This window comes from Heterodontus francisci, chromosome 25 (assembly GCF_036365525.1).
Source record: "Heterodontus francisci isolate sHetFra1 chromosome 25, sHetFra1.hap1, whole genome shotgun sequence".
NCBI lineage: Eukaryota > Metazoa > Chordata > Chondrichthyes > Heterodontiformes > Heterodontidae > Heterodontus > Heterodontus francisci.
Genome location: NC_090395.1, coordinates 78,350,896 through 78,495,074, shown reverse-complemented (window position 1 = coordinate 78,495,074; position 144,179 = coordinate 78,350,896). Strand labels below are relative to the sequence as shown.

General features: G+C 47.7%; 1 protein-coding gene across 2 annotated transcripts; it reads left to right on the top strand.

Moving 5' to 3' along the window:
* Positions 1-55,439: 55,439 nt before the first annotated feature.
* slc6a17 (solute carrier family 6 member 17) lies at positions 55,440-137,899 on the top strand. Of its 2 annotated transcripts, none has more exons than XM_068057750.1 (11): positions 55,440-55,725; positions 90,583-90,740; positions 91,776-91,902; positions 92,812-92,993; positions 101,281-101,391; positions 107,911-108,152; positions 112,168-112,360; positions 131,539-131,722; positions 133,202-133,361; positions 136,706-136,868; positions 137,534-137,899. In XM_068057750.1, exons 1-11 carry the CDS (start codon positions 55,440-55,442, stop codon positions 137,897-137,899), a joined length of 2,172 nt encoding a protein of 723 aa, XP_067913851.1. The 2 variants fall into 2 exon arrangements, with proteins under 2 accessions (XP_067913851.1, XP_067913850.1); XM_068057749.1 differs by having other exon boundaries at positions 131,530-131,722.
* The last annotated feature ends 6,280 nt before the right edge of the window (positions 137,900-144,179 follow it).

Here is a 144,179-nt window from a genome sequence, read left to right as displayed (position 1 = left end):
GTGACTGTGTATTAGTAGAGTGACTGTGTATTAGTAGAGTGACTGTATTAGTAGAGTGTCTGTGTATTAGTAGAGTGTCTGTGTATTAGTAGAGTGTCTGTGTATTAGTGTGTCTGTGTATTAGTAGAGTGACTGTGTATTAGTAGAGTGACTGTGTATTAGTAGAGTGTCTGTGTATTAGTAGAGTGTCTGTGTATTAGTAGAGTGACTGTGTATTAGTAGAGTGACTGTATTAGTAGAGTGACTGTGTATTAGTAGAGTGTCTGTGTATTAGTAGAGTGACTGTGTATTAGTAGAGTGACTGTATTAATAGAGTGACTGTGTATTAGTAGAGTGTCTGTGTATTAGTAGAGTGACTGCATTAGTAGAGTGACTGTGTATTAGTAGAGTGTCTGTGTATTAGTAGAGTGACTGTGTATTAGTAGAGTGACTGTATTAATAGAGTGACTGTGTATTAGTAGAGTGTCTGTGTATTAGTAGAGTGACTGTGTATTAGTAGAGTGACTGTGTATTAGTAGAGTGTCTGTGTATTAGTAGAGTGACTGTGTATTAGTAGAGTGTCTGTGTATTAGTAGAGTGACTGTATTAATAGAGTGACTGTGTATTAGTAGAGTGTCTGTGTATTAGTAGAGTGACTGTGTATTAGTAGAGTGACTGTATTAATAGAGTGTCTGTGTATTAGTAGAGTGTCTGTGTATTAGTAGAGTGTCTGTGTATTAGTAGAGTGACTGTGTATTAGTAGAGTGACTGTATTAATAGAGTGACTGTATTAATAGAGTGACTGTGTATTAGTAGAGTGACTGTGTATTAGTAGAGTGACTGTATTAATAGAGTGACTGTGTATTAGTAGAGTGACTGTGTATTAGTAGAGTGACTGTATTAATAGAGTGTCTGTGTATTAGTAGAGTGTCTGTGTATTAGTAGAGTGACTGTGTATTAGTAGAGTGACTGTGTATTAGTAGAGTGACTGTATTAATAGAGTGGCTGTGTATTAGTAGAGTGACTGTGTATTAGTAGAGTGACTGTATTAATAGAGTGACTGTGTATTAGTAGAGTGACTGTGTATTAGTAGAGTGTCTGTGTATTAGTAGAGTGACTGTGTATTCGTAGAGTGACTGTATTAATAGAGTGACTGTGTATTAGTAGAGTGTCTGTGTATTCGTAGAGTGACTGTATTAGTAGAGTGCCTGTGTATTAGTAGTGTCTGTGTATTAGTAGAGTGACTGTGTATTAGTAGTGTCTGTGTATTAGTAGAGTGACTGTGTATTAGTAGAGTGTCTGTGTATTAGTAGAGTGTCTGTGTATTAGTAGAGTGACTGTGTATTAGTAGAGTGACTGTATTAATAGAGTGACTGTGTATTAGTAGAGTGACTGTGTATTAGTAGAGTGACTGTATTAATAGAGTGACTGTGTATTAGTAGAGTGACTGTGTATTAGTAGAGTGACTGTATTAATAGAGTGTCTGTGTATTAGTAGAGTGTCTGTGTATTAGTAGAGTGACTGTGTATTAGTAGAGTGACTGTATTAATAGAGTGGCTGTGTATTAGTAGAGTGACTGTGTATTAGTAGAGTGACTGTATTAATAGAGTGACTGTGTATTAGTAGAGTGACTGTGTATTAGTAGAGTGTCTGTGTATTAGTAGAGTGACTGTGTATTCGTAGAGTGACTGTATTAATAGAGTGACTGTGTATTAGTAGTGTCTGTGTATTAGTAGAGTGACTGTATTAGTAGAGTGCCTGTGTATTAGTAGTGTCTGTGTATTAGTAGAGTGACTGTGTATTAGTAGTGTCTGTGTATTAGTAGAGTGACTGTGTATTAGTAGAGTGACTGTGTATTAGTAGTGTCTGTGTATTAGTAGAGTGACTGTGTATTAGTAGAGTGACTGTGTATTAATAGAGTGACTGTGTATTAGTAGTGTCTGTGTATTAGTAGAGTGACTGTGTATTAGTAGAGTGACTGTGTATTAATAGAGTGTCTGTGTATTAGTAGAGTGACTGTATTAGTAGAGTGCCTGTGTATTAGTAGTGTCTGTGTATTAGTAGAGTGACTGTGTATTAGTAGTGTCTGTGTATTAGTAGAGTGACTGTGTATTAGTAGAGTGACTGTGTATTAATAGAGTGACTGTGTATTAGTAGTGTCTGTGTATTAGTAGAGTGACTGTGTATTAGTAGAGTGACTGTGTATTAGTAGTGTCTGTGTATTAGTAGAGTGACTGTGTATTAGTAGAGTGACTGTGTATTAATAGAGTGACTGTGTATTAGTAGTGTCTGTGTATTAGTAGAGTGACTGTGTATTAGTAGAGTGACTGTGTATTAGTAGTGTCTGTGTATTAGTAGAGTGACTGTGTATTAGTAGAGTGACTGTGTATTAATAGAGTGACTGTGTAATGCAGCATTGCACCAGGATGAGACAGTCTGTGTCATTAGCAGAGAAGGGAAGTAAAAGAAAAATGAGAGAGCTAAGATGCAGTGTTGTGTTGCAGTTGTAAGGGTGAGTTTTTTGGTGTGGCTCTGAGACAGTGAGAGGTTTCTGCTCATTGAGTTGGAGAAGACTGACTCGCTAAATCTTTCACAACTTACCATTCTGGGATTTGAACTAATAATCTCTGGGTTTCTAGTTCTGTAACGTACTAAGGACCCTTGGTTCATTTACTGTCAATACAGGTCTGGGTATATAATGATTATGTAATATTTATGGCCCAAGACTCATGACACCATGAGTTCAAATCCCACCAAGACCAGTTGTGAAATTCAATTCAATAAATATGTTCATTTGTGATCTGGAACCAGGAAAGTGACTGTGAAGCTGTCAGATCATCTTAAAAAGCCACTGGTTCACTAATGTCCTTCAGAAAAGGGAATCTACTATCCCTACTCTGTCTGGACTACACGTAATTCCAGTCCCACATCATGTGGTGACTCTTGCTGTCCATTGAGATGTTCTAGAAAGCCACTCAGTAGTAAAACCAATTCCAAGAGGAGCAGGGCATCGAGGGACAGGTAATAAATGTCTCTTTGCCCATATCCTGAAAAGCAATCATAAACATGAGATAATGACAGCATCCCTCTTTCCAAAGTTTGCAAGCTCTAGGACAGTTACACACATCCTAGAGGATGTGGTTAGTCAGCTTCAGGAGATAGCACTGGATGAGTCAGAGTGCCTAAATGAGAGGGAGAAGGAAGTGGTGTCACTTCTGCTGTGGCCCTCAGTACTTTAGGAATCCAGCCATCGAACACCTGTTATTATTCAGTGGCAATGGAAACCTGACAATTGTCTGTTTAATAAATGTATGGGCAGCACATTGACAGAGGCTGCAGTGCCAGCCCAGAAGGAACCCAAAGCAGGAATGGGTGAAGGTCATGGTGACCTTGACTGTGAATGGCACTGCCACCTTTGTGTTGCAGGTTGTCTTCAAGTCTCCTTGCCTCCATGCTAACCCAGACCCTGCAGTGGCACAACCCATCGGTCAGGAGTAAATCAATGTGTCAGGCATGTCGATACAGTTGATGTCACAATAATAGATGATGGCTGCTCAGCACTGAACCAAACTGATCTCAAAACCTTTGTTCATCTGCTACTATTTCACCCTGAGAACACTGCATTCTCTATATTGCCTCATGAAATGGCACGGGTCTGTCTGTAGCTGATGGTTTAATGACTTGCCACTCCCAGTGCTGAATGAACTGCAAGAAGCCTCTTATCAAATTCGTTGTCCTTTTCTAGCTCCATGTTCTGTTAAGTTATCGAAATCATTCAGTTACTGGTGGCATTTCTATTGATTTTTCAGGTAGCATTTACCTGGTCTGTTCCAATGAAATCATTCCCTGTGTCTGCTGATGTCAGAAAAAATCAAAAGCAGAAAAAATTCATGGTAAATATGAGACAAGATCCTGCCCACGAGTGCACACAGCTTACTATCATGCAGTACACTTGGGCAAACAGAGCTCCAGACTGGAAAATCATGCCAGGGCCTAGTTACATATTTTACCATATATTTAAATATTTAATTGAAACCTTCATGCATTTTGTGCAAGAGTACTTTAGCATAGAGCCATAGAATGATACAACACAGAAAGAAGCCATTTGGTCCATCACGCCTGTGCCAGCTCTTATATTGGTCTAAATGGTCAGTTGGAAGATTATGCTATGGAATTCAATGAAGAAATCTTGCTCAATGTACCAGTCCTGGCACATACATTCTGTGCTGAAGGGACCGATCTCACCAGCTGGAAAATATTTCTTATAGCCATGCCTGACTGCTTCCTGCATCCTATCACTGGCAGATGTTGTTGGACTGTAATATTAATTATTGTATCACAACAAAATAGGTTTTGTTTAGGTGATGTCACATATTATGGTCCAAGTTGTGTTTAGGATTTTATTTGATTTATCACCTCTCCCAGAAGATCACATGGTTTTGGGTGAATTGGGGAGTGGATATATCGTGATACACAAGGTACCATGATTATGTGGGACAGGCAGAATGGACCAGTGGGTCTTTTCCTGTCTGTCACTCTTTATATGTTTGTATGATTGGTATCTGATGTACAAGGCAATGGAGCACAGAATATATAGGCTATAGATGTGGTCTCTGTCATTACGGCAGGCTCTGATTGAAGGCACAATACAAATGCAGTCAGTCAAGGCTAATAAAAGTGACTGTCAGTCTTCCTTCACCATCTGTCAGTGACTCAGAGCCCTGCATCCAGCCAGAGACCCAGAGACATCTCGGCTCAGCAGGGTATAATCTTCCTCCACCAAAATGAAAAATCTACCTCGTCCTCTGCTTGACATTTCTCTCCTTTCTAGAACATTAACCCTTTGAGAGCTGAAATTTCCCAATAGATTTCCAATATCTGCCATGTCAAAATGAACTTGTCTATGCCCTGCAAATCAACACATTTTTCTGTAAATTCTATTTTTAGACATTGCTGTGTTTACTCTAATTGGATGAAATTAAAGCCAATTGCACATGGTTACATTTGAAGGAAGGATCTTAGATCTCACCGTTCCAGAATCCCAACTGTCCTGTCTCCCATCTGCATCAAGTGTTTCTTAAATGATTTTAAAAAGGTGCTGATCTCAAACAGTTCCATCTAACCATCCCACCCACTCTCCAACCCATAACCTTCACCATGGAACCCACTCAACCCACCAACTATCTAGTGTAGAACATCCCCACTTCAGGCAAAAACACCAGCCCCTCTCCATCTCTCTCTCTCTCGCTGATGAAGCAATTGAAAAAAGATGGGAACATGTATCTTATGGTAAGAAAGGAGAAACAACTGCATTCAGAGAAATGCAGAAAACTCTTGAATTGGTGCCCATTACGGGTAGATTTCCAAGACCGGGCTTCAGGCATCAGCTTTCTGTGTATTTGAGCAGGTTATTTCTTTTGCTGTAAATATATTCTGTAATGGCAGCACCATGTGACTTTTCATCCCACTCTGTCACATGTTAGGACTGTGCGTCCCCAGGAATGCAGGGCTTCTAAACAGAAATGTTTTAAAATCACTGATTTAATGTATCTGATATTTAGGATTCTATCAAACAGCCGAGGCTGCTGCCACCCATATCAAGGTGGTGCATTCCGAAACTGGGCCTTTAAGGCCCATAGTTGCTCGAGGACATGCCTCGCCAAGTAGAAAGTAATAAGCAACCAACCTGCAAGTTGGATGTGGGGTCCCACATACTGCTGAATCCAGCTGTGTGTGTTTAAGATCGAGCATTAACTAGAGTGGTGAGATTGAAAGTGGCAGATTGGGTGTCAAACCAATGTTAGAGGCTGACTAATGTCACAATCTGCCTGTTCTGAATACTTGAGGCACACGTAGGTAATACCCATACTAACAGCCTCACCAAGATAGCATTTGGCATAGCCATGCCAAAGGTGAATACAAGTAGCAGGGATGCCATTTTGGTACCAAAACAGTCCCTGCAGTGCCAAAACTATTGGCACTATGGAGCAGGAGTTTGTAGGTGGTATGTCTGCTGGAGATCAATCACCTCAATCCCAGGATATTGCTGCAGAAGCTTCTCATTCACAACAAACTTTTGCACTGCAATAATCTCAAACAAAGTCTCACCACCTTGCCTTGACTTTCAACAGTGCCATAACTCAACAACATGGCGTTTGGCACGGGCCACGCTGGAAGGGTTAGGAGTGGCGGGGACGAAATCTTTCACCAAAACTAGCATCTGCAGTATTGAAACTACTGGTGCCATGAAGCTGAATTTTGAGGCTATTATGTGGTATCACCAGTAAATGTCAGGTCCCAGTTGTGGACAAGGTGTCACCCATTTATTAACCACTACTAACCATCTTATTAATCTGTTTATTAACTGTCTTATCAACTGCTTATTAACCTGTTATTTACTGGTTTATTAACCCGTTTTATAATCAGTTTACCTTCACACATTAATCCAGTAACCTCACTGACTCATTAAAAATACTGTCCACTCGTGTAGTAGGACAGGGTTAAATATTTAGACCTGAACTCCACCAATCAGAAAGCATTCCTGAGTACAATTTACTCAACACTGTCAAGACCTCCCTCTAAATGTTAGTGTGGTTACCCTCCACCCTCCCTAATCCCTTCATCCCAGGCCGCCCTCACCTGCTTCAGAATCAGCCTGAGGACCAATACTGACGTCTCTCCCATTGACTCCATCCTGCGTCATTATCAATATCTTGGTTTGCATAAAGACTATTTTTCTAGACTATCAGCTCACAGTACACACTGGGCCAATTTACACAGCTTTCTCCAGTAAGCAGTGACGCACTCGCATATTGAAAGAATATCTCGGTGCAGTGTTCTCAACCCAACCCTCCCTTCAGATACATTTTCATTTTTTCTCTTTCACATCTTTGTTCTATTCTTAGTCTGAGATGCTGCGCAGTCAGGGTTCTGCTGGCGTCAATGCGTGAGGACGTTTCCCCCGGATTTTCATTTGGAGTTCTTACTGGTTTGGGTTTTATTTTAATCTTATCACCGAAATCCTCTGACTGCTGTAAATTCATTTCTGTTCCAATTCCGCCTCAGCCCCTCCTCTTACTCGGTGTATTTACGCTGATTATTTGCTGGTAAGTTCTAGAATTATCTGTTCATTGAGGGTCGATTTCTTCCTTCAGTTTCACCTTCAGTGTGTGTCAGAACCTTGACAAGATATTCCAGCTCTTCCAAATAAAAAGCAAAGGTTTGAATTATTAATTGTGCGGCTCTCTGAAGGTGGCGGTGGATGGAAGGTTAGTGGATGTTTGAGAACTCCGAGTTACATTTGGGGAAAGTGGGTTAAGTTTATTTTGTGTATCAATACAAGATTAACATTTCTGAATCATTACTTAACATTAGATTCGGGTTTTGGAAAATACGCAGTTCATCAAAATATTTCAAATGTTGTTTGTACTGGAACTAAGCAAGTTTTCCTGAATAGTGATGCCGAGACTGGGAGCGGCACCTACTCTCCAATTTATTATTTTTTTAATCTTAATTTGCATTATTTTGGAGAAACACGATTTTTGATTAGAATCGATGTGTCCCTGATGGGTTTTCAATGACTTTCGGCTGCAATGAATGAAGCTGGAGTCAGTTTCTAAATATCTGATGTTTAATATCTAAACGGGAAGGTCGAGAGCAGAAAGGATTAAAAACGAATTCAGTTTTGTATTTATCCAGCTCTAGCCTGAATGAATCCAACTCGGAAATGTCACCCAAACTCAGGCTGTCCCTTTCAAACACAGTCTCTGTCTGAAGATATTAAAGGGCGATTCTGCTCCGGATTACATTCGCTTTGAGAATTCTGGCGATGTTTTTATACCTCGTTTCGTTGTCTGGATCGATCCAGCAGTTGATGTTTTGAAATTAAACAGAAAATGTAAATCCTGAGCATCTGTGCAGAGAGAGAGCGAGGCAGAGTGAACCTGTCAGCTGGAACCTCTCATCAGAACCTTTTGTTGAAGTTTCCACTTGGCTCCGGATAGTCTGCTTTGGCCGTGCAATTGATTTCAATGTGACTGCTAGAACAGTTCCTTTGAAAATTCAGGCTTTTTGTTAAAACTGTGATTTACTGCAGTTAAAACATTTCTCGCCTTCCATTACTCGGTGGCAAATCCCAGGCGCGGTGTTTGTTTCACATCTGCCAGTTTATCAACCGAGATTTAACAGGTCTCAGGCCGTTCCCCCTTCCCGGGGACACCAGCACCTCCTCCCGGGCGGGAGCCGCCTCCGCTCCCGGGCACCAGCACCTTCTCCCGGGCGGGAGCTGCCTCCGCTCCCGGGCACCAGCACCTTCTCCCGGGCGGGAGCTGCCTCCGCTCCCGGGCACCAGCACCTTCTCCCGGGCGGGAGCTGCCTCCGCTCCCGGGCACCAGCACCTTCTCCCGGGCGGGAGCCGCCTCCGCTCCCGGGCACCAGCACCTTCTCCCGGGCGGGAGCTGCCTCCGCTCCCGGGCACCAGCACCACCTCCCGGGCGGGAGCCGCCTTCTCTCCGCCCCCTCCTCACTATCTTGGTATCTTGTCAATCAGAATTTAGCTTTTGGGCAGCGATCAATCACAGCTGGAGGTGGGCGTGATGGTGTTTCAAATGACCAATCACTGAGCCCTGTGCTGTTATAAACTGCAACATCAGCACAGGGAGGGGAGAGGTCATGTTGGAAGTCCTTTTGGACAGAGACTTGTTTTGAAATGGTTGGCATCCTTCCGTCTACAAAAGATGATGGACACTCAGCAGACGATCCATTTCGGTGGGGTGTCTTCTCTTGGTGCACCTTTGCTGATGGCTGTGAAGTTCAATCCTTGAGAGGCAGGTTCTGCCACAAGTGCTGCACATGAAGCTGCCAAGTTACTCTGTGAGTTGTTTCCAGCATTGGTTCCTGTTGCCAAGCTGCTGGAGCCACTGGTCATCGTGGTAGTGCACACCAGTCCACAGGAAGTGTTGCCACTTCCCTCTTTCATCAGCTAGTGACTCCCAGGTGCGATAGTCGACATTTAGGGTCCTCGTGGCATGCTTGCAAACTTCCTTGAAGCGGAGCTTTGGGCACCTCAGTGGTTATCTGGCTCCAGCTACCTCACCATATACAAGTCCGAAGGTACATGATTGGAGCCCCCAATGGGAGAGAGTTTTGGGAATCATAGGTCCAAACTCACCTGTTTCTCCTGAGCATGCTGCATTCACCACATTGTCATATCTCAAAGAAGTCAGATACTGGATCCCAAAAATACTAATATATGAGCAGTTTGAAACATTACTTGAGCATATAATCCTTGCTGACAGTCCCAGTGCAGTGCTGAGACACTGTCGCAGATGCTGTCTTTCAGTTGAGACATTGAACCAAGGGCCAACTCAGGTTGATGTAAAAGATTCAGAGATTTGAAGAGGAACAGGGGAGTTCTCCCCAGCGCCCAGACCAAAATTTATCCCTCAACCAAAATCACTAAAACCAAATGCTGTTTGTGGGATCTTGCTGTGCACAAATTTCTGCTGCATTTCCTATATTACAACAGTGACTACACAACAAAAGTATTTAATTGGCTGTAAAATGCCTTGAAATGTTCTGAGGTCATGAAAGGCAGAAGATAGATGCAAGTCCCCTTTTGATTTATGGGATACCAGGAGTGAGTTACAGGCTGCAATCTAATGGAGGGGTTTATATATCGAATAATGACTCGGAACATTGCTTGATGAAAATAGGCCAGGGTCCATCTGGTTCACTTTCTTCTGTCCTGGTAGTTACATGATAGTGATAACTGAGTTGTTGACTAATCACAGCAATGAATCTCTATCAGTGAGTATACAACAGAGCCAGACATGGGGTGAGGAAAACCCCCAATGGGAGAGAGTTTTGGGAATCATAGGTCCAAACTTACCTGTTTCTCCTGAGCATGCTGCATTCACCACATTGTCATATCTCAAAGAAGTCAGATACTGGATCCCAAAAATACTAATATATGAGCAGTTTGAAACATTACAATATGAGTATCAGGCTGGAACCTAATTGAGGGCTTTGGGGATTTATATATCAGAGAATGGTAGAAAGATAGAGCACAGAAGGAGGCCATTTGGTCCATCATGCCTGTGCTGGTTCTTTGAAACAGCAGGCATGCTTAGTCCCACATCGCTGCTTTTTGTGTGTAACTCTGTAAGTTCCTCATTCTCCAGTACCTGTCCAACTCCCTTTTAAAATGATTTATGGAATCAGCTTCCACCACCTTGTCAGGCATACCCCCCCCCCTACCTACCAAGACTGAGGCACCCATTATTTCACCACATGAACATTAAAATTTAAAATTGCAAGCCCCTGACTGGAAAGACATTTTTGTATAGTAACTAGTAGTGTTGGAACAAAAGGGACCCAGTCATTGCTTCCCCAATACACACCAAAATGGTCAAACCAGTTTGTCACATGACTAGCTGGCTGGAGTTTTTTATTGAATTTGAACTTGCAACAAAGGATTTGAACTGAGACAAAGCCGTGTGCGCATGGAGTAAAGATCTCTCCTGGAACTGAAGCAAGAATTCCAGCCTCTCCTGTCTCCCTGCTTCCATCTCCTTCCCACGGAACTGAATCTTGTGAAAACACGTGAAATTCAAAGAGAGAAAAGTTTCCTACGTGAACAAGGTTTTAAGAAGACTACTGGGCTCCAATGAAATGCAAGACCATATCTCCAATCAAGGACTACAGCAAGCTCGAGAAACAATAACAAGGTATTGCCTCAAACTGTTCTACTTATCTTTCCTTGTCTATTCTGTCCCTATTTGCAAGTGAGTATCGTGTGTGCATGCTAGCGTGGGCGTGTCGTATATCTGTAACATGAACCATATTAGAGTTTAAGTTTAAATTTTAATCAAGTTTCATTCTCTTTAAACCTCAGAAAGCCTGTGAGAATTTGTTTCTTTGTCTTATAAATGGAAAACTGTGAACAAAGATTCACAAAAAGGGGAGATCAAAACACAGTGTGTTTAAAATTAAAACCTGTTATTATAAGACCAGGTAAAAATAGTAACAGACCCCCAGACACATTTTGCACCTGGTCATAACAAAATATTTGTGTGCTAGCATCCAGGATTTTACCCACAGACAATCGAGAGAAATTGGAAGTGGGAAGCCAAATTGTTCCCAATCAAAAAGAGCAAAATATCAATACAAGTTTTCATGTGGTTGTTTGTGATTGAATACTAACGTGTCTGCAACTGAAGCGAGTAGCTCTCCAAGCCAGGGTGAAGTAACTTGGGATAAGTTAAAAGCTCTGTGTCTATGGAGGAGTTGAGGAATATGGCTCAGTGTGGGATCACTGTATGTCGCAAGGCTAGGAAGTCTGAACTCCTAAGGCTAGTGGCCCACCATTTTTCCCTTGAATCTGAAGAAGTAGAAACAGGGTTAGAAGCAGACCCAGACAGGGTACTGCTAGCAAAGATACAATTGGAACAGAGGAAACTTGAATTAGAGGAAAGAGAGCGAGAGGGAGAGAGAGAGGCAGGAGAGGGAGAAAGAGAGAGCCTTCCAAAAGGAATGTGAAGAAACAGAAAGACAGAAGGAATGACAGAAAGAGGAGCGAGAGAGAGACAGAGAGAGAGAGAAAAAATATTCCAGAAGGAATGCAAATTGAGTTAGCTAGGGGGCAACAGAGTAAGCCCAGTGAAAGCATGGCCAATATGGAGGAGCACAATTCACGACTGGGTACAAGATTGCTAAAACATGCCCAACTAATTACAAAATTCAATGAGGAAGATGTGGAAGCGTTTTTCCTGTCCTTCGAGAAACTGGCAAGGCAGCTAAAATAGCCGGCTGAGACCTGGTCTCTTTTACTGCAAAGAAAAGTCCATGAGGTTTATTCCTTGTTGCAAGATGAGAGTTCATCAAATTATGAACTGACCAAAAATGCGATCCTCAGGGCGTATGAATTAGTACCCAAAGCCTCTCGCCAAATGTTTAGGACCCTCAAGAAGCAAACTAATCAAACTTATCTGGAGTTTGAAAGAAGTAAATAGCTGGCTGTTGACCAGTGGCTGAGGGGTCTTAAAGTACATCTCAGCTATAAGAATCTCAGAGAAGTAATTCTGTTAGAGGAATTTAAAAATTCTCTCCCACTCTCAATAAAGACCCATGTAGAGGAGCAGTGGGTTCAGAGAGCCCGGCAAGCGACTGTTCTGGCCGATGAGTTTTCTTTAATTTATAAGTTGGCTTCCGGGGGAGAACTTTTCCTAATCACCCCCACAAATCCGAAAAGGACAAAGGGTGGAAAGGTGATATCCGCCCAGGCAGTCCTGGGAGAGAAAGGAAAGCAAGAGATACCGGGGGCCCTCCTCCAGCCAGAAAGGAAGGTGCTGAGAACAAGAGTGAGAACCGGAGACCCGTGTGCTTCCATTGTAATAAAGCAGGGCATTTAAAAGCTGACTGCTGGAAACTAAAAGGGAAACTAGTAGGCTTAATCAGGGCACACCCGCTCAGTGCAGACGGAACCCTGATGGAAAACACAGAACAAGCTGTGGCTTTAACTGCAGTAAGAGTGAAACCCAGGAAGCTTACTATGGTCACTGCAGGAAAAGTTAATAGGATTCCTGAAGGTTATCAGCTTTGTATTTGAAGAGAAAGTAACCCCATATCCCTCAAGTGGGGCAAGCAAGCCCATTGTGATTCTCAGGGACACAGGGGCCACCAGATCCCTTTTACTGGTGGCCCCTGTGTCCCTGACCTTTCCCCCAGAGAGTGCAGTGAACCCCAAAGTAGTGGTGAATTGCATTGGAGGGCAGTGTGTGTCTGTACCTGTACACCGGGTGCACCTGAAGTGTGACCTTGTTTTGGGACCGTGACTGTAGGGATTGTCCCTAGTTTGCCTATGGATGGGGTTGAGCTGCTCCTAGGTAATGATCTGGCAGGGCTGAAGGTGGTAGCCCCCCCAGTAGTGAAAGAAAGACCGAGGTCAGAGAGACAGGGTGGTAACGGGAGACGGTCTCCTGCAGTTCCCCTGAATGTGTAGTGGATCAGACCATGATCAAACCAGCTGCCCCAGAGGAGACTGAATTGACACTGCAGGCAAATGACCATGAGGTCTGTCTGTCTGAGACTTTCTTTGGAAAGTTAGGAGACCCAGGGAATGAATTAAATGGATTTTCCCTAGTTGAGACTCAGCGAGACGATCCAGTAGTGCGAGAGTTAACACAGGCAGCCCAGTCTGAAAGTGAAGCAGAGGGAGTCCCTGATTGCTACTATTTAAAGAACGAGGTACTGATGAGGAAATAGAGTTCTCCTCACACACCTGAGAGCAAGGAGTGGACAGTGGTTCACCAGTTAGTGGTGCCACAGAGGTACCGGGGAGAAATATTAAGAAGGGCCCACGAGATTACAGTGACTGTACATGCTGGTATACGAAAGACCAAAACCTACAGAAGGCAGCAGTTTGACTGGCCAAAACTCCACAAAGATGTGGTGGAGTACTGCAGGAGTTGTCACATGTGTCAGGTTGCGGGGAAACCCCAATCTACAGTGAAACTGCACCCGTACGTCCTGCACTGGTGTTAGGAGGACTCTCCAGCAGAGGGCTGGTGAACTGTAAGGGACCCCCACCGAGAACAAAAGGGGACAGACAGGCACATGGCTGGAAAAAGTTTAGAAAGAGAAGGGGAAAAGTGACCAAGAGGTCAGGTTAAAGTAAGTCTGGGAAGAATCCCAGATGAAAACCCTACTGTCTGGTCAGCCAAATCTGGAAAATGTGAAAAGTTAGACCCCACACCCTCCTGTGTGAATGCAGACTCTACAAGCACCCCACCAAATTTGCTAACAGCATTTACAAGAACATGCAGAGGCAAAGAGAGTCTTCTAGGGGGCAGAGAAACCGTGAGGGCAATGCCTCACCTAGTCAAAGTGCCACAGGAGAATGCAGTTAAGTCTGCACAAATATCTGCCGGTAGAAGTGTCCCAGAGAACCAAGGGGAGAGTAACAAAGACTCCTCCCCCACAGTCAGAGGAAAAGGGAACCACCCATCCCCTGAAATCAAACATCTTTGCATGACTCAGAGAGTTCAGGTTAGACCCACCCACTACTAACTCTCTTGAGGTAAAAAAAGGGGGAAATTAAAGCAGTCCTGGCACCCAGAACAGGCCATTTTTAATGAGCTTTAAGATTGGTGAATGAATGAGAGAAATGCATGGTTTTCTTTGTGTCTTATATTTCTCTCAAACTCTATAATGAAATGCACCATTTTTCTTCAAAAAAATTCCCCTAGGCAAACCCCCCCCCCCCCCACCTACCAAGACTGAGGCACTCATTATTTCACCACATGAACATTAAAACTTAAAATTGCAAGCCCCTGACTGGAAATACATTTTTGTATAGTAACTAGCAGTGTTGGAACAAAAGGGACCCAGTCGTTACTTCCCCAATACACAGAAGTAGTCAAACCAGTTTTAGTAACATGACTAGCTGGCTGGAGTTTTTTTTAAATTTCAACTTCCAACAAAGGTTTTGAACGGAGACAAAGGTTTTTTTTTATTCATTCATTGGATGTGGGCATCACTGGCCAGGCCAGCATTTATTGCCCATCCCTAACTACCCTTTGAGAAGGTGGTGGTGAGCTGCCTTCTTGAACTGCTGCAGTCCATGTGGGGTAGATACACCCACAGTGCTGTTAGGAAGGGAGTTCCAGGATTTTGACCCAGCGACAGTGAAGGAATGGCGATATCATTCCAAGTCAGGATGGTGTGTGACTTGGAGGGGAACTTGCAGGTGGTGGTGTTCCCATGCATCTGCTGCCCTTGTCCTTCTAGTTGGTAGAGGTCACGGGTTTGGAAGGTGCTGTCTAAGGAGCCTTGGTGCGTTGATGCAGTGCATCTTGTAGATGGTACACACTGCTACCACTGTGTATCGGTGGTGGAGGGAGTGAATGTTTGTGGAGGGAGTGAATGTTTGTGGAGTGTGTGCCAATCAAGCGGGCTGCTTTGTCCTGGATGGTGTCGAGCTTCTTAAGTGTTGTTGGAGCTGCACCCATCCAGGCAAGTGGAGAGTATTCCATCACACTCCTGACTTGTGCCTTGTAGATGGTGGACAGGCTTTGGGGAGTCAGGAAGTGAGTTACTCGCCGCAGGATTCCTAGCCTCTGACCTACTCTTGTAGCCACAGTATTTATATGGCCACTCCAGTTCAGTTTCTGGTCAATGGGAGCTCCGAGGATGTTGATAGTGGGGGATTCAGTGATGGTAATGCCATTGAATGTCAAGGGGAGATGGTTAGATTCTCTCTTGTTGGAGATGGTCATTGCCTGGCAATTGTGTGGCGCGAATGTTACTTGCCACTTATCAGCCCAAGCATTGATATTGTCCAAGTCTTGCTGCATTTCTACATGGACTGCTTCAGTATCTCAGGAGTCACGAATGGTGCTGAACATTGTGCAATCATCAGCGAACGTCCCCACTCCTGACCTTATGATTGAAGGAAGGCTATTGATGAAGCAGCTGAAGACGGTAGGGCCTAGGACACTACCCTGAGGAACTCCTGCAGTGATGTGCTGGAGCTCAGTTGATTGACCTCCAACAACCACAACCATCTTCCTTTGCGCTAGGTGTGACTCCAACCGGTGGAGGGTTTTCCCCCTGATTCCCATTGGCCTCAGTTTTGCTAGGGCTCCTTGATGCCATACTCGGTCAAATGCTGCCTTGACGTCAAGGGCAGTCACTCTCACCTCACCTCTTGAGTTCAGCTCTTTTGTCTATGTTTGAACCAAGGCTGTAATGAGGTCAGGAGCTGAATGGCCCTGGCGGAACCCAAACTGAGCATCACTGAGCAGGTTATTGCTAAGCATCGCTTGATGGTACTGTTGATGACACCTTCCATCACTTTGCTGACGATTGAGAGTAGGCTGATGGGGTGGTAATTGGCCGGGTTGGACTTGTCCTGCTGTTTGTGTACAGGACATACCTGGGAAATTTGCCACATTGCCGGGTAGATGCCAGTGTTGTGGCTGCACTGGAACAGCTTGGCAAGGGGCGCAGTAAGTTCTGGAGCACAGGTCTTCAGTACTATTGCTGGAATATTGTCAGGGCCCATAGGCTTTGCAGTATCCAGTGCCTTCAGTCGTTTCTTGATATCACGCGGAGTGAATCGAATTGGCTGAAGTCTGGAATCTGTGATGCTGGGGACTTCAGGAGGGGGCTGAGATGGATCATCAACTCGGCACTTCTGGCTGAAGATTGTTGCAAATGCTTCAGCCTTATCTTTTGCACTGATGTGCTGGGCTCCCCTATCATTGAGGATGGGGATATTTGTGGAGCCACCTCCTCCAGTTAGTTGTTAAATTCTCCACCGCCATTCATGACTGGATGTGGCAGGACTGCAGAGCTTAGATCTGATCTGTTGGTTATGGGATCTCTTAGCTCTGTCTATTGCATGCTGCTTACGCAGTTTGGCATGCAGATAGTCCCGTGTTGTAGCTTCGCCAGGTTGACACTTCATTTTGAGGTATGTCTGGTGCTGCTCCTGGCATGCCCTCCTGTTCTCTTCATTGAACCAGGGTTGGTCTCCTGGCTTGATGGTAATGGTCGAGTGGGGGATATGCCGGGCCATGAGGTTACAGATTGTGGTTGAGTACAATTCTGCTGCTGATGACCCACAGTGCCTCATGTATGCCCAGTTTTGCATTGCTAGACCTGTTCGAAATCTATCCAATTTAGCATGGCGGTACTACCAAACAACATGAAGGAGGGTATCCTCAATGTGAAGGCAGGACATCGTCTCCACAACGACTGTGCGGTGGTCACTCCTACCAATACTGTCATGGACAGATGCATCTGTGACAGGCAGATTGGTGAGGACGAGGTCAAATATGTTTTCCCCTCTTGTTGGTTCCGTCACCACCTGCCGCAGACCCAGTCTAGCAGCTATGTCCTTTCGGATTCGGCCAGCTCGGTCAGTAATGGTGCTACTGAGCCACTCTTGGTGATGGACATTGAAGATCCCCACCCAGAGTACATTCTGTGCCCTTGCCACCCTCGGTGCTTCCTCCAAGTGGTGTTCAAAATGGAGGAGTACTGACTCATCAGCTGAGGGAGGGCAATAGGTGTTAATCAGCAGGAGGTTTTGTTGTCCATGTTTGACCTGAATCCATGAGACTTCATGGGGTCCGGAGTTGATGTTGAGGACTCCCAGGGCAACTCCCTCCCTACTGTACACCACTGTGCCGCCACCTCTGGTGGGTCTGTCCTGCCGGTGGGACAGGACATACCCGGGGTTAGTGATGGCAGTGTCTGGGACATTGTCTGTCAGGTATGATTCTGTGAGTATGACTATGTCAGGCTGTTGCTTGACTAGTCTGGGACAGCTCTCCCAACTTTGACACAAGCCCCCAGATGTTAGTCAGGAGGACTTTGCAAGGTCGACAGGACTGGGTTTGCCGTTGTCGTTTCCGGTGCCTAGGTCGATGCCGGGTGTTCCGTTCGGTTTCATTCCTTTTTATTGAGTTTGTAGCGGTTAGATACAACTGAGTGGCTTGCTTGGCCATTTCAGAGGGCATGTAAGAGTCAGCCACATTGCTGTGGGTCTGGAGTCACATGTAGACCAGACCAGGTAAGGACAGCAGATTTCCTTCCCTAAAGGACATTAGTGAACCAGATGGGTTTTTACAACAATCGACAATGGTTTCATGGCCATCATTAGACTAGCTTTAAATTCCAGATTTTTTTATTAATTAAATTCAAATTACACCTTCTGCTGTGGTGGGATTTGAACCCATGTCCCCAGAGCAATACCCTGGGTCTCTGCGTTACTAGTCCAGTGACAATATCACTATGCCACTGCCTCCCCTGGAGCCTCCCCTGGCGCTCATGGAGTTAAGATCTCTCCTGGAACTGAAGCAAGAATTACAGCCTCTCCTGTCTGCCTGCTTCCATCTCCTTCCCACGGAACTGAATCTTGTGAAAACAGGTGAAACTCAAAGAGAGAAAGGTTTCCTACGTGAACAAGGTTTTAAGATTACTGGACCCCAACGAAACGCAAGACCATATCTTCAATCAAGGACGACAGTGAGCTTCAGAAACAGGAACAAGATATTGCCTCAAACTGTTCTACATATGTTTTCTTCTGCTCTTTTCTGTCCCTATTTGCATGTGTGTATTGCGTGTGCATGCTAGCATGGGCACGACGTAATTCCATAGGCATGAACCAGATTAGAGTTTAAGTTTTAATAAAATTGCATCTTTCTTCTTTAAACCTCATACAGTCTATGTGAATTGGTTTCTTTGTCTTATAATTGGAAAACTGAACAAAGATTCACAAAAAGGGGAGCTCAAAACACTGTGTGTTTAAAATGAAACCCTGTTACAATAAGACAGGTGAAGTTAACAACAGTCCCCTAGACACATTTTGCACCTGGTCATAACAACCTTTTCAGGTCGAGCATTCCAGATTCCGATAACTGAGTTCAAAACAATTTTTCCTCATCTCCCCTCTAGATCTTTCGCCATGCTTTTAAATCTATGACCTCTGGTTATTGACTCACTCGTCAGTGGGAATATTTTTTCACTATTTACTCTATCAAAACCTCTCATCATCTTGTAACCCTGTATTAGGTCGCTTCTTAACCTTCTCTGTTTCAAGGAGAACTGTCCTAACTTTTCCAACCTCTCCTCATAACTGAAGTCCCTCATCCCTGATAACATCCTGGTCATCCTCCTCTGTGCCCTTGCGAAGTTCTTTACATCTTTCCTGAAGAGTAATGGCCAGAATTGTCCACAATACTCCAACTGAAGCCTAAACAGTGATGTAAAAAGGTCGAGCATGATTTCTTTGCTATTATGTTCTCTGCCTCTAATTATAAATCCAAGTAGCCCATATGTTTTTGTCCTGCCAATAATGGATACCTGGGAGTGAGTTACAGGCTGGAATCTAAACCAGGAATGCCGGAGTGGTGGGCTAGGGGTTAAATATAGAATAATGGAATATCTTTGCCCTCTGTTTTTAGGTTGTCACAGGGACTCCTTTCCTGCTGATAATTGTGAGTTAATTATATAATTGCACTCTGAGTGCTCCCGGTAAAAGCCGCCCCTGATAACATAAGTTTGCATAATTGAACATTCGCCTTTGGGCATGAGTTCTCAATTATATAATGTGGTTATAATTCAAACAGGGGAAAAAACCATTGAACCTCTGGTAATCCTAAATTATCCCAGTTCAAGATGAAACCTGCTGAAATGGGGAGAACAGTAGTGTGTTTTTCCTGAAAAACAGCAACAACAACTTCCATTTATGTAGCGCTTCACAGGCTATAAGGAGATATTAGGACAGGTAACCAATAGCTTGGTCAAAGAAGTAGCTTTTAAGGAGAGGAGAGAAAGAGACAGAAGGGCAAAAAGATTTAGGGAGGAAATTCCAGAGCTTAGTGCTCAGGCAGCTGAAGGCAAGGCCACCAATGGAAGAGCGATTAAAATTGGGAATGCTCAAGAGGCTAGAATTGGAGGAGCGCAGATACCTTGTAGGGTTGGAGGAGGTTACAGAGATAGGGAGGGGGCGAGACTATGAGGAATTTGAGCAGAAGTATGAGAATGCTTAAATCGAGATGTTGTTGGACCAATACAATGCACGTTGGCAAGCAGAGTGGGATAGGTGAATGGAATTTGATACCAGTTTAGGACACGGGCAGCAGAGTCAGGAACCTTGCTTTTTTTTTCTTTTTTTAGCCCAGTGAGGTAGTGTCAGTTACAGAATATTTGTCAGTTCCGAAGAAGGGTCACTGACCCGAAACGTTAACTCTGCTTCTCTTTCCACTGATGCTGCCAGACCTGCTGAGTGCTTCCAGCATTTCTTGTTTTTATTATAGAATTTCTACCAGTGTCTTGACATAGCAAGGGCAGGTGTTGAGGTCCCACAGGTTAGATTTTCAGGAGCTGGGAGGAAGTTAAAGAGTGGTGTTACAAAGGTTTTATTTTCGTACTCAGTACTTAGAATTCTGTGTATTAAAAAAAACTGAGAATAGGATTTTTCTCAGTGAAAGACACCTGCAAAATAATTGGAATTCGTGCAATGTTTTGAAAGGCAGTTCAGAACAAGAATTGAACTTTATGGGTGTTTTGAAAGGGAGTTGAACTTGTCTAAGGACAGGAAAGCCAGCAATTTGAAGGAAACCACAGGGGTGCTACTTCAGACCTTTCTTCAGAACAGCTTTTGAACTAGGGGGAGACGTTGTGTCTGGACATGTGACCATGATCAGGAAGGTTCTTTTTTCACCTTGGACCCTTTAAAAAGCCTGTGAATTGGACAAAGGTCAGGCATTTGAAATCTTTGTTTGACCTGCCTGGAGCCAGAGAGAAAAGACCCAGAAAAGTGTCTGTAAAGGAAATTTGCATCTCTTGAAAAGGAATCCTGCATTTGAAAGGTGGCAGATTCCTGCTGCCTCCGGTCTCTGAAGAACTCCTGCATCCAGTGAGCTTCCTGCTGCCTCCTGTATCCTAAGAAATCCTGAAATCTGAAGAATTCTTCTACTACTAGACTGTTGCTTCAACAGACCTGCTGCTACACCCCTGATGGAAAACCTATGTGACGCTTGCTGCAGTTTAATTGCTGTGAATGCCTACCCATCACAGACTGTTCATCAACCTCGCCTGGAGAGACTTTGAGTGGCATCCGAATATTCGACTCTGGGACTCCTCACCGTACCAAAAGCATCCTACCAGAATGTGAATTTCAATTATTTTTATTATTCCTTCTATTCCTAAGGAACAGCTGTAAAGCAAAAGTCCTTTTTCCCCGGTTAACGGGTTTCTTTTTGAATATATGTGTGTGTGCATGAGGGTGAAGGAATTAAGGAGTTTTTTCATATATCTAGATTTATCTCATTAGTAGAAAAAGAAATAATTGGTCTTAACTTATAAATAGTTAATTTATAAGTTGTTGTTGTTTAAAGAAACCTGGCTTGGTGTGCTTTATTCTGGGGGGAAAATAGTGTTTAATTTGGCTATTCTTCGGTAGGTGGAAAACTTTATTTGATATGCTGTGAACTGCGGAGTAGTGGGACTGAATTAACAGTGCATTACTCCCGTCTTGGTCATAACAGTAGGACATTGATGTATTACTCCCAGTGCCACGCGTTAGCGAGAATAGAAATAAGAAGATAGGGAGGATCAATGCGTGGCTTGAAGCATGGTGCATGAGGGAGGGCTTCAGATTCTTGGGGCATTGGGACCAGTTCTGGGGCAGGAGGTACCTACTCAAAAGCGACAGGTTGCACCTGAACAGGACTGAGACCAGTGTCCTCCCGGGGAGATTTACTCGTGTGGTTGGGGAACTAAATTGTCAGGGGATGGGCACCAACATATAGAAGTAGAACAGAGTAATAAGGTGCATAATGTGAGAGTATTAGACAGTACTAGAGAAGGGAATAGTTCCATATTAGACAGAAGCAGACTGAGAAGGACTATGAGAAATGCAGAGACAAGATTACCATGCATGTGTGTAAATGCACAAAGTGTGGTGAATAAGGTTGGTGAGTGACAAACACAAATAGCAGTATGGGAATATGATGTGGTGGCAATAACGGAAACGTGGCTTAAAAATGGTGAAGACTGGGTACTTAATACACAAGGATATAGCATGTTCAGAAAAGACAGAGAAGGAAAAAAGGGAGGTGGGATGGCAGTACTGATTCAGGAGGATGTTCTTGAGGGGCAAGGACAGAATCCATTTGGTTAGAGTTGAGAAGCAAAAAGGGTATGATCACGCTACTAGGGGTATTCTATAGGCCTCCAAATAGAGAAAGAGGAGCAAATATACAGGAAAATCACAGAGATGTGAAAGAACTACAGAGTGGTGATATTGGGGGACTTTAATTACACTAATATCGATGGGGATAATTTTAGAGTAAAGGGTAAGGAGGGGGAGGAATTTCTGAAATGTGTTCAGGCGAACCTCCTTGATCAGTATGTTCTCAGTCCAACTAGGAAGGAGCTTTGCTAGATCTGGTGCTTCGAAATGAGATGGGTCAAGTGGACCAAGTCTCTGTGGGGGAGCACTTGGATAAGAGTGATCATCATATCATAAGGTTTAAACTAGTAAAGCAGAAAAGCAAGGAATAAAATAAGTTAGAATGTCTGGATTGGAAGAGGGCTAATTTCAATGTAATGAGAAGGGATCTAACCAGGGTAGAGTGGAACCAAAGACTGACAGGAAGAGCTGTATCAGAACAATGTGTTATCTTTAAGGAAGAGACAGACTGGGCACATTCCAGCAAGGGTGAAAGATAAGGGAACCAAAAACAGGGCTCCTTGGATGACGAGAAAGATAGAGATTATGATGAAATAAAGAAGAGAGTGTATGATGCATGTCAGGTAAATTCTTCAAATGAGAACCAGGCCATAAACAACAAATTGAGAGGGGAGGTGAAGAGGAAAATAAGACTGGCAAAGATAAAATATGAGAATAGAATGGCAGTTAACATAAAAGGAATCCAAAAATCTTCCGAAGAAGGGTCACTGACCCGAAACGTTAACTCTGCTTCTCTTTTCGCAGATGCTGCCAGACCTGCTGAGTGATTCCAGCATTTCTTGTTTTTATTCCAAAAATCTTCTGCCTACATGTAAATAGTAAGCAGGCAGTAAGAGGTGGAGTGGGGCCTATTAGGGGCAAAGAGGGTAATATATGCTTAGAGGCACAGGGCAAGGCTAATATACTGAGTGAACACTGATACAAAGTACTCATTAAGAAAGTGGAATCTGACAAAATATCAGTAGATCTGGAGAGAGTGGAGGCAATGGATGAGGTAAAAGTTGAAAGCGAGGAGGTACTGGAAAGGATGGCTATGCTGAGGGTTGATGGTTTGCATCCCAGGTTGCTAAAGGAAGTGTGGATGGAATAGTGGAAGGATGTGCCATTATCTTCCAATCTTCCCTGGATACGGGGGAGGTGCAAGTGGATTGGAGAAAGGCAAATGTGACGCCCTTATTCAAGAAAGGTATAAGGACGGTGCTAGCAACTGCAGGCCGGTTAGTTTAACATCAGTGGAGGGTAAGGTTTTAGAAACAATTATCAGGGAAAAAAATCAACAGACACACCACCTGACTTCCCCAAGCCTGTCCACCATCTACAAGGCACAAGTCAGGAATGTGATGGAATACTCTCCATTTGCCTGGATGGGTGCAGCTCCAACAACACTCAGGAAACTTGACACCATCCAGGACAAAGCAGCCTGCTTGATTGACACCCCATTCACAAATCTTCACTCCCTCCACCACTGACGCACATTTGCAGCAGTGTGTACCATCTACAAGATGCACTGCAGCAACTCACCAAGGTTCCATCAACAGCACCTTCCAAACCAGCGACCTCTGCCACCTAGAAGGTTAGAGACAGCAGACGCATGGGAACACCAGTACTTGCAAGTTCCCCTCCAAGTCTCACATTTCCTAACTTGGAAATATCACACCGTTCCTTCACTATCTTTGGGTCAAAATCCTGGAACTCTCTCCCAACAGCACTGTGGCTGTACCTACACCATATTGACTGCAGCTGTTCAAGAAGGCAGCTCACTCTCTTCTCAAGGGCATGGATGAATTTTCAAAATAAAACCAGTCACTAAATGTTCTTAGAAGTGTTAAAGTTGAGATTGAAAGAATCCATGGGCTTTTACAAAGAACTAAGAACAGTACAGCACAGGAACAGGCCATTCGGCCCTCCAGGCCAACGCCGATCTTGATGCCTGCCGAAACTAACACCTTCTGCACTTCCGGGGTCCGTATCCCTCTATTCCCTTCCTATTCATATATTTGTCAAGATGTCTCTTAAACGTTGCTATTGTATCTGCTTCCACCACCTCTCCTGGCAGCAAGTTCCAGGCACTTAACACTCAGCTTGTACAATTAATGCAGTGCAGCAATCAACTGAATGAGTAGAATGTTGAATTCTGCAGCAGAAATATAGAACACAGGTGAGAGGAAGTCTTGATCTAATTCAGTCAGACCATACCTTGAGTAGTATGTGCCATATCATGAGTCACAAGGGAAAAATTCAAGCCCAGGAGACAAGGCACTGAGCCATGAGCCTGACTGATTCTTAATGCGCGATATCTTGTGTTATGAGAAGCAGAGACTGGGGCTCTTCATCCCTGACAGGAAGTATCTTGTGGTTTTTTTTAAGTATAGAAGTTATTAATTAATATAGAAAAGGTTAACCTGCAATTACATTATATTAAATTGCGTGAGTTGGATAAAGGGCCACAATTGAAACTAGTGAAAGGCAACTTTCTGACTCTTATCAGGAGGTTCTTAACACGAAGGAACATTCAACACAGTGCAAAACCCTAGAATAATATAACAACCATTGGATCATACAAAGTGGGAGTTCAGGACCTTTCTGAATGGACAAACATCAGGTAAATGACTTCCAGCTTCTGTATGTATCATAAGATGTTGTGATTTACTGATAGTCACGAGATTGTTCTGATGGTTATCTTTCAAAGTGTTTCCCAAGTAATGGATTCCTTTTGGAGTGTCGTTGCTGTTGGAATGGGAGTGAGCATACAACAAGATTTCAACAACAGCAGCTGAACTGAATGACCAGTTAATCTGTTTCTGGTGATGTTGATTTGAGACCAGAATGTTGGACAGGAGTCTTCCCCCAACCCCTGCTTTTCCTCAAAGAGCACAATGGGATCTTTACCAAGCTGCCTGCTTCACTGGAAATAACAGATGGGGTCTCGGTTTTAATGTCTCATCTGAATGATGGCTCCTCAAATGTTGCAGTACTGCATTCGAGTATGTGCAGTGGTGAGGCTTCGATCTCGCAACCTCTGATTCAAAAGTGAGAGTGCTATCAATGGACTTCAACCATGGGCAGTACATGATGTACAATGAATAAACTATCGTTTCAAGCAGTGAATAACTTCTTACCTTGACCTTGAACAGATTTTGGTGAATTGTATGATCACAGTGAAGGATTTCAGTGCCAGAATTTTTTTTAATTATCCAATGTCAGCCGTGGGTACGTGTCTGATATTTTCAGTTTCTGCAGCATTTATTTTTCTGATGTCTAAGTGCAATGACCAAATTGATATGGGATTTTGAGCCATTTTGTGCGGTGATCTCATGTTTACGCTAATGCTGGAGTTCTAACCTAGCAATCAGGCCTTGTGCCAGCTGTAGGCCACAGAAGTGACAGGGCAGTGTTCTAACCCCATGTCACCCACTCACCGCACACTAACCCTTGGGTACGACGTGACTATTAGATGTCTGTAGACTGAAACACCATGTCATTTAAAACTGTATAACATTAATACTCTATTTTAAAGGATTCTGATTTGTTTAGCAGTGTTCATAGCTCATAAATGTGGACTGACAGCTAATTTAAGAAATGGTAACAGCTGGCTATAAAAGCCTCTAACAGACCTTGCTGACAACATCTTGGAAGGCTTATTGAACTGCAGGGGATTTTCTTCAAATTGGGAAGCCCAGTCAAGGGCTAGCACTGATTTAGAACATGTGATATAATCAAAGAACAAGGCCTGCACTAGGCGCAAGATCCTGTGGAGATAGTTGGGAGCCAGAATTCCCTTCAATTAGATATTCAACATTTAAAAACCTCATGTATTTTTTTTAAAAAGCTTAAAAAAAGGACCAAGGATCAGAATAAAGGATTGGAGACACTAGGAGTAAAGACAAGATAAACTGACTATTGATTAGGTAATTAACTAGAGTTTTAAAAGGTTTTAGGGCAAAAGGAAGTTCTGGAATGGTGGGTAAGGGGAAGATTGAGAATTTAGGATTAGAGTTGGTGCATTCTGAGAATTGAGGTAATTCAGCAAACAGGAACTGGGTAGAGTTGGAAAAGCCTAAACTGTTAACTAAAATAATCAAGTTATTTGTATCCTCTTCACTGTAGAGGATACAAATAACATTCCAGAAATAATTGTGAATCAGGAGTTGAAAGGGAGGGAGGAACTTAAAACAATTACCATCACCAGGAAAAGGGTACCGAGAAAATTATTAGAACTAAAAGTTGACAAGTCCCCAGCTCCTGATGGACTTCATCCTCGGGTCTTAAAAGAAGTGGCTGCTGAGATAGTGGATGCATTGGTTTTAATTTTACAAAATTCCCTAGATTCTGGAAAGGTCCCTTCAGATTGGAAAATAGTGAATGTAACTCCGCTATTCAAGAAAGGAGGAAGACAGAAAGCAGGAAACTATAGGCCAGTTAGCCTAACATCCGTCATAGGGAAAATGCTGGAAGCTTTTATTGAGGAGGTTATAGCAGATCATTTAGAAAATCTCAATGAAATCAGGCAAAGTCAACATGGTTTTGTGAAAGGGAAATCGTGTTTGACTAATTTATTAGAGTTCTTTGAGGAAGTAACAAGCAGCGTGGATAAAGGGGAACCCATGGATGTGGTGTACTTGGATTTCCCGAGGCATTTGACAAGGTGCCACATCAAAATCAGAGCCCATGTATAGGGGCTAACATATTAGCACGGGTTGAGAATTGGTTAGCTAACAGGAAACAGAGAGTAGGCATAAATGGGTCATTTTCAGGTTGGCCAGCTGTAACTAGTGGTGTGCCACAGGGATCAGTGCTGGAGCCTGAACTATTTACAATCTATATCAATGGCTTGGATGATGGGACTGAATGTACGGTTGCTAACTTTGCTGATGACACAAAGATAGGTAGGAGAGTAAGTTGTGAAGAGGACATAAGGAGTCTGCAAAGGCATATAGATAGGTTAAGTGAGTGGGCAAAGATTTGGCAGATGGAGTATAATTTTGGCCGGAAGAAAAGAAAAACAACATATTTAAATAGTGAGAGATTGCAGAACTGTGAGATGCTGAGAGATCTGGGTGTCCTACTACACAAAATGCAATAAATTAGTATGTAGCTACAGCAAGTGATTAGGAAGGCAAATGCAATGTTGTCGTTTATTGTAAGGAGAATGGAATACAAAAGTAGAGATGTTGTACAGGGCATTGGTAAGACCACATCTACAGTATTGTGTACAGTTTTGATCTCCTTTAAAGGATATAATTGCATTGGAAGCAGTTCAGAGAAGGTTCACTTGACTGATTCCTGGGATGAGAGGGTTATCTCATGAGGAAAAATTGGACAGGATGGGTCTGTATTCATTGAAGTTTAGCAGGATGAGAGGTGATCATATTGAAACGTATAAGATCCTGAGATAACTTGACAGGGTGGATGTTGAAAGGATGTTTCCCCTTGTGGGAGAGACTCAAACTAGGGGTCACAGTTTAAAAATAAGGGGTCTCCCATTTAAGACAGAGATCAGGAGAATTATTTTCTCTGAGGGTTGTGAGTCTGTGGCAGGGTCATTGAATGTTTTTAAGGCAAAGGTCGACAGATTCTTGACAAACAAGGGAATCAAAGGGTATCAGGAGCAGACGGGAAAGTGGAGTTGTGTCCAAAAACAGATCAGCCATGTTCTTATAGAATGGTGAAACAGGCTAGAGGGGCCGAATACTCCTGCTCCTAGTTTGTATGTTCGTTTTGGATTACCCAGGTATAATGAAACCTCCAAGTCTTGTAAGGAAAAGCAGGAAATTCCCAAACTGGGAGATGTCCTTGGGGTGGGCTGAGGATGTGTTCACTTTATCATCGCCAGAAACCATTAAGGTAAATAATGAAGCAGTGGGCAGTGTTTGACTGCCTCTGCTGTTTCCTGACTTTCTATGTAGGTCAGATATATCTTAGCAGCAGCACTGGAAATATTTCAGAAAATAATTTGTTACTGAATAGAAATACTTTAGATTTTACACTGAGGCCCAATTGAAGTGTTGATGTGCATGTTGACATGAGCTTGCAGACACACTAATGCACACACGGCACACATACACACAATGAATCTTGGTTGCAGACTGCGGCTTTCAGAAGCCATTTGTCTGCTTTCACCAGCCTGTATTCGCTGATTGGCTTGCGTTTCCTGTGAGTCCTGTTAGACATCAGCTCCAGATTCATTACTGTGAGCTCCATTCCATTCTGATGAGATTGTGTCTGCCCTGTAGATTTCTCATGCCAATGGTGTCTTTTTTTTTTCTTCATTCACAGGATGTGGGCCTCGTTCGCTAGGCCAGCATTTATTGCCCATTCCTAATTGCCCATTCCTAATTGCCCTTGAGAAGGTGGTGGTGAGCTGCCTTCTTGAACTGCTGCAGTCCATGTGGGGTAGGTACACCCACAGTGCTGTTAGGAAGGGAGTTCCAGGATTTTGACCCAGCGACAGTGAAAGAACGGCGATATAGTTCCAATTCAGTTTAGTGACAAACATAGTGACCCCACACCAGTACCTCCCACCCCTGACCCCCTCCAAACACTGGTATATTTGTCTTCAGTTCCTTGAGCTTTGGATGAAGCTCAATGATGAGCCAGCCAGTGTTTAAGTTGGACTTTCTGTTGCAGTTGTTGATTTCTTCATCAGATTGAGGAAGCTGTAGGTTTGTGAGATGATCATTGCAATCCATCTCACCAGGTGTACCCTTTGACCTGGTGCAATGCTTCAGTCTTTAAGCCAATGGTGAACTCTGCAATACAGAAAGACCCAGAAAACCAACCAATAACACTTGCCGGATCTCTGCCCACTTGCCCATGACACCCCCAACCTGCCCATGTGATCCTGAACTTCACAGACTCGGTGGGGGTGCTGGGTACCACTCTCATTGTTCTGAGTTATTGGACTGTAGCTGGGTCTGTACTGCAGTTAGGTTCAACTGTTCCTGTTTACGATCCAGTGGCTCCATTTAGAAAGCAGATTTTGTGTGTTTTTTTTATTCTTACATGGGATGTGAGTGTCACAGGCAAGGCCAGCATTTGTTGCCCATCCCTAATTGCCCTTGACAACTGAGTGGCTTGCTAGGTCATTTCAGAGGGCAGTTAACAGTCAATTACATTGCTGAGGGTCTGGAGTCACATGCAGACAGACCAGGTAAGGATGGCCGATTTCCTTCCCTAAAGGACATTAGTGAACCAGATGGGGTTTTACAACAATCAATAGTTTCCTGGCACCATTACTGAGACTAGTTTTCATTCAAGATTTTTATTAATTAATTAAATTTAAATTCCACCAGCTGCCGTGATGGGATTTGAACCTGTGTCCCCAGGGAATTAGCCTGGGCATCTGGATTACTAGTTCAGTGACATTACCACTGAGTGAGTGAGTGAAGCATGTGTGTGTTTAGGGAGGGTGTGTCTGAGAGGGGCAGATAAGAACAAGATTGAGCATAGCTGTTATGAATTTATAGGAACTGTAAGATATTAAAGCTGTTGGGTCGGTCCCTTTCACATGGATTAACTCCATCTCTCCATGACCTGACCTCACCACCTTTTCCTAGATCCTTCAATGCCGTCACTCCAGAGATGGAGCAGATGGGGGCAGGAGATACAACTGTGACTCCAAAGCAAATGTTGCATAGCTGCAGTATAATGCATGTTGGTGTCAGCGTTGCACAACCTGCCCTCTTTGTCTGTGATGGTAAGAAATCTGTACTTGTTATAACTTTGTCCCAGCAGGCTGGCCCTGCACTTCAGCTTCCTGTAGAGCAGAATGTCAGCTGATTGCAGTGACAGCAGATCACCTTCACTCACTCAGCTGTGATAGTCAAAAATCATCAACTCTCACTTCCCCTCTCACAGCCTGGCTTCTTCAACACTGATGTAAAAAAATATTTCCCTCTGTCTCTTTAAACACTCCCAGGGCAGGTACTGTACAGGGTTAAAAAAAATGGTGGTAGATACAGAGTAAAGCTCCCTCTATACTGTCGCCATCAAACACTCCCAGGACAGGTACAGTACAGGGTTGACTACTGCCTGATTGAGGACCGCTGAGTGCACAATGAGGTTCAGCTGACAGTGCTGCAGTCAGTTGGAGGAGCTGCTACTGGAGTGAGAGAGCTACAGCTTTTTTATAACAATTTTTGTTACAGAGAAGAAAAATTCTTTCAAGACATAAGGCTATATTTGGCGGTGAGTGGTTGAACACCAGACCTTTATTTGATTTAGTGTTGGGGGAGGTGGAAGAGGTAGGAAGAACAAGGGGTGGGGCTGTACAATGCTGCAGGGAGCTGTGCAGCTGTATTAAGCACAGAGGGAAGCTCTGTCCCCATCCCAATTGCCCAACCTGGGTCTGTTGAAGCTGCCTGACTAAAGAGACAGAGGAGGATTGCTAGTGTCTGGGCAGCTTTCAGCTGACCCAGGTGAAGATGTCTCCCCCCAACCATAAAACCGGAAGACCAGGAGTACTACCAAAGACTGTTTAAAGTGCTCTCTGTGAACCACCTTTGAAGCAAAGACATCACTCACAGCCTGCCTTTCCCTTTCCTGTATACTCTCAGCCTCTTCCCTAACTTATTATTTGTTTCTTCATTATTTCTCGCAAACCTTTTATTTTGTGTTTGAATTTGCAAGTCTACAATTCGGGGTGGGTTTAGCTCTTGAACCTATGGCGAGCCCATCATCACCAGCGGTGGGGCCCTTTAACACATCTGCGGCTGCAGCCTCTGTGGCCGCCCATGTAGTCCCATCACCTTTTAAATTAATAACATCCAGCCATGGGGTAAAGAGCTATGCCCACCCCAACATGTCTTTCGAGGCCTGTGTAAAGGCAATGGCTGAGGTTGTTGGCCCCTCGGCCATTGTTGCAGCCTCAAAGATGTACGGGAAGGCTGTGTTTTTTATGAAGACTGAGCAGGCGGCATCCCTGACCGAGTAAGGGGCTCACTGTGGGCAGGGCTTTCCTGCCAGTGGACCCTTTGGGGGCCAGTGCGCAGTGGATAATGTTATCAAACATCCTGCCCTTCATTCCTAGTGAGCTCCTCTTCTCCCACCTGCACCATCTGGGGGACGTGAGGTCGGGGTTCACCCCAGTCCCCCTTGGACTTCGGGAGGACAGACTCTGGCATGTCTACTCCTTCTGCCACCGGTTCTTTATGCAGGAGGAGATAGCAGAAGGCCACTTCAGCGTAGAGTTCCAGGAGTTGGCCTATTGTGTCTTCTGGACCTGGGATGGGGCACGGTGCCATGCCTGCAAGGGGGTGAGGCATGTTCAGAAGCACTGCCCCAACCTCCTGAACGCCATCTCCACCTTGGCCATCTCCACCTTGGCGGCCCAGACTCCCCCCTACTCCTCCTACACGCATAGCTGCCACCACAGGGGCGCTTCCGGAGGCGATGGTTTGCATGGGCTCTGGTAAGAATGGGGGGTGGGGGCGTTCGAGTGGAAGGAAGGCGCAGAAAAAGAATAAACACCGAGAGGTGTGCTCCCTGGATTCCGTGGCACAGCCCAAGCCAGGGCCCAGGCCAAGGCCTGATCCAGGGGAACCCACTTGCCCCGGGGCTGGGCTCTGGCCCAGGTTAACCAGGCAAAAGGAGGGTGCAGAGGCGGAGGCCTCTGATGTCATGGAGGTCTCTGAGCCTCCGCACCCTGGTGGAAAAAAGAGAAGGCACCCCTCCACAGAGGTAACACAGGGCTCTGAGGTGCAGGGCCCATCGGTTGGAGGGGGGCAGTCTTATGGTTCGGGTCCCCGGGTTCCCCCTGCCACCACTGCCATCAAGGCCATAAGGCCTGGGCAGGAGCTTCCTACCCCTCAGGATGGAGGGTAGAGGAAGATCCCTGTACATGTGGCCCCTCCTAAAGGAGCAAGTGAAGCCCTGCTTGTTGTAGGGCAGCCTAGGGACGCTCCTGGAGAAGTCTCCCCATCTGCCACTGGATCGGGTGCCCTGAGTGGAGGGGAGGGCGAGGCCCTGACGGGTCGGCCCTCCCAGCCAAAATCCACTCCTGACCAGGATGTACCCGACACAGTTGTGATTGACAATGCTGCCCTGCCTGCTGGGTCTGTGGGCGCTGGCAGGGCGGGAGATGACCTCCTCTCTCTGCCTCCGGTCTGGGCTCTGGTAGGATTTCCGCAGTCCGGAATTACTGTATCCTTGGGCCGCTCACTGACCTGGGGACAGAGATGGAGGGAATCCTGAATTGCACAGGTTGCCTAGAAGAACCCAGGGAGGATTCCTCCGCAATCGCTCATGGGAGTGAGATTGTGACAGAGGCGGTACCAGCTGGCGTGGCCGGGACGTCCGCCCCACAGTGTGTGGTGGGTGTGTCGGTCACTGGCGTTGATGGGAACTCGGTGTGGGGCGAATTGATCACTAGTGAGGCAGTGGACTCCCTCGTGCCTCCTACTGAGTCTCCTCTCATCACCACTGCGGATCTCAGGAACTTCCTTGCGGCCTGCAGGGGTTGCCGCAAAAAAGTTCAGCTGGCCCTCGGCCGTTGGTCAAATCTGGCACTGATTATCCGGTCTGTCCGTATCACCCTCAAAAAGTGGGGGGAAGGGCGCGGGTGTGGAACTGGTTGAGAGGCGCTGGTTCAAAGTGTTCCTTAATGGGTTTCTGGAGGAGTGGAAGGTGAGGTGCATTTGTGCTCCCTCCTCACAGTGAGGTGTTGGTGACACTTTCAAAGTACTTTTGACATGAAGATAACCATAGCCAGCCTCAACATCAACGGCAGCAAGGGGTCTCACCACAGATTTCACAATCTCTCAGTCCTTAGGGAAGGGAGATACGCGGTGAGCGTTCTGCGGGAAACCCACACCATTCAAGGAGACGAAGCCACCTGGCTCCTGGAGTGGCAGGGTGGGGTCTACATGAGTCACCTCACCCCTATTTCTAGTGGGGTGGCTATCTTGTCAGACCCGACTTTTCAGCCGGAGATCTTGGGGGTCAAGGAGCTAGTGCCCGGCCGCTTGCTCCACCTCGCCGTTCGCCTGGGTAGCATGCCGCTCCACTTTGTGAACGTGTACGTGCCCAGGCCCGGCGCGTTGCAAGCGCGCTTCTTTAAAGCAGTGTCTGCTCTCTTGAGCTCTATCGATAGCAGCGAGTGCATCATCCTCGGGGGGGATGTTAACTGCACCCTCAAGGTGAGGGATCGCTCTGGTTCCCAGCGCATCCAAATGTCACTGGAGAAGTTGAGGGAACTGATCAGTTCCCTTGATATGTGGACGTCTGGCGAAATCGCCATCCAACTCCAGCGCCTTCACGTGGAGGTCTGGAGGAGGAGGGTCCCGAATTGACTGCCTCTACATTTTGCAGGTGTATGTCGCCTGTGTCTCGGCGGCCTCCAAGTTGCTGGTGCTGTGCTCGGACCACCACCTGATGTGGGCGGAGTTCACTTTGCTCCATACACAGGCAGAGTCTGCACACTGACACTTTAACAACTGACTGCTGGAGGACGAGCAATTCCGGGACTCGTTCCGTCCATTCTGGGCCGACTGGAGAAGGAAGCTGGCGGGGGGGGTGGGGTGAGGGCTTCCTCTCCTTGAGGCTATGGTGGGATGTGGGCAAGACTCACATCTATGTCATCAGTCAGGAGGACGCGAAGGGATCGACCAAGAGGCAGGAAGCCAAGATCGGGCGCCTGGAGAGGGAGGTGCTCGACTTGGAGTCCCGCCTCGGTCATGCCATCGTGGACCCGGCCCTGTGGCAGGCGTACAGAGAAGAAGGGTGCGCTGAGGGACCTGCAGCTCATAGGGTCACAAGGCACATATGTGAGGTTGAGGATCCAGATCCTGGAAAATTTGGACCGTACCTCACCCTTCTTCTACTCGCTGGAAACAGAGCGGGGGGTCCGTAAGCAGCTCATTGAGCTGCTGGCCGACGACGTTGTTTTCTCCAGATCCATCCAGTGAGGATGCGCGCAGTGTTTTGTGGGAGGACCTGCCGAAGGTCAGCCCGGAATGTGCTAAAGGACTGGAGGCTCCGCTAGCCAGAGCTGACCGGCGCCCTCCACCATCTCTCGAGGGGCAAATCCCCGGGGCTGGAGGAGTTGACCGTGGAGTTCCTCAGGGTGTTCTGGGATGTCCTGGGGGATGACTACGCGTGGGTCCTGGGGAATAGTCTGACGACCGGAGAGATGCCCCTCTCGTGGCGCAGGGCGATTATCGTCCTACTGTCTAAGAGGGGCGATCTCTGCTTGCTTAACTCCTTTATCCTGCATGGAAGCACGGCACAAAAAATCGTGCTGGTTGCTTCCTGGCTATGGGCAGTGGGCCTCTAATTCAAAGGCATTTAGTGCCTGAATGAGGGACCCGGCATTGGGAAGGGAGGTCCCGCTGAGGGCCAACCCCCTGCCCCTGCTGCTGACCCCCCCCACCCCACCCCGTGACCTTCTCCCACCCTGACCTACTTTGAGCCTGGTTCCAGCACCGCTCCTCGGTGTCTGGTCATTGCAGCAACGGCAGCCGCCACCTCCTCCACCGTAGCGCTGCAGCTGCCGGCCTCTGATTGGCCGGCAGCTCTCCAAGGGTGGGACTCCCGGCCCTAATTTGTACAGAAGGTCGCTGCTGTCTAGTTCAGTGCCTGATTGGCACTAAATTCAACGGGCCTTCCATACCGGAACCGGCACGGGAATCTCGGCGTCGGTTTTCCCTGGCGTCGAGACCCCACCACCAGCACAAAATTCCACTCTGGGTCTCTGCCGCGGTCCTGAGTCTCCCGATTGAGGAGGGTGGCCAGTCGCTGATGTGTCCACACCCAGTCTGCGACTCTGCGCCTTCGGACCCTGCAGAGATAACTGTACGTCAAGCGTCCTCCCAGATGGTGTCCACTGGTGACGTACTTTTCCCGCTGGGGCACTGCCTTCAAGACGACACGCAGCTCCCGGCAGCAAATATTAGCCGCGCCTCTCTGAGGGAGTTGCCTGTCTTTTACCGGGATTTATTCAGACTCTGGAACATGGTCACCTCCAGTCAGGATGCTCCCCCGCCAGCAGAGGGAGAGGTCTGGCTGTCTGGGCAGCCGCCTCCGGGGACGGACCGACAGGCGGAGGAGTAGCCGAAGCCTTCGGGACGGCCCTCACTGCGGATGACGAGGGGGCTTGGGAGTGTGGAACGCTCCTGGCTGAGCTGACCCCCACTTGGCCGGAACTGCTCTTCTGACAAAGGCCACAAAACCCTCCTCAGGAGGCGGTCTCACAGAACCTGAGCCACTTCTCAGAAATGCTTTCCGTGCCATTCCACACTGTGTGGAGGGGTTTCCTGTACAGGCTGTTCTTGGACACTCTCCACTTCCTCGCGCTTGTCTGCCATCCGGCCATGCCATGGCGGTCCGTGTTGCCATCTAGCGGCGAGGGGAAACCCCAGTGATGTCCCTCTATGTGGGAATCCTCCCCCTTTACATTGGGGACCTGGGGTGGAGGGTGCACAGGGCAGTCCCGTGCAATAGACTTTAAATAGGTTCATGGACTCCCAGGCTGCCTGTAATTTTTGAGGCCTGGATGAGTCCGTGTTCCATGTTTATACATAGTTTGTGAGGTTTCAGCCCCTGTTTGAGTATTTAAAGGGGCTCCTTCTCAAGTTTTGGTTGCACTTCAGCACCCCCGCCCCCCTGATCTTTGGGCACCCGGTGTGGAGGGGTTGGGCTGGGAGGACGATCTCTTCATCAGTCCAAGGTGGCAATTCACTGGTCCAGGCTGTGGGCCATCAGGGATCCGTCCACCCTGATTGCCTGCCCCTTATCTCAGGTTACGTTCACTCCTGGGTGTCCCTGGAGAAGGAAGATGTGGTGTCTGCCGGTTTGCTTGAGGCCTTCCGTGACCGGTGGGCACCGCAGGGGCTGGAGTGCATCAGCGATACAGACAATGCTATTTTACTGAGTTTAGTTTTATTTATCTGTTTTTAATAAAGTAATTTATGTAAACTGCACATAAGGGGGCTTGAGGAATAAAGGCCTCCTCAACAAAATTAACAGGGGCCTGGGGTATAAAGACTACCATCATTTTAAAAAAAGGGGGAAAAAAAGGTTAGATACTGAGTAAAGCTCCCTCTAAACTGTCCCATCAAACATTCTTCACCATATTCAAACCCACAGTCCCATATACACACCTACATATACACTTACACCTGCTTTGTGCACACAGAACCCTGATCAATGCTGCTGTTGTTTGAGGATCGGCACAAGACCCACAATCTGTCCATTGGTTATTAATCTTTCACAAACAAGACAGTTTGTTAGATCCCATGCAAACTCACACTCTGCAATTTCATAGCGCAGTGCGGCTTCTCACCACAACCACTTCATATTCATTGGGGGATTCTCCGTTTTTGTTTTGTGTGGTTTTCAGCTCTAAATTACTGTCCGACCTCACACATACATGATAATAACAATTAAATACATCTACAAAGCTTTCTAAATAGGGGCATTAAATTCAAAAAAGATCTCTGGTTAGACCTCCAGCTCATTGAGCCATAGAGTTATACAGCACAGAAACAGGCCCTTCGGCCCATTGTGTCTGTGCCATCCATCAAGCACCTATCTACTTTAATCCCATTTTCCAGCACTTGGCCCAAAGCCTTGTACGCTATGGCATTTCAAGTGCTCATCTAAATACTTCTTAAATGTTGTGAGGGTTCCTGCCTCTATAAACCCTTCAGGCGGTGTGTTCCAGATTCCAATCACTCTCTGGGTGAAAATTTTTTTCTTCAAATCCTCTCTAAACCTCCTGCCCCTTACCTTAAATCTATGCCCCCTGGTTATTGACACCTCCGCGAAGGTAAAAAGTTTCTTCCTATCTATGCCCCTCATAATGTTGTGTACCTCAATCAGGTCCCCCCCTCAGCATTCTCTGCTCTAAGGAAAACAACCCTAGCCTATCCAGTCTCTCTTCATAGCTGAAATGCTCCAGCCCAGGCAACATCCTGGTGAATCTCCTCTGCACCCTCTCCAGTGCAATCACATCCTTCCTATAGTGTGATGCCCAGAACTGTACACAGTAATCCAGCTGTGGCCTAACTAGCGTTTTATACAGTTCCATCATAACCTCCCTGCTCTTAGATTCTATGCCTTGGCTAATAAAGGCAAGTATTCCATATGCCTTCCTAACCACCTTATCTACCTGCGCTGCTGCAGGTAGATAAGGTCCCTCTGTACTTCCTAGGGTCCTACCATCCATTGTATATTCCCTTGCCTTGTTAGTCCTCCCAAAATACATTACCTCACAGTTTTTAGGATTAAATTCCATTTGCCACTGCTCTGCCCATCTTACCAGCCCACTTATATCGTCCTGTAATCTAAGGCTTTCCTCCTCACTATTTACGACACCACCAATGTTCGTGTCATCTGTGAACTTACTGAGCATACCTCCTATATTCAGATCTAAATAATTAATGTACACTACAAACAGCAAGGGTCCCAGCACCGATCCCTGTGGTACATGACTGGTCACAGGCTTCCACTCGCAAAAACAACCCTCGACCATCACCCTCTGCCTCCTGCCACATAGCCAATTTTGGATCCAATTTGCCAAATTGCCCTGGATCCCATGGGCTCTTACTTTCTTAACCAATCTCCCATGCGGGACCTTATCAAAAGCCTTACGGAAGTCCATGTAGACTACATCAACTGCTTTACCATCATCTACACATCTAGCCACTTGCTCGAAAAATTCAATCAAATTTATTAGACATGATCTCCCCGACAAAGCCATGCTGACTATCCCTGATTAATCCCTGCCTCTCCAAGTGGAGATTAATCCTGTCCCTCAGAATTTTTTCCAATAGTTTCCATACCACTGATGTGAGACTCACCGGCCTGTAATTACCTGGTTTATCCCTGCTACCCTTCTTGAATAATGGTACCACATTCGCTGTCCTCCAGTCCTCTGGTACCTCTCCAGTGGCCAGAGAGGATTTGAAAATTTGTGTCAAAGCCCCTGCTATCTCCTCCCTTGCCTCACATAATAGCCTGGGATACATCTCATCTGGGCCTGGGGATTTATCCACTTTTAAGCCCGCTAAAATCGCTAATACCTCCTCCCTTTCAATACTAATTTGTTCAAGTATATCACAATCTCCCTCCCTGATCTCTACACCTACATTGTCCTTCTTCATAGTGAACACAGATGAAAAATAATCATTTAAAGCCTCACCTACATCCTCCGGCTCCACACACAGATTGCCACTTTGGTTCCTAATGGGCCCTACTCTTTCCCTGGTTACCCTCTTGCCCTTAATATACTTAGAAAATGCCTTTGGATTTTCCTTTATCTTGCCCGCCAGTGTTTTTTGATGCCCCCTCTTCGCTCTCGTAATTTACAATGACCAATTTACCTATCAACCTGCAAGTCTTTTGGAGGTGGGAGGAAACCGGAGAACCCGGCGAAAAGCCATGCAGACACAGGGAGAACTTGCAAACTCCACACAGGCAGTACCCAGAAATGAACCCGGGTCGCTGGTGCTGTGAGGATGCGGTGCTAACCACTGTGCCACTGTGCCGTTTTTTACCAGGATCTATTCCGAGTCTGGAACATTGTTGCCTCCAGTCAGGGCGCTCCCCTGCCGGCAGAGGAGAGCGCCGCGGCTGTCCGGGTGGCTGACTCCAGGGACGGACCAGCGGGCGGAGGAGTAGCCGAAGCCCCCGGGACGCCCCTCACTGCGGGTGGCGAGGGGGCTCGGGAGGAACTGCTCATCGGACCCAGGCTCCGAAACCCTCCTCGGAGCCGGTCCCGCACAACCTGAGCCGCCTCTCGGAAATGCCCTCCGTGCCATTCCAATCGGTGCGGAGGGGTTTCCTTTATGGGCTGCTCCTGCACACTCTCCACTTCCTCGCCCTCGTCAGCCGGCCGGACACGCCCTGGCGGTCCGCATTGCCATCTGGCGGTGAGGGGACACCCCGATGGAGGTCTCTCTATGCGGGAGTCCTCCCCCTTTACATTGGGGACCTGGGGTGGAGGGTGCTGCACAGAGCAGTCCCGTGCAAAAGACTTTTAAGTAGGTTCACGGACTCCCAGGCTGCCTGTACTTTCTGAGGCCTGGACGAGCCCGTGTTTCACATATATATGGAGTGTGCGAGGTTGCAGCCCCTCTTTGAGTATTTGAAGGGGCTGCTCCTCAAGTTCTGGCTGCACTTCAGTCCCACGCTCCTGATCTTTGGGCACCTGGTGCGGAGGGGGATCTCCTTGTTGGTCTGCTCCTGGGCCTGGCCAAGGTGGCAATTCACAGGCCCAGGCTGCGGGTCGTCGGGGGTCCGTCCTCCCCGATTGCCTGCTCCTCTTCCGCGGTTACGTTCGTGCCCGGGTGTTCCTGGGGAAGGAGCATGCGGTGTCCGGCGGTACGCTTGAGGCCTTCCGCGACCAGTGGGCACCGCAGGGACTGGAGTGCATTGTCGACGCCGAGAATGGCATTTTAATTTGAGTTTTTTGTTTATTTATCTGTTTTTAATAAAGTTATTTTTAAAAATAAAAAAAACTATCCCAGTTGATATTAGGTAAGTTGAAATCCCCTACTATTATTACCCTATTATTTTTCGCCTCTCCGAGATTTGCCTACATATCTGCTCCTCTATCTCTCCCTGACAGTTTGGAGGTCTGTAGTACACTCCCAGCCAAGTGATTGCCCCCTTTTTATTTTTAAGTTCTACCCATATGGCCTCATTTGAGGAACCTTCTAAGATATCATCCCTCCTTACTACAGTAATTGACTCCTTGATCAACAGTGCAATGCCACCTCCTATTTTACACCCCGCCCTGTCACACCTGAAGATTCTATACCCTGGAATATTGAGCCGCCAGTCCTGCCCGTCCCTCAACCATGACTCTGTGATTGCAATAATATCATAATCCCATGTGTTAATCAATGCCCTCAATTCATCTGCCTTACTTGTAAGACTCCTTGCATTGAAATAGATGCAATCCAGCCTTTCATTTTTCACTTGTTCCTTAACAGCTCTATATTTGCTCTGCCTTCCAGACTGACTCAGTTTCTCTTCTATATTTGAGCATCTCCCCCTACTGTACCTCTACTCTGTATCCCATCCCACTGCCAAATTAGTTTAAACCCGCCCCCCCCGCCCACCAACAGCACTAGCAAACCTCCCAGCAAGGATGTTGGTCCCATTCCGGTTCAGGTGCAACCCATCCAACTTGTACAGGTCCCACCTTCGACAGAAACAGACCCAGTGATCCAGGAAACTAAAGCCCTCCCTCCTGGACCATCTCTTCAGCCATGCATTCATCTGCTCTATCCTCCTATTCCTATATTCACTAGCACGTGGCACCAGGAGTAATCCAGAAATTACAACCTTCGAGATCCTGCTTTTTAATCTTCTGCCTAGCTCCCTAAATTCTTGTTGCAGGACCTTACCCCTCTTTCTACCTATGTCGTTGGTACCAATACGTACCACAACCTCTGACTGTTCACCCTCCCACTTCAGAATGTCCTGCAGCCGTTCCGTGACATCCTTGACTCTAGCACCAGGGAGGCAACATACCATCCTGGAGTCACGTTTGTGGCCACAGAAATGCCTATCTGTACCCCTGACGATAGAATGCCCTATCAGTATGGCTCTCCCACTCCTTTTCCTCCCCTCCTGTGCAGCTGAGCCACCCGTGGTGCCACAGACTTGTCTCTTGCTGCATTCCCCCGAGAAGCTATCTCCCGTAACAGTATCCAAAGTGGAAAATCTGTTAGAAAGGGAGATGGACCCAGGGGACTCCTGCACTACCTGCCTAGTTCTTCTACTCTGCCTGGCGGTCACCAATTCCCTTTCTGCCTGAGCAGTCTTTACCTGCGGTGTGACCACCTCCCTGTACGTGCTATCCACGATGATCTCAGCCTCACGGATGCTCCACAGAGTCTCCAGCTGCCACTCCAGATCTGCAACGTGGATTTCGAGTAGCTGCAGCTGGAGAGACTTCCTGCACACGTGTTCGCCCTGGACACTGGAAGTGATCCTGACTTCCCACATTGCACAGGAGGAGCACTCCACGCTGCCGAGCTGCCCTGCCATGACTTACCCTTAATTTATCCCCTTAAATTACCCAGAAATTAGATTTACACTAGGGACCTTGATTCCCTAAAAAACTGTACTTACTACATAAAAAACCTGTAAACCTTACCTTTCTAACCCTAATCCTGCTCGCTCTGTCGATTGTGATATCACTCTGATGACACATTTCGATTTTCTCCCTGCTCTGCTCCCGCTGTGTTTTCTCCGTCTCCCGCTCTTTCTCTCTCTCCCTCTCCCTCCCTTTCTCCCCCTCCCTTTCTCCCCCTCTCTTTCTCCCACTCTTTCTCTCTCTCCCTCCCACTCCCTCTCTTTCTCTCTCTCTCCCTCTCTTTCTCCTTCTCCCCCTCTTTCTCCCTCTCCCTCTCTCTCTTTCTCTCTCTCCCTCTTTCTCTCTCCCTCTCTTTCTCCCTCTCCTTCTCTTTCTCCTCTCCCTGTCTTTCTCCCTTTCCCTCTCTCTCTCTCTCCCTCTCTTTCTCTTTCTCTCTCTCCCTCTCTCTGGTCTCTGACTCTGTTCCTTTTGATGAGTTTTTTGTGGAGTATTTTGCCCAATTTTGGGCATCAAACCTGGAAAGGCTATCAAGGGCTTGGAGAGGGAGCAGAACGGTCCCAGCGATGAGGGATTTCAGTTCCGTGGAGGGACTGGAGAAGCTGGAATTGTTCTCCTTCAGAGAGACGGTGATGTCATGGTCATGTCACTGGACTAGTAATCCTGATGTCCAGGCTAATGCCCAGGGGGCAAGGGATCAAATCCTATCACAGCAGCTCATGGAATTTCAGTTCAATTAATTAAAAATTCAATTGATAAGCTGAAATTGAAAGCTGGTCTCAGAAGTGGTACATTGAAATTATCACCAATTATCGTAAAAACCCATCTGGTTCGCTGGTGTCCTTTAGGGACGGAAATCTACTGTTCTTACCTGGTCTGGCCTACATGTGACTCCAGACCCACAGCAATGTGGTTGACTAAACTGCCCTCTGAAATGACCTCGCAAGCCACTCAGTTGTCAAGGGCAATTAGAGATGGACTTTGCCAGCGACACCCACAGCCCATGAAAATAAAAAAAAGGGTTAGGGAGAGTTTTTTTGAATTTGGAAGATATTGGCATCGCTGGCCAGGCCAGCATTTATTGCCCATCCCTAATTGCCCTTGAGAAGGTGGTGGTGAGCTGCCTTCTTGAACCGCTGCAGTCCATGTGAGGTAGGTACACCCACCATGCTGTTAGGAAGGGAGTTCCAGGATTTTGACCCAGTGACAGTGAAGGAACGGCGATATAGTTCCAAGTCAGGATGGTGTGTGACTTTGAGGGGAGCTTGCAGGTGGTGGTGTTCCCATGCATCTGCTGCCCTTATCCTTCTAGTTGGTAGAGGTCGCGGGTTTGGAAGGTGCTGTCTAAGGAGCCTTGGTGCATTGCTGCAGTGCATCTTGTAGATGGTACATACTGCTGCCACTGTGCTTTGGTGGCAAATGGAGTGAATGTTGAAGGTGGTGGATGGGGTGCCAATCAAGCGGGCTGCTTTGTCCTGGATGGTGTCGAGCTTCTTGAGTGTTGTTGGAGCTGCACCCATCCAGGCAAGTGGAGAGTATTCCATCACACTCCTGACTTGTGCCTTGTAGATGGTGGACAGATATTGGGGAGACAGGAAGTGAGTTACTCGCTGCAGGATTCCTAGCCTCTGACCTGCTCTTGTAGCCACGGTATTTATTTATCTAACAGAGCTGTTCAAAACTGAGGGGTTTTGATAAATAACAGAGACATGGATTAAAACCTTATTGGATAAATTGTTGAGAATGTGAGCTCCTGATGGGAGCCATCCCACTTGGAATGCATTTGGAAGTTGCTCGTGTGTTCTACACATCTGTCCTTGGAAAATCCAGAGGAATAAAGCTTCCTATTCCTGATACAATCTCCCAATGGGTGTGGCTCCATGTCGGGTGGTCACACTGGTACAAGATGTCCCCACAATCTTCACACCAATAGAGTCAGTGAAAGCAAAATGCTGGACACCCCAAACTACTTGGAAATACACGAAGGAAAGGAATAAATGACAAATAGCAAGGTGACTGATAATTGAGTACTCAAGGATTGGATTAGGAGATGAATTATAAACAGAACAATGAATAATTCAGATGGATTGAGGAGAATTGCTTTGAGAAATTTTCTGGGATATTGAGCTCAACTCCACTCACCATTTTTGAACTGTTATTTGGTTAGATGTTAAAATAGAGACACATATGGAAACATACTGAGGAGATATGAAGCTGAAAGATTACGCTGTGTTTATATGGCAGAGCTCCAGAATTCAGAGGATTCTGTTGGTTGATGTCCTATTTCCAATGAATGGTTCTGACATAAAGTCTTCAATGTTTTCAGACAGAGTTGAGGCACATGACTGTTGCCAGATTTTTAGTCAGCGATGGGATTAAAGACCCCACAGGGGGAATGTTTCCACATTCTACAGCAATGATATTAGTTTTTCAACTTAGCATTGTTGAATATTGAATGTAGGTTGATCTCGGTGACTAGGCCTGCAAACTTTATCGATTTTCTGGTAGAGGTTTTAATGTTTGGGGTGTTTGCTCTCTGACCTGGTCTCAGTAACTTTCTGAGCATCAGCTGGAGCTGCCGTTTTGCAATGTACCAAAGCTGGGCAAGGAGCAAAGCATTGCAAAATAAAACTGCCACCCTGTAACCCCCGCCAAACACAAACCCCATCCCTGTACACTTCCTCCAAACACAAACCCCATCCCTGTACGCTTCCTCCAAACACAAACCCCATCCCTGTATCCCTCCTCCAAACTCAAACCCCATCCCTGTAACCCCCACCAAACACAAACCCCATCCCTGTAACCCCCACCAAACTCAAACCCCATCCCTGTACGCTTCCACCAAACACAAACCCCATCCCTGCAACCCCCACCAAACACAAACCCCATCCCTGTAACCCCCACCAAACACAAACCCCATCCCTGTAACACCCATCAAACACAAACCCCATCCCTGTAACCCCCACCAAACACAAACCCCATCCCTGTAACCCCCGCCAAACACAAACCCCATCCCTGTAACCCCCGCCAAACACAAACCCCATCCCTGTAACCCCCTCCAAACACAAACCCCATCCCTGTAACCCCCACCAAACTCAAACCCCATCCCTGTAACCCCCACCAAACACAAACCCCATCCCTGTAACCCCCTCAAAACACAAACCCCATCCCTGTAACCCACTCCAAACTCAAACCCCATCCCTGTAACCCCCACCAAACACAAACCCCATCCCTGTATCCCTCCTCCAAACTCAAACCCCATCCCTGTAACCCACTCCAAACTCAAACCCCATCCCTGTAACCCCCACCAAACTCAAACCCCATCCCTGTAACCCCCACCAAACACAAACCCCATCCCTGTATCCCTCCTCCAAACTCAAACCCCATCCCTGTAACCCCCTCAAAACACAAACCCCATCCCTGTAACCCACTCCAAACTCAAACCCCATCCCTGTAACCCACTCCAAACTCAAACCCCATCCCTGTAACCCCCACCAAACACAAACCCCATCCCTGTAACCCACTCCAAACTCAAACCCCATCCCTGTAACCCCCTCAAAACACAAACCCCATCCCTGTAACCCACTCCAAACTCAAACCCCATCCCTGTAACCCACTCCAAACTCAAACCCCATCCCTGTAACCCACTCCAAACTCAAACCCCATCCCTGTAACCCACTCCAAACACAAACCCCATCCCTGTAACCCCCGCCAAACACAAACCCCAACCCTGTAACCCCCGCCAAACACAAACCCCATCCCTGTAACCCCCACCAAACACAAACCCCATCCCTGTAACCCCCACCAAACACAAACCCCATCCCTGTAACCCACTCCAAACTCAAACCCCATCCCTGTAACCCCCACCAAACACAAACCCCATCCCTGTAACCCCCACCAAACACAAACCCCATCCCTGTAACCCCCACCAAACACAAACCCCATCCCTGTAACCCACTCCAAACTCAAACCCCATCCCTGTAACCCCCACCAAACACAAACCCCATCCCTGGAACCCACTCCAAACTCAAACCCCATCCCTGTAACCCCCACCAAACACAAACCCCATCCCTGTAACCCCCGCCAAACACAAACCCCAACCCTGTAACCCCCGCCAAGCACAAACCCCATCCCTGTAACCCCCACCAAACACAAACCCCATCCCTGTAACCCCCACCAAACACAAACCCCATCCCTGTAACCCCCACCAAACACAAACCCCATCCCTGTAACCCACTCCAAACACAAACCCCATCCCTGTAACCCCCGCCAAACACAAACCCCAACCCTGTAACCCCCGCCAAACACAAACCCCATCCCTGTAACCCCCACCAAACACAAACCCCATCCCTGTAACCCCCACCAAACACAAACCCCATCCCTGTAACCCCCGCCAAACTCAAACCCCATCCCTGTAACCCCCACCAAACACAAACCCCATCCCTGTAACCCACTCCAAACTCAAACCCCATCCCTGTAACCCCCACCAAACACAAACCCCATCCCTGTAACCCCCACCAAACACAAACCCCATCCCTGTAACCCCCACCAAACACAAACCCCATCCCTGTAACCCACTCCAAACACAAACCCCATCCCTGTAACCCACTCCAAACTCAAACCCCATCCCTGTAACCCCCGCCAAACACAAACCCCATCCCTGTAACCCCCACCAAACACAAACCCCATCCCTGTAACCCCCGCCAAACACAAACCCCATCCCTGTAACCCCCACCAAACACAAACCCCATCCCTGTAACCCCCCCCAAACACAAACCCCATCCCTGTAACCCACTCCAAACTCAAACCCCATCCCTGTAACCCCCTCAAAACTCAAACCCCATCCCTGTACGCTTCCTCCAAACTCAAACCCCATCCCTGTAACCCACTCCAAACTCAAACCCCATCCCTGTAACCCCCACCAAACACAAACCCCATCCCTGTAACCCCCACCAAACTCAAACCCCATCCCTGTAACCCCCACCAAACACAAACCCCATCCCTGTAACCCCCTCAAAACACAAACCCCATCCCTGTAACCCACTCCAAACTCAAACCCCGTCCCTGTAACCCCCACCAAACACAAACCCCATCCCTGTAACCCCCACCAAACACAAACCCCATCCCTGTAACCCCCACCAAACACAAACCCCATCCCTGTAACCCACTCCAAACACAAACCCCATCCCTGTAACCCCCACCAAACACAAACCCCATCCCTGTAACCCACTCCAAACTCAAACCCCATCCCTGTAACCCCACCAAACACAATCCCCATCCCTGTAACCCCCACCAAACACAAACCCCATCCCTGTAACCCCCACCAAACTCAAACCCCATCCCTGTAACCCCCACCAAACACAAACCCCATCCCTGTAACCCACTCCAAACACAAACCCCATCCCTGTAACCCCCACCAAACACAAACCCCATCCCTGTAACCCACTCCAAACTCAAACCCCATCCCTGTAACCCACTCCAAACACAAACCCCATCCCTGCAACCCACTCCATACACAAACCCCATCCCTGTAACCCACTCCAAACACAAACCCCATCCCTGTAACACCCACGAAACACAAACCCCATCCCTGTAACCCCCACGAAACACAAACCCCATCCCTGTAACCCCCACCAAACTCAAACCCCATCCCTGTACGCTTCCTCCAAACACAAACCCCATCCCTGTAACCCCCACCAAACACAGATCCCATCCCTGTAACCCACTCCAAACACAAACCCCATCCCTGTAACCCACTCCAAACACAAACCCCATCCCTGTAACCCCCATCAAACACAAACCCCATTCCTGTAACCCCCACCAAACAGAAGACCCATCCCTGTAACCCCCACCAAACTCAAACCGCATCCCTGTACGCTTCCTCCAAACACAAACCCCATCCCTGTAACCCCCACCAAACACAAACCCCATCCCTGTAACCCACTCCAAACTCAAACCCCATCCCTGTGACCCCCACCAAACACAAACCCCATCCCTGTAACCCACTCCAAACTCAAACCCCATCCCTGTAACCCCCTCAAAACTCAAACCCCATCCCTGTACGCTTCCTCCAAACACAAACCCCATCCCTGTAACCCCCACCAAACACAAACCCCATCCCTGTAACCCACTCCAAACTCAAACCCCATCCCTGTAACCCCCTCAAAACTCAAACCCCATCCCTGTACGCTTCCTCCAAACTCAAACCCCATCCCTGTAACCCACTCCAAACTCAAACCCCATCCCTGTAACCCCCACCAAACACAAACCCCATCCCTGTAATCCCCTCAAAACACAAACCCCATCCCTGTAACCCACTCCAAACTCAAACCCCGTCCCTGTAACCCCCACCAAACACAAACCCCATCCCTGTAACCCACTCCAAACTCAAACCCCATCCCTGTAACCCCCACCAAACACAAACCCCATCCCTGTAACCCACTCCAAACACAAACCCCATCCCTGTAACACCCACCAAACACAAACCCCATCCCTGCAACCCACTCCAAACACAAACCCCATCCCTGAAACCCCCACCAAACACAAACCCCATCCCTGCAACCCACTCCAAACTCAAACCCCATCCCTGTAACCCCCACCAAACACAAACCCCATCCCTGCAACCCACTCCAAACACAAACCCCATCCCTGTAACCCACTCCAAACACAAACCCCATCCCTGTAACACCCACGAAACACAAACCCCATCCCTGTAACCCCCACGAAACACAAACCCCATCCCTGTAACCCCCACCAAACTCAAACCCCATCCCTGTAACCCACTCCAAACACAAACCCCATCCCTGTAACAACTCCAAACACAAACCCCATGCCTGTAACCCCCACCAAACACAAACCCCATCCCTGTCACCCCCACCAAACACAAACCCCATCCCTGTAACCCGCTCCAAAAACAAACCCCATCCCTATAACCCCCACCAAACACAAACCCCATCCCTGTAACCCCCACCAAACTCAAACCCCATCCCTGTACGCTTCCTCCAAACACAAACCCCATCCCTGTAACCCCCACCAAACACAAACCCCATCCCTGTAACCCCCACCAAACACAAACCCCATCCCTGTAACCCACTCCAAACTCAAACCCCATCCTTGTAACCCCCACCAAACACAAACCCCATCCCTGTAACCCCCACCAAACACAAACCCCATCCCTGTAACCCACTCCAAACTCAAACCCCATCCCTGTAACCCCCACCAAACACAAACCCCATCCCTGTAACCCCCACCAAACTCAAACCCCATCCCTGTAACCCCCACCAAACACAAACCCCATCCCTGTAACCCCCTCAAAACTCAAACCCCATCCCTGTAACCCCCACCAAACACAAACCCCTCCCTGTAACCCCCACCAAAGTCAAACCCCATCCCTGTAACCCCCACCAAACACAAACCCCATCCCTGTAACCCCCACCAAACACAAACCCCATCCCTGTAACCCCCTCCAAACACAAACCCCATCCCTGTAACCCCCTCAAAACTCAAACCCCATCCCTGTAACCCCCACCAAACACAAACCCCTCCCTGTAACCCCCACCAAAGTCAAACCCCATCCCTGTAACCCCCACCAAACACAAACCCCATCCCTGTAACCCCCACCAAACACAAACCCCATCCCTGTAACCCACTCCAAACACAAACCCCATCCCTGTAACCCACTCCAAACTCAAACCCCATCCCTGTAACCCCCACCAAACACAAACCCCATCCCTGTAACCCCCACCAAACTCAAACCCCATCCCTGTAACCCCCACCAAACACAAACCCCATCCCTGTAACCCCCTCAAAACTCAAACCCCATCCCTGTAACCCCCACCAAACACAAACCCCTCCCTGTAACCCCCACCAAAGTCAAACCCCATCCCTGTAACCCCCACCAAACACAAACCCCATCCCTGTAACCCCCACCAAACACAAACCCCATCCCTGTAACCCCCTCAAAACTCAAACCCCATCCCTGTAACCCCCACCAAACACAAACCCCTCCCTGTAACCCCCACCAAAGTCAAACCCCATCCCTGTAACCCCCACCAAACACAAACCCCATCCCTGTAACCCCCACCAAACACAAACCCCATCCCTGTAACCCCCTCCAAACACAAACCCCATCCCTGTAACCCACTCCAAACACAAACCCCATCCCTGTAACCCACTCCAAACTCAAACCCCATCCCTGTAACCCCCACCAAACACAAACCCCATCCCTGTAACCCCCACCAAACTCAAACCCCATCCCTGTAACCCCCACCAAACACAAACCCCATCCCTGTAACCCCCTCAAAACTCAAACCCCATCCCTGTAACCCCCACCAAACACAAACCCCTCCCTGTAACCCCCACCAAAGTCAAACCCCATCCCTGTAACCCCCACCAAACACAAACCCCATCCCTGTAACCCCCACCAAACACAAACCCCATCCCTGTAACCCCCTCCAAACACAAACCCCATCCCTGTAACCCACTCCAAACACAAACCCCATCCCTGTAACCCCTGCCAAACACAAACCCCATCCCTGTAACCCCCACCAAACACAAACCCCATCCCTGTATCCCTCCTCCAAACTCAAACCCCATCCCTGTAACCCACTCCAAACACAAACCCCATCCCTGTAACCCCCACCAAACACAAACCCCATCTCTGTAACCCCCACCAAACACAAACCCCATCCCTGTAACCCCCACCAATCACAAACCCCATCCCTGTAACCCCCACCAAACTCAAACCCCATCCCTGTAACCCCCACCAAACACAAACCCCATCCCTGTAACCCCCACCAAACTCAAACCCCATCCCTGTAACCCCCACCAATCACAAACCCCATCCCTGTAACCCCCACCAAACTCAAACCCCATCCCTGGAACCCCCGCCAAACACAAACCCCATCCCTGTACGCTTCCTCCAAACTCAAACCCCATCCCTGTAACCCCCACCAAACACAAACCCCATCCCTGTAACCCCCTCAAATGTCAAACCCCATCCCTGTAGCCCTCCTCCAAACTCAAACCCCATCCCTGTAACCCCCTCAAAACTCAAACCCCATCCCTGTACCCCTCCTCCAAACACTAACCCCTTCCCTGTAACCCCCTCCAAAATTAAACCCCATCCCTGTAACCCCCTCCAAACACAAACCCCTTTCCTGTAACCCCCTCCAAACTCAAACCTCATCCCTGTAACCGCCTCCAAACACAAACCCCATCCTTGTAACCCCCTCCAAACACAAACCCCATCCCTGTAACCCCCTCGAAACTCAAACCCCATCCCTGTAACCCCCTCCAAACACAAACCCCTTTCCTGTAACCCCCTCCAAACACAAACCCCATCCCTGTAACCCCCTCCAAACACAAACCCCATCCCTGTAACCCCCTCCAAACACAAACCCCATCCCTGTAACCCCCGCCAAACTCAAACCCCATCCCTGTACGCTTCCTCCAAACTCAAACCCATCCCTGTATCCCTCCTCCAAACTCAAACCCCATCCCTGTAACCCCCTCAAAACTCAAACCCCATCCCTGTAACCCCCTCCAAACTCAAACCCCATCCCTGTACCCCTCCTCCAAACACAAAACCCATCCCTGTAACCCCCTCAAAACTCAAACCCCATCCCTGTACCCCTCCTCCAAACACAAACCCCATCCCTGTAAACCCCTCCAAACCAAACCCCATCCCTGTATCCCTCCTCAAAACTCAAACCCCATCCCTGTAACCCCCTCAAAACTCAAACCCCATCCCTGTACCCCTCCTCCAAACACAAAACCCATCCCTGTAACCCCCTCAAAACTCAAACCCCATCCCTGTACCCCTCTTCCAAATACAAACCCCATCCCTGTAACCCCCTCCAAACTCAAACCCCATCCCTGTACGCTTCCTCCAAACTCAAACCCCATCCCTGTACCCCTCCTCCAAACACAAACCCCATCCCTGTAACCCCCTCCAAACTCAAACCCCATCCCTGTACGCTTCCTCCAAACTCAAACCCCATCCCTGTAACCCCTCCAAACACAAACCCCATCCCTGTAACCCCCTCAAAACTCAAACCCCATCCCTGTACCCCTCCTCCAAACACAAACCCCATCCCTTTAACCCCCTCCAAACTCAAACCTCATCCCTGTACGCTTCCTCCAAACTCAAACCCCATCCCTGTATCCCTCCTCAAAACTCAAACCCCATCCCTGTACCCCTCCTCCAAACACAAACCCCATACCTGTAACCCCCTCCAAACTCAAACCTCATCCCTGTACGCTTCCTGCAAACTCAAACCCCATCCCTGTACCCCTCCTCCAAACACAAACCCCATACCTGTAACCCCCTCCAAACTCAAACCTCATCCCTGTACGCTTCCTCCAAACTCAAACCCCATCCCTGTATCCCTCCTCAAAACTCAAACCCCATCCCTGTACCCCTCCTCCAAACACAAACCCCATCCCTGTACCCCTCCTCCAAACACAAGCCCCATCCCTGTAACCCCCTCAAAACTCAAACCCCATCCCTGTACCCCTCCTCCCATCTCAAAACCCAACCCTGTACCCCTCCTCCAAACTCAAACCCCATCCCTGTAACCCCCGCCAAACACAAACCCCATCCATGTAACCCCCTCAAAACTCAAACCCCATCCCTGTAGCCCTCCTCCAAACTCAAACCCCATCCCTGTAACCCCCACCAAACACAAACCCCATCCCTGTAACCCACTCCAAACTCAAACCCCATCCCTGTATCCCTCCTCCAAACTCAAACCCCATCCCTGTAACCCACTCCAAACTCAAACCCCATCCCTGTATCCCTCCTCCAAACACAAACCCCATCCCTGTAACCCACTCCAAACTCAAACCCCATACCTGTAACCCACTCCAAACTCAAACCCCATCCCTGTAACCCACTCCAAACACAAACCCCATCCCTGTAACCCCCACCAAACACAAACCCCATCCCTGTAACCCACTCCAAACTCAAACCCCATACCTGTAACCCACTCCAAACTCAAACCCCATCCCTGTAACCCACTCCAAACACAAACCCCATCCCTGTAACCCCCACCAAACTCAAACCCCATCCCTGTAACCCCCACCAAACACAAACCCCATCCCTGTAACCCACTCCAAACTCAAGCCCCATCCCTGTAACCCACTCCAAACACAAACCCCATCCCTGTAACCCCCACCAAACTCAAACCCCATCCCTGTCCGCTTCCTCCAAACTCAAACCCCATCCCTGTACCCCTCCTCCAAACACAAACCCCATCCCTGTAACCCCCGCCAAACACAAACCCCATCCTGTAACCCCCTCAAAACTCAAACCCCATCCCTCTAACCCCCTCCAAACACAAACCCCATCCCTGTAACCCCCACCAAACACAAACCCCATCCCTGTAACCCACTCCAAACTCAAACCCCATCCCTGTAACCCCCACCAAACACAAACCCCATCCCTGTAACCCCCACCAAACACAAACCCCATCCCTGTAACCCACTCCAAACTCAAACCCCATCCCTGTAACCCCCTCCAAACACAAACCCCATCCCTGTAACCCCCACCAAACACAAACCCCATCCCTGTAACCCACTCCAAACTCAAACCCCATCCCTGTAACCCACTCCAAACTCAAGCCCCATCCCTGTAACCCCCACCAAACACAAACCCCATCCCTGTAACCCCCACCAAACTCAAACCCCATCCCTGTCCGCTTCCTCCAAACTCAAACCCCATCCCTGTACCCCTCCTCCAAACACAAACCCCATCCCTGTACCCCTCCTCCAAACACAAACCCCATCCCTGTAACCCCCTCCAAACACAAACCCCATCCCTCTAACCCCCTCCAAACACAAACCCCATCCCTGTAACCCCCTCCAAACACAAACCCCATCCCTGTAACCCCCGCCAAACACAAACCCCATCCCTGTAACCCCCTCCAAACACAAACCCCATCCCTGCAACCCCCGCCAAACACAAACCCCATCCCTGTAACCCCCGCCAAACACAAACCCCATCCCTGTAACCCCCTCCAAACTCAAACCTCATCCCTGTAACCCCCTCCAAACACAAACCCCATCCCTGTAACCTCCTCCAAACACAAACCCCATCCCTGTAACCCCCTCCAAACACACACCCCTTCCCTGTAACCCCCTCCAAACACAAACCCCATCCCTGTAACCCCCTCCAAACACAACCCCATCCCTGTAACCCCCTCCAAACTCAAACCCCATCCCTGTAACCCCCGCCAAACACAAACCCCATCCCTGTAACCCCCTCCAAACTCAAACCCCATCCCTGTAACCCCCTCCAAACTCAAACCCCATCCATGTACGCTTCCTCCAAACTCAAACCCATCCCTGTATCCCTCCTGCAAACTCAAACCCCATCCCTGTAACCCCCTCAAAACTCAAACCCGATCCCTGTAACCCCCTCCTAACTCAAACCCCATCCCTGTACCCCTCCTCCAAACACAAAACCCATCCCTGTAACCCCCTCAAAACTCAAACCCCATCCCTGTAACCCCCGCCAAACACAAACCCCATCCCTGTAAACCCCTCCAAACCAAACCCCATCCCTGTATCCCTCCTCAAAACTCAAACCCCATCCCTGTACCCCTCCTCCAAACACAAACCCGATCCCTGTAACCCCCTCCAAACTCAAACCCCATCCCTGTACGCTTCCTCCAAACTCAAACCCCATCCCTGTAACCCCTCCAAACACAAACCCCATCCCTGTAACCCCCTCAAAACTCAAACCCCATCCCTGTACCCCTCCTCCAAACACAAACCCCATCCCTTTAACCCCCTCCAAACTCAAACCTCATCCCTGTACGCTTCCTCTAAACTCAAACCCCATCCCTGTATCCCTCCTCAAAACTCAAACCCCATCCCTGTACCTCTCCTCCAAACACAAACCCCATACCTGTAACCCCCTCCAAACACAAACCTCATCCCTGTACGCTTCCTCCAAACTCAAACCCCATCCCTGTCCCCCTCCTCCAAACACAAACCCCATCCCTGTACCCCTCCTCAAAACTCAAACCCCATCCCTGTACCTCTCCTCCAAATACAAACCCCATCCCTGTAACCCCCGCCAAACACAAACCCCATCCCTGTAACCCCCTCAAAACTCAAACCCCATCCCTGTATCCCTCCTCCAAACTCAAACCCCATCCCTGTACCCCTCCTCCAAACTCAAACCCCATCCCTGTACGCTTCTTCCAAACTCAACCCCATCCCTGTATCCCTCCTCCAAACTCAAACCCCATCCCTGTAACCCCCTCAAATCCCAAACCCCATCCCTGTACCCCTCCTCCAAACACAAACCCCATCCCTGTAACCCCCTCCAAACTCAAACCCCATCCCTGTACCCCTCCTCCAAACACAAACCCCATCCCTGTAACCCCCTCCAAACTCAAACCCCATCCCTGTACGCTTCCTCCAAACTCAAACCCCATCCCTGTATCCCTCCTCAAAACTCAAACCCCATCCCTGTACCCCTCCTCCAAACACAAACCCAATCCCTGTACGCTTCCTCCAAACTCAAACCCCATCCCTGTAACCCCCTCCAAACTCAAACCCTATCCCTGTACCCCTCCTCCAAACTCAAACCCCATCCCTGTACCCCTCCTCCAAACTCAAACCCCATCCCTGTACCCCTCCTCCAAACTTAAACCCCATCCCTGTATCCCTCCTCCAAACTCAAACCCCATCCCTGTACCCCTCCAAACTCAAACCCCTTCCCTGTACCCCTCCAAACTCAAATCCCATCCCTGTACCCCTCCTCCAAACTCAAACCTTATCCCTGTACCCCTCCTCCAAACTCAAACCCCATCCCTGTACCCCTCCAAACTCAAACCCCATCCCTGAACCCCTCCAAACTCAAACCCCATCCCTGTACCCCTCCTCCAAACTCAAATCCCATCCCTGTACCCCTCCTCCAAACTCAAACCCCATCCCTGTACCCCTCCTCCAAACTCAATCCCCATCCCTGTAACCCCCTCCAAACTCAACCCCATCCCTGTACCCCTCCTCCAAACTCAAACCCCATCCCTGTACCCCTCCTCCAAACTCAAACCCCATCCCTGTAACCCCCTCCAAACTCAAACCCCATCCCTGTACCCCTCCTCCAAACTCAAACCCCATCCCTGTACCCCTCCAAACTCAAACCCCATCCCTGTACCTTTCCTCCAAACTCAAACCCCATCCCTGTACCCCTCCTCCAAACACAAACCCCATCCCTGTACCCCTCCTCCAAACACAAACCCCATTCCTGTCCCCCTCCTCCAAACTCAAACCCCATCCCTGTACCTTTCCTCCAAACTCAAACCCCATCCCTTTACCCCTTCCTCCTCCCCCTCCAAATCACCACTGCAGGAGCTTTTCAGACATGAATCTCCCTTTTGCAATGCAGGCCGGCCGTTTTTAGGAAATCTGTTTTTCTTCTCGGATCTGTGGGATCTTTCGGGATCACTGTGGGGTCATATTCTCATAATTCTTCATTGGTGTCCTTGCTGAATGTGACTAACCTGTAATTATATTTGTAAATAGGACTTTCCAGGTGAAGACTACTAACTAGATCAACATCAGGAAGTCCAGAATATTCCAGAATCTCGAAATCTCTCTGCTCCGTTCTTTCTGGAAGTTTTCCTGTAGGTTTGCCCAATGCCGAAAAATAGTAAAGTCACACAGCGAGAGCACAGCAATGATGCTGTCACCGAGTCTGTTACTGACCTGTTGGCTGGGGAGGAACCCATCGACTACAAACACAGTGTGTTAAATGTAGGAGCAGTCCCGGGGAACAAGGAGAAGGTGACGGAGAATGTGACAGAGACTGATGATCGACCGGTATGGAACAATAAACTACAGTATATCCTGGCCCAGATTGGTTACTCGGTGGGACTGGGAAATGTCTGGCGCTTTCCCTACTTGTGTCAGAAAAATGGTGGAGGTAAGAAAGAGTTCACTCGTTTCATTAAGAGTTTTCAACTGCAGCCAAGAGCCAAAATCCCCGATAGCCATCTCCCCGTTTCCAGACTGTGTCAGGCTGAGGATCGAAATCACTGTGATTTAGGATGGGAGGGGCAGGAGGAGGTGGGGAGCAGCGTGGGAGGAGAGACTGAGGGATGTGGGAGGGGAGTCAGTTGGGGAGACTGAGGGAGGTGGGAGGGAAGACTGAGGGAGGTGGGTTGGAGATGGAGGGAGGTGCGGAGACTGAGGGAGGTGGGAGGGGAGACTGAGGGAGGTGGGAGGGGAGTCAGTTGGGGAGACTGAGGGATGTGGGAGGGGAGTCAGTTGGGGAGACTGAGGGAGGTGGGTTGGAGACTGAGGGAGGTGCAGAGACTGAGGGAGGTGGGAGGGGAGACTGAGGGAGGTGGGAGGGGAGTCAGTTGGGGAGACTGAGGGATGTGGGAGGGGAGACTGAGGGAGGTGGGAGGGGAGTCAGTTGGGGAGACTGAGGGATGTGGGAGGGGAGACTGAGGGATGTGGGAGGGAAGACTGAGGGAGGTGGATGGGGAGACTGAGGGAGGTGCGGAGACTGAGGGAGGTGGGAGGGGAGACAGGGAGGTGGGAGGGGAGTCAGTTGGGGAGACTGAGGTGGGAGGGAAGACTGAGGGAGGTGGGAGGGAAGACTGAGGGAGGTGGGGTGGGAGGGGAGACTGAGGGAGGTGGGAGGGGAGACTGAGGGAGGTGGGAGGGGAGTCAATTGGGGAGACTGAGGGAGGTGGGAGGGGAGACTGAGGGATGTGGGAGGGAAGACTGAGGGAGGTGGGGAGACTGAGGGAGGTGGGGAGACTGAGGGAGGTGGGAGGAGAGACTGAGGTATGTGGGAGGGAGGTGGGGTGACTGAGGGGGGTGGGAGGAGAGACTGAGGGAGGTGGGGAGACTGAGGGAGGTGGGGAGACTGAGGGAGGTGGGAGGAGAGACTGAGGGATGTGGGAGGGAGGTGGGGAGACTGAGGGGGGTGGATGGGGAGACTGAGGGAGGTGGGAGGGGAGACTGAGGGAGTTAGGGAGACTGAGGGATGTGGGAGGGGAGACTGAGGGATGTGGGAGGGAAGACTGAGGGAGGTGGGGAGACTGAGGGAGGTGGGGAGACTGAGGGAGGTGGGAGGAGAGACTGAGGTATGTGGGAGGGAGGTGGGGTGACTGAGGGGGGTGGGAGGAGAGACTGAGGGAGGTGGGGAGACTGAGGGAGGTGGGGAGACTGAGGGAGGTGGGAGGAGAGACTGAGGGATGTGGGAGGGAGGTGGGGAGACTGAGGGGGGTGGATGGGGAGACTGAGGGAGGTGGATGGGAGGCTGAGGGAGGTGGGAGGGGAGACTGAGGGAGGTGGAGAGACTGGGAGGTGGGATGGGAGGCTGAGGGAGGTGGGAGGGGGGAGGGGAGACTGAGGGAGGTGGAGAGACTGACGGAGGTGGGTGGGAAGACTGAGGGAGGGGAGACTGAGGGAGGTGGAGAGACTGAGGGAGGTGGGAGGTGGGTGGGAAGACTGAGGGAGGTGGGAGGGGGAGGATTTGTTGCTTGAAGGAAATAAGAGGAAATTTGAGAAGTAATGACCATAATAATATCAATAAAATAGAGACACAAGTAAGGACTGAAAGATGCTGGAGCTGAGAAAAATCATCAATCAGAACATTGTTGACCACTATTTAGATGTGGCTCATTGGATTTTAATTAGGAAGTAAAAATAAGTAATAGACACAGTTCTTGGTCATGTGATGTTAAAACCCATTCGCACAGCATATGTGTCAGTGAAACAGTAAGGCAATAAACAGGCTCTGAATGTTTTTCATTGTTGTGTGCTTTACTTCCCTGGTTACAGTGTTAGTTATTTGGCTAAAATAGTGAAAAGACTGGATTTAACCCTATGGAGACACCAGCAACACTGTCTGGAGAGGGGAGCTGTCCTGCTTAGCATGGTCAATCAGAATAGGCACTCGAGGACAGCCGAGGAAAACAAGCTGAACCAGTAATAAACATCTGCAACAGGCAAAGGGCAAGCAGCATCCAGTGCATTTGGGTGGGTAGGGGGTGGTGCACGTGTAAAGGATAGGACAATGAGGTACTTTTTAATGGCACAAGTCAGCTGGTCTGCAATAATCCATTCAGCTTCTGTATATCTGTGACTCATTGCTGAGTTAAATGTCACATTGGATTTCTGCTAAACTCCTTTTCCAGCTTTGTATTTGCCAAGAATTTCTACATCCACATTGATTAATGTTCTGAGATATATTAATGGATTAGCTGGGAAAACCAATTCTGTGTAAGGAGGCAGGAATTACTAGAAATAATTCCGGTTCTCACCTTTCTAGAAATAGGAGCAGGAGCAGGCCACATGGCCCCTCGAGCCTGCTCTGCAATTTAATAAGATCATAGCTCATCTCACAGAATCACAGAATTGTTAGAGTGCAGAAGGAGGCCATTCGTTCCATCGTGTCTGCACCAGCTCTCTGAAAGAGCAATTCACATAGTGCCATTCCCCCGCTTTCTCCCCTCAACCCTGCACATTCTTCCTTTTCATATAACAGTCTAATTCCTTTTTGAATGCTTCAATTGAATCTGCCTCCACCACGTTCTTAGGCAGCACATTCCAGACCTTAACCACTTGCTCATGAAACCTGTTTCCTCATGTCACTTTTGCTTCCCTTACCCATTAAGATCTGATCTTGGTCTCAGCTCTACTTTCTTGCCTATTCCCATAATCCTTGACTCCCTTGTCTATCTCTGTCTTAAATATATCCAATGACCCAGGCTGCACTGCTCTCTGGGGTAAATTCCAAACATTCACGACCTTCTAAGAGAAGAAATTCCTCCTCATCTCCATCTTAAGTGGGAGACCCCTTATTTTGAGACTACCCCCTAGTTCTAGATTCCCCCACGAGGGGACACATTCAGCATTTACCCTGTCAAGCCCCCTCAGAATTTTATATGTTTCAATAAGATCACCTGTCATTCTTCTTAACTCCAATGAGTAATAGACTCAACCTGCTCAACCTTTCCTCATAAGACAATTCCTTCATCCCAGGAATCAGCCTAGTGAACCTTCTTTGAACTGCTTCTAATGCAAGTATATCCCTCCTTCAGTAAGGAGACAAAAACTGTACACAGTACTCTAGTTGTGGCCTCACCAACATCCTCTATAGTTGTAGCAAGACTTCCTTACTTTTGTACTCCATTCCCTTTGCCTTCCTAATTACTTGCTGTACCTTGCATTCTAACCTTTTGTGATTTATGTACAAAGACACCCAGGTGCCTCTATACCACAGCATTCTGCAGAGTCTCTCCATGTAAATAATATTCTGCTTTTCTATTCTTCCTGCCAAAGTGGATAACCTCACATTTTCCCACATTATACTCCATCTGATAAATGTTTTCCCACTCACTTTACCTATACATATACCTTTGCACACTCTTTAGGCTGAGTTTTTCTTCGGGGGTGGGAAACAGGAGCTGGGTCTGTTTTCAGGTCCCAAACCCATCCCTGGAGGAAACAGTCACTCGTTGGGATTTTGATTGGGCGCCCTCTTACTTTGCATTGAAAGAGGTTTCCTGCCCAAGTTGGGGGGAGGGGTTCTTGAAGCTGGAGGGCCAATCAGATGCCTTGTACATTGAGAGGAGCAGCAGACGGTGATGGCAGGTAAGTAACAGAGAGGGCACTTCAACATGGAGGTGCCCTCTCACCAATTTTTTTAAATTAAATCTCTCCCTAACCTCTCAACATTTTCAAAGCTTTAATTTAAAAATGGTTCTTGCAGCCAGGTCACCACTGTGGGGTGTTGTGGGGTCAGGGGAGCGGGGTAGCAGCTGCTCCAGGTGGCCTGTGGTTGCTCTCACATTCAGGCAGGCAGGGAGGGCCTCTCGGCCTGCTTGGAGTGCTGCACCCCCCTCCCCACCCTGATCTGATGCTGGGAGGCCGTCTCCAGGCAGCTAAACTGGTTCTGCTGGTGTGGGGAACTGGAGGCTGACTGGAATTTGCCTTTAATTTGCTTTAACATGACTTGTTTGGGGGCAGGTAGCCCTGCTTGTCCTCATCCCATCTTCGCTAAAATGGCCGGCGCTGGGAACAGCGTAAGGGAAACTGGTATTCTGGCCGGTGCTGGTACTTCTGGGCCCCGTCTTCCTCTGTTCTCACCCCTAGCAGGGCCTGAAAATCCTACCGTTTATGTCCTCATCACAAATGGTTTCCCAACTATCTTTGTATCGTCAGCAAATTTGGCTACAATACACTTAGTCCCTTCATCCAACTCATTAATATAGATTGTAAATAGTTGAGGTCCCAGGTTTGACAATTCTGGGGTTTTTTGGGTTCCATGGTCAATGGCAAATGGGGATTGAGGAAGCAAAGAGGGGAAGTAACAGAGATTCTGTAATTGGGTGAAACCAAATTTTACTTGAAGGATTCTCCAGTGACCCGACACAACCTGGTCACCAGCACTGTACATTACTCATCACTGTCCATCGTGTATAACCTTCACAGGTCAGCCTCCATCTACCTGAGGGTCGAGATAAATTGTTCACTTCTTTTGCTCTCTGGATGTGGATGCTGAGGGCAAGGCCAGGGAGCAGGTAGAAAAGTGGAGTTAAAGCAGATCAGCCATGATGGTATTGAATGGTGGAGCAGGCTGTAGAGGCCGTATGGTCGACTCCTGCTGCTATTTCTTATGTCGTTATGGACTTCCCCTGGTTGCCCTGAAAAGTTTGCGGCCACTTTTTATGCTGGAAAGTGCTGAGGTGTATATGTATATGTTGGGTCTGAGCAGATTGTGCTAAAATTTCATGCCCCCCATGGCGATTGGCAAGACACACACTTTGGGAGGTAAAACAAGGTGCCAACCTCAGGAGCCAGTCAACCCCTTCAGGAGAAGGAGAGAGTTGGGAAGAAACTCTTAATAGAGAAACTATCAGTGGTGATTATAGTGATAATTCTCAATGGAAAGATGCTGAAAGGTCGATGAACAGAGAAATCTTAAGATTCAAATGCACAATTCTCTGAAGTGAGATTCAACCCTTGATGGATTTACAAGGCTATGGGGAAAGAACAGGGGAGTGGGACTAAATAGATAGCTCTTTCAAAGAGCCAGCACAGGCAGGATGGGCCGAATGGCCTCCTTTTGTGCTGTAAGATTCTGTAAAAGTATGAATGTAAGAAGATAAAACCATAAAATGGCAAATGGCATTTTGTTTGTACATAAACAAGGGCACAGAGTGCAAATAAACCGGTAAGAATGAATTTGTGTACGGAAATGGGGAGACAGTTGAGTCTGCAGTTTTGAGCCCATGATAGGAAGGACATTAAAGTCAGAGTGCGGAAAGTGTGGATTCTCCAGGATGATGCCAGGGATGGGAAAACTATAGTGAATAGGAGACATTAAAGATACTAGGATTGTTTCTACTGGAGCAAGTAAGGCTGACAGGAAATTTAATTGAGATTTTAAAATTCTGAATGGTTTTGATAGTTTTTCCCTGTTCACACTATTCCTTCTGGTCGGGGAGTCAGTGATGAGGAGTCATCAATTTAAAGTAATTGCTCGTGAGGAGAGAGTCAGAAAAATCTCTTCACTCAGTGAATATGAAATCCTTTGTTAAAGAGTGAGGTTGAGCCAGCGATGACTACAACTTTAAAGGGAATGTGAAATAAACCTGAGCAGAGGAAGAAACAGGGCTATGGGGAGAGAGTGGACAGTGGGATTAGTTTGGGATTGATGCGGGGCTCTGCGGAGAAAGTGGGGCAGTGGGATTAGTTAGGGAGTTGATACAGGGCTATTGGGAGAGAGTGGGGCAGTGGGATTAGTTTGGGATTGATACAGGGCTATTGGGAGAGAGTGGCACAGTGGGATTAGTTTGGGCTTGACACAGGGCTATAAGGAGAGAGGGGACAGTGGGATTAGTTTGGGATTGATACAGGGCTATAGGGAGAGAGGGGACAGTGGGATTAGTTTGGGATTGATACAGGGCTATGGGAAGAGAGCGGGACAGTGGGATTAGTTTGGGATTGATACAGGGCTATGGGGAGAGAGCGCGGCAGTGGGATTAGTTTTGGATTGATACGGGGCTATGGGGAGAGAGCAGGGCAGTGGGATTAGTTTGGGTCTGATAAAGGGCTATGGAAAGTGAGTGGGGCAGTGGGATTAGTTTGGGGATTGATACAGGGCTACGGGGAGAGAGTGGGGCAATGGAATTAGTTTGGGATTGATACAGGGCTATGGAAAGAGAGTGGGGCAGTGGGATTAGTTTGATGATTGTTACAGGGTATTGGGAGAGAGTGGACAGTGGGATTAGTTTGGGGATTGATACGGGGCTATGGGGAGAGAGTGGGGCAGTGGGATTAGTTTGGGGATTGATACAGGGCTATGGGACAGTGGGATTAGTTTGGGAATGATAAAGGGCTATGTGGAGAGAGTGGGGCAGTGGGATTAGTTTGATGATTGTTACAGGGTATTAGGAGAGAGTGGACAGTGGGATTAGTTTGGGGATTGATACAGGGCGATGGGGAGAGAGTGGGGCAGTGGGATTAGTTTGGGATTGATACAGGGCGATGGGGAGAGAGGGGACAGTGGGATTAGTTTGGGATTGATAAAGGGCTATGGGAAGAGAGCAGGGCAGTGGGATTTGTTTGGGGATTGATACAGGGCTATGGGGAGAGAATGCGGCCGTGGGATTAGTTTGGGGATTGATACAGGGCTACGGGGAGTGAGTGGGGCACTGGAACTGGTTTGGGATTGATATAGGGCTAAGGGGGGAGAGGGGGCAGGGGAACAGTTTAGGATTGATACAGGGCTATGGGGAGAGAGTGGGGCAGTGTGATTAGTTTGGGATTGATTCAGGGCTATGGGGAGAGAGTGGGGCAGTGGGATTAGTTTGGGGATTGATACAGGGCTATGCGGAGAGAGTGGGGCAGTGGGATTAGTTTGGGAATTGATACAGGGCTATGGGGAGAGAGCGGGGCAGTGGGATTAGTTTGGGGATTGATACAGGGCTATGGGGAGAGAGTGGGGCAGTGGAATTAGTTTGGGGATTGATACAGGGCTATGGGGACAGAGTGGGGCAGTGGGATTAGTTTGGGGATTGATACAGGGCTACGGGGAGAGAGTGGGGCAGTGGAATTAGTTTGGGGATTGATACAGGGCTATGGGGAGAGAGTGGGGCAGTGGAATTAGTTTGGGGATTGATACAGGGCTATGGGGAGAGAGTGGGGCAGTGGGATTAGTTTGGGGATTGATACAGGGCGATGGGGAGAGAGTGGGTCAGTGGGATTAGTTTGGGGATTGACACAGGGCTATGGGGAGAGAGTGGGGCAGTGGGATTAGTTTGGGAATGATAAAGGGCTATGTGGAGAGAGCAGGGCAGTGGGTTTAGTTTGGGGATTGATACAGGGCTATGGGGAGAGAGGGGACAGTGGAATTAGTTTGGGAATGATAAAGGGCTATGTGGAGAGAGCAGGGCAGTGGGATTAGTTTGGGGATTGATACAGGGCTATGGGGAGTGAGTGGGCCAGTGGGATTAGTTTGGGATTGATACAGGGCTATGGAAAGAGAGTGGGGCAGTGGGATTAGTTTGATGATTGTTACAGGGTATTGGGAGAGAGTGGACAGTGGGATTAGTTTGGGGATTGATACGGGGCTCTGGGGAGAGAGTGGGGCGGTGGGATTCGTTTGGGATTGATACAGGGCGATGGGGAGAGAGGGGACAGTGGGATTAGTTTGGGATTGATAAAGGGCTATGGGAAGAGAGCAGGGCAGTGGGATTTGTTTGGGGATTGATGCAGGGCTATGGGGAGAGAATGCGGCAGTGGGATTAGTTTGGGGATTGATACAGGGCTACGGGGAGTGAGTGGGGCAATGGAATTAGTTTGGGATTGATATAGGGCTAAGGGGGGAGAGGGGGCAGGGGAACAGTTTGGGATTGATACAGGGCTATGGGGAGAGAGTGGGGCAGTGTGATTAGTTTGGGATTGATACAGGGCTATGGGGAGAGAGTGGGGCAGTGGGATTTGTTTGGGGATTGATAGAGGGCTATGGGGAGAGAGAGGGGCAGTGGGATTAGTTTGGGAATTGATACAGGGTTATGGGGAGAGAGCGGGGCAGTGGGATTAGTTTGGGATTGATCCAGGGCTATTGGGAAAGAGTGGGGCAGTGGGATTAGTTTGGGGATTGATGCAAGCCTATGGGAAGAGAGCGGGGCAGTGGGATTAGTTTGGGGATTGATACAGGGCTATAGGGAGAGAGGGGACAGTGGGATTAGTTTGGGATTGATACAGGGCTATGGGAAGAGAGCGGGACAGTGGGATTAGTTTGGGATTGATACAGGGCTATGGGGAGAGAGCGCGGCAGTGGGATTAGTTTTGGATTGATACGGGGCTATGGGGAGAGAGCAGGGCAGTGGGATTAGTTTGGGTCTGATAAAGGGCTATGGAAAGTGAGTGGGGCAGTGGGATTAGTTTGGGGATTGATACAGGGCTACGGGGAGAGAGTGGGGCAATGGAATTAGTTTGGGATTGATACAGGGCTATGGAAAGAGAGTGGGGCAGTGGGATTAGTTTGATGATTGTTACAGGGTATTGGGAGAGAGTGGACAGTGGGATTAGTTTGGGGATTGATACAGGGCTATGGGGAGAGAGTGGGGCAGTAGGATTAGTTTGGGATTGATACAGGGCGATGGGGAGAGAGGGGACAGTGGGATTAGTTTGGGATTGATAAAGGGCTCTGGGGAGAGAGCAGGGCAGTGGGATTTGTTTGGGGATTGATACAGGGCTATGGGAAGAGAGCGGGACAGTGGGATTAGTTTGGGATTGATACAGGGCTATGGGGAGAGAGCGCGGCAGTGGGATTAGTTTTGGATTGATACGGGGCTATGGGGAGAGAGCAGGGCAGTGGGATTAGTTTGGGTCTGATAAAGGGCTATGGAAAGTGAGTGGGGCAGTGGGATTAGTTTGGGGATTGATACAGGGCTACGGGGAGAGAGTGGGGCAATGGAATTAGTTTGGGATTGATACAGGGCTATGGAAAGAGAGTGGGGCAGTGGGATTAGTTTGATGATTGTTACAGGGTATTGGGAGAGAGTGGACAGTGGGATTAGTTTGGGGATTGATACAGGGCTATGGGGAGAGAGTGGGGCAATGGATTTAGTTTGGGATTGATACAGGGTTTCGGGGGGAGAGGGGGCAGTGGGATTAATTTGGGATTGAGACAGGGCTATGGGAGAGAACAGGACGGTGGGATTAGTTTGGGATTGATACAGGGCTTTGGGAGAGAGGGGACAGTGGGATTAGTTTGGGTATGATAAAGGGCTATGGGGAGAGAGCAGGGCAGTGGGATTAGTTTGGGGATTGATACAGGGTATTGGGAGAGAGTGGACAGTGAGATTAGTTTGGGATTGATAAAGGGCTCTGGGGAGAGAATGCGGCAGTGTGATTAGTGTGGGGATTGATATATGGCGACGGGGAGTGAGTGGGGCAATGGAATTAGTTTGGGATTGATACAGGGCTATTGGAGAGAGGGGACAGTGGGATTAGTTTGGGATTGATACAGGGCTATGGGGAGAGAGTGTTGCAGTGGGATTAGTTCGGGATTGATACAGGGCTATGGGGAGAGAGTGGGACAGTGGGATTAGTTTGGGATTGATACAGGGCTATGGGGAGAGAGTGGGACAGTGGGATTAGTTCGGGATTGATACAGGGCTATGGGGAGAGAGTGGGACAGTGGGATTAGTTTGGGATTGATACAGGGCGATGGGGAGAGAGGGGACAGTGGGATTAGTTTGGGATTGATACAGGGCTATCGGGAGAGAGGCGTCAGTGGGATTAGTTTGGGATTGATACAGGGCTATGGGGAGAGAGTGTTGCAGTGGGATTAGTTTGGGATTGATACAGGGCTATGGGGAGAGAGTGTTGCAGTGGGATTAGTTTGGGATTGATACAGGGCTATGGCGAGAGAGTGTTGCAGAGGGATTAGTTTGGGGATTGATACAGGGCGATGGGGAGAGAGGGGACAGTGGGATTAGTTTGGGATTGATAAAGGGCTGTGGGAAGAGAGCAGGGCAGTGGGATTTGTTTGGGGATTGATACAGGGCTATGGGGAGAGAATGCGGCAGTGGGATTAGTTTGGGGATTGATACAGGGCTACGGGGAGTGAGTGGGGCAATGGAATTAGTTTGGGATTGATATAGGGCTATGGGGAGAGAGTGGGGCAGTGTGATTAGTTTGGGATTGATTCAGGGCTATTGGGAGAGAGTGGGGCAATGGGATTAGTTTGGGATTGATCCAGGGCGATGGGGAGAGTGGGGACAGTGGGATTAGTTTGGGATTGATAAAGGGCTCTGGGGAGAGAGCAGGGCAGTCAGATTTGTTTGGGGATTTATACATGGCTACGGGGAGTGAGTGGAGCAATGGAATTAGTTTGGGATTGATACAGGGCTTATGGGGGAGAGGGGGCAGTGGGATTAATTTGGGATTGAGACAGGGCTATGGGGAGAGAGAGGACGGTGGAATTAGTTTGGGATTGATACAGGGCTATGGGAGAGAACAGGACGGTGGGATTAGTTTGGGATTGATACAGGGCTATGGGGAGAGAGCGCGGCAGTGGGATTAGTTTGGGATTGATACAGGGCTATGGGGAGAGAGTGTTGCAGTGGGATTAGTTTGGGATTGATACAGGGCTATGGGGAGTGAGTGGGACAGTGGGATTAGTTTGGGATTGATACAGGGCTATGGAAAGAGAGTGTTGCAGTGGGATTAGTTTGGGATTGATACAGGGCGATGGGGAGAGAGGGGACAGTGGGATTAGTTTGGGATTGATAAAGGGCTATGGGAAGAGAGCAGGGCAGTGGGATTAGTTTGGGGATTGATACAGGGCTATGGGGAGTGAGTGGGGCAATGGAACCGGTTTGGGATTGATACAGGGCTAAGGGGGGTGAGGGGGCAGGGGAACAGTTTGGGATTTATACAGGGCTATGGGGAGAGAGTGGGGCAGTGTGATTAGTTTGGGATTGATTCAGGGCTATGGGGAGAGAGTGGGGCAGTGGGATTAGTTTGGGGATTGATACAGGGCTATGCGGAGAGAGTGGGGCAGTGGGATTAGTTTGGGAATTGATACAGGGCTATGGGGAGAGAGCAGAGCAGTGGAATTAGTTTGGGGATTGATACAGGGCTATGGGGAGAGAGTGGGGCAGTGGGATTAGTTTGGGGATTGATACAGGGCTATGGGGAGAGAATGGGGCAGTGGGATTAGTTTGGGGATTGATACAGGGCTATGGGGAGAGAGTGGGGCAGTGGGATTAGTTTGGGGATTGACACAGGGCTATGGGGAGAGAGTGGGGCAGTGGGATTAGTTTGGGAATGATAAAGGGCTATGTGGAGAGAGCAGGGCAGTGGGATTAGTTTGGGGATTGATACAGGGCTATGGGGAGTGCGTGGGCCAGTGGGATTAGTTTGGGGATTGATACAGGGCTACGGGGAGAGAGTGGGGCAATGGAATTAGTTTGGGATTGATACAGGGCTATGGAAAGAGAGTGGGGCAGTGGGATTAGTTTGATGATTGTTACAGGGTATTGGGAGAGAGTGGACAGTGGGATTAGTTTGGGGATTGATACGGGGCTCTGGGGAGAGAGTGGGGAGGTGGGATTCGTTTGGGATTGATACAGGGCGATGGGGAGAGAGGGGACAGTGGGATTAGTTTGGGATTGATAAAGGGCTATGGGAAGGGAGCAGGGCAGTGGGATTTGTTTGGGGATTGATACAGGGCTATGGGGAGAGAGTGGGGCAGTGGGATTAGTTTGGGGATTGATACAGGGCTATGGGGAGAGAGGGGACAGTGGGATTAGTTTGGGAATGATAAAGGGCTATGTGGAGAGAGCAGGGCAGTGGGATTAGTTTGGCGATTGATACAGGGCTACGGGGAGTGAGTGGGGCAATGGAATTCGTTTGGGATTGATATAGGGCGATGGGGAGAGAGTGGGGCAGTGTGATTAGTTTGGGATTGATACAGGGCGATGGGGAGAGAGTGGGGCAGTGTGATTAGTTTGGGATTGATACAGGGCGATGGGGAGAGAGTGGGGCAGTGGGATTAGTTTGGGGATTGATTCAGGGCGATGGGGAGAGAGTGGGGCAGTGGGGTTAGTTTGGGATTGATACAGGGCGATGGGGAGAGAGTGGGGCAGTGGGATTAGTTTGGGGATTGATTCAGGGCGATGGGGAGAGAGTGGGGCAGTGGGATTAGTTTGGAGATTGATACAGGGCTATGGGGGGTGAGTGAGGCAGTGGGATTAGTTTGGGGATTGATACAGGGCTACGGGGAGAGAGTGGGGCAATGGAATTAGTTTGGGATTGATACAGGGTATTGGGAGAGAGTGGACAGTGGGATTAGTTTGGGGATTGATAAGGGGCTATGGGGAGAGAGTGGGGCAGTGGGATTAGTTTGGGATTGATACAGGGTTTAGCGGGGAGAGGGGGCAGTGGGATTAATTTGGGATTGATACAGGGCCATGGGGAGAGAGTGGACGGTGGAATTAGTTTGGGATTGATACAGGGCTATGGGAGAGAACAGGACGGTGGGATTAGTTTGGGATTGATACAGGGCTATGGGGAGAGAGGGGACAGTGGGATTAGTTTGGGTATGATAAAGGGCTATGGGGAGAGAGCAGGGCATTGGGATTAGTTTGGGGATTGATACAGGGCTATGGGGAGTGAGTGGGGCAGTGGGATTAGTTTGGGGATTGATTCAGGGCGATGGGGAGAGAGTGGGGCAGTGGGATTAGTTTGGGATTGGTACAGGGCGATGGGGAGAGAGTGGGGCAGTGGGATTAGTTTGGGATTGATACAGGGTGATGGGGAGAGAGTGGGGCAGTGGGATTAGTTTGGGGATTGATTCAGGGCGATGGGGAGAGAGTGGGGCAGTGGGATTAGTTTGGGATTGATACAGGGCGATGGGGAGAGAGTGGGGCAGTGGGATTAGTTTGGGGATTGATTCAGGGCGATGGGGAGAGAGTGGGGCAATGGAATTAGTTTGGGATTGATACAGGGTATTGGGAGAGAGTGGACAGTGGGATTAGTTTGGGGATTGATACGGGGCTATGGGGAGAGAGTGGGGCAGTGGGATTAGTTTGGGATTGATACAGGGCTATGGGGAGAGAGTGGACGGTGGAATTAGTTTGGGATTGATACAGGGCTATGGGAGAGAACAGGACGGTGGGATTAGTTTGGGATTGATACAGGGCTATGGGGAGAGAGGGGACAGTGGGATTAGTTTGGGTATGATAAAGGGCTATGGGAAGAGAATGGGGCAGTGGGATTAGTTTGGGATTGATACAGGGCTATGGGGAGAGAGGGGACAGTGGGATTAGTTTGATGATTGTTACAGGGTATTGGGAGAGAGTGGACAGTGGGATTAGTTTGGGGATTGATACAGGGCTGTGGGGAGAGAATGCGGCAGTGGGATTAGTTTCGGGGTTGATACATGGTTACGGGGAGTGAGTGGGGCAATGGAATTAGTTTGGGATTGATACAGGGCTATGGGGAGAGAGTGGGACAGTGGGGTTCGTTTGGGATTGATACAGGGCTATGGGGAGAGAGTGTTGCAGAGGGATTAGTTTGGGATTGATACAGGGCTATCGGGAGAGAGGCGTCAGTGGGATTAGTTTGGGATTGATACAGGGCTATGGGGAGAGAGTGTTGCAGTGGGATTAGTTTGGGATTGATACAGGGCTATGGGGAGAGAGTGTTGCAGAGGGATTAGTTTGGGGATTGATACAGGGCTATGGGGAGAGAGGGGACAGTGGGATTTGTTTGGGATTGATACAGGGCTATGGGAAGAGAGCGGGGCAGTTGGATTCGTTTGGGGATTGATACAGGGCTATGGGGAGAGAGTGGGGCAGTGGAATTAGTTTGGGATTGATACAGGGCTATTGGGAGAGAGCGGGGCAGTGGGATTAGTTTGGGATTGATACAGGTCTATGGGGAGAGAGTGGGGCAGTGGGATTAGTTTGGGATTGATACAGGGCTATGGGGAGAGAGTGTTGCAGAGGGATTAGTTTGGGATTGATACAGGGCTATGGGGAGAGAGTGTTGCAGAGGGATTAGTTTGGGGATTGATACAGGGCTATGGGGAGAGAGGGGACAGTGGGATTTGTTTGGGATTGATACAGGGCTATGGGAAGAGAGCGGGGCAGTGGGATTCGTTTGGGGATTGATACAGGGCTATGGGGAGAGAGTGGGGCAGTGGAATTAGTTTGGGATTGATACAGGGCTATTGGGAGAGAGCGGGGCAGTGGGATTAGTTTGGGATTGATACAGGTCTATGGGGAGAGAGTGGGGCAGTGGGATTAGTTTGGGATTGATACAGGACTATGGGGAGAGAGCGGGTAAATGGAATTAGTTTGGGATTGATACAGGGCTATGGGGAGAGAACGGGGCAATGGAATTAGTTTGGGGATTGATACAGGGTTATGGGGAGAGAGCGGGGCAGTGGGATTAGTTTGGGATTGATACAGGGCTATGGGGACAGAGCGGGGCAGTGGGATTAGTTTGGGATTGATACAGGGCTATGGGGAGAGAGTGGGGCAGTGGGATTAGTTTGGGTTTGATACAGGGCTATGGGGAGAAAGGATAAATAGAGGTGGAAGTTTTAGACAAGAGACAATTATGGGAGTTGTTTGTCATTTTGCTGCTCCTCCTTTGCTTTCTATTGCAGCTGGGCACCACTCTAATTAAAGTTCAGTGTCTCATCATGTGCTTTTATGCATCTGTAACTGAGATTTCCTCACTGTTGGGTGCCTGAATGTTTCCCAACCTTCTGGGAACGTTCTGCATACAATCTGAGCACTAAATATTTTGAAAAATTCCTGTTGCAAGGTTTTGTGCTGTTCTCTTCCATCGCTCATCAGGTATACCGTTTTGGATACTGTTGCGGGGGACGACTTACCAGGGGTAAGCAATGGGGTACAGGTATCTGGCACAGAGTCTGTCCCTGTTGCTCAGAAGGGAAAGGGGAAGAGGAGCAGAGCATTAGTCATTGGGGACTCCATAGTTAGGGGAACAGATAGGAGGTTCTGTGGGAACGAGAGAGACTCACGGTTGGTGTGTTGCCTCCCAGGTGCCAGGGTTCGTGATGTCTCGGATCGTGTTTTTGGGATCCTTAAGGGGGAGGGGGAGCAGCCCCAAGTCGTGGTCCACATAGGCACCAACGACATAGGTAGGAAGAGAGATGGGGATTTAAGACAGAAATTCAGAGATCTAGGGTGGAAGCTTAGAGCGAGAACAAACAGAGTTGTTATCTCTGGGTTGTTGCCCGTGCCACGTGATAGCGAAGCGAGGAATAGGGAGAGAGAGGAGTTGAACACGTGGCTGCAGAGATGGTGCAGGAGGGAGGGTTTTGGTTTCCTGGATAATTGGGGCTCTTTCTGGGGTAGGTGGGACTTCTACAAACAGGATGGTCTTCACCTGAACCAGAGGGGTACCAATATCCTGGGGGGGAGATTTGTTAGTGCTCTTCGGGGGGGTTTAAACTAATTCAGCAGGGGAATGGGAACCTAAAATGTAGTGCCAGTGTACAGGATGTTGAGAGTAGTGAGGTCAGGGATAAGGTTACAAGGACGCAAGAGGGCACTGGCAAGCAAGAACCTGGTTTAAAGTGTGTCTACTTCAACGCCAGGAGCATCCGGAATAAGGTGGGTGAGCTTGCAGCATGGGTTGGTACCTGGGATCTCGATGTAGTGGCCATTTCGGAGACATGGGTAGAGCAGGGGCAGGAATGGATGTTGCAGGTTCCGGGATTTAGATGTTTCAGTAAGAACAGAGAAGATGGTAAAAGAGGGGGGAGTGTGGCATTGTTAATCAAGGAGAGTATTACAGCGACAGAAAGGACGTTTGAGGACTCGTCTACTGAGGTAGTATGGGCCGAGGTTAGAAACAGGAGAGGTAAGGTCACCCTGTTGGGAGTCTTTTATAGACCTCCAAATAGTTCCAGAGATGTAGAGGAAAGGATAGCGAAGATGATTCTCGACAGGAGCGAGAGTAACAGGGTAGTTGTTATGGGGGACTTTAACTTTCCAAATATCGACTGGAAATACTATAGTTCGAGTACTTTAGATGGGTCAGTTTTTGTCCAGTGTGTGCAGGAGGGTTTTCTGACACAGTATGTAGACAGGCCAACCAGGGGCGATGCCACATTGGATTTGGTACTGGGTAATGAACCCGGCCAGGTGTTAGATTCAGATGTAGGTGAGCACTTTGGTGATAGTGATCACAATTCGGTTAGGTTTACCTTAGTGATGGGCAGGGACAGGTATATACCGCAGGGCAAAAATTATAGCTGGGGGAAAGGAAATTATGATGCGATGAGGCAAGATTTAGGATGCGTAGGATGGGGAAGGAAACTGCAGGGGATGGGAACAATCGAAATGTGGAGCTTATTCAAGGAGCAGCTACTGCGTGTCCTTGATAAGTATGTACCTGTGAGGCAGGGAGGAAGTTGTCGAGCGAGGGAGCCGTGGTTTACTAAAGAAGTTGAAGCGCTTGTCAAGAGGAAGAAGAAGGCTTATGTTAGGATGAGACGTGAAGGCTCAGTTAGGGCGCTTGAGAGTTACAAGCTAGCCAGGAAGGATCTAAAGGGAGAGCTAAGAAGAGCAAGGAGAGGACACGAGAAGTCATTGGCGGATAGGATCAGGGAAAACCCTAAGGCTTTCTATAGGTATATCAGGAATAAAAGAATGACTGGAGTTAGATTAGGGCCAATCAAGGATAGTAGTGGGAAGTTGTGTGTGGAATCAGAGGAGATAGGGGAAGTGTTAAATGAATATTTTTCGTCAGTATTTACAGTAGAGAAAGAAAATGTTGTCGAGGAGAATACTGAGATTCAGGCTACTAGGCTAGATGGGATTGAGGTTCACAAGGAGGAGGTGTTATCAATTTTGGAAAGTGTGAAAATTGATAAGTCCCCTGGGCCAGATGGGATTTATCCTAGGATTCTCTGGGAAGCTAGGGAGGAGATTGCAGAGCCTTTGTCCTTGATCTTTATGTCGTCATTGTCGACAGGAATAGTGCCGGAAGACTGGAGGATAGCAAATGTTGTCCCCTTGTTCAAGAAGGGGAGTAGAGACAGCCCTGGTAATTATAGACCTGTGAGCCTTACTTCGGTTGTGGGTAAAATGTTGGAAAAGGTTATAAGAGACAGGATTTATAATCATCTTGAAAAGAATACGTTCATTAGCGATAGTCAGCACGGTTTTGTGACGGTTTGGTCGTGCCTCACAAACCTTATTGAGTTTTTCGAGAAGGTGACCAAACAGGTGAATGAGGGTAAAGCAGTGGATGTGGTGTATATGGATTTCAGTAAGGCGTTTGATAAGGTTCCCCATGGTAGGCTATTGCAGAAAATACGGAAGTATGGCGTTGAAGGTGATTTAGAGCTTTGGATCAGAAATTGGGTCGCTGAAAGAAGACAGAGGGTGGTGGTTGATGGCAAATGTTCATCCTGGAGTTTAGTTACTAGTGGTGTACCGCAAGGATCTGTTTTGGGGCCACTGCTGTTTGTCATTTTCATAAATGACCTGGAAGAGGGTGTAGAAGGGTGGGTTAGTAAATTTGCGGATGACACGAAGGTCGGTGGAGTTGTGGATAGTGCCGAAGGATGTTGTAGGGTACAGAGGGACATAGATAGGCTGCAGAGCTGGGCTGAGAGATGGCAAATGGAGTTTAATGTGGAAAAGTGCGAGGTGATTCACTTTGGAAGGAGTAACAGGAATGCAGAGTACTGGGCTAATGGGAAGATTCTTGGTAGTGTAGATGAACAGAGATCTTGGTGTCCAGGTACATAAATCCCTGAAGGTTGCTACCCAGGTTAATAGGGCTGTTAAGAAGGCATATGGTGTGTTAGCTTTTATTAGTAGGGGGATTGAGTTTCAGAGCCACGAGGTCATGATGCAGCTGTACAAAACTCTGGTGAGACCGCACCTGGAGTATTGCGTGCAGTTCTGGTCACCGCATTATAGGAAGGATGTGGAAGCTATGGAAAGGGTGCAGAGGAGATTTACTAGGATGTTGCCTGGTATGGAGGGAAGGTCTTACGAGGAAAGGCTGAGGGACTTGAGGTTGTTTTCGTTGGAGAGAAGGAGGAGGAGAGGTGACTTAATAGAGACATATAAGATAATCAGAGGGTTAGATAGGGTGGATAGTGAGAGTCTTTTTCCTCGGATGGTGATGGCAAACACGAGGGGACATAGCTTTAATTTGAGGGGTGATAGATATAGGACAGATGTCAGAGGTAGTTTCTTTACGCAGAGAGTAGTAGGGGCGTGGAACGCCCTGCCTGCAACAGTAGTAGACTCGCCAACTTTAAGGGCATTTAAGTGGTCATTGGATAGACATATGGATGAAAATGGAATAGTGTAGGTCAGATGGTTTCACAGGTCGGCGCAACATCGAGGGCCGAAGGGCCTGTACTGCGCTGTAATATTCTAATTCTAATTCTAATTCATCTGTTTGTGTGCTCCTGTTATCGCTGGAATTGCAGGGCAGAGAGGCTGCAATGCCTTTCATTAGTCTCGGGTACAGCCTTTCCACTGGGCTTAGCTTCATGTTGTGGTCTGTCTGTATCCTTTTCTATTCCTCCTTTTCGATATTTATCCAGTTCCTCTTTTTGACATTCACATTCAATAACGGCGTGCTGAAGTATTCCCATCTTAATAATGGTTCATTTAGGTAAAAAGCATCTTGTAACTTCCTTCTTTGCTCATCCTCAGTCTGTGCCCTGTTACTGATGCCCTGACCACTGGATTGCTGTCACAATTCACCTGGTCCAAACATTCAGAATATTAAAAAACCTGCGTTTGATTTCCCCCTTAACCTTCTCTTTTCCAGTGAAAAGTGCCACATGTTTTCATACCTTTGGTCATTAGTACAATTTCTCATTCTTAATCTCATTCTTGTAAATCTTCACTGTCCTGTTTTTGCTTCATTTTCAAATCCCTCCATGGCCTCAGCTCTCCCGATCTCTGTAATCTCTCAAACCCCACCCTTCTGAGATGCTGGTGCTCCTTAAATTCTGGCCTCTTGTGCATCCCCAATTTTTAACTACTCCACCATTAGTGGCTGTGTGTTCAGCTGCTGAAGCTCTGTGTTCTGGAATTACCTCCTTAAACCTTTCCACCCCTCTCTCCTCACTTAAGATGCTCCTTAAAATGTACCTCTTTGACAAAACATTTGATCATCTGCCATAATATCTCCTTATGTGACTCGCTGTAAAGATTTTTTGATCACGCTCCTGTGAAATGCCTTTGAATGTTTCGCTACATTAAAGCCTTGTATAAATGTGTGTTGTAGCTGCTACAACAATATCCTTCCTGTAATGGGAAGCCCTGAACTGCACACAGTCCTCCAGCTGGGACCTAAACAGTGTTACACAGAATGGCCGGTTTATAAATGCAAATGGGCAGCCCCCATTTCTCAGGTAACTGATGGATGTTGTAGGGTTCATTTCTGGTGTGTGCATGCACTCGTACTGCACTGGTTCTGTGCTGCACTGTAGTCGGCTATGATACCTGAAACAGGTGTTGGGCCCATTGATGATGCTGATCGAGATCCTAATGCCTATTTCAGGCCCATTCCCACATTGGTGGGCATTTGCCTTGTCAGCTGTGGTCAGTTTTCTCAACTGCAGAGCATTCAAAGACACCACTTGTAAAAGAAAGCAAGTCCAGTAGGCAGGCTGAGCAGGGGCAGGACAGGAAGCGTGGAAGGTCTGGTAGGTTAAACTGCATTTACTTTAATGCAAGAAGCCTTACAGGTAAGGCAGATGAACTCAGAGCATGGATCAGTACATGGGACTGTGATATTATAGCTATTACGGAAATGTGGTTGAGGGATGGGCAGGACTGGCAGCTCAATGTTCCGGGGTACCGATGCTTCCGGCATGACATAGATGGAGGTAAGAGAGGAGGGGGAAGTTGCACTATTGATTAGGGAGGACATCACGGCCAAGGATATACCAGGCGGAACGTCCAGCGAGGCCATATGGGTAGAACTTAGAAATAAGAAAGGGGTGATCACTTTGATGGGATTATACTATGGGTCCCCCAATAGTCAGAGGGAATTGGAGGAGCATATATGTAGGGAAATCACAGATAGGTGTAGGAATTATAGAGTTGTAGTAGTAGGTGATTTTAACTTCCCTAATATTGACTGGGACTGCCTTAGTGCTAAGGAATCAGTTGGGGAAGAATTTGTTAAGTGTGTCCAGGATAGTTTTCTGAAGCAGTATGTGGATGGTCCAACTTGAGAAGGGGCTACACTCGACCTCCTCTTAGGAAATGAGGATGGGCAGGTGGTTGATGCGTCAGTGGGGGAGCACTTTGGGACCAGTGACCGTAACTCTATTAGTTTCAAGATAGTTATGGAAAAGGATAGGACTGGTCCTCAGGTTGAAGTCCGAAATTGGGGGAAGGCTAATTTCGATGGCATCAGACAGGAACTCTCAAAAGTTGAATGGGAGAGGCTGTTTACAGGTAAAGGGACACCTGGCAAGTGGGAGGCTTTTAAAAGTGAGATGGGAAGAGTTCAGGGCTGGCATGTTCCTGTTAGAAGGAAGGGCAAGGCTGGCAAGTTTAGGGAACCTTGGCTGACGAGGGATATTGAGGATCTGGTCCGGACAAAGAAGGAGGCATACGTCAGGTATAGGCAGCTGGGATCAAGCGAGTCCCTCGAGGAGTATAGGGGATGTAGGACTACACTTAAGAAGGAAATTAGGAGGGCGAAAAGGGACCATGAGATTTCCCTGGCAGATAAGATAAAGGAGAATCCTAAAAGATTCTATAAGTATATTCAGAGTAAAAGGGTAGCGAGGCAGAGAGTAGGTCCCCTTAAGGATCAGTGTGGTAACCTATGTGTGGAGCCACGGGAAATGGGCAAGGTCTTAAATGTATATTTCTCATCTGTATTTACCGTGGCGAAGGTCATGGAAGCTCGTGAGTTCAAGGGAGGGAACAGCGATATCCTGGAGCACATCAACATTACAAAGGAGGAGGGTGCCCAATCATGAGGGCCCTCCCTTCCCCAGGCCACCAGGGAGCTGCCTGCTTTTGTCAGGTGGCTTCTCTTGGGCCTGGGCCGCCCGCTTGCCATGAGTAAAATCCCTGTGGCGGTGGGCGGAGGCCCTTAGGTGGCCACTTAAGGGCTTTGATTGGCCTGGGGCGGGCGGGCTGTTTTTCGCCACCGCCGCCCTGTGTAAAGTGGCAGCAGAGGCGGGACCGGGTTGCGAAAGGTCCCCCGAGCCTCCCGCTCCATTTTACACCCCCCACCACCACCTTCCCGCTCTTTGAGGGGCCGTAAAATTCCGGCCCAGTTGTTAAAGGGCTGATTGAGGCTGCAAGCCAAAAGGGTAAATATATTTTTTACTTGCTTGAATGTTGAGACAGAAGGGACAGGCTTGGCTGCTCCAAACTCCACAATGAAATTGTGGCAAATGTTCGCCTCTCTATATATGAAATATATTTAGAATGGGTGTGTTAACTGTTGAATGAATTTGCCAGTAATTTTTACTTTGAACATTTTATCCTAGTGTTGCTGCTCTCATTGCTGGAGCTGTTTCACTTGGAGCTAAAGAGCAGCTATTAATCTGAATAATAGCCTGCTTCATGCTTGTCTAACTTTCTATTTCAGTGACTCCTTTGCAATGCCAACATAAATTGATTTAAATTCATCATTTCAACCTCTCTCGCTCCCTGGTTAAGGGAAGAAATAACTAAATCAGAAATCCAGGTTGCACCTGTGTTTGACCCCAGACTATGAATGAACTGATCTCTGCCTGGACCCCACAATCAGTCTCTACACCCCTTGCTTAGAAAAGGGGAAATTGACCATCATTCCTGCACCTGATGCTGTTCAGTGATCCTGGCTGGGTGAGGTTGCCAGATGTGTGCTGTGCTGATCTTTTCAACAATCTCTTCTCTCCTGATTATTTCAAACAATTTGTATATTCTGAATGTAGCTTGATGAAACACCAACTGCCAATCACAGGGCTCTGTCTTTTATCTGTTTGTCACAAAAGCACTATTTTGAATAGTGTAAAGTATTGGCAATCGTTTTCATAAACAATGGATAGTTTGGGATCTGGTACAGCTCATCTGGACTGTTAATGCCATCCCACAGTTGGAATTCTGTTTTGGATCTCCATTAAATAGAGTGAATGAACAACCAACATTCCAATCAATCACCAAACCCTCAACTGAGGCCAATTACCCTTTTAGAGAGTCAACTAATCATTTTGATTCAGGAAGGAGATGTTTGGATCTATTTAAAGAATTAAACACTGAATGATATGGAGGTTAAATACACCAAAAATAAATTAGCATGAATTTGCCACTCCAGGATGGAGGAAACAGAGAATATTAATGCACTCTTAAACCAGCAAAGCGTTAATATCTAAAATAAAAACAAAATACAGTGGATGCTGGAAATTTGAAATCAAAACAGAAAGTGCTGGCAATATTCAAAAGGTCTGACAGCATCGGGAAAGAGAAACATGGTTAACCCCACTTCGATTCTGAAGAAGATACGACCCAAAATGTCAACTCCTCTTCTTTTTTTCTTTTGGGCCTCCTTGTCTCGAGAGACAATGGGTAAGCGCCTGGAGGTGGTCAGTGGTTTGTGAAGCAGCGCCTGGAGTGGCTATAAAGGCCAATTCTAGAGTGACAGGCTCTTCCACAGATGCTGCAGAGAAATTTGTTTGTCGGTGCTGTTGCACAGTTGGCTCTCCCCTTGCGCCTCTGTCTTTTTTCCTGCCAACTACTAAGTCTCTTCGACTCGCCACAATTTAGCCCCGCCTTTATGGCTGTCCGCCAGCTCTGGCAAATGCTGGCAACTGACTCCCACGACTTGTGATCAATGTCACAGGATTTCATGTCGCGTTTGCAGACGTCTTTATAGCGGAGACATGGACGGCCGGTGGGTCTGATACCAGTGGCGAGCTCGCTGTACAATGTGTCTTTGGGGATCCTGCCATCTTCCATGCGGCTCACATGGCCAAGCCATCTCAAGCGCCGCTGACTCAGTTGTGTGTATAAGCTGGGGTTGTTGGCCGCTTCAAGGACTTCTGTGTTGGAGATATAGTCCTGCCACCTGATGCCAAGTATTCTCCGAAGGCAGCGAAGATGGAATGAATTGAGACGTCGCTCTTGGCTGGCATACGTTGTCCAGGCCTCGCTGCCGTAGAGCAAGGTACTGAGGACACAGGCCTGATACACTCGGACTTTTGTGTTCCGTGTCAGTGTGCCATTTTCCCACACTCTCTTGGCCAGTCTGGACATAGCAGTGGAAGCCTTACCCATGCGCTTGTTGATTTCTGCATCTAGAGACAGGTTACTGGTGATAGTTGAGCCTAGGTAGGTGAACTCTTGAACCACTTCCAGAGCGTGGTCGCCAATATTGATGGATGGAGCATTTCTGACGTCCTGCCCCATGATGTTCGTTTTCTTGAGGCTGATGGTTAGGCCAAATTCATTGCAGGCAGACGCAAACCTGTCGATGAGACTCTGCAGGCACTCTTCAGTGTGAGATGTTAAAGCAGCATCGTCAGCAAAGAGGAGTTCCCTGATGAGGACTTTCCGTACTTTGGACTTCGCTCTTAGACGGGCAAGGTTGAACAACCTGCCCCCTGATCTTGTGTGGAGGAAAATTCCTTCTTCAGAGGACTTGAACGCATGTGAAGGCAGCAGGGAGAAGAAAATCCCAAAAAGTGTCGGTGCGAGAACACAGCCCTGTTTCACACCACTCAGGATAGGAAAGGGCTCTGATGAGGAGCCGCCATGTTGAATTGTGCCTTTCATATTGTCATGGAATGAGGTGATGATACTTAGTAGCTTTGGTGGACATCCGATCTTTTCTAGTAGTCTGAAGAGACCACGTCTGCTGACGAGGTCAAAGGCTTTGGTGAGATCAATGAAAGCAACGTAGAGGGGCATCTGTTGTTCACGGCATTTCTCCTGTATCTGACGAAGGGAGAACAGCATGTCAACGGTCGATCTCTCTGCACGAAAGCCGCACTGTGCCTCAGGGTAGACGCGCTCGGCCAGCTTCTGGAGCCTGTTCAGAGCGACTCGAGCAAAGACTTTCCCCACTATGCTGAGCAGGGAGATTCCACAGTATTTGTTGCAGTCACCGCGGTCACCTTTGTTTTTATAGAGGGTGATGATGTCGGCATCGCGCATGTCCTGGGGTACTGCTCCCTCGTCCCAGCACAGGCATAGCAGTTCATGTAGTGCTGAGAGTATAGCAGGCTTGGCACTCTTGATTATTTCAGGGGTAATGCTGTCCTTCCCAGGGGCTTTTCCGCTGGCTAGAGAATCAATGGCATCACTGAGTTCCGATTTGGTTGGCTGTATGTCCAGCTCATCCATGACAGGCAGAGACTGGGCTGCATTGAGGGTGGTCTCAGTGACAGCATTCTCCCTGGAGTACAGTTCTAGGTAGTGCTCAACCCAGCGGTCCATTTGTTTGCGTTGGTCAGTGATTATGTCCCCTGATTTAGATTTGAGGGGGGCGATCTTCTTGGTGGTTGGCCCAAGAGCTCTCTTCATGCCATCATACATTCCTCTGATGTTTCCGGTGTCTGAGGCCAGCTGAATATGGCTGCATAGGTGTTGCCAGTAGTTGTTTGCGCAGCGCCTGGCTGTTCTTTGTGCAGTACTTCTGGCTGCTTTAAGTGCTGCGGATGTTAAATCGCTGGGGGCTTTCTTGTAGTTCAACAGTGCAATGCGCTTAGCGGCTATGACAGGTTCCAGCTCTTCATTATGAGATTGAAACCAGTCTGCATTTCTCTTCGCACTTTTGCCGTAGGTGGTCAAAGCTGACTCATAGATGGCGTCTCTGATGTGGGCCCACTTGGTCTCAGCATCCCCTGTGGGAGTGTTTTGAAGGGCTGACACAAGTGAATTTAGAAATTTTTGTAACAGCTGTGGGTGAGAAATTCTGCTCGTGTTGATGCGCGGGTGGCCCTTCTGCTTGGAATGATGCAACTTCTTTGGTCTACTGGGAAATGACAGCCCCTCCTGCTCACCTACTGGCAAATGACAGCCCCTCCTGCTCACCTACTGGCAAATGAAACAGCCCCTCCCCCTCACCTACTGGCAAATGAAACAGCCCCTCCTGCTCACCTGCTGGCAAATGAAGCCCCTCCTGCTCACCTGCTGGCAAATGAAACAGCCCCTCCTGCTCACCTACTGGCAAATGAAACAGCCCCTCCTGCTCACCTGCTGGCAAATGACAGCCCCTCCTGCTCACCTACTGGCAAATGAAACAGCCCCTCCCCCTCACCAACTGGCAAATGAAACAGCCCCTCCTGCTCACCTACTGGCAAATGACAGCCCCTCCTGCTCACCTGCTGGCAAATGACAGCCCCTCCTGCTCACCTACTGGCAAATGAAACAGCCCCTCCCCCTCACCAACTGGCAAATGAAACAGCCCCTCCTGCTCACCTACTGGCAAATGAAACAGCCCCTGCTGCTCACCAACTGGCAAATGAAACAGCCCCTCCTGCTCACCTACTGGCAAATGACAGCCCCTCCTGCTCACCTACTGGCAAATGAAACAGCCCCTCCTGCTCACCTGCTGGCAAATGAAACAGCCCCTCCCCCTCACCTACTGGCAAATGAAACAGCCCCTCCCCCTCACCTACTGGCAAATGAAACAGCCCCTCCCCCTCACCTACTGGCAAATGAAACAGCCCCTCCTGCTCACCTGCTGGCAAATGACAGCCCCTCCTGCTCACCTACTGGCAAATGAAACAGCCCCTCCCCCTCACCAACTGGCAAATGAAACAGCCCCTCCTGCTCACCTACTGGCAAATGAAACAGCCCCTCCTGCTCACCTGCTGGCAAATGACAGCCCCTCCTGCTCACCTACTGGCAAATGAAACAGCCCCTCCTGCTCACCTGCTGGCAAATGAAACAGCCCCTCCCCCTCACCTACTGGCAAATGAAACAGCCCCTCCCCCTCACCTACTGGCAAATGAAACAGCCCCTCCTGCTCACCTACTGGCAAATGACAGCCCCTCCTGCTCACCTACTGGCAAATGAAACAGCCCCTCCTGCTCACCTGCTGGCAAATGACAGCCCCTCCTGCTCACCTACTGGCAAATGAAACAGCCCCTCCTGCTCACCTGCTGGCAAATGAAACAGCCCCTCCCCCTCACCTACTGGCAAATGAAACAGCCCCTCCCCCTCACCTACTGGCAAATGAAACAGCCCCTCCCCCTCACCTACTGGCAAATGAAACAGCCCCTCCTGCTCACCTACTGGCAAATGACAGCCCCTCCTGCTCACCTACTGGCAAATGAAACAGCCCCTCCTGCTCACCTACTGGCAAATGAAACAGCCTGTCACTGTATAATACTGGTGTACAGTACTGGTGGGGACAGGTCTGTCACTGTATAACACTGGGGTACAGAAATGGTGGGGACAGGTCTGTCACTGTAGAACAATGGGGTACAGTACTGGTGGGTCAGGTCTGTCACTGAATAACACTGGGGTGCAGTTCTGGTGGGGTACAGGTCTGTCACTGTTTAGCACTGGGGTACAGTACTGGTGGGTACAGGTCTGTCACTGTATAACGCTGGGATACAGTACTGGTGGGGACGGGTCTGTCAGTGTATAACACTGGGGCACAGTACTGGTGGGGACGGGTCTGTCAGTGTATAACACTGGGGTACAGTACTGGTGGGTACAGGTCTGTCACTGTATAACACTGGGGTACAGTACTGGTGGGGACGGGTCTGTCACTGTATAACACTGGGGTACAGTACTGGTGGGGACAGGTCTGTCACTGTATAACACTGGGGTACAGTACTGGTGGGTCAGGTCTGTCACTGTATAACACTGGGGTACAGCACTGGTGGGGCCAGGTCTGTCACTGAATAACACTGGGGTACAGGTCTGTCTCTGTCGAACACTGGGGTACAATACTGGTGGGGACAGGTCTGTCACTGTATAACACTGGGGTACCGTACTGGTGGGGACAGGTCTGTCATTGTATAACACTGGTGAACAGTACTGGTGGGTCAGCTCTCTCACTGTATAACACTGGGGTACAGTACTGGTGGGGACAGGTCTGTCATTGTATAACACTGGGGTACAGTACTGCTGGGTCAGGTCTGTCACTGTATTACACTAGGGTACAGTACTGGTGGGGTACAGGTCTGTCACTGTATTACACTGGGGTACAGAACTGGTGGGATAGGTCTGTCACTGTATAACACTGGGGTCTCGTACTGGCGGGGACAGGTCTGTCATTGTATAACACTGGGGTACAGTATTGGTGGGTCAGGTCTCTCACTGTATAACACTGGGGTACAGTACTGGTGGGTCAGGTCTGTCACTGTATAACACTGGGGTACAGTACTGGTGGGTCAGGTCTGTCACTGTATAATACTGGTGTACAGTACTGGTGGGGACAGGTCTGTCACTGTATAACACTGGGGTTCAGAAATGGTGGGGACAGGTCTGTCACTGTATAACACTGGGGTACAGTACTGGTGGGGACAGGTCTGTCACTGGATAACACTGGGGTACAGAAATGGTGGGGACAGGTCTGTCACTGTAGAACAATGGGGTACAGAACTGGTGGGGACAGGTCTGTCACTGTATAACACTGGGGTACAGAAATGGTGGGGACAGGTCTGTCACTGTAGAACAATGGGGTACAGTACTGGTGGGTCAGGTCTGTCACTGTATAACACTAGGGTGCAGTTCTGGTGGGGTACAGGTCTGTCACTGTATAACACTGGGGTACAGTACTGGTGGGTCAGGTCTGTCACTGTATAACACTAGGGTACAGTACTGGTGGGTCAGGTCTGTCACTGTATAACACTGGGGTACAGTACTGGTGGGTCAGGTCTGTCACTGTATAACACTAGGGTACAGTACTGGTGGGTCAGGTCTGTCACTGTATAACACTGGGGTACAGTACTGGTGGGGACAGGTCTGTCACTGTATAACACTGGGGTACAGTACTGGTGGGGACAGGTCTGTCACTGTATAACACTAGGGTACAATACACATTGGGTCAGGTCTGTCACTGTATAACACTGGGGTACAGTACTGGTGGGTCAGGTCTGTCACTGTATAACACTGGGGTACAGTACTGGTGGGGACAGGTCTGTCACTGTATAACACTGGGATACAGTACTGGTGGGGACAGGTCTGTCACTGTATAACACTAGGGTACAATACACTTGGGTCAGGTCTGTCACTGTATAACACTGGGGTACAGTACTGGTGGGGACAGGTCTGTCACTGTATAACACTGGGGTACAGTACTGGTGGGGACAGGTCTGTCACTGTATAACACGAGGGTACAATACTGGTGGGTCAGGTCTGTCACTGTTTAACACTGGGGTACAGTACTGGTGGGTCAGGTCTGTCACTGTATAACACTGGGGTACAGTACTGGTGGGGACAGGTCTGTCACTGTATAACACTGGGGTACATTACTGGTGGGTCAGGTCTGTCACTGTCTAACACTGGGGTACAGTACTGGTGGGGACAGGTCTGTCACTGTATAACACTGGGGTACAGTACTGGTGGGGACAGGTCTGTCACTGTATAACACTGGGGTGGAGTACTGGTGGGGACAGGTCTGCCAGTGTATAACACTGGGGTACAGTACAGGTGGGGACAGGTCTGTCACTGTATAACACCAGGGTACAGTACTGGTGGGTCAGGTCTGTCACTGTATAACACTGGGGTACAGTACTGGTGGGTCAGGTCTGTCACTGTATAACACTGGGGTACAGTACTGCTGGGTCAGGTCTGTCACTGTATAACACTGGGGTACAGTACTGGTGGGTCAGGTCTGTCACTGTATAACACTGGGGTACAGTACTGCTGGGTCAGGTCTGTCACTGTATAACACTGGGGTACAGTACTGCTGGGTCAGGTCTGTCACTGTATAACACTGGGGTACAGTACTGCTGGGTCAGGTCTGTCACTGTATAACACTGCATTATGTTACTCGGGATGCTGATGTCGCTGGTGATGGTGTGGGAGGTTCGGGTGTTGTCTTTTGGTGTTTAAGGATTTGCACCCTTTCCTGGTCCAGTGCTGGACTGGGTCTGTCTGGAGCTCCTCGGGTAGTAATGAGGGCAGATGTTTCCCTGTTGGTGACGTAACTGGATTCAGTGAATTTCCAACTGAAGTCGCAAGTCATGAGTCACAGGATGAGGTGGGAAAGGATCCAAAACATGCATTTAGCATTTAGTTTATATTTTAGAAATGCATTCACAGCTGTGTCGTTTGCCTGGGAGCTGTCAATGAGGCAATGTGTAGATTGTGTTGGAAGAGGATATCTTGTGGCACACACTGCTAGTTTGACTTCTTCCTCACCCTTCAGCTCCTTCTTTCACTCAGTGTATGTGTTTTTCTGCTAACACCTCTGAAGTTCCTTGGGACATTTTTTGATGTGTTTCATTCCCTTGACACTGACTCTATCCCTCTCCCTGGTAACTGTCTGAGGCAAATCTGACTTCACAGCCTTCGTGTCATAATTAACCCCAAGATAAGCATCCAATGTCATATCTGCACTGTCACAAAGACTGTTTCCACCTCCATAACATCGCCGAACTCTGCCTGCATTTCAGCTCATCTACTGCTGAAACCCTCATCCATGCCTTCGTTACCTCTAGACTTGACTATTCCAGTGCACTCCTGGCCCAGCCCCCACTTTCCATTCTACCTAAACTTGATGTTGTCTAATACTCTACTGCCTGTGTCCTAGCTCAGCCCAGTCCTGTTCACTCATCACCCCTGTGCTCAACCTTACCTACATTGGAACCTGGTCAAGCAATGTCTCTTTTTTTTAAAATTCTCATCCCATGTGTAAATCCCTCCATGGCCTCCCCTCTCCCTGTCTCTAATCTCCTCCAGCCCCACAACTCTTCCATTCCTGGCCTCTTGATCATCCCCAATTTTAATCACTCCACCATCGGTGGCCGTGTCTTCAGCTGCCTGCCCTCTGTAAACCACTCCATCTCTCCACCACTATCTCCTTTAATATCTTCCTTAAAACTTACTTCATCTGCATTTGTGGCTCGGTGTCTGTTTTTGATAATTCTCCTGTGGAGCACCTTGGCATATTACACTATGGTTAAGACGCTTTAATCCATGAAAGTTGCTATTCCATGAATGAATTCTGATATCTTTGTCTGTAATTAAGCTGAACCATTAACAGTTGTTGTGCATTCTATCTGGACGTTCTGATTTTCTGCTTTCAAGCAATATTTATCAAGGAATCCTGGAGGCATTCAGCTGGGACTCTGAGCAGTGCAGTGTTATGATCCGTGCCTGCTGATTCATGACCCTGTCTGGTGCAGCAATTAAACTGAGATTAATGATACTTTTAGTAATCTCTTTAAAGTCTGGAGACACTTATCCTCGGGGTCAATATGAAATGAATTAGTGATGTGAATTGGTATTGGATAGGTCTGAGCTGACTGCCTTCCAATGGGAATCTTTCTAATCCCTTTGCTGAGGCAGCATGAAGAAATTCTTCAAACTATTAATGTGCAGTGTTTGGATTGAGAGACTTGGGTATGGATTGTGGAAAAGGGCAGGCTAGAGAATAGCTGTGGAGTCGGGCAGGGGGTCAGGGAGGTTGTCGGGTATTAGGATCAGCAGCAGGGTTGGGTTGGGGCAATGGGATCAGGGTGGGGTCAGGCATGGAAGTTGGGATTGGAATCGGGATCAGGGATCGGAAGAGTGGGGGAGGGGTCGGGAATAGGGTTGGGGTCAGGAGTTATGGTAGTGACAGCGTGCTCAGGGTTCAGGGGAGCGGGATGGGGTTTGGTTTTACAAGCCTGTAGATTACATGCAGGTGAGGAGAAGCTGCAAAAAGATCAGTTGGGAATGAAAATTATGCATCTGATTGGAATTGATGTGATGCCTGGTGTAGTCAGATAGCTGGCGAATGGTGGAAATCTGAAATAAAAACAAAGTACTGGAAAACTCAGCAGGTCTGGTAGCATCTGTGGAGAGAGAAGTAGATGCTGCCAGACCCGCTGTGTATTTCCAGCACCTTTTGTTTTTATTTGAGATTTACAGCATCCGCAGTATTTTGCTTTTATTTTGGTCAGATCATAGGATCATATGAAATAGGAGCAGAAGTAGGCCATTCAAACAGATCATGGCTAATCATCTACCTCTATGCCATTTTTCCCCACGATCCCCATATCCCTTGGTGCCATTTGTATCCAGAAATCTATCAATTTCTGTCTTGAACATGCTCAATGATTGAGCTTCCACAACCCTCTGGGGTAGAGAGTTCCATACATTCACCACCTTCTGAGTAAAGAAATTCCTCCTCATCTCGGTCTTAAATGTCCAGCCCCTTATTCTGAGACTGTCCCTTGATTCCTGACTCACCAGCCAGAGGAAACATCCTATCCACATGTACCCTGTCACGTCCTGTAAGAATTTTGTAAGTTTCAATCAGATCACCTCTCGTTCTTCGAAATTCTAGAGAATACAGGCCCAGTTTCTGCAATCTCTCCTCATAAAACAATCCCACCATCCCAGGGATTAGTCTGGTGAACCTCCATTGCACTCCCTCTCTGGCAAGTATATCCTTCCTTGGATAAGGACACCAGAACTGTACACAATACTCCAAGGCTTTGTGCAATTGCAGCAATACATCTTTGTTCCTGTACTCAAATCCCCTTGCAATGAAGGCCAACGTACCATTTGCCTTCCTAATTGCATGCTGCACCTGCGTGCTAGGTTTTAGTGACTCATGAACAAGGACATCTAGATTCCTTTGGACATCAACATTTCCCAAACTCTCACCATTTAAGAACTACTCTGCCTTTCTGTTTTTTCTACCAAAGCGGATCACTTCACACTTATTCACATTATATTCCATCTGCCATGTTCTTGCCCATTCACTGAGCCTGTCTAAATCCCCTTTAAGCCTCCTTGCATCCTCCTCACAACGTACATTCCCACCTAGTTTTGTGTCCTCAACAAATTTGGAAATATTACAATTGGTCCCCACATCCAAATCATTTATATCGATTGTGAACAGCTGTGGACCCAGCACTGATCCTTGCAGTGCCCCACTAGTAACAGCCTGCCATCCTGAGAATGACCCATTTATTCCTGCTCTCTGCTTTCTGTCTGTTTTCAATTCTCAATCCATTGCAGTGTATTACCCCCAATCCCATGTGCTCTAATTTTGTTCACTAACCTCCTGTGTGGGACCTTATCAAAAGCCTTCTGAAAATCCAAATACACCACATCCACTGGTTCTCCTTTATCTAGGCTACAATCCTCAATAAACTCCAACAGGTTTGTCAAATATGCTTTCCCTTTCACCAATCCGTGTTGACTCTGCCCAATCATATCATTATTTTCCAAGTGTCCAGTTATCTCAAACTGCATAATAGATTCAATATTTTCCTTACTACTGACATCAAACCAACAGGTCTGTAGTTCTCTGTTTTCTCTCTTGCTCCCTTCTTAAATAGTGGTGTTAGACAGAGATGAGGAGAATTTTTTTCTCTCAGACGGTCGTGAGTCTTTGGAATTTTCTTCCTCAAAAGGTGGTGGAAGCAGAGTCTTTGAATATTTTTAAGGCAGAGGTAGATAGATTCTTGATAAGCAAGGGGGTGGAAGGTTATCGGGGGTAGGTGGAAATGTGGAGTAATCAGTTCAGCCATGAACTTATTGAATGGCGCAGCAGGCTCGAAGGGCCGAGTGGCCTACTCCTGCTCCTAATTTGTATGCACATTTGCTACTTTCCAATCTGCAAGAAGCCTTCCAGAATTTATAGAATTTTGGAAGATAACGACCAATGCATCCACTATTTCTAAAGCCAACTCCTTCAATACTCTGGGATGTAGCTCATCTGGTCCAGCGGATTTATCAACTTACAATCCAATTAATTTTTTGAGTACTGCCTCTTTATTGATACTAATTTCTTCCAGTTCCTCATTTTTACAAGTCCCTTGGTGCCCTCGTATTTCTGGAAGATTTTCTGTGTCTTCCTCTGTGAAGACAGACACAAAGTAATTGTTTAGTCTCTCTGCCATTTCCTCATTCTCTACCCACAAACTCTCCTGTCTCCATCTACAATGGACCCATGTATCTCTATTTGTACCTTCAAATCATCTACCTTATTGCGAATGCTGTGTTCATTTAGATAGAGTGCCCTTAACTTTGTCTTAACATTATTCCTCATTACTACTTTTCTACTTCCAGTTTTGCTGCCTTCCAATCTGAGCTCCCTCCTAGGTTCCCAACCCCCTGACAATTTAGTTTAAACCCTCCCCAACAGCACTAGCAAATCTCCCTGTGAGGATGTTAGTCCTGGTCCTGCTAAGGTGCAACCTGTCCATCTTGGACAGGTCCCACCTACCCCAAACAGGTCCCAATGCTTCAGAAATCTGATACCCTCCCTCCTGCACCAATTCTTCAGCCACATGATAAATCGCTTAATCCTCCTATTCCTATGCTCACTAGCACGTGGAATTGGGACTAATCCTGAAATTACTGCTTTTGAGGTCCTGCTTTTTAATTTATTTCCTAACTCCTTAAACTCTGCTTTCAGGACCTCATCCCTCTTCATACCTATGTCCCCTGTCAGCATTCCGACTGTTCCCTTCGGGATACCCCGGTCCACTCATCCATTACCCCCAACACCTCGTCCCCTTCCCGTGGCACCTTCCCATGCCATCGCAGGAGGTGTAATACCTGCCCTTTTACCTCCTCTCTCCTCACTATCCAAGGCTGCAAACTCTCCTTTCAGGTGAAGCAGTGATTTACTTGTACTTCTTTCAATGTAGTATACTGTATTCACTGCTCACAATGTGGTGGTCTCTACAGTGGGAAGACCAAACACAGACTGGGTGACCGCTTTGTGGAACATCTCCACTCAGTCCAAAAGCATGACTTCGAGCTTCCAGCCGCCTGACATTTTAATTTGCCACCCTGCTCTCATGCTCACATCTCTGTCCTTGACCTGCTACAGTGTTCCAGTGAACATCAACGCAAGCTCGAGGAACAACACCTGATCTTCCGACTAGCCACTCTACAGCTTTCTAGACTCAACATTGAGTTCAACAATTTCAGAGCATGACTGCCATTTTAATTATTCTTAATATTTATTTTTTTAGCCATGTTCCTGTCTTTAAACTGTTTATTCATGTCTTTGTACAGAGCTGTTCATTATTCTGCTGTTAACATTCTCTCTGGACTAATACTTTGTCTTTTACTACAACTATTAGCACTCCCTTTACCTTTTGTTCTGTGACATCTCTGTCGTTAATCTCTCCTGCCCTCTGTCTATCACACACCTTCCCTTTTGTTCTCCTACCCCCTCCCCCCTTTCACTTGTTCAAAACCTATTACATTTCTAACCTTTGCCAGTTCTGATGAAAGGTCACTGACCTGAAATGTTAACTCTGCTTCTCTCTCCACAGATGCTGCCTGACCTGCTGAGTATTTCCAGCATTTTAGGTTTATATTTTATATTAGCTGGCTAATGAAATGGGCATTTGAGTAAGGCACCTCGAGTTGATGCTTTGAGGAAAGAGAGAGTAGACAGCGAGAAGCGTTTTGGTCTCAGTTCCTGTAATGTGGAAGCCATATGTTGGAGATGGTGGAGGCAGAGCAACAGCCTCTCCTTGACTGCACCTGCCCTTCTAACACAGAATAAATTACAAGGAGCAGAGAATTCACAGACTCTCATCAATCTGAGAACATTTCATCAGACTGTTAGAACACAGTGTGACCCTGTCAAATGTATTTTAATTCATGCTAAATCTCTATCTTATTTGCAGGTGCTTATCTCGTTCCCTACTTCATCCTGTTGCTCATCATTGGAATTCCTCTGTTTTTCCTGGAACTTGCAGTGGGTCAGAGAATAAGGCGTGGCAGTATTGGTGTCTGGAACTATATCTGTCCTAGGCTGGGAGGCATTGGATTTGCAAGTTGTATTGTGAGTCGCAACGCTGAATTTAGGGTTTATAGTTGAGACGTTGTTAAAAAAGCAGGTGTGATCCACGGCTTTATAAATAGAGGCTTTCAGTACAAAAGCAAGGAAGTTATGCTGAACATCCCTACTGATCTGATTCCGCTCTCCTGCTCACCCCACATACCCTTTAATATCCCACTCAGTCGAATCCCACTCTTGCCTTCGCTCCCTGTAACCTTTTAATATTCCATTTTTTTAAGCAACCCTCTAATTTTCTTTTGAAAGAATTTTCAGGCTCTGATTCAGGAACTGTTTGTTGCAGAGAATTCCACATCCCCTCCCCCCTTCAGGCTAAGGAATATTTTTTAACGTCCTTTTTAATCATTTTGTGGTTATTTTAAATTTGTCACCATTTCAAAATTAACCGAATTGTAAAGCCTCATAATTTTAAATCAAGAAAAGCTATGTTCTAAAATGTTACTAATAGCCAGTTCTTTAACCAGCCCCTGCTTGTTTCGTTGAAGCAGCAAATTTTATTTGCAAGGCCTTGTTTTCTTTTTGACAGCCACTCAATCTGACTAAATCATCAGAGGAAATGCTTCAATTCGATGCAAACATTTTATTGTTTCACTTTTAGGAAGGATGAGATTTATGTACTTCTGTTCTGGACCCAGTCCTCCCCCAGGCTATTTCTCACTTAACCTGCACCTTTCCTGAAACTGTTCAATCTGTTGCCCGCTGTAGTACTCTGGTTTTCAGTGTCGCTCTCCATGTTCCTGCTCTGACACAGGAGTGATGCAGGGAATGTCGCAACAGTATTCCTTACCTCCTACTCCTCACCCTCTCCCTACCTGTCCTCTGCACCATCTTCCCCTACGTCTCCTTCTCCCCTTCCCCCCTCTAGTCCAGTGCCCTTCCCTCTTCTCCCTCCCTCTCCCTGCTATTCTCCCTCCTTCTCTGCGCACCATCTCCCCCTGTCCTCCTCCCTCTTCCCCCCCTCTTGTATTCTAGGTGCCATGTCCATTTATTCAGTTGAAGCTTTCTGTTCTCTCTCCCCAGGTTTGTTTCTTCGTTGGACTTTATTACAATGTCATCATCGGTTGGAGTATTTTTTACTTTTTTAAATCATTTCAGTCCCCTCTCCCATGGAGTGAGTGTCCTCTGATCACCAATGGCAACGTTACCAGTAAGTAAGACATTTGATTCAGGGAAGGGGATCCCAATCTTTAAAGTAATTCCATGCCCCCTATTTCTCTCTCTTTCAGTTCCTCCTCCTCCTGTCAATGTTGAGATTTCAGGTTTGGTCCTCACTGTGCATGGTTAATTTAGCTTTGACCAAAGGTGTAGTAAAAACAAGAAAAAAAAGTTCAACTAGTATTCTGGTTCCTTGATCACTTCCACTGACACCCATAGCAAAATGAGAGGAGGAGTCTGACTATGTGTTGTCACTTAGAGCCCCGTCCAGTTTCCTTTAACTGAAGATTGAGATTCATGTGTATCCATGCCCCATGCTACGTCAGACCCTAGGAAAGTTGCCCCTTGTTAATGCGTTCAAGGCTGCATTCTCTCTGCACTTAGTCAGGTGAGGGCAAGAAGCTGTGGCTTAAGGGAGGATGTGTTAGTCTCTTGTTTCAACGCCATTTGCTCAACTTAAGTTTCTTGTGAAAATTGATAAAACCAGTTTATGAATAGGTCAAAGGGTTTCAGAAGGTGGATGTCCTTTGACATTTCAGATTCATTGCCTCTAATGGGGTTATATCTTCCTCAACAGTTAACCAGACAAGCATGACTGATAACAGGGTCACTCCCCCCCCCATCTTCCCCTCACCAATGGGGCCTCTCCCCCACCTTTTAAGGTGTCTCCTCACGCATCCACTCCCAACAGAGGGGTCTCCCCCCCGACAGGATCTCCGAGTGTAGATGGACACCAGCGCTGCACCATTTGAGATATGCTCTCTCCAACACACTCCCATGATCTAATGTCTGAGTGTGTCTTGACAAACTGAACCACACTAACACTTGACAATAAAATAGTCTCATTTTCATACTCAATGAAGTTGGTGATGACACTAACTGTGAATGTGTCTCACTCCAGTTGTAGAGCCAGAATGTGAAAAGAGTTCAGCCACAACCTACTTCTGGTACAGAGAGACTCTGAACATCGCCAATAATATCAATGAAGGAGGAGGGCTGAACTGGAAAATGACTCTATGCCTGTTGTCCGCCTGGTTTATTGTAGGATTGTGTACGATCAAAGGCATCCAGTCTTCTGGCAAGGTGGGTCCATCAGTTTGATTTGGAAAAGGGCAGAGGGAGCTTTACTCTGTATCTAACCCCGTTTTTTTTTTTCTTTTTCCAAGGTGGCCTTTATACCCCAGGCCCCTTTTATATTTTCCATGTCGAAGGGGCCTTTATTGCTCAGGCCCCCTTTATATACATACTTATATTTTTAAAATAACTTTATTAAAAACAGAAATAAACAAAAACTCAAATTAAAATGCCATTTTCGGTGTCGACAATGCACTCCAGTCCCTGCGGTGCCCACCGGTCGCGGAAGGCCTCAAGCGTACCGGCGGACACCGCATGCTCCTTCTCCAGGGACACCCGGGCGCGAACGTAACCGGGGAAGAGGGGCAGGCAATCGGGGAGGACGGACCCCCCGACGGCCCGCAGTCCGGACCTGTGAATTGCCACCTTGGCCAGGCCCAGGAGCAGACCGACGAGGAGATCCTCCTCCCGGCCCATGCCCCTCCGCACCGGGTGCCCAAAGATCAGGAGCGTGGGACTGAAGTGCAGCCAGAACTTGAGGAGCAGCCCCTTCAAATACTCAAAGAGGGGCTGCAAACTCGCACACTCCGTATAAACGTGGAACACGGACTCGTCCAGGCCGCAGAAAGTACAGGCGGCCTGGGAGTCCGTGAACCTACTTAAAAGTCTATTGCACGGGACTGCCCTGTGCAACACCCTCTACCCCAGGTCCCCGATATAAAGGGGGAAGACTCCCGCGTAGAAAGACCTCCATCGGGGATTCTCCTCGCCGTCAGATGGCAACGCGGACCGCCAGGGCGTGTCCGGCCGGCTGACGAGGGCGAGGAAGTGGAGAGTGTGCAGGAGCAGCCCGTACAGGAAACCCCTCCGCACCGATTGGAATGGCACAGAGGGCATTTCCGAGAGGCGGCTCAGGTTGTGCGGGACCGGCTCCCGAGGAGGGTTTCGGGGATGGGTCCGATGAGCAGTTCCGGCCGAGTGGGGGTCAGCTCGGCCGGGAGCGCTCCGCACTCCTGAGCCCCCTCGCCACCCGCAGTGAGGGGCGTCCCGGGGGTTTCGGCTACTCCTCCGCCCGCCGGACTGTCCCCAGAGTCGGCCGCCCGGACAGCCGAGGCGCTCACCTCCGCTGGCGGGGGAGCGCCCTGACTGGAGGCAACCATGTTCCAGACTCGGAATAGATCCCAGTAAAAGACAGGCAACTCCCTCAGAGAAGCGCGGCTAATGGACTCCACCGGGAGCTGCGTGTCGTCTTGAAGGCAGTGACACTGGCGGAAAAAAATACGTCGCCAGCGCACACCATCTAGGAGGACGCTCGACGTACAGGTCCGAAGGCGGAGAGTCGCAGTCTGGGTGCGGACGCACACCGGTGACTGGCTGCCCTCCTCAATCGGGAGACTTAGGACCGCAGCAGAGACCCAGTGTTTCCTCTTGCCCCAGAAGAAATCGACGAGTTTCTTCTGGATCTTGGTGGCAAATACAGGGGGCGGGGTCAAAGTGACCAACCTTTACCACAGCATGGAGGCCACCAGTTGGTTTATGACCAGCGCTCGGCCCCTGTAGGAAAGCACTCGGAGCAGTCCTGTCCAGCACCCCAGCCAAGCGGTGACGTTCGCCTCCAACTCCTGCCAGTTTGCCGGCCAGGCTTCCTCAGCGGGGCTAAGGTGGACTCCCAGATAGAGGAGGTGCGTGGTGCTCCACGCAAAAGGTGTCATCTCCTCCGGCAGGGAGTCCACCCGCCATTGACCCACCAGGAGCCCGGAACATTTCTCCCAATTGATCCTCGCGGAGGATGCGGCAGAAAAGGTCTGCTGGCAGTCGCGCATCCTCCGCAAGTCAACTGGATCTCTGACCGCGAGGAGCACGTCATCGGCATAAGCCGCGAGGACGACCCGCATGGCCGGCTCGCGCAGAGCCAATCCCGTCAACCTCCTGCGAATCAGGCACAGGAAGGGCTCCACGCAGATGGTGTACAATTGGCCGGACATGGGGCATCCCTGACGCACTCCTCTCCCAAAGTGAAGGGGCACCGTCAAGGACCCGTTAACTTTGACTAGACACACTGCGGCGGCGTATAAAAGTCGGACCCGAGCCAAAAAATGCAGCCCGAGTCCGAAAGCGCACAGAGTTCCGAAAAGGTATTCGTGATCCACTCTGTCGAACGCCTTCTCCTGATCAAGGGAGAGAAAGGCGACCGACTGACCAGTCCTCTGGGAAAGATGGATCAGGTCCCGGACCAGGTGGATGTTGTCCTGGATGGACCGGCCCGGGACCGTGTAGGACTGGTCGGGGTGGATCATGAGGGCCAGAACGGAGCCCAGGCGGGTAGACATAGCCCGGGCAAAGATCTTACATTCCGTGCTGAGGAGGGAGACCGGACGCCAGTTTTTAAGCAGGCGGAGATCACCCCTCTTCGGCAGCAGGACGATGACCGCCCTGCGCCACGAGAGGGGCATCTCCCCGGTCGCCAGGCTTTCCCCCAGGACCCGCGCGTAATCGTCCCCCAGGACGTCCCAGAACGCCCTGAGCAATTCCACGGTCAATCCATCCAGCCCTGGGGATTTGCCCCTCGAGAGCTGGTGGAGGGCGCCGGTCAACTCCACCAACCTGAGCGGAGCCTCCAATCCTTCGGCGCCCTCCGGGCTGACCTGCGGCAGGTCCTCCCACAAAACTCTGTGCACGTCCTCGCTGGACGGATCCAGAGAGAACAACGCACTGTAATAAGTATTGACCAGGAGGCCCATTCCCTCATGATCCATGATGGAGGATCTATCGTCGGCCAGCAGTTCGACGAGCTGCTTACGGACCCCCCGCCATTTTTCCAGCGAGTAGAAGAAGGGTGAGGAGTGGTCCAAATCTTCCAGGATCAGGATTCGTGACCTCACATATGCGCCTCGGGACCCTATGAGCTGCAGGTCCCTCAGTACGCCCTTCTTCTCTTTGTACGCCTGCCACAGGGCTGGGTCCGCGACGGCATGACCGAGGCAGGACTCCAAGTCGAGCACCTCCCTCTCTAGGCGCCCGATCTTGACTTCCCGCCTCTTGGTCGACCACTTCGCGTACTCCTGACAGAAGGGAATTATAGACCAGTCAGTCTTACGTCGGTCGTGGGCAAATTATTGGAGAGGATTCTGAGAGACAGGATTTATGATTATTTGGAAAAGCATTGTTTGATTAGAGACAGTCAGCATGGCTTTGTGAGGGGCAGGTCATGCCTCACAAGCCTTATTGAATTCTTTGAAGATGTGACAAAACACGTTGATGAAGGAAGAGCAGTGGATGTGGTGTATATGGATTTTAGCAAGACGTTTGATAAGGTTCCCCATGGTAGGCTCATTCAGAAAGTAAGGAGGCATGGGATTCAGGGAAAGTTGGCTGTCTGGATACAAAATTAGCTGGCCCATAGAAGACAGGGGGTGGTAGTAGATGGAAAATATTCAGCATGGAGCTCGGTGACCAGTGGTGTTCCACAAGGATCTGTTCTGGGACCTCTGCTCTTTGTGATTTTTATAAATGACTTGGATGAGGAAGTGGAAGGCTGGGTTAGCAAGTTTGCCGATGACACGAAGGTTGCTGGAGTTGTGGATAGTGTGGAAGGCTGTTGTAGGTTGCAACGGGACATTGACAGGATGCAGAGCTGGGCTGAGAAGTGGCAGATGGAGTTCAACCTGGAAAAGTGTGAAGTGATTCATTTTGGAAGGTCGAATTTGAATGCGGAATACAGGCTTAAAGACAGGATTCTTGGTAGTGTGGAGGAACAGAGGGATCTTGGGGTCCATGTCCATAGATCGCTCAAAGTTGCCACCCAAGTTGATAGGGTTGTTAAGAAGGCGTATGGTGTGTTGGCTTTCATTAACAGGGGGATTGAGTTTAAGAGCCGCGAGGTTATGCTGCAGTTCTATAAAGCCCTGGTTAGACCACACTTGGAATATTGTGTTCAGTTCTGGTCGCCTCATTATAGGAAGGATGTGGAAGCTTTAGAGAGGGTGCAGAGGAGATTTACCAGGATGCTGCCTGGACTGGAGGGCATGTCTTATGAAGAAAGGTTGAGGGAGCTAGGGCTTTTCTCATTGGAGCGAAGAAGGATGAGAGGTGACTTGATAGAGGTGTGCAAGATGATGAGAGGCATAGATAGAGTGGATAGCCAGAGACTTTTTCCCAGGGCGGAAAGGGCTATCACCAGGGGGCATAATTTTAAGGTGATTGGAGGAAGGTTTCGGGGAGATGTCAGAGGTAGGTTCTTTACACAGAGAGTGGTGGGTGCGTGGAATGCGCTGCCAGCGGTGGTAGTAGAAGCAGATACATTAGGGGCATTTAAGCGACTCTTGGATAGGTACATGGATGATAGTGGAATGAAGGGTAGGTAGTTAGTTTGCTCTTAGAGTAGGTTAAAGGTTCGGCACAACATCGTGGGCCGAAGGGCCTGTACTGTGCTGTACTGTTCTATGTTCTAAGACGCGGATGTGAGTCTTGGCCACATCCCACCATAGCCTCAAGGAGGGGAAGGCCCCCTGCTTCCTTCTCCAGTTGGCCCAGAATCGACGGAACGAGTCCCGGAATCGCTCGTCCTCCAGCAGCCGGTTGTTAAAGTGCCAGTACGCGGACCCTGCCTACGTGCATAGCGGAATGAACTCCGCCCACACCAGGTGGTGGTCCAAGCACGGTACCAGCCGCATGGAGGCCGCCGAGACACGGGAGACGTAAGCCTGCGAAAAGTAGAGGCGGTCTATTCAGGACCCTCCTCCTCCAGACCTCCATGTGAAGGTGCTGGAGTCGGGATGGAGATTCCGCCAGACGTCCACCAAGTTGAGGGAGCTGATAAGTTCCCTCAACTTCTCCACCGACACTTGGCCGCGCTGGGGACCGGAGTTATCTCCCACCTCGAAGGTGCAGTTAAAATCCCCCCCGAGGATGATGCACTCGCCGCTATCGATGGAGCTCAAGAGAGCGGACACTTCTCCAAAGAAGCGCGCTTGCAACACGCCGGGCCTGGGCGCGTACACGTTCACAAAGTGGAGCGGCACTCTACCCAGGCGAACGGCGAGGTGGAGCAAGCGGCCCAGCACTAGCTCCTTGACCTCCAAGCTCTCCGGCTGAAAAGTCGGGGCCAACAAGATAGCCACCCCACTAGAAATAGGGGTGAGGTGACTCATGTAGACCCCACCCTGCCACTCCAGGAGCCAGGTGGCTTCGTCTCCCGGAATGGTGTGGGTTTCCTGCAGAAAGCTCACCGCGTATCTCCCTTCCCTATGGACTGAGAGATTGTGAAATCTGCGGTGAGACCCCCTGCTGCCGTTGATGTTGAGGCTGGCTATGGTTATATTCATGTCAAAGGTACTTAAAACCCGTCACAAACACCTCACTGTGAGGAGGGAGTGGAAGTGCACCTGGACCTCCACTCCCCCAGCAACCCATTGAGGAACACATTAAATCGGCGCCTCTCAACCAGTTTCACGCCCGCACCCTTGCCAGCTTTCTTGAGGGCGGCACGGACAGACTGAATGATCAGCGCCAGACTCGACCAACGGCCGAGGGCCAGCTGAACTTTATTGCGGCAACCCCTGCAAGCTGCAAGGAAATCCCAGAGTTCCGCCGTGGGGACGAGAGGAGACTCGGTGGGAGGCACAAGGGACTCCTCCACCTCACTGGCGATGGAATCAAGTTCGTTCTCCGTGCCCCGCACCGAGTCCCCGTCCTCCTCAGGGTCGTCACCGCCAGTGGTCGACACACCTACCACACACTGTGGGGCGGACGCCCCGGCCACGCTAGCTGGTCCCACCTCCGTCACGATCCCATTCCCAGGATCAATGTCGGAGGAGTCCTCTCTGGGTTCTGCTGTGAAACTAGAGCCTGTGGGCGCAAGCGGTTCAGGACCCCCCTCCACCTCCATCCCCAGGCCAATGAGCGGCCCAGGGGAGACGGATGATCCCGACTCCGGAATTCCTGCCGGAGCCAAGACTGGAGGCAGAGAGAGGAGACCATCTCCCGCTCCGCCAGCACCCACAGGCCCAGCAGATGGGGCAGAAATTTCAATTTTCACCGGGTCGGGTGTGTCCTGGTTGGGAGTGGATTTTGGCTGGGAGGGCCGACCCATTGGGGCCTCGCCCTCCCCTCCACTCAGGGCACCCAACCAGTGGCAGAATGGGAGGTGTCCCCAGGCTCCCCCACCACAAGCAGGGCTCGACTTACTCTTTCAGGAGGGGCTTCATGTACAAGGGTCTCCCCCTCCCCTCTATCCTGAGGGGTAGGGAGCTCCTGCCCAGACTTTGAAGCCTTGATGGTGTTGGTGGTAGGGGAAACCTGGCGACCTGATCAAGGAGACAGCTCCCCCCCAACAGATGGGCCTTGCACCTCAGGGCCCTGTGTTACCTCCATGGGGGGGTGCCTTCTACTCTTTTTCCCGGTTGGGCACGGAGGCTCAGGGACCTCCATGCTTTCAGAGGCTGGCGCCTCCAACTCTTTTTTTTTTTTAGTCACTCTGGGCCTGAGCCCAGCCCTGGGGCAAATGGGCTCCCCGAGATCGGGCCTTGGGCTGAGCTCAGGCTCGGGTTGTGTCAATGTGTCCAGGGGACGTGCCTCTTGATGTTTATTTTTCCTCCGCGCCCTCCTTCCAGCTGGACAGGCACTCCCCACCCCGCCAGAGGTCGTGAAAATCACAGCCTCTGGAACTGACTGAACGGTGTCTGGTGGAGGTGTAGGGGGGGTGGGAGGAGGTGCAGCGGCGCCGCCCTGGGCCGCCGTATTGGAATTGGCAGCCGGGAGGTTGGGGCAGTTCTTAAGAACATGCCCCACTCCCTTGCAGACATGGCACCGCGCTCCGTCCAAGGTCCAGAAGACCCAGTAGGCCGCCCCCTGGAACTCCACATTGAAGTGGCCCTCTGTAACCTTCTCCCGCGCCAGCCGCATAAATAACTGGCGGCGGAAGGAGTACACGTGCCGAAGGCTGTTCTCCCGAAGACCGAGCGCGACTGGGGTGAGCCCGTCTTTACATCCCCCAGATGGTGTAGGCGGGGAAGGAGGAGCTCACCTGGAATGAAGGGCGGGACATTCGACTGAATGACCCTCTGCGCAGTGGCCTCCAGGGAGTCCACTGGCAGAATGGTCCTGCCCACGGTGAGCCCCTTGCCAGGGACACTGCCTGCTCAGTCTTCAGGAAAAACACCACCTTCCCGTACATTTTAGAGGCTGCAACAATGGCCGAAGGGCCAACAACCTCGGCCATTGCCTTTATGCATGCCTCTATTGACATGTTTGGGTGGACGTAGCTCTTGACCCCTATGCTTCAATGTTATTAATGCAAACGGTGACGGGGATTGAGGTGCAGCCGCAGCAGCATATGTGCGGGAAGGCCCCGCCACCGGCGAAGAGGGACTTGCCATGGGGTCGCAGAGCCACGCCCACCCCAAGAAACAAAGCAAACGACAGTTTCTGTTTAACACAAGCGATATGATGGGGTGGGAGGATGGGAGTAGAGGAGTATAGGGCTGAAAAGGACAAGGAGAGGAGAGGATAGGTGGCCGAGTGATGGAAGGGAGAGACAGCTGCGAGGATGTTACAGTTCAATTGGTGGGTGGGAGCACCTTCCTGCAGAGCCGACACTCCACTCTTCCAGTTAGGGGAGGGCTCTTCGCCTGGGTCGGCTAGAGCCGCCCGGTTCTCTCCCTTTTCTGCTGTTGTATGGAGATTGACTTCAGCCGAGCAGCTCCAGCCATCCCGAGCCATACAGTTGGGGGTGGGGAAAGAGCCCCTTTTGTGCAGGATGGAAGATAAACACAAGAGCAAATACAGGGGCTCCCTATAGAATTTGGCAGCCCCACCCCTGGATCTTCCGGTGCCTCCTCCCTCTCCCAACAGTCCAAACAACCAACAGTTCTCTGGTGCTACAACACCCACCTCTCCAAAATGAATTGCAGGTCTCTTTTGTCTGAATAAAGTTCCACAGTAAATGCGGCTGTCTCCACTCTTCAGTTACCTCTCTGCAGTAACTCCACTCTGCTCTCTCCTCTCCAGTTGCAGCAACACAGGTGCAGCTGCTCCCCCTGATTGCAGGCAGGAAGTGCTTCCCAAATTGCCCAGGAATCCCATGCTGTACCTGTTCTGGGAGTGTTTGATGGCGACAGTGTAGAGGGAGCTTTACTCTGTGTAGGACAATCAAACTCTGAAACTGGACGAACTTGCTGTTTTTTGTGTTTCATGAAATACTGAGTTGGCAATGGTTATGATGGTTCTCAGTGGTCATGGTAATTGCTCTGGTAATTCAGTAGATATGATTCCAAGAGTTTGTTTACACCCTTTTTAGGTGATGTACTTCAGTTCTCTGTTTCCATATGTCGTTCTGATTTGTTTCCTGGTTCGAAGTCTTCTCCTCAGAGGCTCGATTGATGGAATTCTTCACATGTTCACTCCTAAGGTACTTTAGATCTTGCAGCTTGGTCTGTAATTCACTTTAGAAAGTAACTGGGCCAGGGTGGGCAGGGGGTGTCAAGGTATTTGAGGCACCACAAGATTCTCTAACCCTCCACGGGGTAACTCATGCTTTTCCACCACTTTCTGGATACTATTGTACCAACCACAATAGTGAACCTAGAAAACAGCAGTGAGGAGGGAGTGGATAGAAATACCCCAAGGAGCTGAGCCCCATCCCCGCTGCTATTGTGTGTGAGGGCAGCGGGGAGAGGTGGGAAGCTTTCAGTTCAAATGGCAGTGACAGGAGTAAAATCCTTTCAGTTTATAGTTTTGTAAATTGAACTAAGTTGAATTGAAAGAATAACTTTTCCATTCTCAGAATTGGTCATTGCCGAGGTACAGTAGCACAGTGGTTATGTCACTGGTAATCAATAGGCTGAGACTGGTAATCCAGAGCTAAGATTCAAATCCCATCATGGCAGCTGTGGAATTTAAGTTCAATGAAATAATTCTGGAATAAAAAACTAGTCTCAGTAATGGCGACCATGAAACTACCAAATAGTTATATAAAAAAATAGCTGGTTCACTTTTTTTTAAATTCATTCATGGGATGTGGGCGACACCTGCCAGGCCAGCATTTATTGCCCATCCCAAATTGCCCTTGAGAAGGTGGTGGTGAGCTGCCTTCTTGAACCACTGCAGTCCAGGTAGGTATACCCACAGTGCTGTTAGGAAGGGAGTTCCAGGAATTTGGCCCAGCAACAGTGAAGTAACGACGATGTAGTTCCAAGTCAGGATGGTGTGTGACTTGGAGGGGAACTTGCAGATGGTGGTGTTTCCATGTATTTGCTGCCCTTGTCCTTCTAGTTGGTAGAGGTCGCGGGTTTGGAAGGTGCTGTCTAAGGAGCCTTGGGGTGTTGCTGCAGTGCATCTTGTAGATGGTACACACTGCTGCCACTGTGTGTCAGTGGTGGAGGGAGTGAATGTTTGTAGATGGGGTGCCAGTCAAGCGGGACGCTTTGTCCTGGATGGTGTCGAGCTTCTTGAGTGTTGTTGGAGCTGCACCCATCCAGGCAAGTGGAGAGTATTCCATCACACTCCTGACTTGTGCCTTGTAGATGGTGGACAGACTTTGGGGAGTCAGGAGGTGAGTTACTCGCCTCAGGATTCCTAGCCTCTGACCTGCTCTTGTAGCCGCGGTATTTATATGGCTACTCCAGTTCAGTTTCTGGTCAATGGTAGCCCCGAGGATGTTGATAGTGGGGGATTCAGCGATGGTAATGCTGTTGAATGTCAAGGGGAGATGGTTAGATTCTCTCTTGTTGGAGGTGGTCATTGCCTGGCACTTGTGTGGTGCGAATGTTACTTGCCACTTATCAGCCCAAGCCTGGATATTGTCCAGGTCTTGCTGCATTTCTACACGGACTGCTTCAGTATCTGAGGAGTCACGAATGGTGCTGAACATTGTGCAATCATCAGCGAACATCCCCATTTCTGATCTTATGATTGAAGGAAGGTCATTGATGAAGCAGCTGAAGATGGTTGGGCCCAGGACACGACCCTGAGGAACTCCTGCAGTGATGTCCTGGAGCTGAGATGATTGACCTCCAACAACCACAACTATCTTCCTTTGCGCGAGGTATGACTCCAGCCAGCGGAGAGTTTTCCCCCTGATTCCCATTGACCTCAGTTTTGCTTGGGCTCCTTGATGCCATACCCAGTCAAATGCTGCCTTGATGTCAAGGGCAGTCACTCTCACCTCTCCTCTTGAGTTCAGCTCTTTTGTCCATGTTTGAACCAAGGCTGTAATGAGGTCAGGAGCTGAGTGGCCCTGGCGGAACCCAAACTGAGTGTCACTGAGCAGGTTATTGCTAAGCAAGTGCCGCTTCTTGGCACTTTTGATGACACCTTCCATCACTTTACTGATGATTGAGAGTAGGCTGATGGGGCGGTAATTGGCCGGGTTGAACTTGTCCTGCTTTTTGTGTACAGGACATACCTGGGCAATTTTCCACATTGCAGGGTAGATGCCAGTGTTGTAGCTGTACTGGAACAGCTTGGCTAGGGGCGTGGCAAGTTCTGGAGCACAGGTCTTCAGTACTATTGCCGGAATATTGTCAGGGCCCACAGCTTTTGCAGTATCCAGTGCCTTCAGTCGTTTCTTGATATCACGCGGAGTGAATCGAATTGGCTGAAGTCTGGAATCTGTGATGCTGGGGACTTCAGGAGGAGGCCGAGATGGATCATCAGCTTGGCACTTCTGGCTGAAGATTGTTGCAAATGCTTCAGCCTTATCTTTCGCACTGATGTGCTGGGCTCCCCCATCATTGAGGATGGGGATATTTGTGGAGCCACCTCCTCCAGTTAGTTGTTTAATTGTCCACCACCATTCACGGCTGGATGTGGCAGGACTGCAGAGCTTCGATCTAATCTGTTGGTTACGGGATCACTTAGCTCTGTCTATCGTATGCTGCTTATGCAGTTTGGCACGCAGATAGTCCTGTGTTGTAGCTTCACCAGGTTGACACCTCATTTTGAAGTATGCCTGGTGCTGCTCCTGGCATGCCCTCCTGCACTCTTCATTGAACCAGGGTCGGTCTCCTGGCTTGATGGTAATGGTAGAGTGGGGGATATGCTGGGCCATGAGGTTACAGATTGTGGTTGAGTACAATTCTGCTGCTGCCCCACAGCGCCTCATGGATGCCCAGTTTTGGATTGCTAGATCTGTTTGAAATCTATCCCATTTAGCACGGTGATAGTGCCACACAACACGACGGACAGTATGCTCAATGTGAAGGCGGGACTTCATCTCCACAAGGACTGTGCGATGGTCACTCCTACCAATACAGTCATGGACAGAAGCATCTGCAGCAGGCAGATTGGTGAGGACGAGGTCAAGTATGTTTTTCCCTCGTGTTGGTTCCCCCACCACCTGCCGCAGACCCAGTCTAGCAGCTATGTCCTTTAGGACTCGGCCAGCAGTGGTGCTACTGAGCCACTCTTGGTGATGGACATTGAAGTCCCCCACCCAGAGTACATTTTGTACCTTTGCCACCCTCAGTGCTTCCTCCAAGTGGTGTTCAACATGGTGGAGTACTGAGTCATCAGCTGAGGGAGGGTGGTAGGTGGTAATTAGTAGGAGGTTACCTTGCCCATGTTTGACCTGATGCCATGAGACTTCATGGGGTCCGGAGTCGATGTTGAGGACTCCCAGGGCAACTCCCTCCCTATTGCATACCACTGTGCCGCCACCTCTGGTGGATCTGTCCTGCCTGTGGGACAGGACATACCCGGGGATGGTGATTGCAGTGTCTGGGACGTTGTCTGTAAGGTATGATTCCGTGAGTATGACTATGTCAGGCTGTTGCTTGACTCGTCTGTGGGACAGCTCTCCAAACTTTGGCACAAGCCCCCAGATGTTAGTAAGGAGGACTTTGCAGGGTCGACAGGGCTGGGTTTGCCGTTGTCGTTTCCGGTGCCTAGGTCGATGCCGGGTGGTCCGTCCGGTTTCATTCCTTTTTATTGACTTTGTAGCGGTTAGATACAACTGAGTGGCTCGCTGGGTCATTTCAGAGGGCATGTAAGAGTTAACCACATTGCTGTGGGTCTGGAGTCACATGTAGGCCAGACCAGGTAAGGACAGCAGATTTCCTTCCCTAAAGGACATTAGTGAACCAGATGGGTTTTTACAACAATCAACAATGGTTTCATTGCCATCATTAGACTAGCTTTTAATTCCATATTTATTAATTAAATTCAAATTCCACCTTCTGCTGTGGTGGGATTCGAACCCATGTCCCCAGAGAAATACCCTGGGTCTCTGGGTTACTAGTCCAGTGATAATACCACTTCGCCACTGCCTACCCCCTAATGTCCTTTTGGGAAGGACAGCTGCTGCTTTTATCCAGTCTGGCCTCGAAGGGATTATCACAGTAATATGGTTGACTTTTAACTGTCCTCTGAAATGGTAGCATCAGCCACTCAATGGTATTCAAGAAGGCAGCTCACCCCCATCTTCTCAAGGGATGAGCAATAAATGCAGGCCTTGCCAGTGACACCCACATCCCATGAATGAATACAAAAAAATAGTTTTATAAATACTGGTGAAGTTGATTCTTTTAAAAGGTAATTGTATTAATTTCTGTCACAGCAGAGTGAAGGGGTATAGACTTTGGGAATTTAATGAAAGATTAACAACTGCTGGATTGGTCCTGGTGTGAGACTGGCTGGTATCGGCAGCCATATGGAGTCAATGTCCTGTATGATTTTTATTTTATTTCTTTGGAATATTTTCTGCTTTTGGATCGGTACGTTCCTGCCTATTTAATGTTTTCTTCAAAGCATCACATTGGTCTGGACAGTGGATAGTGTGTAAACACTTTCTCGCAGGGCTCAATGGATGGGCATTAGGTGCGGGAATCCTGGCTGATGTTCTTCCCCTTCCTGCATTGGCCAATTGTAAAGTCCAAGCTGCTGAGATCAGTTAACTTGAAACTGGCCGCCAATTGCACCTGTCACCTTTGCCCTATGTGGCTCGGGCCCTGGCTTTGCCTACTGCCCTGGGGAATGAATGTGGCTCGGGCCCTGGCTTTGCCTACTGCCCTGGGGAATGAATGTGGCTCGGGCACTGGCTTTGCCTACTGCCCTGGGGAATGAATGTGGCTCGGGCCCTGGCTTTGCCTACCGTCCTGGGGAATGAATGTGGCACGGGCCCTGGCTTTGCCTACCGTCCTGGGGAATGAATGTGGCTCGGGCCCTGGCTTTGCCTACCGCCCTGGGGAATGAATGTAACTCGGGCCCTGGCTTTGCCTACCACCCTGGGGAATGAATGTGGCTCGGGCCCTGGCTTTGCCTACCACCCTGGGGAATGAATGTGGCTCGGGCCCTGGCTTTGCCTACCGCCCTGGGGAATGAATGTGGCTCGGGCCCTGGCATTGCCTACCGTCCTGGGGAATGAATGTGGCTCGGGCCCTGGCTTTGCCTACCGACCTGGGGAATGAATGTGGCTCGGGCCCTGGCTTTGCCTACCGACCTGGTGAATGAATGTAGCTCGGGCCCTGGCTTTGCCTACCGTCCTGGGGAATGAATGTGGCTCGGGCCCTGGCTTTGCCTACCACCCTGGGGAATGAATGTGGCTCGGGCCCTGGCTTTGCTTACCACCCTGGGGAATGAATGTGGCTCGGGCCCTGGCTTTGCCTACCACCCTAGGGAATGAATGTGGCTCGGGCCCTGGCTTTGCCTACCGACCTGGGGAATGAATGTGGCTCGGGCCCTGGCATTGCCTACCGTCCTGGGGAATGAATGTGGCTCGGGCCCTGGCTTTGCCTACCGACCTGGGGAATGAATGTGGCTCGGGCCATGGCTTTGCCGACCGACCTGGGGAATGAATGTAGCTCGGGCCCTGGCTTTGCCTACCGACCTGGGGAATGAATGTAGCTCGGGCCCTGGCTTTGCCTACCGTCCTGGGGAATGAATGTGGCTCGGGCCCTGGCTTTGCCTACCACCCTGGGAAATGAATGTGGCTCGGGCCCTGGCTTTGCCTACCGACCTGGGGAATGAATGTGGCCCGGGCCCTGGCTTTGCCTACCGCCCTGGGGAATGAATGTGGCTCGGGCCCTGGCTTTGCCTACCACCCTGGGGAATGAATGTGGCTCGGGCCCTGGCTTTGCCTACCACCCTGGGAAATGAATGTGGCTCGGGCCCTGGCTTTGCCTACCGACCTGGGGAATGAATGTGGCTCGGGCCCTGGCTTTGCCTACCACCCTGGGGAATGAATGTGACTCGGGCCCTGGCTTTGCCTACCGTCCTGGGGAATGAATGTGGCTCGGGCCCTGGCTTTGCCTACCACTCTGGGGAATGAATGTGACTCGGGCCCTGGCTTTGCCTACCGCCCTGGGGAATGAATGTGGCTCGGGCCCTGGCTTTGCCTACCACCCTGGGGAATGAATGTGGCTCGGGCCCTGGCTTTGCCTACCGACCTGGGGAATGAATGTGGCTCGGGCCCTGGCTTTGCCTACCATCCTGGGGAATGAATGTGGCTCGGGCCCTGGCTTTGCCTACCACCCTGGGGAATGAATGTGGCTCGGGCCCTGGCTTTGCCTACCGCTCTGGCGAATGAATGTGGCTCGGGCCCTGGCTTTGCCTACCATCCTGGTGAATGAATGTGGCTCGGGCCCTGGCTTTGCCTACCATCCTGGTGAATGAATGTGGCTCGGGCCCTGGCTTTGCCTACCGCCCGGGGGAATGAATGTGTTTTGGGCCCTGGCTTTGCCTACCGTCCTGGTGAATGAATGTGGCTCGGGCCCTGGCTTTGCCTACCGTCCTGGTGAATGAATGTGGCTCGGGCCCTGGCTTTGCCTACCGTCCTGGTGAATGAATGTGTTTCGGGCCCTGGCTTTGCCTACCGTCCTGGTGAATGAATGTGGCTCGGGCCCTGGCTTTGCCTACCGTCCTGGTGAATGAATGTGGCTTGTTTTTACATTAAGCTGCCCATTCTGTATGATGTTGATTTTGTTTTTTACAGCTGGAGAAGATGATGGAATCCCAGGTATGGAGAGAAGCTGCAACACAAGTCTTCTTTGCTCTTGGTCTCGGGTTTGGGGGAGTCATCGCATTCTCAAGTTACAACAAGAAGGACAACAACTGTCACTTTGACGCAGCCCTGGTCGCTTTCATTAATTTCTTCACCTCTGTTCTGGCAACACTTGTGGTGTTTGCAGTCCTGGGATTCAAAGCTAATTTGATGAATGAGAAATGTGTCATAACGTAAGTTTGTCAGAACTTTACTGAATAGTCTGCGTCAAGAAAAGCCAAATCAGATCCCAGCACAATGATAATGGCCAGAGCTTTGTGACTGGGTGTGATTCACAATCTAAACACCTCATTTCCAAGAGCACCAGTTAGCAGTGAGGGTGTGAAAAGTGGGAAGTCAGGCAATACACAAGTAGGTTCAAGGTCAGTCTATGGACAGAGGTGCGAGTGTGAAGTGTGGTGTAAGAAACTTTGGGTTACTCAGTGGAACAGTATAAACACAGCTGGGCGGTGCAGTGGTTAGCACCGCAGCCTCACAACTCCAGCGACCCAGGTTCAATTCTGGGTGCTGCCTGTGCGGAGTTTGCAAGTTCTCCCTGTGTCTGTGTGGCTTTCCACCGGGTGCTCCAGTTTCCTCCCACCTCCAAAAGACTTGCAGGTTTATAGGTAAATTGGCCATTGTAAATTGCTCCTAGTACAGGTAGGTGGTAGGAGAATGGTGGGGATGTGGTAGAGAATATAGGATTAATGTAGGATTAGTATAAATGGGTGGTTGTTGGTCGGCACAGACTCGGTGGGCCGAAGGGCCTGTTTCAGTGCTGTATCTCTAAATAAAAAAAACAAAATAAATAAAATATCTGAGAATTCCCAAATGTTTGCTGGAATTTTTCAGATTGATTGAAATTGAGATGCCGTTAAGTGTGACACTGTACTGAGCACTATGAGGCTTGAGTTTCTCTTGCGTGTGACTACACTTTTTTGCATTTCTTTAGAGGGTACATAACTGAAGAGAAGAAATCTTTGCAAAATGTGTTGATGGTGGAATTATACAATAGAGCAGTCAGATTCCTTGCCCTTGTTGCAATGTTGGGAAGGTTGGACTGACATCAGCCAATGAGGGATGGCTCTTTGTGTCAAAGGTCTTCTTATCCCAAAAATTCTGATGTTGTGGAAATTATCTTCCATTCTTTTCTCATGCATTATTTGTGCTTATTGCAATAATTAACGACTGTGAGTTGTGTACTCGCTCTGGGGCTCTGTTATTAGCTTCAAGCACGCTCAGAGCAGGAGAGATGCTGCCTAAATCTCTCTGTACTCTTCCCAACAATTTTTCTCAATTCCAACCTCAACATCATGAATTTTTTATTTGTTTATTGCCCATCCCTAATTGCCCTTGAGAAGGTGGTGGTGAGCTGCCTTCTTGAACCGCTGCAGTCCATGTGGGGTAGGTACACCTACAGTGCTGTTAGGACGGGAGTTCCAGGATTTTGACCCAGCAACAGTGAAGGAACAGCGATATAGTTCTAAGTCAGGATGTTGTGTGGCTTGGAGGGGAACTTGCAAGAGTATATTCTGTGCCCTTGCTACTCTCAGTGCTTCTTCCAAGCAGTGTTCAACATGGAGAAGCACTGATTCATCAGCAGGAGGTTTCCTTGCCCATGCTTGACCTGATGCATGAGACTTCATGGGGTCCACAGTCAATGTTGAGGACTCCCAGGGCCACTCTCCCTCCCAAATGTATACTACTGTGCCGCCACCTCTGGTACATCTGTCCTGTCCCATTGGCGGGGTGACGATGATGGAGTCTGGAACAGTGGTGGTAATGTATGGATCGGTGATAGTGACTATCTGAGGCTGTTGCTTTACCAGTCTGTGGGTTAGCTCTCCCAATTTTGGCACAAATAACCGGATGTTAATGGATAATTTTACAGAGTTGATTGGGCAGTGTGTATCTTTGTCATTTCCAGTGGCTAGGTTGTTGCCAGTTGGTCTGGTTTTATTCTTGTTGAACTTGAACTTTTCTGTCTGATGCAACTGTGTGGCTTTCTGGGCCAGTTCAGAGGCAGTCACATGTAGGCAAATTTCCTCCTCTGAAGGACATTAGTGAATGAGATGGGGTTTTACGATAATCTTGTAGATTCATGATCATTATTAATGAAACTAGAATTTTATTCCAGATTTATTAATTAAATTTAAATTCCCCCAGCTGCTGTGATGGGATTTGAACTCATGTCTCCGGGCCTCTGGATTACTCGTCCAGTGACATTGCCACTATACTACCATCCCAATATTACATTACATAGTGTACAGCACAGGAATAGACCACTCAGCCCAACAGGTCAATGCCTGCTCCCACCCTGCTGCTCCACCTCCTATCCGCATAACCTTCTATTCCTTTTTCCCTCATGTGTTTATCTAGTTTCCCATTAAATGCATCTGCACAATTCATTGACATTAAAACAGTGACTGCACTTCAAAAGTACTTTTTTGGCTGTAAAGGACTTTGAGATGTCCATTGGTCATGAAAGGCACTATATAAATGCAAGTCTTTCGTTTCAACCGCTACATATGGTAGTGAGTTCCACATTCTCACCTCCATTGACAGGTGCCCTGCCCCAATTCCCCCATTGACTGGCACCCTCCCCCAATTCCCCCATTTACCGGTGCCCTCCCCCCATTCCCCCATTGACTGTTACTCTTCCCCCAATTCTCCCATTGACTGGCGCTCTCCCCCAATTCCCCCATTGACTGGCGCTCTCCCCCAATTCCCCCATTTACCGGTGCCCTCCCCCAATTCCCCCATTGCCTGGCGCTCTCCCCCAATTCCCCCATTTACCGGTGCCTTCCCCCAATTCCCCCATTGACTGCTGCTCTCCCCCAATTCTACAGTTCTCACCAGCCAGCTATGCCAGTTGTTGTAGAATTAGGGCATGTTTTGTGCTGTGAGCACAGTCTGACTCCCCTGCCATTTCCTCATAGCCCTGTACATTTTTCCCGTTAAGATATTTATCCAGTAGTTTTTTTGACAATTACCTTAAATCTGTATCCTCTGGTTACCAACCCATCTGCCACTGGAACCAGTTTCTCTTTATTTACTCTATTAAAATCTGTCATAATTTTGAATACCTCTATGAAATCTCCCCTTGTCCTTCTCTGTTCTAATGAGACCAATCCCAGATTCTCCAGTCTCTCCACATTATTTGAAGTCCCTCATCCTGGTACCATTCTAGTAAATCTCCTCTGCATCCTCTCCAAGGCCTTGACATCCTTCCTAAAGTCCGGTGCCAGCACTGGACATAATACTCCAGCTGAGGCCTAACTAGTGATTTATAAAGGATTATCATAACTTTGCTTTTGTACTTTGCCCTAGTTTATAAAGCCAAGGGTCTTTGTATGTCTTTTTAATCACTTTCTCAACTTGTTCTGCTGCCTTTAGAAACTTGTGTACATGCACCCTCAGGTATCTCTGTTCCTGCACTCAGTGTTGCTCTAGTAAGCAACAGGTATGGTTTTAGGCATCAATCCCAAAGATGAAGGGCAGTTTGCTAACTTTATTGTCAATTTAAATTTAGGTTTAATAATGGTTTTAATTATGAGACGATTTGAGTGTGGTAATGAGTTATGCTGACACTTCAGGCAAGTATCAAGTCCAGTGCGAGTTCCCGTTGTCTGTGGGGGGTGGTGTGATGGCAGGGGAAGGCTGTTAATCGATTGTCATTTCACATTGCTTACAACACTTGTGATGTCTGCAATTATAAACAGCCCAGATAACCAATCAAATCCATTGTTGAAGCTTACTGTTTGCTTTAAGAGTAATGAAGTTGTAAACCTAAAGCACAGAACAAATCTTTCCAGGATGTTATTCAAAGTTTTGGTCTCTGTGAAGTGCAGTGATGCAAAGTTGTCGAGATTCTTCAACCAATCACATTTTAGAATTTGTACTCATCAAATTTCACCTTCCTTCAACTCATCGGAGCCTAGAATCAGAAACCAGTTAGATCCCAGAGTTTGTTCTGATTGGTTAAAGGGATAGTGGCCTCTGAGATTTGATTGGTTGAATGGGATGTGTTTTGTTAGGAGTGTGGTGTATTTTGAAGTTGATTCTATTATGATTGACTTCATGTCATGTGGTTAGACTTTGAGACTGGGATTCGGATGGTACTCGTCGTGATGCCTGGCATTCACTGCTCTGTGTTTGACCCCACAAGAAATGGTTTGGATCTTTCTTTCTCCATTTTTCTGTTGGCAGAAATTCTGAAAAGATTATTGGATACCTGAATTCCAAAGTCCTGAGCCATGACCTGATTCCACCGCACATCAACTTCTCGCATCTCACAGCTTCCGATTATGCAGAGATGTACAGTGTCATAAAGACAGTGAAAGAAGATCATTTCAGTGAACTAGGGCTGGACACATGTCAGCTGGAGGATGAGTTAGATAAGGTGAGACCATGGACATCCCATTATTGTAATGTTGAAACAATGAGGTAACTGAGGATGAATAGTGAGGTGAAGATGATGAATTAATCTTCAATATGGATGGTTGTTATTTTATTTTTGTGTTAATTTGTTTGGGTAGGGTTCAGATTAAGTGTGATTTGTACAATGTTCTGTTCTTTCCATCAGTATCACTGGTTCTAATGGACTGTGAGGGGAACTTTTATCTTTTATACATTTACAATTTTAAATAATGGAATATCAAAATAAATTACTGCAGTAAATTTAAAAGTGGAAAAAGTTACAAAAGTGAAAAGGAATAATTAGTTCACCTCATTTATGTTACACTTGCCCTCAAAGCAGGTTTGGTTGTTCAGTTCATGCTTATAATTTAAATCGTCGTCACCCTCAGATCTCACGCACTCCAAAACAGTAGCAAGGAGGGAGTCGAGGGAGGCTTAGGGATTGGGAATTGTAAAGGGTCTCCATTTCAGCAGCAACAATCAGCCCTGATTTTTCATCTGTTAAATTTCAATGGACGGAGGGTCACACTTGTGGAGGGGGTTTTAAAGGGTTTCCGATATCCCCTCCAGCATGAGGGGGGTCAACACCCCGATATCTTAATATCATCTATCCCAAAACTGCTGCTTTTCATTCTTTATTGACATCGATGTGCAAAGACCTCAACGATCATTAATAAACAGGTGTTATCTCTCCACCATCAGCATCTCTCAACAGAATTGATTCCCTCACTCACTCTCAGTACTCACACCCAGATTGTATTTCACTTTTTAATTTGAGTTATCTGTTACTATCTCTGTCCCCTTTCCTGTCACTAAAGAGAGAAAATGATGTGTTTTCACCTTGTGTTTGATTATCAGTCCCAGAATTAGACTTGAATTTTGTTGATCAAAAATCACTGCAGGATTCACACATCTGGCAAGGCCTCTTAGTCACTTTTCTTATTTAAATTGCTGTTGATAGTCAGTGGTTGTGAATTGATTCTGAATGACTGTAATTTCTCTCCTGCCCCTCAGTCTCTTACATGGACCCCGTCTCCTGTCTCATGAAATTTTAACTTCTACTTGTGCTGCCACGATTCCTGAGCCTGTCCACCAGTACATAGGAACATAGGAAATAGGAGCAGGAGTAGGCCATTCAGCCCCTCGAGCCTGCTCCACCATTCAACAAGATCATGGCTGATCTACCTCAATGCCATTTTCCCGCACTATCCCCATATCCCTTGATAGCTTTAATATCTGAAATCTGTTGATCTTTGTCTTGAACATACTCAATGACTGAGCCTCCACAGCCCTCTGGGCAGAGAATTCCACAGATTCACCACCTTCTGAGTGAAGAAATTACTCCTCCTCTCAGTCCTAAATAGCCTATCCCTTATTCTGAGGCTGTGTCCCCTGGTTCTAGACTCTCCAGTGAGGGGAAACATCCTTTATCAGCCTTGTCGAGCTTTGTAAGCATTCTGTATATTCGAATGAGATCACCTCTCATTATTCGAAACTCTAGAGGATACAGGCCCAGTCTCCTCAACCTGTCCTCATAGAACAATCCCACCATCCTAGGACTCACTCTGGTGAATCTTTGTTGCACTCCCTCTATGGCAAGTATATTCTTCCTTAGGTAAGGTGACAAAACTGTGCCAATACTCCAGGTGTGCTCTCACCAAGACTCTATACAATTACAGCAAGACGCCTTTATCCTGTACTCAAATCCTCTTTCAATAAAGGCCAACATACCATTTGCATTCCGGATTGATTGCTGTACCGGTAAGTTAGCTTTCAGTGACTTATGAACAAGGACACCCAGGTCCCTTTGGACATCAACACTTCCCAATGTCTCACCATTTAAAAAATATTCTGCATTTCTGTTTTTCCTACCAAAGTGGATAACTTCACATTTTCCAACATTCTATTCCATCTGCCATGTTCTTGCCCACTCACTTAGCCTGTCTAAATCCCCCTCTTTGCATCCTCCTCATAACTCACATTCCCTGATGAAAGGTCACAGACCTGAAACATTAACTGTGCTTCTCTCTCCACAGATGCTGTCAGATCTGCTGAGTATTTCCAGCACTTTCTGTTTTCATTTCACATTCCCACCTAGTTTTGTGTCATCAGCGAACTCAGAAATATTACATTTGGTCCCCACATCCAAATCATTGATATAGATTGTGAATAGCTGGTGCCCAAACAATGATCGTTGCAGTACCCCACTAGTAACAGCCTGCCAACGTGAAAATGACCCGTTTATTGCTACTCTCTTTTCTGTCCGTTAACCAAATCTATGCCAGTATATTACCCCCAATCCCATGTGCTCTAATTTTGTTTACTAACCGCCTATGTGGGACCTTATCAAAAGCCTTCTGAAAATCCAAATACACCACATCCACTGGCTACCCATTATCTATTCAGTTAGTTACATCCTCAAAAAGCTCCCAACAGCTTTGTCAAAGATGATTTCCCTTTCACAAATCCATGTTGACTCTGCCCAATCCTACCATTATTTTGTGTATCCAGTTATAACAACCTTTACAATAGATTCTAATGTTTTCCTTACTACTGATGTCAGGCTAACAGCTCTGTAATTCCCCATTTTCTCTCTCCCTCCTTTTTTAAATAGTGGGGTTACATTTGCTACCTTCCAATCTTCAGGAAACCTTCCAGAATTTATAGAGTTTTGGAAGATGATCACCAATGCATCCACTATCTCTACAGCCACCTCTTTCAACACACTGGGATGTAGATCAGCAGTTCCAGGGAATTTATCAACTTTCAGTCCCATTATTTTCTCCAGAACAACCTTTTCACGAATACTAATTTTCTTCAGTTCTTCTTTCTCGCTAGTTCCTTGGGTCTTTAGTATTTCTGGAAGATATTTGCTTAGTTTCTCTGCCATTTCCTTATTCCCCATTATAAATTCCCCTGTCTCTGCCTGGAATGATTAGATTAGAGATACAGCACTGAAACAGGCCCTTCGGCCCACCGAGTCTGTGCCGACCATCAACCACCCATTTATACTAATCCTACACTAATCCCATATTCCTACCAAACATCCCCACCTGTCCCTATATTTCCCTACCACCTACCTATTTCTTTCTTTTCTTTTGGGCCTCCTTATCTCGAGAGACAATGGATACGCGCCTGGAGGTGGTCAGTGGTTTGTGAAGCAGCGCCTGGAGTGGCTATAAAGGCCAATTCTGGAGTGACAGGCTCTTCCACAGGTGCTGCAGAGAAATTTGTTTGTTGGGGCTGTTGCACAGTTGGCTCTCCCCTTGCGCCTCTGTCTTTTTTCCTGCCAACTACTAAGTCTCTTCGACTCGCCACAATTTAGCCCTGTCTTTATGGCTGCCCGCCAGCTCTGGCGAATGCTGGCAACTGACTCCCACGACTTGTGATCAATGTCACACGATTTCATGTCGCGTTTGCAGACGTCTTTATAACGGAGACATGGACGGCCGGTGGGTCTGATACCAGTGGCGAGCTCGCTGTACAATGTGTCTTTGGGGATCCTGCCATCTTCCATGCGGCTCACATGGCCAAGCCATCTCAAGCGCCGCTGACTCAGTAGTGTGTATAAGCTGGGAATGTTGGCCGCTTCAAGGACTTCTGTGTTGGAGATATAGTCCTGCCACCTGATGCCAAGTATTCTCCGAAGGCAGCGAAGATGGAATGAATTGAGACGTCGCTCTTGGCTGGCATACGTTGTCCAGGCCTCGCTGCCGTAGAGCAAGGTACTGAGGACACAGGCCTGATACACTCGGACTTTTGTGTTCCGTGTCAGTGCGCCATTTTCCCACACTCTCTTGGCCAGTCTGAACATAGCAGTGGAAGCCTTACCCATGCGCTTGTTGATTTCTGCATCTAGAGACAGGTTACTGGTGATAGTTGAGCCTAGGTAGGTGAACTCTTGAACCACTTCCAGAGCGTGGTCGCCAATATTGATGGATGGAGCATTTCTGACATCCTGCCCCATGATGTTCGTTTTCTTGAGGCTGATGGTTAGGCCAAATTCATTGCAGGCAGACGCAAACCTGTCGATGAGACTCTGCAGGCATTCTTCAGTGTGAGATGTTAAAGCAGCATCGTCAGCAAAGAGGAGTTCTCTGATGAGGACTTTCCGTACTTTGGACTTCGCTCTTAGACGGGCAAGGTTGAACAACCTGCCCCCTGATCTTGTGTGGAGGAAAATTCCTTCTTCAGAGGATTTGAACGCATGTGAAAGCAGCAGGGAGAAGAAAATCCCAAAAAGTGTGGGTGCGAGAACACAGCCCTGTTTCACACCACTCAGGATAGGAAAGGGCTCTGATGAGGAGCCACCATGTTGAATTGTGCCTTTCATATTGTCATGGAATGAGGTGATGATACTTAGTAGCTTTGGTGGACATCCGATCTTTTCTAGTAGTCTGAAGAGACCACGTCTGCTGACGAGGTCAAAGGCTTTGGTAAGATCAATGAAAGCAATGTAGAGGGGCATCTGTTGTTCACGGCATTTCTCCTGTATCTGACGAAGGGAGAACAGCATGTCAATAGTCGATCTCTCTGCACGAAAGCCACACTGTGCCTCAGGGTAGACGCGCTCGGCCAGCTTCTGGAGCCTGTTCAGAGCGACTCGAGCAAAGACTTTCCCCACTATGCTGAGCAGGGAGATTCCATACCTACCTATACTAGTGACAATTTATAATGGCCAATTTACCTATCAACCAAGTCTTTTGGCTTGTGGGAGGAAACCCGGAGAAAACCCACGCAGACACAGGGAGAACTTGCAAACTCCACACAGGCAGTACCCGGAATCGAACCCGGGTCCCTGGAGCTGTGAGGCTGCGGTGCTAACCACTGCGCCACTGTGCCGCCCTTCGTCTTTGCTAATCTTATCCTTTTTACATACCTATAGAAGCTTTTACAGTCTGTTTTTATGTTTCTCGCTAGTTTACTTTCCATATTCTATTTTCTCTTTCTTTATCAGTTTCTTGGTCCTCCTTTGCTGAATTCTAAAATGCTCCCAATCCTCAGGCTTACAACATTTTTGGCAACTTTATAAGCCTCATCCTTTGCTCTAATACAACCTTTAACTTCTCTTGTTAGCCATGGTTGGATCACCTTTCCAGCTGGGCTTTTGTGTCACAAAGGAATGTAAATGTGTCGTAAACTATGTATTAATTCTTTAAATGCTAGCCATTGCCTGTCAACCATCATACCTTTTAAAGTAGTTTCCCAGTCTACCACAGCCAACTTGCCCCTCATACCTTCATAGTTTCCTTTGTTTAGATTTAAGACCCTAGTTTTGGATTGAACAGCGTCACTTTCAAACTGAAAGTAAAATTCTATCATATTATGGTCACTCTTCCCTAGAGGCTCCTTTATAATAAGATTATTAATTAGCCCTTTCTCATTGCACAATACCAGATCTAAAATAGTCCATTCTCTAGTTGGTTCCTCAACATACTGTTCTAGAAAACCTACATTCCAGGAATTCGTCCTCCATAGCATTAGTGCTAATTAGGTTTACCCAGTCTATATGTAGATTGAAGTCCCCTATGATTACTGTATTACCCTTGTTACATGCACCTCTAGTTGTCTGATTTATACCATGCCCTACATTACCAGTACTCTTTGGTAGCCTATAAACAACTCCTACCAAAGTTTGCTGCCCCTTGCTGTTTCTTAGCTCTACCCAAACTGATTCTACGACTTGATCCTTCAATCTAAGATCCTCTGTCACAAATGTACTGATTTCATCTTTTATTAATGCCACTACCCCACCTCCTTTTCCTTTTTGCCTATCCTTTCTAAATGTCAAATACCCTTGAACATTCAGTTCCCAGCCTTGGTCATCCTGCAACCATGTCTCCGTAATGACAATTAGATCATAGCTGTTTGTGGTGTCAATTCATCTATCTGTTTGTGAATGCTGTGTGCATTCAGACAGAGTGCCTTTAATTCTGTCTTTTTATTATTTTCATCTTATCTGCTGGCATACTCTTAGGTTTGTCTGCTCTGTCCCTTCCTGCCACACTCTGATTATCAATTCTCTTATTGCTACCTTGCTCTCTTGCCTTCTGCTATCTCTTTAAATTATCACATCTTCCCTCACTTGATCCCTCGCCCCCACTATTTAGTTTAAAGCCATCACTACTGTCCTAACTATACGACTCGCATGTCAAGGGTTTGAGTCTGTGAAACAGCTTAACGGCACTGGTGATTTCAAGAAATCACTAGATAGGTTTTGGTTAACAACTGGGATTCAGGGTTATTAGAAATACACCAGATGAATACTGTGGATAGGAGGGCTAGATGGGCTGAATTCTAGTGGAAACGCCAGGCCTTTATAGAAACATAGAAAAATAGGAGCAGGAGTAGGCCATTTGGCCCTTCGAGCCTGCTCTGCCATTCAATATGATCATGGCTGATCATCCAAACTCAGTACCCTGTTCCCGTTTTCTCCCCGTATCCCTTGTTTCCTTTAGCCTTAAGAACTATATCTAACTCTTTCTTGAATATATTTAATGATTTGACCTCAACTGCTTTCTGTAGTAGAGAATTCCACAGGTTCACCGCTCTCTGGGTGAAGAAATCTCTCTCACCTCAGTCCTAAATGGCTTATCCCTTATCCTTAGACTGTGACCCCTTGTCCTGGACTCCCCCACCATCAGGAACATCCTTCCTGCATCTAGTCTGTCCAGTCCTGTTAGAATTCTGTAGATTTCTATGAAATCCCCTCTCATTCTTCTAAACTCTAGTGAATACAAGCCTAATCGACCCAATCTTTCTTCATACGTCAGTCCTGCCATCCCAGGAATCAGTCTGGTGAACCTTCGCTGCACTCCCTCCATAGCAAGAACATCCTTCCTCAGATAAGGAGACCAAAACTGCACACAATACTCCAGATGTGGTCTCACCAAGGCCTTGTATAATTGCAGCAAGACATCCTTGCTCCTGTACTCGAATCCTCTCGCTATGAAGGCTAACATACCATTTACCTTCTTAACTGCCTGCTGCACCTGCATGCTTACTTTCAGCGACTGGTGCACAAGGACACCCAGGTCTCGCTGCACCTCCCCCTTTCCCAATCTATCGCCATTCAGATAATCTGCCTTTCTGTTTTTGCCACCAAAGTGGATAACCTGACATTTATCCACATTATACTGCATCTGCCATGTATTTGTCCACTCACTCAACCTGTCCAAATCACACTGGAGCTTCTCTGCATCCTCCTCACAGCTCACACTCCCACCCAGCTTTGTGTCGTCTGCAAACTTGGATATATTACATTTAATTCCCTCATCTATATCATTAATGTCTTCACACAATCTGCCAACCTTTATAAATTCTTATATCTCTGTTTATAATGGAAGATTAGAATGGAAGATCTCCTGCCTGACACTCTTGCAGTGTTACTGTGTCACATTCCAAAGTGTGTCTCTCCTGCTCTCTCTCATCCTCCACACGGTCTCATACTTGTGCTGTTTCACATCTAGTAAATTTTCCAGTTGGTACTTCCTACCCCTCTGGTGGGAGAATGTAATTACAGTGTGACCAGTTTACATAGTAATCTTCAGTTTTAAACAGAGATGTACGAATTTATAAACGTCAGAAGATTCCATGCACAGACACAAAGGTGTGGAGTTCCCATTAGAATTTGAATAAACCAGCACAAAGGATCTTGGAAATTTCAGGTGTAAATTAAGTTGAACACAAATCAAGTTTCTGCGATCTTTTGCATTGGTTAAAAAACATTGTACTGGGAGCAGGCTCCGCCCATAAAACTGCCCCACCCCAATGTCAAATTAATCACCGTGCGAGTTTCCACTAATTGTACCTGCTAGCAGGCCTTCAGGGCAGTGCTTCAAACTGAACTGTGTTTTGAGCTCAAGGACACTAGTGGCATTTTTTTTTCAATTGCTAAGTAAGTGTCTTCTGCACACCAATGAACTAGTAAATGATTCTGTATCGTTTTCAGTATTTTATAATCAGGTTACTCACAGGTGGTGGACTGGATATTGATTAAAATGACTCTTATAAAAATCACAAATGACACCTGTTATGACCAGGTGAGAAAGGTGTCTAGGGTTCCCTTTCAGCCTTCACCTGGTCTTACTGTAACAGGGTTTATTTTTAAACACACCATGTTTTTTAGCTCCCCCTTGGTGAATCCTTGTTCACTGCTTTCCAATTATAAGGCAAAGAAGCCAGCACAAACAGGTTTTCTTAGGTTTAGTATTCTTCTTAAACCTTTTTCGCTGTAGGAGACTTTCTCTCTTGGGGTTCATGTGTCTTCAGTGGATTTGGAGTTCCGTGAGAAAGAGATGGGAGCAGGCAGACAGACAGGAGACCTTTTTCAGGAGCATTCTGCTTTCTCCACACTCTCAGTTCAAATTGTACAATTCAGAAACCCCCAGGTTGCCAAGCAGGTTAGTCATGTGACTAACTGGTTTGACCACGTCTTGGCTCTGTGTATTGTATCATCTTAGCAGGAAATGGAATGCACTTCCCTGCCTTCATTGTCTGTGAGTATGTAAATGTTTTTTTTCCAGCCAAGGTCTGGCAGTCCTTGGAACAGGCCTTCTCTTCTTCCCAGCAGCAATTTGAAATTTAATGTCCATGTGGCGAAATTAATATGCCTCATTCTTGGCAGGTGGGGGCCTGCATGACACACCCTATGTAACTGTGTCAAAGGTAAACTTTCCCTCCTCATCCTTTCCGAACTTACTGCATCCTTTGACACTGTTGACCACACCATCCTCCTCCAATGCCTCTCCACCATCTTCCAGCTCAGTGGGACTGCACTCACCTGGTTCCATTCTTATCTATCTAAATGTAGCAAGAGAATCACTGAGAACATAAGAACTAGGAGCAGGAGTAGGCAATTCAGCCCCTCGAGCCTGCTCCACCATTCAATACGATCATTGCTGATCTCATCTCAACCTCAACTCCACTTTCCTGCCCGTTCTCCATAACCCTTCAACCCATTACTAATTAAAAATCTGTCTATCTCCTCCTTAAATTTACTCAATGTCCCGGCATCCACCGCACTCTGGGGTAGTGAATTCCACAGATTCACGACCCTTTGAGAGAAGTAATTTCTCCACATCTTGGTTTTAAATCTGCTATCCCTTATCCTAAAACTATGACCTCTCGTTCTAGATTGCCCCACAAGAGGAAACATCCTCTCTACGTCTACTTTGTCAATCCCCTTAATCATTTTACAGACCTCAATTAGATCTCCTCTCATTCTTCTAAACTCTGGAGAGTAAAGGCCTAAACTGCTCAATCTCTCTTCATAAGACAAACCCCTCATCTCTGGAATCAATCTAGTGAACCTCCTCTGAACTGCCTCCAATGCAACTACATCCCTCTTCAAATAAGGGGACCAAAACTGTACGCAATAGTCCAGGTGCAGTCTCACCAATGCCTTGTACAGTTGCAACAACACTTCCCTACTTTTATATTCCATTCCTTTAGCAATAAATGCCAAAATTCCATTTGCCTTCCTTATTACCTGCTGTACCTGCATACTAGTTTTCTGCAATTCAAGCACGAGGACACCCAGATCCCTCTGCAGCGAAGCACTCTGAAGTTTCTCTCCATTTAGATAATAATTTGACTTTCTATTCTGACCAAAATGATAACCTCACACTTATTCACGTTAAACTCCATCTGTTTTGGCCCATTCACCTAACCTATCCATATCCGTTTGTAAATTTCTTATTTTTTATGGCAACTTACTATCCCACCTATTTTAGTGTCATCTGCAAATTTGGCTGTAGTACTTTCTATCCCTGCATCCAAGTCATTAATATAGATTGTAAATAGTTGGGGCCTGAGGACCGTACCCTGTGGCACCCCACGAGTTACATCTTGACAACCAGAAAAGGGCCCATTTATCCCGACTCTCTGTTTTCTGTTGGTTAGCCAATCCTCTATCCAAGCTAATAAATTGCCCCTAACCCCATGTGAACTTACCTTGTGTATTAACCTTTTGTGCGGCACCTTATCAAATGCCTTCTGGAAGTCCAGATATACTACATCTACAGGATCCCCATTATCCACTTTACTTGTTACATCTTCGAAGAACTCTAGCAAATTAGTCGAACATGATTTACCCTTCATAAAACCATGCTGACTCTGATGGATTGTGTTTTGACTTTCTAAATGTCCTGTTATTACTTCCTTAATAATAGATTCTAACAATTTCCCAATGACAGATGTTAAACTAACTGGTCTGTAGTTTCCTACTTTCTGCCTCCCACCCTTTTTGAATAAGGACGTTATATTAGCATTTTTCCAATCCACTGGAACCTTTCCCGCATCCAGGGAATTTTGGTATATTATAACCAATGGATCCACTATCTCCACTGCCACTTCCTTTAAGACCCTAGGATGTAGGCCATCAGGTCCTGGGGACTTGTCTGCATTCAATCCCAATAGTTTGCTCAGTACCTTTTCCCTAGTGATGATGATTGTTCTAAGTTCCTCCTTTTCTATAACCTCTGCATTACCTGTTACTATTGGGATGGTACTAGTGTCCTCCACTGTGAAAACTGAGGCTTTATCCACATTATACTGCATTTGCCATGCATTAGCCCATTCACTCAACTTGTCCAAATCACCCTGAAGCCTCTCTGCATCCTCCTCATAACTCACCCTCCCATCCAGTTTTGTGTCATCTGCAAATTTGGAGATATTACATTTAGTTCCCTCATCTAAATCATTAATATATATTGTGAATAGCTGGGGTCCTAGCACCGATCCCTGCGGTACTCCACTAGTCACTGCCTGCCATTCGAAAAAAGACCATTTATCCCTACTCTTTGTTTCCTGTCCGCCAATCAATTTTCTATCCATCGCAATACACTACCCCCAATCCCATGCGCTTTAATTTTACATGCAAATCTCTTACGTGGGACTTTGTCGAAAGCTTCTGAAAGTCCAAATAAACCACATCCACTGGCTCCCCTTCATCAACTCTGCTAGTTACATCCTCGAAGAATTCTAGTAGATTTGTCAAGCAGGATTTCCCTTTCGTAAATCCATGCTGACTCTGCTCGATTCTACCACTGTTCTCCAAGTGCTCTGCTATAAAATCTTTGATAATGGACTCCAGAATTTTCCCCACTACCGATGTCAGGCTGACTGGTCTATAATTCCATGTTTTCTCTCTACCTCCCTTTTTAAATAGTGGGGTTACATTAGCTACCCTCCAATCTGTAGGAACTGTTCCAGAGTCCATAGAATCTTGGAAGATGACCACCAATGCATCCACTATTTCTAGGACCACTTCCTTAAGTACTCTGGGATGCATACCATCAGGCCCTGGGGATTTATCGGCCTTCAATCCCATCAATTTTCCCAACACCATTTCTCTACTTATACTGATTTCCTTCAGTTCCTCTCTCTCACTAAGCGCCCTGTGTTCCCCAACATTTCTGGTATGATATTTGTGTCCTCCTTTGTGAAGACAGAACCAAAGTATGCATTTAGTTGGTCAGAATAAATTCCCCTGTTTCTGACTGTAAGGAACCGACATTTGTCTTCACCAATCTTTTTCTCTTCACATACCTATAGAAACTTTTACAGTCAGTTGTTATGTTCCCCGCAAGCTTGCTCTCGTACTCTATTTTCCCCTTCTTAATCAATCCCTTGGTCCTCCTTTGCTGAATTCTAAACTGCTCCCAATCCTCAGGTCTGTTGTTTTTCTTGGCAAATTGATATGCCTCTTCCTTGGATCTAATGCTATCTCTAATTTCCCTCGTAAGCCATGGTTTGGCTACCTTTCCCGTTTTACTTTTGCGCCAGACAGGAAGAAACAATTGTTGCAGTTCATCCATGCGCTCTTTAAATGTTTGCCATTGTCTATCCACCGTCATCCCTTTAAGTAACATTTCCTAATCCATCATAGCCAACTTGCGTCTCATACCTTCGTAGTTTCCTTTATTAAGATTCGGGACCCTAGACTCAGAATCAACTACATCACGCTCCATCTTGATGAAGAATTCTGTCATATTATGGTCGCTTGTCCCCAAGGGGTCTCGCACCACTAGATTGTCAATTATTCCTCTCTCATTACACACTACCCAGTCTAGGATGGCCTGTTGTCTAGTTGGTTCCTCAACGTATTGGTCCAGAAAACCATCCCGTATACACTCCAAGAATTCCTCCTCTACAGTATGGTGACTAATTTGATTTGCCCGATCTATATGCAGATTAACGTCACCCATAATTACAGATTAGAACATTACAGCGCAGTACAGGCCCTTCGGCTCTCGATGTTGCGCTGACCTGTGAAACTATCTGACCTACACTATTCCATTTTCATCCATATGTCTATCCAATGACCACTTAAATGCCCTTAAAGTTGGCGAGTCTACTACTGTTGCAGGCAGGGCGTTCCACGCCCCTACTACTCTCTGAGTAAAGAAACTACCTCTACCATCTGTCCTATATCTATCACCCCTCAACTTAAAGCTATGTCCCCTCGTGTTTGCCATCACCATCCGAGGAAAAAGACTCTCACTATCCACCCTATCTAACCCTCTGATTATCTTATATGTCTCTATTAAGTCACCTCTCCTCCTCCTTCTCTCCAACGAAAACAACCCCAAGTCCCTCAGCCTTTCCTCGTAAGACCTTCCCTCCATACCAGGCAACATCCTAGTAAATCTCCTCTGCACCCTTTCCAAAGCTTCCACATCCTTCCTATAATGCGGTGACCAGAACTGCACGCAATACTCCAGGTGCGGTCTCACCAGAGTTTTGTACAGCTGCAGCATGACCTCGTGGCTCCGAAACTCGATCCCCCTACTAATAAAAGCTAACACACCATATGCCTTCTTAACAGCCCTATTAACCTGGGTAGCAACTTTCAGGGATTTATGTACCTGGACACCAAGATCTCTCTGTTCATCTACACTACCAGGAATCTTCCCATTAGCCCAGTACTCTGCATTCCTGTTACTCCTTCCAAAGTGAATCACCTCACACTTCTCCGCATTAAACTCCATTTGCCATCTCTCAGCCCAGCTCTGCAGCCTATCTATGTCCCATTATCGGTGATGTTCCTTTATCGCATGCATCTCTAATTTCCTGTTTAATGCCATTCCCAACATCACCACTACAGTTTGGGGGTCTATATACAACCCCCACTGGCGTTTTTTGCCCCTTAGTGTTTCTCAACTCTGCCCAGACAGATTCCACATCGTCAGAGCTGATATCTTTCCTCACTATTGCGTTAATTTCCTCTTTAACCAGCAATGTAACTCCACCGCCTTTTGCTTTTTGTCTGTCCTTCCTAAATACTGAATATCCCTGGATGTTCATTTCCCATCCCTGGTCACCTTGCAGCCATGTCTCAGTAATCCCGACTATATCATACCCGTTTACATCTATTTGCGCGATTAATTCATCCACTTTATTGCGAATGCTCCGCGTTAAGGCACAAAGCCTTAAGGCTTGTCTTTTTAATATTACTTGTCCCCTTCCCACTCTTTTTCACTGTGGCCCTGTTTGATTCTGGTCCTTGATTTCTCTGCCTATCACTTTTCTCATTCCCCTTACTGTCTTTTGTTCTTGTCTTTGATCCCCCCTCCTCTGACTCCTTTCAAAGGTTCCCATCCCCCTGCCCTTTTAGTTTAAACCCTCCCCAACCACTCTAGCAAATAGGACATCAGTCCCAGTCCTGCCCAGGTGTAACCCGTCCAGTTTGTACTGGTCCCACCTCCCCCAGAACCAGTCACAATGTCCCAGGAATCTAAAACCCTCCCCCTCACACCATCTGTTCAGCCACATATTCATCCGATATATCCTGCTATTTCTACTCTGACTAGCACGTGGCACTGGTAGTAATCCTGAGATCATTACCCTTGAGGTCCTACTTTTCAACTTACTTCCTAACTCCCTATATTCTGCTTTTAGGATCTCATCTTTTTTTACCTAAGTGGTTTGTACCAATGTGTACCACGACCACTGGCTGTTCACCCTCCCCCTTCAGAATGTCCTGTAACCGCTCTGAGACATCCTTGACCCTAGCACCAGGGAGGCAACATACCATCCTGGGGTCTCGTTTGTGGCCACAGAAACGCCCATCTATTCCCCTTACAATTGATTCCTCTATAACTATTGCATTCCCACACTTTTTACTCCTCCCCTGTGTAGCAGAGCCAACCGTGGTGCAATGAATTGGGTTGTTGCTGCTTTCCCCTGAGAGGCCATTCCCCCAACAGTGTCTCATCTGCATTCTGTCCCTTGGTGATCACATGTATGCTGACAACACTCAGCCCTACCTCACCATCACCTCTCTCGATTCCTTCACGTTGCTAAATTATCAGACTGCTTATTCGATATCCAGTACTGGATGAGCAGAAATTTCCTCCAATTAAATATTGGGAAGATTGAAGTTATTGTCTAATGTCCCCACTCCAAACTCTGTTCCGTAGCCACTGATTCCATCCCTCTCCCTGGCAACAGTCTGAGGCTGAACCAGACTCTTTGCAACCTTGGTGTCATATTTGACCCCGAGATGAGGTTCCGAGCATACATCCGTGCTATCGCTAAGACCTCCAATTTTCACCTCCATAACATCGCCCAACCTCTGCCACAGACTCGTACAAACATACAAGCAGACGAATTAGGAGCAGGAGTAGGCCACTCGGCCCCTCGAGCCTATTCCGCCATTCAACAATGTCATGGCTGATCTGATTGTAACCTCAACTCCACATTCCCGCCTACCCCTGATAACCTTTCACCCCCTTGCTAATCAAGAATCTATCTACCTCTGCCTTAAAAATATTCAAAGACTGCTTCCACTGCCTTTTGAGGAAGAGAATTCCAAAGACTCACGACCCTCTGAGAGAAAAAAATTCTCCTCATCTCTGTCTTAAATGGGCTACTCCTTATTTTTAAACAGTGACCCCTAGTTCAAGATTCTCCCACAAGAGGAAACATCCTTTCCAAATCCACCCTGTCAAGACTCCTTAGGATCTTATATGTTTCAATCAAGTCACCTCTTACTCTTCTAAACTCCAGTGGAACAAACCTAGCCTGTCCAACCTTTCCTCATAAGACAACCCACCCATTCCAGGTATTAGTCTAGTAAACCTTCTCTGAACTGCTCCAATGCATTTATAGAGTCATAGAGTTATACAGCACAGAAACAGGCTCTTTGGCCCACCGTGTCCGCACCGGCCATCACGCCGATCTATTCTAATCCCATTTTCCAGCACTTGGTCCATAGCCTTGTATGCTATGGCATTTCAAGTGCTCATCTAAATATTTCTTAAATGTTGTAAGGATTCCTGCCTCTACCATCCCTTCAGGCAGTGTCTTCCAGATTCCAACCACACTCTGGATGAAAAAAGTATTTCCTCAAATCCCCTCTAAACTTCCTGTCCCTTACCTTAATTCTATGCCCCCTGGTTATTGACACCTCCACTAAGAGAAAAAGTTTCTTCCTATCAATGTCCCTCATAATTTTGTATACCTCAATCAGGCCCCCCCCTCAGCCTCCTCCGCTCCAAGGAAAACAACCCTAGCCTATCCAGTCTCTCTTCATAGCTGAAATGCTCCAGCCCAGGCAACATCCTGGTGAATCTCCTCTGCACCCTCTCCAGTGCAATCACATCCCTCCTATAGTGTGGTGCCCAGAACTGTACACAGACTCCAGCTGTGGTCGAACTAGCATTTTATACAGCTCCATCATAACCTCCCTGCTCTTATATTCTATGCCTCGGCTAATAAAGGCAAGTATCCCATATGCCTTCCTAACCACCTTATCTACCTGTGCTGCTGCCTTCAGTGATCTATGGACAAGTACACCAAGATCCGTCTGACATTCTGTACTTCCTAGGGTCCAACCATCCATTGTATATTCCCTTGTCTTGTTAGTCCTCCCAAAATGCATCACCTCACACTTCTCAGGATTAAATTCCATTTGCCACTGCTCCGCCCATCTGACCAGCCCATCTATATCATCCTGTAATCTAAGGCTTTCCTCCTCACTATTTATGACACCACCAATTTTCGTGTCATCTGCGAACTTACTGATCATACCTCCTATATTCGTGTCTAAATCATTAATGTACACTACAAACAGCAAGGGTCCCAGCACCGATCCCTGCGGTACACCACTGGTCACAGCCTTCCAATTGCACAAACATCGACCATCACCCTCTGCCTCCTGTCCCTGAGCCATCCTTCCTTAAATAAGGAGACCAATACTGTACACAGTACTCCAGATGTGGTCTCACCAATGCCCAGTATAGCTGAAGCATAACCTCCCTACTTTTGTCTTTAGTTCCTTTCACAATAGACGATAACATTCTATTAGCTTTCCTAATTACTTGCTGTACCTGCATACTAATCTTTTGTGATTCATGCACTAGGACACCCAGATCCCTCTGCATCTCAGAATGCTGCAATCTCTCACCATTTAGATAATATGCTTCTTTTTTATTCTTTGCCAAAATGGCCAATGTCACATATTCCCACATTATACTGCATTTGCCAGGTCTTTGCCCACTCACTTAACCTATCTATATCCCTTTGTAGCCTTCTTATTTCCTCTTCACAAGTTACTTTCCTACCTATCTTTATGTCATCAGCAAATTTAGCCACCATACCTTTGGTCCCTTCATCTAAGTCATTTATATAAATTATAAAAAGTTGAGGCCCCAATACTGATCCCTGTGGCACACCACTCGTTATATCTTGTCAACTAGAAAATGACCCATTTATGCCTACTCTCTGTTTCCTGTTAGCTAGCCAATCTTCTATCCATACCAATATGTTACCCTCTACACCATGAGCTTTTATTTTCTGCAATAACCTTTGATGTGGTACCTTATCAAATGCCTTCTGGAAATCTAAGTACAATACATCCACCGGTTCCCCTTTATCCACAGCACATGTAACTCCCTCAAAGAACTCCAATAAATTGGTTAACCATGATTTCCCTTTCACAAAACCACGTTGACTCTGCCTGATTACCTTGAATTTTTCTAAATGCCCTGCTATAATGTCTTTAATAATAGCTTCTAACATTTTCCCTAAGACAGATGTTAAGCTAACTGGCCTGTAGTTTCCTGCTTTCTGTCTCCCTCCCTTTTTGAATAAAGGAGTTACATTCGCTTTTTTCCAATCTAACAGAACCTTCCCCGAATCTAGTGAATTTTGGAAAATTAAAACTAACGCATTAACTATCTCACTAGCCATTTCTTTTAACATCCTAGGATGAAGTCCATCAGGACCCGGGGATTTGTCAGCCCACAGCTCCAACAATTTGTTCAGTACCACTTCCCTGGTGATTATAATTTTCGTGAGTTCCTCCCTCCCTTCCATTTCCTGACTTACAGCTAATACTGGGATGTTACTTGTATCCTCAATAGTGAAGACCGATGTAAAATATCTGTTCAATTCATCTGCCATCTCCTTATTATCCATTATTAATTCCCCAGACTCACTTTCTATAGGACCAACGCTCACTTTGTTAACTCTTTCCTTTTTTAAATATCTATAGAAATTCTTACTATCTGTTTTTTTTTCTGGCTAACTTTCTCTCGTACTCTAATTTTACCTTCCTTATCAATCTTTTAGTTGTTCTTTGCTGTTTTTTATATTCTGTCCAATCTTCTGACCTGCCTCCCATCTTTGTGCAATTATAGGCTTTTTCTTTAAGTTTGATACTTTCTTTAACTGTTTTAGTTAACCACGGATGGTGGGTCCCACCCTTGGAATTTTTCTTTCTCGTTGAAATGTATCTATTCTGTGTATTCTGAAATATCCTCATAAATGTCTGCCATTGTATCTCTATTGACCTCTCCCTTAACCTAATTTGCCAGTTCACTTCTAGAGATTATCACCTTTGAGGTTCGGCTTCTTAATTTGGTGCCAAGGTCCTCATTTGCAGCTGAAACCCTTCATTCATGCCTTCATTACCTGTAAACGACTATTCCAAAACACACCTGGCTGGACTACCTCCCCCCCCCCACCCCCACTCCCCAACCCCATAAACTTGAGGTCATTCAAAACTCTGTTGCCCATTTCCTAACTTGCATCAAGTCCTGTTCATCCATCACCCGTATTCTCACTAACCACATTGATTTTTAATTTTAAAATTCATATCCCTGTTTTCAAATTCCTTCATGGCTTCCTCCTCCCTATCTCTGTAATCTCTTCCAGCTCCATAGCACTTTGAGGTCTCTTGTGCTCCTCCAATTCTGGCCTCTTTATCATCCCTGATGTTAATCATTTCTACCAGCCTTCAGCTGCCTAAACCTTAAGCTCTGGAATTTTTTTTAGATTAGAGATACAGCACTGAAACAGGCCCTTTGGCCCACCGAGTCTGTGCCGAACATCAACCACCCATTTATACTAATCCTACACTAATCCCATATTCCTACCAAACATCCCCACCTGTCCCTATATTTCCCGACCACCTACCTATACTAGTGACAATTTATAATGGCCAATTTACCTACCAACCTGCAAGTCTTTTGGCTTGTGGGAGGAAACCGGAGCACCCGGAGGAAACCCACGCAGACACAGGGAGAACTTGCAAACTCCACACAGGCAGTACCCAGAATCGAACCCGGGTTGCTGGAGCTGTGAGGCTGCGGTGCTAACCACTGCGCCACTGTGCCGCCCTAAACTTCTCTACTTCCTTTTCCTCCTTTAAGACACTCCTTAAAATCTACCTCTTTGTCCAAGCTTTTCATTATCATCTCGAATATCTCCTTATGTGGCTTGGCGTCAAATTTTGTCCGATTATGCTCCAGTGAAGCACCTTGAGACATTTTGCGACATTAAAGGGGCTATATTAACACAGGTTATTGATAAACCTATTTTCAGGGTTATTAATAGAACTGCACCAAGTTACCACACTTAAATATATCAAGAAGTAATTTCTAATGCAAATTTTTTGAAATTACTTTTTCAAATGCTGCCAATTTGCTGGTTCATGGAAGATTTTCTGATCAGTGATATTAAAATGAGTTCTCGTAGAAACTTGAGCAAAAACACTTCACTTTGCAAAAACGAGCATGATTTGTGCCCAAAGCAGAAACCCTGACCAAGGTTTTTAATATTTTATTGATAGCGCTCTGATATTAATGTGTCCTGTAATGACTATTCAATTTCTATTGTTCATTCGATCTTTCTGATCTCTTGCAGTCGGTACAGGGCACAGGCCTTGCGTTTATTGCCTTCACAGAGGCAATGACCCATTTCCCAGCCTCCCCTTTCTGGTCTGTGCTCTTCTTCCTGATGCTCATTAACCTGGGATTGGGCAGCATGATGGGGACCATGGAAGGGATCATCTCACCGATCGTTGATACGTTTAAAATTCGCAAAGAATTCTTAACAAGTAAGAGTCCAGCACAAAACCCCTGTACTTTCTGGGACATTGTCCATTGCATACTGGAGTAAAGATTAACTGTCCAGAATCACAATTTTGATCTATTTAACTTATTGTATATATTTGTGAATATTTATGCTCATAAAATTGAGAGATGACCAGTATTGTCATGCAATATCAGTATTAAATGTTTCCAGGGCACAGGGTTAGATACACAGTAAAGCTCCCTCTACACTGTCCTCCATCAAACACTCCCAGGGCAGTTACAGCACGGGGTTGAGAGAAAAAAGAAAAACTGGTTAGATACAGAGTAAAGCTCCCTCTACAAACTTTTTTTAAAAAGGGATTCGTTCCATCGATTCTGGGCCAACTGGAGAAGGAAGCAGGGGGGCTTCCCCTCCTTGAGGCTATGGTAGGCTATGGTGGGCAAGATTCACATCCGTGTCTTCTGTCAGGAGTACGCGAAGGGGTCGACCAAGAGGCGGGAAGCTGAGATCGGGCGCCTAGAGAGGGAGGTGCTCGACTTGGAGTCCCGCCTCAGTCATGCCGTCGCAGACCCGGCCCTGTGGCAGGCATATAAAGAGAAGGGCGCGCTGAGAGACCTACAGCTCATAGGGTCCTGAGGCGCATGTGTGAGGTCGCGGATCCAGATCCTGGAAGATTTGGACCGCGCCTCACCCTTCTACTCGCTGGAAAAATGGTGGGGGGTCCGTAAGCAGCTTGTTGAGCTGCTGGCCGACGACGGATCCTCCATCATTGATCCGGAGGGAATGGGCCTCTTGATCCGTACTTACTACAGTGCATTGTTCTCTCCTGATCCGCCCAGTGAGGACACGCACAGAGTTTTGTGGGAGGACCTGCCGCAGGTCAGCCCAGAGAGCGCCGAAGGATTGGAGGCTCCGCTCACATTGGTGGAGCTGACCGGCACCCTCCACCAGCTCTCGAGGGGCAAATCTCGGGGGCTGGATGGGTTGATAGTGGAGTTCCTCACAGCGTTCTGGGACGTCCTGGGGGATGATTACACATGGGTCCTGGGGGAAAGCCTGATGACAGGGGAGATGCCCCTCTCGTGGCGCAGGGCGGTCATCGTCCTGCTGCCAAAGAGGAGCGATCTCCGCCTGCTTACAAACTGGCATCTGGTCTCCCTGCTCAGCACGGATTATAAGATCTTTGCCTGGGCTATGCCTACCCGGCTGGGCTCCATGCTGGCCCACATGATCCACCCCGACCAGTCCTACATGGTCCCGGGCCAGTCCCCCACCTTTTAAGGTGTCTCCTCACGCACCCTCCCCCAACAGAGGGGTTTCCCTCCTGACAGGATCTCCGAGTGTAGATGGACACCAGCGCTGCACCATTTGAGATATGCTCTCTCCAACACACTTCCATGATCTACTGTCTGAGTGTGTCTTGACAAACTGAACCACACTAACACTTGACAATAAAATAGTCTCATTTTCATACTCGGAATAATTTGCTCTTTTCCCACAGTTGGCTGCACAATCATTGCTTTCTTGGTCGGACTCATCTTTGTCCAACGTTCTGGAAACTACTTTGTGACAATGTTTGATGACTATTCTGCCACATTGCCCCTCACAATCGTGGTCATTTTGGAAAATATCTCGGTTTCTTGGGTTTATGGGACGAAAAAGTAAGTGTCCTCAGATCCTTGACTCTGTACATTCCATGAAACTGTGAACAAAAGATAAATCCCAGGAGCGTATCCTTCTGATTGATGCTGTAGTCCCCATTAAAGCCATTACTCTAGCTCCCACTGGATGTTCCCCTTGGTACGACCCTCATCTCTACCCCGAGACCCACCACCTGCTCCCTCAACCTTATTCCCACTAAACCGCTGACCACCCAGCTTCCCTTTTTGGTTACTATACCAGCCAGTATTGTTAATAGTTCTTTCTTCAGGTGTTGTCCCTCTCTTTCAAACCTGCCATCATCATCTCTCTCCTCAAAAACACTAACCCTTGACCCCTCCTCCCACCATCCTTGCAAACTGCCGCCCCATCTCCAACCTCCCTTTCCTCTCCAAAGTCCTTGAACCTGCTGCCTCCCAAATCCATTCCCATCTTTCCATGTTTGAATCTCTCCAATCAGATTTCCACCCCTGCTACATTACCAAAATGGCTCTTATCAAAGTCACAATGACACCCTATGTGACTGTGACAAAGGCAAACCCCCCCTCCTCATCCCTCTCAACCTGCCTGTAACCTTTGACATGGTTAACCACACCATCCTGCTCCAACATCTCTCCACTGTCGTCTAGCTGGGTGGGACTGCTCTCACCTGATTCCATTCTTAACTATCTAATCGTAACCAAAGAATCACTTGCAATGGCTTCTCTTCCTGCTCCTGCACCGTTACCTCTGGTGTTCCCCAGGGATCTATCCTTGATATCTCCTTTTTCTCATCCACATGCTGTTGCTCAATGACATCATCCGAAAGCAGTGTTAGTTTCCACATATATGCTGCTGACACCGAGCTCTAGCTCGCTGCCTCCTCCATTATCTATCTCTAAATTGCCAGACTGCTTCTCCAGTGGATGAGCACAAATGTCCTCCAACCAAATACTGGGAAGACTGAAGCCATTATCTTTGATCCTTTCACAAACCCTGTTCTCTAGTCACTGACTCCATCCCACTCCATGGCAGCTGTGTGAGGCTAAACCAGTCTTCATAGCCTTGGTGTCACATTTGACCAAGGTGAGCTTCCAATCACACATTTGTGCAATCACTAAGACTGCCTATTTCCACCTCTGTAACATTGTCCAACTTTTCCCTTGCCTCGGCTCATCTGCTGCTGAAACCTTCATTCATGCCTTTGTTACCACTAGGCTTGACTATTCCAATGCACTCCTGGCTGGTCTCCCACATTTTACTCTCTATAAACTTAAGGTCATCCAAAACTCTGCTGCCCAAGTCTTAACTCGCACCAAATCCTGTTCACCTATGACCCATGTGCTTGATGAGCTACATTGGCTCCCATTTAAGCAATTGCCCAATTTTGTTTTGAAGTTCTCAGTCTTGTTTTAACTTCCGTCCATGGCCTTGTCCCTCCCTGTGATTGGAAGCTTATTTTAGGGTCAAATGTGACACCACGTTTGCGAACAGACTGCTTCAGTCAATCTGTTGCCAGGGAGAGGGATGAAGTTGGTAGCGAGGGGGCTGGAGTTTGTACCTGGGGCCAAAAACGATGCCTTCAGTCTTCCCAATATTTAATTGAAGGAAATTTTTGCTTATCCAGGACTGGATGTCGGATAAGCAGTCTGATAGTTTAGCAACAGTGGAGGAGTCGAGAGAGGTGGTGGTGAGGTGGAGCTGAGTGTCGTCAGCGTACACGTAAAAACGAACGCTGTTCTTTCGGATGATGTCGCCAAGGGGCAGCTTGTCAATGAAAAATAGGAGTGGGCCAATTATAGATCCTTGGGGGAATGAGCAAATATTCTTTATCGAATCAGACAGGCTGTAGCCCCAGAGGTCAAAGGTCAGTGCCTAACCCTCTTGCCAAATTATGTTGGGATTATCTGGCGCTTTAAAAACAGGCAGTGACCATTAATCTGCTTATGGCAATTGGAGCACGATACAGGCCAATGGGGAGACAGCATGGCAGTGGGATGAGTTTGGGATTGATTCAGGGCTCTGAGAGGACGGATGAGTTTGAGATTGATTCAGAGCTCTGAGAGGACAGTGGGATGAGTTTGGGATTGATTCAGGGCTCTGAGAGGATAGTGGGATGAGTTTGGGATTGATTCAGGGCTCTGAGAGGACGTATGAGTTTGAGATTGATTCATGGCTCTGAGAGGACAGTGGGATGAGTTTGGGATTGATTCAGGGCTCTGAGAGGACAGTGGGATGAGTTTGGGATTGATTCAGGGCTCTGAGAGGATAGTGGGATGAGTTTGGGATTGATTCAGGGCTCTGAGAGGACGGATGAGTTTGAGATTGATTCAGGGCTCTGAGAGGACGGATGAGTTTGGGATTGATTCAGGGCTCTGAGAGGACAGTGGGATGAGTTTGGGATTGATTCAGGGCTCTGAGAGGACAGTGGGATGAGTTTGGGATTGATTCAGGGCTCTGAGAGGACAGTGGGATGAGTTTGGGATTGATTCAGGGCTCTGAGAGGATAGTGGGATGAGTTTGGGACAGGTTTAGGAAAGAGCCAGCACAGACTCGACTGCTTCCTTTCAGTGATTTAATCTATGGTTTGCAGATTCCAACCTCATCTGGTTGAATTAGACAGGGACAGAAAATCTCCCTTGTTTGGTTTCCTTCCAGAAATTGACTTTGTGGAACCAATGTTTTTCTCTTGCTCTAACTCAGCACCAGATGATTAAAAGGTTAGATAGATTATTGAAATCAACCTTACACAGGAGCAGGATGAGGCCATTCAGCCCCTCAAGCCTCTTCTGCCATTCATGGTTGATCTGCACCTCAACTCTTTTTACTGACATTTGTTTTATGTCCCTTGACACCCTAATCCAACAAAAATCTATCCGTCTCAGTCTTGTAAATGTCAATGGACCCCCAGCAGCCACAGCCTTTTTGGGGAAGTTCCAAATTTCCATTACCCTATGTGTAATAAAGTGGTTCCTGATTTCACTCTTCAATGTCCTCACTCTAATTTTAAAGTTATTCCCTTGTTTTGAATTATGCCACCAGAGGAAATAGCTTGTTTCAACCTATTGAATCCCTTATTGATTTTAAACACCTCATTCAGATCCCCTGAACCTTCTGAATGTACATACAGCCACATTCAGCAGCTCATAACCTCCAGCTTGCAAACTTTTTGGCTGAATCTAACCAGTTACTTCGTTCCAACATTGCTGTCATAGTTAACTGGTGTTGGGGGAATGTTGTTAAATTCTGCATAATCAAACAACTGCATCTATATGTGTGTTGGCAATAAATAGAGACGGATGCAGAAACCCGAATACTGAGAGGGTTAAATGCCGGGAAACAGTGACGGATTTATGCTCTTTTCCAGATTCACACAGGAGTTGACTGAAATGTTGGGTTTCACTCCGTACAGCTATTACTATTACAGCTGGAAGTACATCTCTCCTCTGGCCATGGTCATCCTAATAGTGGCCAGTATCATTCAGATGGGCATCACTCCACCAGGATACAATGCCTGGATAATGGAGGAGGTAAACAAAAAAAGGATATTTCTGACAGCAAGGTCCTTTAACGTGGGAACAGGGTGGCTAAATGGCTGAGGCTTGATCAAGAGTTGCAACAAGAAGCGATTATTTTCCACAGGACAGACTCTGGGGAAAGTAGTCATGATGTTGAACAGCTTCCAAAGATCCAGCAGAATGTGTGGGTAAGAAAGGGGCAAGGATCATCCCAGTGACCTCTAGGGGGTTCAGTGAGGCATAGCGGGTGGGGGGGAGTTGGTGTCAGTCGGGGCGTCGGGTGGGGGTGGGGTCAGTGAGGTGTCTGAGCAAGGGGTGGGGGGAGACAGTGAGATGTCTGGGAGGCTGGGGTGTGGTGGTCAATGAGGAGTCGGCGGCTGGGGGGGTCAGTTAGCACAGGGATTAGTGAGGTGTCTGGGGAGGGCTCAGGGTGGTGTCGGGGTCAGTGACCTCAAAGGGGTCAATGAGGTATTGGGTCAACACCTGGTTCTAATGGGTCAGGAGGAACTCTGTGGGTCAACATCCGTCAGTGATGTCACTTGGTTGCCCTTTCCATTAGGATGTCAGTGAGCTGTTGGGGTCAGTAGACAAGGCCCAGATCCTTGAGATAATCTAATTGCCTTTCTGCTTGCTAACTGTGTTGGTCAGTGAAATGGAGCTTTCTTTTCTTTGTCTAGGCTGTGGAGAGGTTCCTGATATTCCCAGGCTGGGCCCTTGGGTTGACCATTACTCTGATTGTGGTGGGAATCCTGCCCATTCCTATTGTCTTCATTATCCGTCACTTCCACCTTGTGTCTGATGGGTCCAATACTTTATCTGTTTCGTACAAAAGAGGTCGAATGATGAAAGATATGTCCAATTTGGATGATCATGATGAGACCCGGTTCATCCTGAGTAAGGTTCCCAGTGAGACTCCTTCACCAATGCCCATCCATCGCTCCTATAATGGGCCCGATAGCACCTCACCAATGGAAATGACTGCTGCCAATGGGCGATATGGCATTGGCTACCTGTCAGCCAGCACTCCTGAATCAGAGCTGTAAGGTGGATCAAACGAAGAGAGTCAGCACCTAATGCAGTTGTAATAAAGTGAAACAGTAAGAGGTGCAACGATTAATCAACAGTTGTAGTTGGAGAAAACAACCTGGAACTAGTGCCATCGATTGAAATCAGGTCAATTTCACTGATACAAAATTAATCCAAATTGTAAACTCGCCAATGATAGGCTTGTCCAGTACTAGACCTGTAGCAGTGCAGGCACTGCACGTACAATGCTACCCCTGGGAATACACTGTAATCGATCAGTCCCTATATCAGCAGGCACCCAATATGCCACCCAACACGGACACGCATATACCATGCTGTAATAGCACAAAAATCACATAAACCGCTGCTGTAATAGCACAAAAATCACATAAACCGCTGCTGTAATAGCACAAAAATCACATAAACCGCTGCTGTAATAGCACAAATATGACATACCAGCCTTGTATTAACGCAAATATTGTATATACTGACTTATCGCTTATCCGCACATTCACTACAAATAATGAGTCTGCATCAATATGTGGGTATACTAACCCTGATTCAGCATAAATACAGTAGACCCTGCAGCAGCAGCAGATAGCAAAAGACCGATTTTATATTAATACAGACAGTGCAAATACTGCACAGAAAATACACATCCTAGACCGAATCAGCACAAATATCACACATGCTGCCCTATGTTATCACACAGTCTATCTATACTAGCCCCAATTTAGCAGAAATACCTGTATCTGCACATACATGCCATATACTGTTGTGTATCAACACAGGCACTGCGTGTACTAGCTGTGTCAGTACGAGTGTTGCATAGACTAGGATTTTTATGGACTTATTACTAACCCCGAGTTCACACGTGTGAACTGATACACTTCCTGTATAAGTGACAGGCTTTGAGAGAAAGTTCCCCAGTAAGCACACTGCACTCTACCGGAGGGGGATTAATTCCAACATATCAGGCTCCATCAACCAAGGATCTACAGGCAAAGACGTTCAACCAAAGTACATAGGCTGGTAGCAGGTTGTCACATTCAGTCAGTTATAACAAGATCAGGCCTCTGAGAATTTGCAATGTCAAGGACATCAAATAACACTCAATGCATAAAATAAAAGCAAAATACTGCGGATGCTGGAAATCTGAAGGAGAGTCATATCCAACTCAAAACATCAACTCTGTTTCTCTCTCCACGGATGCTTCCAGATCTGCTGAGTATTTCCAGCACTTTGTTTTTCTAACACTCAATACATATTGCATTTTCCTTAATTATTACTGTTCCCCTGAACACCTGACTTTGATCACCTTTGATTCCCCATGACTGCTTTGAGGCCCTAACAACCTATACCACAAACTTTCATAAAACTGGACAAAGAACCTTGTCAAATAACCATGTGGCCTGTTCAGAATCATAGTTACACTGTTAAGGGAGGTCAACTCTAATTGTCAGTCGAGGCAGAAATGGGTACAGTCGTGTAGTGTTGCTGTTGCTGGACCAGTAATCCAGAGAACTGGAGTTCAAATCCCACTATTGTAGTTTTGAATTCAGTTTTATTTTTAAAAAATCTGGAATTTAAAAAGCTGGTCTCAGTAAAAGTGACAGCTGTCGGAGGGGAATATTGATCAGAATTGGCTCCTGATTGCTATTCAATGTCTCCTGCATCTCCTCAGGAAAAATTGTGATGCCATCCATAGTCAAATAGCATGCTGTCACTATCTAGGCTGACACATGAATAGTTCCTTGGGAAAGTGCCGCAGGAATGTACCAGTAAAAGAGTTATTGTTTTCAGGAGAAGAAGAAACAACTAGGGGTGGCGAGTGGGAAGATGTAATTCTCCCAGCTGAGATCTGAAGTAGTTTGTGACTGTGATCTTTCAGGTACTTGCAGACCAGAAATGAATTTCCAGTCATGGGGACAAGCACAGAATCCATTCCAGGCTCAAGTTTGATGTGATCAGAACATCTCTCATGTAAATATTCCAATTGAGTTTCACCCCCTCCTTTGCCAGAGGGAGACAGACCACAGTTGGGTGAGGGAAGTTAATCCCCAGTGCTGTGCCACAGACAGTGCCAACAAACCTGCCCCTCAGATTCCCAAACTTTGCACATGTTCTTTAACGATTGACTTGTTGATGGCAGCTAGTCTCACCCTCACTGACCAATTAGTGTTGGTTTGCAAATTGCAGTATTAATCCTTGTAAAATCTACAATTAACAACAATTCTAATAAATAAGCAGCAAACTTGTGGTGCTGAAGAGTAATCGTTGCATTCTGTATAATGTTCAGAGATTGTAATGTACTTGCATTCGACGTCAGTAGTAAAAGTTCCTGTGTATGTTGTTGGTACATTAGGTAAAGTCATGTGAGTGTGTATTTGGAGAGGAGGATTATTCTAGACTTTATGTGGAACCAGTTAATGTATAACACACGATGGTAAGCACAGTGGGAACATACCTTTGCTATTTCTCTAGATTTAGTTTAGTGAGATCCTGTTGTTTTCAGAGGTTTATAGATTTCAGCTTTAAAGTGTTGATTTCATATAAAGTTGTACAATCAGATGGATCAGATATAAACATTCATTGCACTTTATTATTCCTAGAGGTGCAGCAATTAATTCAATAAAATCACAGCACAGAATGAGGCCATTCAGCACATTGTGCCTGTGCTGTATCTATTAAAGAGCATCCAATTAGCCCCACTCCCCTGCTTTTCTCCATAGTCCTCCAATTTTTCCTTTTCAAGTATTTATCTAATTTGCCTTTAAAAGTTACTATTGGAGAGGAATATCTTTACACTTGCAGCAAACTGTTGGCATCAGCCAGTGGCTATTTGGATACGATATTGTTCAGTATGTGCTGCTGGGGGCATCTACAGGTGGCTCCTAGTACTGCAGGCAATTAACCCAATGCAGAGCTGGTAAACCAGACTGGCTAAACTGCAGGGACCAAGATGCCCAGTCTGAGATTAACCAGCTAATTTCAGTCAGGCTCCAGGGTTAGGCTAGGATTCACGGGGTTCCTGCTCTTACACAGTGACTCTCATTGACCCTCACTGTCTACCTCACACTCCAGGAATGGTCATTGGGGAAGTGACCACTGACCCGCAGTCAGGATTAACACTTTCATGAGAGGAGGAGGAAGGGGAGAAACAGATTATGTGGCTTAACAGGAAATACAATTTTAAGCCATCTGTTAATGTTAGCTTAACGTGAAGAGGTGATCAATATCGCAGAAACAATACTGAACTCCGAATGACCATCTCCTCACACTGGTCTGTGTGAAATGGGGGTCGGACATTCTCAACCCTGGTGCCAGTTACAGTGAGTACAAAGTCTCTGAAAACAGCCCCTAATGGGCAATAAATTATCAGAGATCCACAAGCAATAGAAGCGAAAGTTCTGGAAAGACCATGCTGGCTTGAAGGTATCATAAAGGGGAAAGTTCAGAAGAGGAGTCGCTCATCGGCTATGACAAAGAGACTGTCTCTGGCATTTTCTGAACGAGTCTGCTGATTAATTCCAGTATTTTCTGTTTTCAGGAGATTTCTGTTCGTGCAGCTTTCTACTGGTATGGACAACTGGTGTGAGAAATGAAAAAGTCTGGGCAGTACACAGGAGGGCACAAAGTAGAGAAAAGGTTACCTGCAGTTAACCAGTGCTTTATGCTGACACAGTAACCAGGCATATAAATAGTAAAAGGGTGGTAAAAGAAGGAGTTGGGCCGATTAGGAACCAAAAAGGGGATTTACACATGGAGGCAGAGGGCATAGCTGAGGTACTAACTGAATACTTTGCATCTGTCTTTACCAAGGAAGAAGATGCAACCCAGGCAATGTTGTAAGAGGAGGCAATTAATACACTTGAAGGGTTTAAAATTGATGAGGAACATAAGGAATAGGAGCAGGAATAGGCCATTCAGCCCCTCAAGCCTGCCCCGCCATTCAATAAGATCATGGCTGACCTGTCGCAGGCCCCTCCTCCTCTTTCGGTCCTGCTCCGCAAAACCCTCGACTCCCCGAGATTTCAAAAATCTATCTACCTCCTCCTTAAATACATTTAGTGATCTAGCCTCCACAACTCTCTAAGGTAGAGAATTCCAGAGATTCACCACCCTCTGAGAGAAGAAATTCCTTTGCATCTCAGTTTTAAATGTGTGACCCCGTATTCTGTAATTATGTCCCCTAGTTCGAGATTCCCCCACTAGTGGAAACATTCTCAACATCTACCCTGTCGAGCCCCCTTAAAATCTTATATGTTTCAATTAGATCACCTCTCATTCTTCATTGGATAGGCTGTCTGCACCAGGACCGGATGAGATGCATCCAAGGATACTGAGGGAAGTGAGAGTGGAAATTGTGGAGGCTCTAGACATAATTTTCCAGTCTGCCTTAGATTCAGGAGTAGTGCCAGAGGACTGAAGAATTGCAAATGCTACACTCTTGTTCAAAAAAGGTTGTAAAGATAAGCCCAGTCAGTTTAACCTCAATGGTGGGGAAGCTTCTTGAAACTAGAAATCAATTTAATCAAAATTAATTAAGGAAAGCCAGCGTGGATTTGTTGAGCGAAAATCATGTTTAACGAATTTGCTTGAACTTTTTGAGGAGGTAACAGAGAGGGTTGATGAGGGTAATGCTGTTGATGTGGTGTACATGGACTTTCAAAAGATATCTGATACAGTGCCACACAACAGACTTGTGAGCAAAATTATAGCTCATGGTAGCAACACGGATATGAAATTGGCTGAGTGACAGGAAACAGAGAGTCGTGGTTAATGGATGTTTTTCGGACTGGAGGAAGGTTTGTAGTGGAGTTCCCTAGGGATCAGTGTTGGGACCCTTGCTGTTACTGATATACATTAATAACTTCAATCTTGGTGTACAGGGCACAATTTCAAAATTTACGGATGATACAAAAGTTGGAAGCATTGTGAACTGTGGGGAGGATAGTGTAGAACTTCAAAAGGACATAGACAAGTTGGTGGAATGGGCAGAGAAGTGGCAGATGAAGTTCAATGTGGAGAAATGTGAAGTGATTCATTTTGGTAGGATGAATATGGAGAGACAATATAGAATAAAGGGTACAATTCTAAAGGGGGTGCAGGAGCAGAGGGACCTGGGTGTATATGTGCATAAATCATTGAAAGTGGCAGGACAGGTTGAGAGAGTGGTTAATAAAGCATACAGTATCCTGGGCTTTATTAATAGGGGCATAGAGTACAAGAGCAAGGAAGTTATGTTGAACTTTTATAAGACACTAATTCAGCCTCAGCTGGAGTATTGCGTCCAGCTCTGGGGACCGCACTTTAGGAAAGACGTGAGGACATTGGAGAGAGTACAGAAAAGATTCACCAGAATGATTCCAGGGATGAGGAATTTCAGTTATGAAGATTGATTGGTGAAGTTAGGACTGTTTTCCTTGGAGAAGAGAAGACTGAGAGGTGATTTGATAGAGGTATTCAAAATCATGAGGGGTTTGGACAGAGTAGATAGAGAGAAACTGTCCCCACTCATGAAAGGATCGAGAATGAAAGGGCACAGATTTAAAGTATTTGGTAAGAGAAGCAAAAGTGACATGAGGAAAAACATTTTCACACAGAGAGTGGTTAGGATCTGAAATGCACTGCCTGAGAATGTGATGGAGGCAATTTGATTATTATCTGAAAAGGAAGAATGTGCAGGGCTTTGGGGAGAAGGCAGGAGAATGGCACTAGGTGAATTGCTCCTTTGGAGTGCCAGCACAGACAGGACGGGCCGAATAGCCTCCTGTGCTGTAACAATTCTGGGATTCTGCTTTAGATATAGTCACTGGACAGCATTGACCATCCCCCTCTATATATAAGGATCAGGACAGGGACACCAGAGGAATGGGAGACAGAGATACAATTAGTTGGAACTACCAGCTCTTCAGTGTCAATCGCCTTTTTATTTCTCAGGGGATTCCCTGCTGCAGACATGGCACCGATACACTGAAAGTTGGTCAGTTTAAACATTTGGAATTAAGGGAGGACATAATGAGCTTTGACCTTTCACCTGGTGCCCTATATTTTCATTTTGAATTCCTATGGCCATGTTTAGAATGGAAATTCTCTATGTAAACGGGTCACGCTATAATGACACTGCCCACCAGGGGTGGCATTGCAGCACCTTCACTGGGTGGATGGGGGAATTACTATGTGACAAGGTCACAGCTTCCACAGTAAATGAGGAACTTATGCAAAGCATCTGAACTTTTCCCATTATATATAACCTTGAACTTGCTGCCGGGGGAGGTGGTGGAAGCAGGTACG

Excerpts from the sequence above, each read along its gene's own strand:
- slc6a17 (XM_068057749.1), top strand. The coding sequence starts at position 55,440 with ATGCCGAAAAATAGTAAAGTCACACAGCGAGAGCACAGCAATGATGCT. Across the intron at positions 108,153-112,167 it reads AATGAGAAATGTGTCATAAC|AAATTCTGAAAAGATTATTG; the intron begins GTAAGTTTGTCA and ends TTCTGTTGGCAG. Across the intron at positions 112,361-131,529 it reads TGGAGGATGAGTTAGATAAG|TCGGTACAGGGCACAGGCCT; the intron begins GTGAGACCATGG and ends GATCTCTTGCAG.